Genomic DNA, 144,179 nt, shown 5'->3' with positions numbered 1-144,179 from the left:
TTAGGTTTACACAAAAACAGATTCAAGAATGTTTACAACAGCTATATTCATAATAGTTAAAAATGGGAAACTACCCAGTTGTCTTTCAATGAATAAGTGGTTAAGCAAACTGTGGGACATCCCTACCATGGAATACTATTCAGCCATTAAAAAGGAAGGACTATTGATTCATTCAACAACCTGGATGAATCTCAGAGAATTATATTGAGTTAAAAGAATAAAAGCCATTCCCAAGGGGTTACAAACTATACAATTCCATGTATATAACAAATATAAACTTATAAATAATAAATAAAATTGAAATAATGTAATCACAGAGATGAAGAATAGATTAGTGGTTGCCAGAGGTTAAGCATGGGATTGGAGTAGAAGGGAGGGGAGTGGATATAGTTACAAAGAGAGAACACATCGGAGCCTTGTGGTGATGGAACAATGGTATATCTTGATTGTAATGGCAGTTGCACAAACCTATGCATGTGATAAAGTTGCTCAGAAGTACACACACATACACAATTGAGTGTATGAAAACTGGTAAAGCCTAAAGAAGTTCTGTGGATTGCCCAATGCCAATTCCCCAGCTTTGAATCCTGTACTCTAGTTATACAAGACATCAGCTTTGGGAGAAATTGGAAGGAGGACCTCCCTGTACATTAGTTTTATGCAACTTCCTGTGAATGTAATTATTTCAAAATTCAAAATTAAAGAAAATAAACTATTTTTACAAAAGATGAAACACTCAGGAGAGGAGGTTGGGTGGGTCTTTCACCTTTAACTTTGTACATTTCTATAACTGGTTGAGGTGTATATATGATAAAAATTCAGATCTCAGGAGAAAAAATTCACAGAGTGATGGGTTGCATTCCTAGAATTTCTGATTTAGTGGATCTGGAGTAGAGCTTACAGATTTGCACTTCTAATTGGTTCCAAGGTCTGGAGCCCACACTTTCAGAATTACAGAATAAAGTAAGTAGGAAATCAATTCAGTCCTTGCTTGTTTGGTCTGATCTAAAAGTGCTTCTTAATCTGATGGTTAGATAGCTGTAGAAACTAATCTGAGCTCTCATTTCAAATTTCACAGAGGTTGTTCCTCTCAAATAGACAAATATAGACAAGCATCAGTTCAGATCAAAATGTCTTTTATCCCAAACAAATGGCTGCTCAACCCAGTCCTGGAAAATAAATGTTAATAAAAATAAAATAGAATAAAATTGGTTTGTAAAGGGAGATATCCCCATCTAATCTGTATCTTAAAATGAATCAATCCTTCTAAAATGTCAGGCAAAAGCAGCCTGTGTGAAAAATCTCCTGTTCCACCAGGTAATCCAGAGCTTCATATTTTTATATCAACTACCCACAGGAAGGAAGGACACCCACCATCCCCCAGAGGGAAAAACTAGAGTGCAGCTCAGTGAATAAAATGTTATTTTCTTTTTCAGTTCTTTTCTCAGTCACATTTCATGCCCTCTTCTCAGAATGTTTATCACCACCGTGAGTCATATTTCTGTTTGACTGTCTGGCAAGTGACTCCCTGCTGAATGGGCCGGGGAGAAGCCCCATAAATCAGAGACCTTGAGTCCACATGCAGCCTCCCAGCCAGCAGTGGGACCCTCACATAGGCTTCAAAGCTAAGTACTTCAAGCAGCCCTCTCAAAAATAGAGATCCAGTTACTCAGAGCTGGAGGGCATTAGAAATATGCCCAAATTCCCAAGTAAGTGGCAACTTGAGGGGCCATGAATGGTTCCCTTGACTTCCCAAGAGCCCTGATCCCCTGCTGACCCCATGAATTCAAGGGAAGCACACCTGTCTGCAACCCTAGCCTTCTCTGATGTGTGGACGAGGTTCTCACTGGGACATCTGCAGATGGATATAAAGTACAAAATCATGAGTCTGTAATTATCAGTAAGAGATCTTTATAATTCAATATATTAGCAAGTTCAACATGTCTGGGGTACTTTTAAAAATAACAGTTTGGAGCATGAACCAATTCTTCTAATTATTCCTATGTTCTGAACACTCACAGTTCCTCAGATGCCAGCAGCAGCATCACTTGGCATCTCCTGCAAGCCAAGACTCTTCAGATCCACCCAGACCCAACCCATCAGAATCTGCATGTTTGCAAGATCCCAGGTGATCCGTGGACACAGTAAAGTTTGAGTGGCATGAGGGCCAAGGTAACACACACCTGCGGATTACAGTGAGGGGAGCTGCTGAGGAAAGAGGGACTACAGCAGCAGTGATCTCACGAGTGACTGAGCCTCCACCGTGAACACTGCAAGACCACACTGAAAAATTAAGCAATGGGCAGTTCCAACCTGAATGATTAGGAAGACTGCTGTAATCTGAAACACCCCGCCTGCCTAAAATGCCCCCCGAAGACTAGAAAGCTCAGTCCTAAATTCAAACCTCACACCTTTTCAGAGAAGCACTAATTCAACTGCACTTACCATTCCCTAATTGAATTTCTTCTTTCCCAAATAGCTAGAAGGTGGATGGTTTGCAGAGCTTTCTTGTTGGGAAAAGTTTGGAATAACTGAATAAAATTGCAGGTGAGATATTCTGGAAAGACTGAAAAATTTTATCAGAGAATCATTATGAATTATTGCTTGTTCTTTGCTTTCTAACTTCTTGTCCTTAAAGCTGAAACCATAGACATTCACCAAGGAGAGAGGCTCACAGGCTTAGAGGGTCTCGAGAGAGAGATCTTATTGGACTTAGTAGAGGGTTACATTCGGTGGTGTTTAGAAAACTTCTTTCAATCTTACATTATATGAACCTTTATGTAATCATAAATTATCATAGTAATCATAAGTATGGCTAAAGTTTAGGTTTTACACACAGTTTCATCACTCAATTTAAAACATTTAATCTAATTATACAAATATTTTTAAAATATATATTAAATAATGAATTTGATACTGGCTTGGGTTAACCATGTAATACCTTTTTATTTTGAAGTTATATTCTTTTGATAAGAAGACAAATTAGTCCTTTCTCATAACTATTGTGTAAAATATTGGAGGAGATAAGGAAGGAATAAAGGGTGCGTGGATCAGACTTGGGGGAAAAGAGAAAGAAATCAGGAACAGAAAAAACATTAAAAAATAAGAAAGATCCTCAAAAATATACTTATTAAAAGATGTATTCAATGAACAGTGAAGAGTTTTGGGAAATTATGATCACTGAAATTTTTTTAAAGTAGTAGAATGGTTGGAAGATAAAGTTGAGAAAAATTCCCAGCAATCAGATTTTTAAAATAAACATACGACTGTGGAAAAAGTAGGATGAAAAATTCAGATAACCTGTTTGGAAAGTTTATTGTTTGATCATAGCCCGTTAACAAAGAAAGAATGAAGAAAGAGGTGGGGAGGAAATCACTGACGTTAAAAATGGAAAAGAACACACAGTGGAGAAAGACATGAGGGCTTTTCAAGTATCTAGCATAGTAAGTGAAAAAAGGGTGATATCAAATCTCATAATCATAAAATTTCAGAACTCTGGAAACAGAAAAGGGGATCCCCAAAATTTGGGCCACATAATAAAGGATAGCACAGGAAATTTTAACAGCAAAATTGGAAACAAGAAGACATCAAAGCAATGCCTCCAAAGTACTGAAGGAAAATCATTTGCATATAAGAGTTGTAATCTCAGATGAACTGCTGATCGAAAGTAAAGATAGATTAAAACATTTGTGGAAATGCAAAGACCAAACAAGATGATCTCCTCTGACTTTTTGTATTAGGAAGCCAATAGGCTAGAGGCTTACTGCTCAAAGGGCAGTACCACACAAAGGAGTGGTAAACCAAGAGAGAGGAAGGTTTGGGATCCAGTGCAGAGAGAGGCACAAGGAATCTGCATGCTGATGGCAAAGGGAGCCATAGGGCTACAGCCGAGAGGCAGTCTAGACTGTGAAAGGAAGATTCTGGAATGGGTGTATCCAAGAAAATGTTTACTTGATTTATTTGATTGTAGTCAGAGAGAATTTACCCCTTTGTCCAAGATTTGGGGATAAACTAGAACAAAAACAGAAAACTAAGCAAATGAAAAAGAGAGAGTATTAATTCAGAGAAAACAACAAAGAAGATAATAATGGAAATATCATACCATGTGACTCATAGGCAGGAAGTGTATGAAAGCCAAACCCCATCATTAGTGGTAGGAAACTAATTTCAGATGGTAAAGAATCTGCCTGCAATGCGGGAGACCTGGGATCGATCCCTGGGTTGGGAAGATCCCCTGGAGGAGGGCATGGCAACCCACTCCAGTATTCTTGCCTAGAGAATCCCCATGGACAGAGGAGCCTGGAGGGCTACAGTCCATGGGGGTTGCAAAGAGTCAGACAGGACAGAGCAACTAAGCACACAGCACACAGACTGTAGCCCTCCAGGGGATCTCCCCAACCCAGGGATTGAGCCCAGTTCTCCTGCATTGTGGGCAGATTCTTTATGGTCTGAGCCACAAAGGAAGCCCAAGAATACTGGAGAGGGTAACCTATTCCTTCTCCAGGGGAATTCCCAACCCAGGAATTGAACCAGGGTCTCCTGTATTGTAGGCAGATTCTTTACCAGCTGAGCTACTCAGTTCAGTTCAGTTCAGTTCAGTCGCTCAGTCGTGTCCGACTCTCCGCGACCCCATGAATCACAGCACGCCAGGCCTCCCTGTCCATCACCAACTCCCGGAGTACACTCAAACTCATGTCCACAGAGTCGGTGATGCCATCCAGCCATCTCATTCTCCGTCGTCCCCTTCTCCTCCCACCCCCAACCTTTCCCAGCATCAGAGTCTTTTCCAGTGAGTCAACTCGTCTCATGAGGTGGCCAAAGTATTGGAGTTTCAGCTTTAGCATCAGTCCCTCCAATGAACATCCAGGATTGATCTCCTTTAGAATGGACTGGTTGGATCTCCTTGCAGTATAAGGGACTCTCAAGAGTCTTCTCCAACACCACAGTTCAAAAGCATCGATTCTTCGGCGATCAGCTTTCTTCAGGGAAGACCTAAAGAGTCAGACAAGACTGAGCGACTAAGCACAGCACAAAGCTGAAAAACAAAAAGCATTTTAAATTGAGGTATAGTCAATATGGCTTCCCAGGTGGCTCAGTAGTAAAGAATCCACTGCCAAGCAGATGAGGGTTTGATCTCTGGGTTAGGAAGATCTCCTGGAGAAGGAAATGGCAACCCACTCCAGTATTCTTGCTGAGAAATCCCATGGACAGAGGAGCCTGGCCAGCTACAGTCCATGGCGTTGCAAAGAGTTGGACCAACTTAGCGACTAAGCAACAAACAAAACTTGGTTGATGAACAATATTATATAAGTTTCAACCGTACAATATAGTGATTCACAAATTTTAAAGGCTATATTGCATTTATAGTTATAAACATTGGCTGTATTTCCTGTATTGTACAATGTATCCTGTAGCTTATTTATTTTATATATAATAGCTTGCGTTTCTTAATCCCCTACCCCATCTTGCCCCTTCCTCCTTCCCTCTCCCCACTGGTGAGCACCTTTGTTCTCTACATCTGTGAATCTGTTTCTTTCTTATCATCACAAGTTTGTTTTATATTTTAGATTCCATACGTGAGAGATATAGTACAGTATTTGTCTTTCTCTGCTGACTTATTTCACTTGCAAAATACCCACTAAATCCATCCATGTTGCTGCAAACGGCAAAATTTCATTCTTTTTATAGCTGAGTATCCCAATGTATATGTATGCATCACATCTTCTTTATCCAGTCCTCTATTGATGGGCACGGGTTGCTTCCACATCTTGGCAGTTGTGAGTAATGCTGCTAAGATCACTGGTGTGCATGTATCTTTTCAAATTAGTGTTTTCATTTTGAAAAAAAAATTTAATAGTAGTGTAAAGATATTCAGAAACATAATCACAAATAATAGAACAAATTAGGAGAGTTACAGGTGGGTGCCTCTGGAGAGGACTCAGGAGGGAAAAGTTGAGCTAGGGACTGCAGTTCTCAGTTTTAAGCCTTCAAATATTTTGCCTTTTTAAACTGTTGTGTATGTACATCTTTATAAGAGTTTAAAAAAATAAAAGGATCAAAATAAGTAGAATCAAGTTATACAAATAAATTTTCATTTTAGAATCAGATGCATTTATGATAGTGAATGTGTATTTCAAATTTAATGAAAAAAACTCACTAAATAATCTTTCAAGTCTTGCAATTTCAAGGTAATATACCTTTTAAGGAAGAACAATCAGAGGACTGTGATCAAATGATATTGCCTCAGTATTTTAAAAAGTGGTTTTTAAGGTAGTTTCAGTTATGTGGTGGTGCAGTTAGTAAAGAATCCACCTGCCAATGAAGGAGACACACGAGATGAGGGTTTGAGCCCTGGGTTGGGAAGATCCCCTGAAGGAGGAAACGGCAGCCCACTCCAGTATTTTTGCCTGGAAAAGTCCATGGACTGGCAGGCTACAGTCCATGGAGTTGCAAAGAGTCGGACACGACTGAGCACATACACCCATGCACAGTTGTGTTAAGTATACACACTTACACTTCAAAATAAGTGTGTTGTATTCTTCTTTATAACGTATATCAATCACTCTTTCCCAAGTATATGTTCATCCTTATGAGTATTTAGAAACAACACTGGTGAAGTACAAGATCTCCAGTCCTCAGAGATTTAGAAAAATTCATTCCTCATGTTTTCCAGATGTTTATCTGGTAGAATTCGTCATTGATTTCTTTTCAACTCACTATTTAAATAGTTTTTCCCATCTGTAAATATGAATATCTCCAAACAGAGGCTCACAATATATTTCAGCTAAGAGACAAACATATCCATGGGACAGAAAACTGCACTTTATTCAAACAACAGATTAGGGATGAAATAGTGGTTTTAAGGTTGTTCTTGACATTTTAAAAAGCCTGAAGTATTTTTATCCTGTTGCTGCCTGTTGTTTCTCCAGGTACCTAATAACTTTGAAGAGAAGATCACAGCATATTACATATACTGAAACCCTGTCCAATGCAAAGTGATATTTTTCTTTCTATTTTTCATTTCTGAATGCTGGCTCCAGTCAACAATATAATCATTTTCTCTTATTGATTTTCTTATAAAATGTGTCCTTGTTAGATTCATTGATGACTATACATTACTGAGGCACCTGATAAAATTTCATTGTTATTACCACCAAACAGGAAATGCTTTATGCTGGATGAAAATAACTACTTCTCAAGAAGAAGGTGAAACTAGGCTTAATGCAAAATTCCAGAGACTGGCATCTGTACCTGAAAACTAATCATCAAGAACTGCTACCCTCAAATCAATTCAATATTACTCTCCACTAAGATGTACGGTATCATTCCAGCTTGACCTGGGTTTTTCGACTAAAAAAAGAAAAGAAAAAAAAAGATGAATTTTCTCACTTTAAACACTTAACAATTTAAAGCTTTAGTTCTTCAAAAGAATTCTGATGCTCTCATGACTAGCCTGGGCAGTGCACCTCCTAAATCACTCTAGATAGTTTTCAGTGGCCTGTATCTGATTAACTTGAATTGATTTGGGCTAGAAGATTTGTTAAAACAAAACAACTGAAGTCAAATAGTGACTTTGTATTTGCAGGGTTGAATAATATATAGCCCATATAATATATATATGTGTGTGCATATATATATATATATATATATATGTATGTATAACCCAAGTTCTTTTTCCTTTTGTATTTGGGTATCAAAATAAATTATTATATCACTGAGTTCTCCTTTTTACTGAGAAATGCTGAAGTAGTCTCTTTTATTTTGCCAGAATTATAGGCTTCCTGAAATTCCTAAAGCACCACACTGACAAAAACAACAAAAGATACATTTACTTAAGTTTATTCAAAGGTTATGGATTATTCCTAGGAGGTTCAACTTAAAAGGAAAATAGAATGTTAATACTTAAAAATCTGACAGGACATACTCTTACATGATAATTTATTTTTCAGTTAAATTCCATCTCAGCCTGTGCTGTTCCTTATGGAGTGTCTCATAGAGATACTGTTTCAAAAAATAAAGTTAAATTTTCTTCTTGGTGGGAAATGGTTTCTAAAATCCATTTCTTATTTAAAATTAGAATGTTAATTCCAAATAATGAAAGTATTCAGAACCCCACATAGATCTGACACCAGCAAATTTATGAATCAGTCTTTCACACTGAATTTTAATTTTAAAAATTAAGACACTTCAAGCTAGCACTTTGCTGCATAAAAGATGGCACAATGTACCGCAGCACTTCCTCATTCAGTCTAGTCTGAGTAAGAGAACATCTTCCATCAACATCACTTCATTGCCTAAACCTATGCATAAGAACTCTAGTTAGGTATTACTAAGAAGAGATTTGAGAGTCCCTTGGACTGCAAGGAGATCCAGCCAGTCCATTCTAAAGGAGATCAATCCTGGGTGGTCACTCGAAGGACTGATGCTAAAGCTGAAACTGCAATACTTTGGCCACCTCATGCAAAGAGTTGACTCACTGGAAAAGACTCTGATGCTGGGAGGGATTGGGGGCGGGAGGAGAAGGGGATGACAGAGAATGAGATGGCTGGATGGCATCACCGACTTGAGTTTGAGTGAACTCTGGGAGTTGGTGATGGACAGGGAGGCCTGGGGTGCTGTGATTCATGGGGTCGCAGAGTCAGACACGACTAAAGTGACTGAACTGAACTGAACTGAAGGAGAGATTTCCAGTGCTCATGCCTGGAAAATCCCATGGATGGAGGAGCCTGGTAGGCTGCGGTCCATGGGGTCGCTAAGAGTCGGACATGACTGAGCGACTTCACTTTCACTTTTCACTTTCATGCATTGGAGAAGGAAATGGCAACCCACTCCATTTCTTGCCTGGAGAATCCCAGGGACGGGGGAGCCTGGTGGGCTGCCATCTATGTGGTCGCAGAGAGTCAGACACGACTGAAGGGACTTAGCAGCATCAGCAGCAATAAGAAATTAGGGCTTCCCAGGTGGGACCAGTGATAAAGAACCCACCTGCTAATGCAGGGGACATAATGAGACTCAGGTTCAATCCCTGGATGGGGAAGATCCCCTAGAGGAGGGCAGGGTAATCCACTCCAGTATTCTTGCCTGGGGAATCCCATGGCCAGAGAAGCCTGGTGAGCTACAGTCCATAAAGTCTCAAAGAGTTGGACACAACTTAAGCAACTTGGCACACATGTATGCAATAAGAGATTATTTACAGACCTGATTGACAAATAGAGAAATAATTCATAATTAGCATGCTAACTGCACTAGACCGACTGTTCCCTTGGACTTAAAATAGCACCTGCACTAAACTGTCCTTTGTAGATTATTTATTTGCTTAAAAAATCCTTTCTCCAACCTAGAGGTAAGAGCTCCATTCTTGTCTCCTTTATCAGAGCTCTTCTGACTAAGGAGGTTTCCCTACAGCCTACAGGCAGCACATTGACTACATTCTCCAACAACCTGACTTTGCTCCTGATTATCCTGTTTTCTTTGGCTTCAAAAGGAACAAGTTATTCATCTATTTGCAAGCCTCAGTTTTTCCATTTGAAAAATGGGGCCAAGGGTCTGTACAGGTTCAAGTGAATCAAGTGCTAAAATCAAATCTGATCCTAAGAAAGATGACCAGGCAGATAGCCATTTTCTCCGTAAGTCATTTTGAGGGAGTTCTAACCACAATAACATTCCATTTGGCCACTGTATTAAATGTGTAAACAAAGCTACTCTTTTAGGTCTTTCTGAAAAATATGCACTGAGGGACTTATAAACATCATATTTTTATCCATTAAATCATTTTTAAAATAGGCTGTGAATGAGAACTTAAAAGTGCTTAAGAAAATATTATTCATTCTGCAAAGCTTACTACAGCCCAGAAAGCAAACTGGTCACTTGGGACTATTTTAAAGCTACAAGCAGAAGGACACAGCAGTCATTGCCTTCCTCCCTCTGTGACAAGCCAGAGCTTCTCAGACTTGGTCTGTCCACTCCTCAGCTGGGCTGGGCCATCCACTCGGTCTGGTGCACCCTCCACATGACCAAGATCTTTGATGTGAACAAGGCAGAAAATCACAAAACTAAAAACAAATCTGCTGTTAAGGGGGGAAAATGTACTTTGCTTTCCAGATTTTATTTTAAAACATTTATTCAGGCTTCTCTATGATTTCAAGCCCCACAGCCCAAAGGCATTAAACTGTATTGAAGCTTAATGGCCTGAAAAGTTTCCTTTTGAATTACAGCACATTCAGTTACAAAGGGGGGAGGGGTGGGCATCTGCAACTAATCCGAAAATTCCATTTCTGATCCTGGACTTTGAGGACATAAAAATAGCCAGCAAGAACACTTTCAAATCACACAGGGGAGAATATGACTTCTGGGAGCTGGGTTTCTATACTGATGCCTGGTTAAGAGAATTTTCCATTAGTGAAGAATGATATTTAATATAGAGAGGTTTAGATGAGCATCAAGAAGAAAAAAAATAAGCTACATATGCTTCTCCAGACTCTGTTCTCACTAAGTGATTCACTTACTGTAGAGGAAAATTCTAGCTTTCCTTGTACAGATAAAATGGGGAACTTGTTTCTAGACCAGTAGACTCCCAAACAGGAATGAGATACCGGGTACAGATAGAAATTTAAATTTTTAAAAATGTGTCTGTTGGGCCTAGATCATCTTTAATTTTTGTTTGGTATTGAAGGTACACGTAACAGCATCCCCTTAAATAAACTAATGTACCTGTGTTGCAGTACAGAAGTCAATCCAGAGACAACTCCTCTAGACACCATACCTGAGGCACAGTGAAATTGTTCCAAATCTTAGTCTGTAAAGGAATCCTTTGAATGCTGAGGGCATGGCCACCCCAACTACAGGAACCTTATCAACAATAGCTCTACCCACTGGCTTTCTGTTATTGAGTTCTGTTCTTTTTCCTCTCATAAAAAATATCCTACTGTATATCACCAATAACAGGACAATAAGAAAGGTACAAACAGATGAGTCCTGTGCAAATCTTTATTATCAGTTTCACTGCAAAATATGTATATTTTGCATTTGTGCAAAACAGATTTTGACATGATCGTGTTGCATGAGATGGCCTATTTATTATGGTAGCATAGATTATCTCAGGAACAGAGACAGAGAAATGCTCACTATCAAAGTGGATGTTTTTAATATTAAATTCAGTCTGCAATTTTTGAAGAGTTATTTTCATCAGCCACAAAAACAGGATATCAAGTACAACTTTCTTTTGTTTAGATTGAGTGTTGGTGTTTCCTCTTTTGTTAATTGTCAGCAAGTTGCCTGAATGGTTATTTAGCAAAAAGAAGTAGGTCAACTCTGAGAAATATGGATTCTTTTCTAAACTTCAGGATGTTCCAAGGAAGACAGAATAACACAAACTGCTATTTGAGGATTTGAAAAACGTATTTTTTAAAGATCTAGATGACTTAACATTTCAAAATAAGGAAGAATCTCCATCTTCCAACAAATGTACTATCACATGAAAGGATTCCAATGATCATTGCCAATGGACACTGTATTTAAACAGTTTTTGGTTTTAAAAAATTTACATTTTCTTGAGGTTTAATATATCAATTTTATTGAGATGTAATTGACATATAATATTGTATTAGTTTCAGGTGTACAACATAATAATTCAATATATGTATATTACAAAGTGATCACAACATCTAGCTAACATCCATCACCACACATGGTTACGATATTTTTTCTTATGATAAGAACTTTCAAAATCTACTCTCTCAGCAACTTTCAGATACACAATACAGCATTGTTAACTATAGTCACCATGCTGTACATGACATCCTCATGATTTATTTTTTTATAACCAGAAATGTGTATCTTAATATGTTTTACTTTAAAGATAAAGTGCCTAGCAAAGCTGTTTAAGTCTCAAGAAAAACTAAAAACAATTAATATGGTAAATTTGCTTGTAGGTAACAACTGTATCCTTTCCTCAGGACCTTTCCTCCTAGCTCAGGTGGCCAAACCCTCACTCCCTCAAAAGTCCCTCTGTTATAAACTCTCACATCTCTTGGAGACCCTTACCATAACTGTATTAAATAATTAATTATACATTTCTGGGTTTGCGATGTTGTAGATTGACTTTTCTGTTCCCCTACATCACTTCTGAAAACTGCGCACACAGCAGTATGTGAAACAAGAAACAAAAAACATAAGCTCCATCTCTGTTGAGCCTAGGAGTCATCTGAAACCCTGTCATGATTATGTGCACGTGCAAAGCTGGTGGAAAGGTTAAAGCTAACTGCCTGCAGAGAGACGTACTGAAGAGAAGCCAGCTAACAGAATGCCCAAACCAGGAGAGCCTCAGGGATGGGAAGCATCAGGTGCTGGAGCTGCTGCTGCTGCTGTGTCACCTCAGTCTTGTCCGACTCTGAGACCCCATAGACGGCAGCCCACCAGGCTCCCCCGTCCCTGGGATTCTCCAGGCAAGAACACTGGAGTGGGTTGCCATTTCCTTCTCCAAAGCATGAAAGTGAAAAGTGAAAGTGAAGTTGCTCAGTCGTGTCCAACTCTTCGTGACCCCATGGACTGCAGCCTACCAGGCTCCTCCACCCATGGGATTTTCCAGGCAAGAGGACTGGAGTCGGATGCCATTGCCTTCTCCGCAGGTGCTGGAGAGATGGGATTAAATGCCCCATGAAACCAAGGTGTTCAGCTGAAATCCACACATGGAGCAGTTGTTCACTCCTTGCTCTCCTGGATCCTCACCTCCACCCTGCAAGGCCAGGAGATGGGAAATGACATGAGCTAAGGGACATGAGGCAGAGCAGAGAGCACGGGGAAGATGGCACTGACTGCTCATCCTGTTACACGATGAGGTGCCAGACCTCGCCCCTTCCTACCTTCCGATGCGATAATCAGATTTACACACTCTTACTTCACTTTCACTTTTCACTTTCACACATTGGAGAAGGAAATGGCAACCCACTCCAGTGTTCTTGCCTGGAGAATCCCAGGGACGGGGGAGCCTGGTGGGCTTCCGTCTATGGGGTCACACAGAGTCGGACACGACTGAAGTGACTAGCAGCAGCAGCAGCAGCAACAGGAGATTACAGCTCTGCTTGGGCAGCCCCAGAAACAGACCAGCAGATACTTATATTTGGGGGCTTGTCAATGAAAAAGGCAGTTCATAATCTGATAATTCTATAGTGACTCTCACCAACTGACAATTTCCTCACATACAAGCACCTCCAATCTCACTACCTTCTCAGCAACTTTCCTTTAGGAATATTTCCTGAAAGAAAAATCAGGCAAGTGGACAAAGACGTGTGTACAACAGTGCCTAGTAAGTACAATATTATAAATCAACTATACCTGAATAAAAATTAACTAATTAATCAATTAAAAGAAATGTGAAAAATGCCTAATGCAGCATTACTTGTGGTAGTAACAAATTAGAAACCTAGATGTTTTCAACAATAAATGACTGGATAAAGAAATGTTGTGGCCATTAAAAAGGGTACAGTATATGTATTGACATGAAAGATACTAACGGCCTAGGGACAGCAAAAAAAAAAGGAGGTTTGTTTCAAACATGTATGTTACATTTCCATTTACATACATCTCTCTTTATATATGCATATAAACATGAAGGATTTTTTTAAATAGTAGCTATCTCTAGGGGGCAGAACTATAAGAAATTTTTCATTTCTCTGTAAATGAATATTTTATCAAATTTACATCAGGGAAGTCCTTGGCAGTCCAGTGGTTAAGAATCCGCCATCCCCAAATGCAGAGGACATGAGTTCAATCCCCGGTCCAGGAAGATCCCAAATGCCATGGGGCAACTGAGCCCACACACCACAACTACTGAACCCAAGCGCTGCCACTAGAGAGAAGCCCCCACTTGCTGCAACTGGAGAAAGGCTGCGCACAGCAGTGAAGACCTGGGGGAAGTCAAAAACAAATTAATTAATCAAATGGTTGGAGGAAATTATTTTTTAAAAAACAGAAATCTAAATAAGTAAACTTGGTAGAAAGGAAAGAATTTTAGAGGTAAAAGAAACAACATATGGTGCACTGTTGGAAAATATCCAAAAAACTACCTTTAGTATCTGTAAGGGGAAAAGAGAGAATATTGCATCCATGAAATAAGAAGCTATAAAAGGGGGACAAACAAGAAGAAAGAGCTTATAGAAAAGAAAAATATGACAGCTAAATGAAGAAGTCCAGCAGAAGAACTGAAAGATAAATTTTTTTTAATCTGCCAAGGAAATAGACAAAGAAAAACATGAGAGAATTAGAGTATCGGTGAAGAATGTTGAACAGCTGACAAACAGAACAGACAGAAAGAAAAGAGAAAACAGTTGGGGGAAAATTATCAAATAATATATGAAACATTACCAGAACTGAAGTTTATAAATCTGAAAAACGAAAAGCTTTCTGAGAGTCTGGTATAGCTAATGAAAAATAGGCACATCAGAAAATTTTAGGGCACTAGGGATAAAGAGAAGATCCTAATAGCTTCCTAACGGAAGAGTAGTGAACCCGGAACACACAAAGGGTCAGGAATAAGAATGGCATCAGACTTCTCAACAGTGGCATTGGAACACAGAGGATGATGAAATGATTTCTTTTCCTCAGGAAATTTTTTTTTCTCACAAAGGAAGTAAACAAAAGAAGAAAAAGAAAAAAAAATTAATATTATAAGTAAAGCTACACTGGGCATTTTTTCACATTTCTTTTAATTAACTAATTAGTTAATTGCTCGGTTGTAAAGAATCTGCCTGCCAAGCAGGAGACTCATGGACTCCTGGATCCAGGAAACTCCTGGATCAGGAAGATACCCTGGAGAAGGAAATAGCAACCCACTCCAGTACTATTGCCTAGAAAATCCCATGGATGGAGGAGCCTGGTTGGCTGTAGTCCGTGGGGTTGCTAAGGGTCGGACACGACTGAGCAACTTCACTTTCACTTTTCACTTTCACACATTGGAGAAGGAAATGGCAACCCACTCCAGTGTTCTTGCCTGGAGAATCCCAGGGATAGGGGAGACTGGTGGGCTTCCGTCTATGGGGTCACACAGAGTCGAACACGACTGAAGTGACTTAGCAGCAGCAGTATTCTTGCCTGGGAAATCTCATGGACAGAGGAGCCTAGCGGGCAAAAGTCCATGGGATTCCGAAGAGTCAGACACGACTTAGCAACTGAACAATAATAGTTGATTTACAATATTATATTTACTAGGCATTGTCATGTACACATCATTGTCCATTTTTCCCTTAGGAAAAATTCCTAAAGGGAACTTGCTGAGAAAGTAGTGAAGTACATATTTAAGATTGGAGGTGCTTGTCTGTGCTTAAAGAAAACAGAAAATCCAATGTAGGAAATCCAATGTAGGAAAAAGACAAAGGAAAATCCCAGGACCAGAGAGCTCCAGAGCTACTGGTTCAGATCAGAGTAAGGAGACACAGGATCCAGGAGAGATGTTTCCAGGGAGAAAAAGTCAGGAGGGCGGGTAGAGGAAGAACATGAGAGAGAATCAGACAGATTAATACCAAGGGAACCTGTACTGGGAGATCAGAAGAGAGTATTTGTACGTACCCACGTGTTCAGTCATGTCAGACTTTTTGAGACCCTATGGACTATTGCCCTCCAGGCTCCTCTGTTTATGGGACTGTCCCAGCAAGAACACTGGAGTAGGTTGCCATTTCTTCCTCCAGGGGATTTTCCTGACCCAGGGATCTAACCCTCCTCTCTTGTGTCTCCTGCCTAGGCCTGCGGATTCTTTACCACTGCGCCACCTGGGAAGCCCAGAAGAAAGTATAGAAAGACATATTAATGGGTGGGAAGAAAACAAGTCCAGTGAAAACCAAGGGAGTTAGTAACTCCAGAGAAAGTGAAGGCGTAACGAGAAAAGAAACATAATCACGACACACTATTTGGCTCAGACAACAGTATCTATAGTCATAGTTTTATAGACTTAGAAGCACTGAACCAAAAATCAAGTGGAAAGACTGGAGGGTGTTGTAAAAGAGCAGTCTTCTCTGGCAGAGGAGATACTCCACAGAAATGAGTAAAACTGATGCCTCAAGGGCGCATCTTACTGAGAAATGTGGAAGTCATTCCAGAAGAAACAACTCGAAGAGCTGAAAGTAGTTGAAGGATGGGGGGCAGAACTTTATTACATAGTAAATAAGACAATTACGCTTCATGAGAGACTTTTATAGCTTTTACCTAATGATGAACATCAGTTCTGATAGTCAACTAGTAAGTGCCTCAGCTCTATACTTTAAAATGTACATTATCACATCCCTATAAACAAAAGGCAAAGAAATTCCTCCTTTCCTACTCCTTTCATCACAGGCCTGCAAAGCCCTCCAGGCCAAGGCAAATTGAAGCAGACGAGATAGTTTTCTAGTGGCCTGAATAAAATACAGACTGTCTCCAATTTGGAAATGGATTTGAGTCAGAAATCCCTGGGTCACTTGTTTGGAACATGGGAATTTTTTTTCCCTCATCCCTATCTCAAGAGACATATTTCAGACAATTATTTACCAACAGATTCTGGATGGTGGCCTCCTTGGATCTAGAGCAGGGAGATGGATGGGGGTGAGGGGAATGACTATAAGTAATGTGTGTGTGTGCATGCTAAGTCGCTTCAGTTGTGTCCAACTCTTTGCGACCCCATGGACTGTAGCCCGCCAAGCTCCTCTGTCCGTGGGATTCTCCAGGCAAGAATACTGGAATGGGTTGCCATGCCCTCCTCCAGGGGATCTTTCTGACCTAGGGATCGAACCCAGGTATCTTACATATCCTGCACTGGCAGGTGGATTCTTTACCACTAGCGCTACCTGGGAAGGTGGTTATTGTTAACATTAAGCTTTTGTTTTGGATGGTAGGTTCATGGATATTTACTACTTTATAAATTTATATTAATAAACAAGTAAACAATAAAAGCATGACCAATGATAAGAATGTGTCAGAAACCAAAAATTATCAACCCATTTCTACATACCTGAAGCCCAGTGGAAATAAAAACATATTAGCCCAGAATCCTGTTTAATTATATAATAGATAGCACATTTACCCATATAATCAGCAATTACATGCAATAAATATTTATTAAACATATCCTCAGGCGGTAACACACTGTGCAAGTCCTATGGTTATGGTAATCAGAGAGATACAGCCCCAGGCTTGGGGGTGTTTAAGAATCACTTTAATCTTTATAATTCAGAAATTAAATATAAATACATGGACCATTTCAAATGTCTTTAAAACATACACATAGCAGTTCCCTTATGCGTTCCATGACTAATAATCAAAAATAAAGAAACACAACAGTGAAATACATTAGGAAGAGTATATTGATTTTATCTTGATTGTTGGGACTATGAAAGTAGATTTGATGAGGAATATGGAGAGTTACAAGGAGATCCAAGCAGGCTCTGAAGAGACACCAGGGCCCTTCTGAGGACTGTAGTTGTTGACGATGCTGGCCCTGCCCTCTTCGGTGACACGTGTGCCCTTGAGAGCTGCTTTACACTTACCAGTCAAGATTAGGGCCACAGTTAGGTGTAGTAAGTACATGTTAATACCATCAAAGTAACTAAGGTCTCTGAATTCTCACCAAAAAAGCAAATTTTCCCATTATTTCTTGATTCTTCCTCTCCTTTACACACATTCTTTTCCAGGGCTTCACTCTAGTTCTCTTGAGTTGCTATTTCTCATTCTAAAAAATCTCTGTGAGAGTCTTGAGTACAAAATAGGCTTTAACCCATAGAGATTCTGGTTTGACACTATATCCCACACACCTCACAGACCACATACACACCCTTAGTTTTGCACACCACACACACTCACCCGACATATACCTGACCACTTCACAGCCAGCAGGACCCTGAAGTTCATTCCGTACATCAGGGTCAAGGCTTCACATGGGCTCCTTCAGAGAAGATGCACTAACCCTGCAGCCGCACCTTTGCCAGGAAATGGGCCTGCTGACAGGTAGTATCTGGTTCCTGGTCCCCAAACACACAGCGTTGTCTGCCTGCCACCCAGAAGAATAAAGCTATAGGCAAGGTAGTTAGCAGAAAGGCTGAGGAGGAAAAAAATCCTCATGATTTGAGTAACACTTCCTCAGCATTTACTCTTTGCCAGGTCTGCTCTGCTGACAAGGGTCCATCTAGTCAAAGCTGTGGCTTTTCCACTACTCATGTATGGATGTGAGAGTTGGACCATAAAGAAAGCTGAGCAATGAAGAACTGATGCTTTCAAAGTGTGGTGTTGGGGAAGACTCCTGAGAGTCCCTTGGACTGCAAGGAGATCCAACCAGTTAACCCTAAAGGAGATCAGTCCTGAATATCCACTGGAAGGACTGATGCTGAAACTGAAACTCCAATACTTTGGCCACCTGATGCGAAGAACTAACTCATTTGAAAAGACCCTGATGTTGGGAAAGATTGAAGGCAGGCGGAGAAGGGGACAACGGAGGATGAGATGGTTGGATGGCATCACCAACTTGAAGGACATGAGTTTAAGCAAGCTCCGGGAGTTTGTGATAGAGAGGAAAGTCTGGCATGCTGCAGTCCATGGGGTCGCAAAGAGTCAGACTCGACTGAGCCACTGAACTGCGCTGAACTGAGGTCTAAATGCTTTATAAATACTATTAATCTGTGAAACAGATACTGTTATATGCATTAAAAGATGGAGGCCAGAGAAATTAAATTATTTGTCTAAAGTCACACAGCTACAAAGAGACGGATTTGATCTAAGCAGTCTGCCGCCAGAATCTGTGCTGTTAATTATGATGCTGTGCAACCTCCTTTGAGCTTCCCAGGTAGCATGGTCGTAAAGAGTCTGCCTGCCAATGCAGAAGACACAGGAGACGGGGGTTTGATCCCTGGGTCAGGAAGATACCCTCGAGTAGGAAATGGCAACCTGTACTCCAATATTCTCACCTGGAAAATTCCATGGACAGAAGAGCCTGGCAGACTATGACCCCAGTCCATGGGGTCATAAAGAGTTGGACACAACTGAGTATGCACGCACACATGTGCAGCCTCCTTCATCCTGAGCTAGGAAGCCTCCTCTCTACCTAATTCCTGGGATCACAAATGAGCTATTTTTTTCTATCAGAAGGAATAGAGTGTGTGTGGAAACTGCTCAGGATAAATCCAGAAGCTGCCTTCCTAGCCACCCAGAGGGTCAGAAGCTACAGTGTGGAGTCAGGGAATTTAGACACTGAAAATCATGTTTTCCTGACCAGACATACATGGAATGGATAACACTGGTAGCCAAGGAAAGGAGAGGTGATGCCAGGGCTGGAGGCCACTTGTAAACAGAAAATAAATCAAAGGTGGAGGTTAAAGTCAGTCTGAACTAAGAAGAGGACACTCCGACTCTCTGTGGATGAAACACACTGGAAAATAAAGTCAAACCATTCTCAAAAGAGAAGCATATAAATAGCATTCAGAGAACCTGGCTTCTGTGCCCATTCAACTCTGTGAGCGCTTGAAAAAGTCCAGCTGAGAGGAAAACGTGACATGGGACAGAACGGAATACGGAACACAGCCCAGATTTTTCTCATCTCACTGGAGTCTTGATTCTGGTCTTAGTATGCGTGAGGGGGGACCTCAGCTGCCCAGGGCACTTGAGAACATCTGACAGCACAGTCTGCAGAGCTGAGAGCAGATGGGCTTCTCGGAAGCACCACCAGTTGGAGGGAAAATAAATAAATAAATGAGGAAAAAAACAGAAGAGCTGACGTTAGTCAAGATAAAAGAAATCCACAATAGGAAGGTCAGCCACTCTAAGAATAACTGTCCTGCAAAAACAAAACCAGGCCAAATATAACGTCCCCTACCTCAGCCCAAATCATCTGCCTTTTGAAGTCAGTGTTATGTTGCTTTATTTTTTTTCTCCCTTATTCTCTATGGGCTCTTCTAAGGTAGGCCATTCTCTGTGAGAAGATATATGTGAGCAAGGTTCCATTTGACATCCGTTTTGAGCTATTAAATTTGCAGTGGTTATTTTTAGAACAAAAGATAGTTTAAGAAATAATTAGGTGCCCATATGTGATACAGGCCAGATAGCAGCAAATGTTTTTAGGACTGTGTCTAAAAAAATTCAAACTGACTGAAGAGTAGGAAAAAATAATGTGGATTTGAAGATTATTAAAGTGATTAATTTTTTAAAATGTAGCAATATAATGTAGCCATACCTCAATTTCCTCATTGGCATGCTTCATTGTTGTTTGCATAAAACAACTGCCCTGACCCCTCCCAGCCCCCAATCTGTGAGGCCAGCATGATCAGTTGGGTTTCCAGCAGTGGTGATGGATTTGCTGTGATCCACCCTCACCCTCTCCTGTTTCCGCCCATGATGAATGGACACCATTACAAGATGGCGTCTGGGGTTAGGAGTGCAGCCTAGGGGAGCACACCCCCACAGAGGAATCAAACACCGGACCTTGGCCTCTTTTGTGTGATGCCTTAACCTACTGAACTAATCAGCCACAGAGAAATAAGGATGCTTATCACTGACTTGCCAAACAGAAGTGCTATGAGAAAATATTTTTTAAAAAAAGAAAAGTGATCTTAGAAGCTTTGCTTCCACAGTAAAACATCTATTTAAATATTATCTTAAGTCAGGAACAAAGGCAGTGGCAATAAATGTGGTCTCTCTAAGTCAACAACTGGCTAGCTACTACATGCATCTACAAAATGAGTTTCATAAGATCATGCTTCTTTTAGAAACATCAATACTAAAACAACAGTAACGGGTTTTCCCCTTAGTTTAAGCACTGCTTGGATATGCATTATCTCCAGCCAAGCAATAACCAAACAAATTCCTCTCTTATATTTCCCCAAGTTCAAGTACAAGGCTTTGAGCGCACCACAAGCTTTATAAAACAGCCCAGCTTTAAGTATGCAATAATCGCTCATTTCCTGGCCATTAATTCAGACATCATGCAATCACTCAAAGGCATCCATTTTCCTTGGCTGCTATTTTGGGGACTGCCGCCCTATTGTCATCCCTGCCTTAGACCCCTGACTTCACCGTCTTTTAATTAGAGCAGCAAGAACGACAGGCGGAGTCAGCCTGCTGAGGGTGATCCATCACAGGGCTCACTTTGCTCCCTGGCCCCTTGGATGACAGTTTATAAACAGGACATTTTGGATATCAAGATAGCTCCTTAAGGAAACAGAAAAACAAATGGTGACCATCTTGTAAGCTACTCACCGAAGACTATAAACTCTAGACTAAGGCTGTATTTACTGACATTGTGTTTTGATTAAATATCCAAATAGACTTTACCAACAGTGATACTTTGGAAGATGTTTTGTCTGAGCCTGCCCTCAAATAAACTGAAGTCATAACCTAAGAGTTGCCCAAGGTGTGAACTCACATTCTTACAACTGAGTAATTGCACCAATTTTTAGTGGATCTGCTTTTCAGCTAAATATTCCATGAAAGAGTTTAAAAATTCAATAAAAATTATTAAAACTCAATAGTTTAGGAGGTAATTATTTCATAATTTTTTCATTCTTCCTTGATCATGCTCTACTCTATTTTTTAAAACAATGCAGACTTTACAAATACTGTACAATAGAAAATAAATTTGGTATTGAACACCTGATTGACTTCCTAGGCTATTTCCAGGCATTGATTTAAGTGCTGAAGATACAGCAGTGAACAAGACACACCCACTTCCACCTTCATGGAGTTTATATGCCAGCAGATGAGACAGAAAAACAATACACAGAAATAAACATAAAGTATTTACATCAGAAGGTGATGGTACTCAAGAAAAAGCCTGAGAGGGACCCAAGTAGTACCTGACAAGATGGAGCAAGTGCATTTTTCTGAGTAGCCAAGGAATAATTCAGTAAGAAAAAGAAAAGAAAATGCAAAAAGGCAAAATGGCTGTCTGAGGAGGCCTTACAAACAGCTGTGAAAAGAAGAGAAGCAAAGGAGAAAAGGAAAGATATACCCATTTGAATGCAGAGTTCCAGAGAATAGCAAGGAGAGATAAGAAAGCCTTCCTCAGGAACCAACACAAAGAAATAGAGGAATACAACAGAATAGGAAAGACTAGAGATCTCTTTAAGAAAATTAGAGATACCAAGGGAACATTTCATGCCACAACGGCTTGATAAAGGACAGAAATGGTAGGGACCTAACAGAAGCAGAAGATATTAAGGAGAGATATTAAGGCAAGAATACACAGAAGAACTGTACAAAAAAGATCTTCACGACCAAGATAACCACAATGGTGTGATCACTGACCTAGAGCCAGACATCCTGGAATGTGAAGTCAAGTGGGCCTTAGAGAGCATCACTACGAACAAAGCTAGTGGAGGTGATGGAATTCCAGTTGAGCTATTTCAAATCCTGAAAGATGATGCTGTGAAAGTGCTGCACTCAATATGCCAGCAAATTTGGATAACTCAGCAGTGGCCACAGGACTAGAAAAGGTCAGTTTTCATTCCAGTCCCAAAGATAGGCAATGCCAAAGAATGCTCAAACTACCGCACAATTGCACTCATCTCACACGCTAGTAAAGTCATGCTCAAAATTCTCCAAGCCAGGCTTCAGCAATACATGAACCGTGAACTTCCAAGTTCAAGCTGGTTTTAGAAAAGGCAGAGGAACCAGAGATCAAGTTGCCAACATCCGCTGAATTATGGAAAAAGCAAGAGAGTTCCAGAAAAACATCTATTTCTGCTTTATTGACTATGCCAAAGCCTTTGACTGTGTGGATCACAATAAACTGTGGAAAATTCTGAAAGACCACCTGACCTGCCTCTTGAGAAACCTGTATGCAGGTCAGGAAACAACAGTTAGAACTGGTCATGGAACAATAGACTGGTTCCAAATAGGAAAAGGAGTACGTCAAGGCTACATATTGTCACCCAGCTTATTTAATTTATATGCAGACTACATCATGAAAAACGCTGGGCTGGAGGAAGCACAAGCTGGAATCAAGATTGCCGGGAGAAATATCAGTAACCTCAGATATGCAGATGATATAACCCTTATGGCAGAAAGTGAAGAAGAACTAAAGAGCCTCTTGATGAAAGTGAAAGAGGAGAGTGAAAAAGTTGGCTTAAAGCTCAACATTCAGAAAACTAAGATGATGGCATCTGGTCCCATCACTTCATGGCAAATAGATGGGGAAGCAGTGGAAACAGTGGCTGACTTTATTTGGGGGGGGGGCTCCAAAATCACTGCAGATGGTAATTTCAGCCATGAAATTAAAAGACGTTTACTCCTTGGAAGGAAAGTTATGACCAACCGAGACAGCATATTAAAAAGCAGAGACATTACTTTGCCAACAAAGGTCCATCTAATCAAGGCTATGGTTTTTCCCGGTGTCATGTATGGATGTGAGAGTTGGACTATAAAGAAAGCTGAGCACAGAAGAATTGATGCTTCTGAACTGTGGTGTTGGAGAAGACTCTTGAGAGTCCCTTGTACTACAAGGAGATCCAACCAGTCCATCCTAAAGGAGATCAGTCCTGGGTGTTCATTGGAAGGACTGATGTTGAAGCTGAAACTCCAATATTTTGGCCACCTGAGGCAAAGAGCTGACTCATTTGAAAAGACTCTGATGTTGGGAAAGATTGAAGGCAGTCAGAGAAGGGGACAACAGAGGATGAGATGGTTAGATGGCATCACTGACTCAAAGGACATGAATTTGGGTAAACTCTGGGAGTTGGTGATGGACAGGGAGCCCTGGCGTGCTGCGGTTCATGGGGTCGCAAAGAGTCGCACACGACTGAGTGACTGAACTCACTGAATTCAGTAAGAAGGTGATATTTGCCATGAGATTGAAGGAAGAGAGGTAAGAAAGTGGTCCAGGGTGAGTGAACAAGAAACAGCATTAAGGTCCATTTGGCTGGAACCTGGTGGATGAAGGAGTACATGATAAAAGGTGTGTTCAGAAAAGTAGTGGGGACCAGATCTTGTTGGGCTTATTACATCTTTGTAAGGACTTTGAGTTGAGTCGGTAGAAATGAGTTCTTAACAGATGCTTTCATTCACATTCTGAAAGTACCCACTTCTTTCTACGATCCCTACACTCCATAAATTATTTGGTATGGATTCTCATTGATGCATTTTTATAACCTTCTTCCCATTCTAATCACTTAATTATAAGTCTGATTAAAATCATTCTTATCCAAATGGCTATCCATGAGTTTATGAGCTCTGTCCTTAAAAGCTTTGTCATTTTTTCAAGGAGAGAGAAGTATAAAAGCTAAAAACAAAAAAGCAAGTAGAAGTCAATATTCTCCTGGACACAAAAATGAGTTTCCACAGAGATCAGAATTGGGACCATATAGATGTCCTGCAAGAGAGCACAAGAAAAAGCTCCTGGACTACAGTTGATGTAAGATAGCCAACATGTGAAATGTCCATAGAAACAAAATACCAGAAGAATCTCTCAAAACTCTGTGATTTCATATAGAATTGAGAGATGGGTGTCAGCATTTAGAAGTCACACAAAATGTACCTATGAAACTGCAGGATTGGGGCTTTTGGTTTTGCCGAAGGGTTCAAGGGCTTTCTCTATAGACAATGTCCCCTGCCATGGGGGCAAAGAAGTGAATAAATGTGGGATGGCATCAGAAAGTGCAACAAACATTCTTTCAAATAAATATGTACTGAACACAGACTACTTGCCAGGTACTATGCTTGCTGCTGGAAGTACACAGTCTTGCAGCATGACAAATTGATGTAACATGATGGATCTCTCCTAGATGGCAGCTCATGATGCTATATGGAAAAAGAAGCAGCCTAGATGGTTGGGGGCAAGGAAGATAAAAGAATTGGTGAGAGTTAGCTGGATACAGATGGGATGAAAGGATTCAGTGTCCCAGAAAGAAAAAAAACTACAAGAGAAAAGGTCCACAGTGAGCCTAGGAGTTGTTGATAAAGCTATTCTGAGTGACCAGAAGAGAAGTGGAGAGATGGGGTCTGGGAGTGATGAAGGCACAATGGCACATTCATATCTGGAAAAATGCATGTGATTCTGGTCCTTGTACCTGACATTTACACATGGTCAGAAGCTTAGATGAAAGGTAAGCAAAATGATCATGTGCATGAAGCAGTTTTCATAAAATGGAAGACTTAAAAAAAAATTTAGATTCCCTACCTAATAAAACCTAAAGGGGCAAAATGTACCAAAGTCTATGAAACTGAAATAAATAATGAGTAGGGTAACATGAGAGTTGGACTGTGAAAAAGGCTGATCGCCGAAGAATCGATGCTTTTGAACTGTGGTGTTGGAGAAGACTCTTGAGAGTCCCTTATACTGCAAGGAGAGCCAACCAGTCCATTCTAAGGGAAATCAATCCTGGATGTTCATTGGAGGGACTGATGCTAAAGCTGAAACTGCAATACTTTGGCCACCTCATGCGAAGAGTTGACTCACTGGAAAAGACTCTGATGCTGGGAAAGGTTGGGGGTGGGAGGAGAAGGGGACGACGGAGAATGAGATGGCTGGATGGCATCACCGACTCTGTGGACATGAGTTTGAGTGTACTCCGGGAGTTGGTGATGGACAGGGAGGCCTGGCGTGCTATGATTCATGGGGTCGTGGAGAGTCGGACACGACTGAGCGACTGAACTACTGAACTGAACTGAACTGAGGGTAACATGATGTACTTGCTCATCAAATCCCACAGATCAAAATCTAGACAATCTCCAGGCAACCAGGGTACTTGATACATTAACCCTCTCTAAGTCAATGTCTTCTAAACTTGCAGAATCTCCAAAAAAATGTCTTGGAATTTTTATTTTAAAAAATGTCTCAGATGCTTCTTAGGCTTAAGCAATCCACATATAGCTTAATGATTATGGTATGTAGGTGCTTCAAAAACATACTTAGATTTCAATAGTTTGTAATAAGTGAATATGTTCTAAGTAAGAGCTCAACTAATTAGAATCATGAATACAACTGTTTCACAGCCCAAATTCCAAACTCTGAAGGTCTGGAACAAGGAAAAGATCTTCATTAGTCTGAGTCAAATGTAGTCCCTTGTTTTTTGGTCATTTCAATGCTTGCTAACACCTTCAACAAATGGCAGAGGAAACATCACAAATCGATCAAAAACAAATGCTAACTAGCCAACAGGAATTTGCTGTATGGCTCAGGAAACTCAAACATGGGCTCTGTATCAACCTAAAGGGGTGGGATGGGAAGGGAGATAGGAGGGAGATTCAAAAAGGAAGGGATATATGTATACCTATGGCTGATTCATGTTGAGGTTTGACAGAACACAACAAAATTCTGTAAAGCAATTATCCTTCAATTTAAAAATAAATTAATTTTTATATGTTAAAAAAAAAAAAAAAAAACAGATGCTGATTCACTACACAGGGACACCTAAGTCTGAAAACTCTGGAAAGACTTTTTCTTGGATAATATAGAAGAACAAGAGAAGTTTCTTCTGGGCAAAATTTCTCATAGGCTAGGTAAGTCCAACAACTGTATAAACTACACTTACAACTTAATAAAGGTTACCAGCCAAGATCAGGATCACCCTACTACAGCCAAGCAACTTCTTAAGAGAATTACGTGAATTTCTTATATAATAGGGAAAAGACAACACTGCCAAAAGGAGGTATTCCCATGCTCAACCTGTTATTTTCTAACTGCCCTCACGTGACAGTGTTGTAGGCCATTTGATAATAGTAATTCACCTTCAGAGGCTTTCCCAGAACTCTATCTCTTCTGTTTCTCCATATAATTAAAGACTGGCCACTGGTGATATGGACCCTTATTTAGAAAAGGGGATAGTTCTCTAAAAATGGTAGCCCTAGTCATAGGTATCTATCAACCATCTTTCATTATTCAACACTTTCTAAGACTTTTTTCAAAATAAATTTTGAGCCAATATATTAGTTCATCTGGTGTATTTGTGGACCCTAGACACACATCAATGTTATTTTCTTATTTCCTCTTCATTTCACTAAATGATAGTTCTTAGGGCTGAAATGCTTCTTTCAGTTAAGCTTGTAGTAGATCTAAAGATTCAGGATTATAGACTCATTACACTGAGGTAACACAGGAGAACAGTACCATTGCTGGTGGTCCAGCATATCCAGATGTAAGGAGGCAGGGGTTCCTTAAAACAATTTTCAAACTGAATCTTTGTATGAGTGGTTTCAATGCCTATGGAGACAGAATCAGACATCAAAACCCAATAAAAAGAACTCCAGACATGCAAACTCCACTGTTGTGAAACATTTAACAAAAGTCAAGTAGTGAATTTGGACTAAGGGGAGAAGACTGTACCTATTGTGACCTGTTGGAGGTGAAATGGAAACACCCAGTCCCACATCGAGCCAGACAGCAGAAAGTGGCTGTGTGATCCAGCTCAGAGAGATTCTCAACTCCCTACAGACTGGGGGTGTTTTCATTCTCAGACGTTGTACTTTACTATTTAATCATTCTAAAGGTTCTAAAAGCTGAATAGGTAAGTTGTACCAGGACTTCTGGACAGGGTTTACAGACAGATGTCTATATTAAAAATATAAAAATAAACCAAAATAAAAAATAAACTGAAACCCACATAGGTTTGGGCTTATGTTAGCCATACTTCCATGTTAAATTTCATAGATATATAAACATGAATACAGTAAGAAGGGTCTCTTGCCAAGAAGTCCAACAACCAGGGTTACCAAATTTAGCAAAGAAAAATACTAAACATCAGTTAAATTTGAATTTCAGATAAACAATAAATATTTAGTGTTTAAATATGTCCCATACAATACTTGGAACATACAAAAATATATACATTCTTAACCAGAAATTCAAATTTAATTAGGCATCATGTATTTTATCTGGTAACTCTATCAGCTTACTGCCACTAAAGATCACACGAGTCTACTATAAGAAACTAAATTTGAATTAATTTTCCTGGTTCATTATTAGCTGAAGACCATGAGTGCTTAGGCCAAGGGCAGTAGATTTGGTACAAAGGAAAACCTCAGTGATACTGTCCTTTCCCAAAGTAGAGGGACACTGCATACTATGATAATGCTTTTATTTTTGTTAAATTCCCTTGAATTGTTGTTGTTGTGCCCAACTCTCTGCAGCCCCATGGACTGCAGCATGCCAGGCTTCCCTCCTTCACTATTTCCAGGAGTTTGCTCAAACTCATGTCCATTGAGTCGATGACACCATTCAACCATCTCATCCTCTGTCACCCCCTTCTCCTGCCTTCAATATTCCTTAGCATCAGGGTCTTTTTCACTGAGTTGGCTCTTCACATCAGACGGCCAAAGTAGTGGAGCTTCAGCTCCTTTGAGTTAACATAATACAAAAATGTAAAGCTTTGCATTTTATGGTAGCCTGTGTGAGAGCAGAGGAAGGTCGTCTCTACACAGTCTGTGTGCATTTCTAACAAGACTATAATGACAAGAGACATGCAAATATATACCTCAATTATATTTAACATAGGGAAGGAAGGGGCTGTTGATATGGCCCTTATACTTACAAATGGGCAAATCTGGAGAGGGTTGACTTGAGGTTTAAGGTGTATATATGTGAGTCTCAGGGTTCCCTTGTACAATAGGATAAATCTCAGAAAAGCGCTGACTATTGCACTGATATGAAAAAATATGTAAGTCTGAAATAAAAATACAAAATTATAAATATTTTGGGCACTGCGGAGTATATTTTTCTTGTCTTATAAATAGATAACTGTAAAGGGCACAAAGAGATGGGAATACCAGACAATCTGACCTGCCTCTTGAGAAATCTGTATGCAGGTCAGGAAGCAACAGTTGGAACCGGACATGGAAAAACAGACTGGTTCCAAATAGGAAAAGGAGTACGTCAAGGTTGTATATTGTCACCCTGCTTATTTAACTTATATGCAGAGTACATCATGAGGAACGCTGGGCTGGAGGAAGCATGAGCTGGAATCAAGATTGCCAGGAGAAATATCAATAACCTCAGATATGCAGATGATATAACCCTTATGGCAGAAAGTGAAGAACTAAAGAGCCTCTTGATGAAAGTGAAAGAGGAGAGTGAAAAAGTTGGCTTAAAACTCAACATTCAGAAAACTAATATCATGGCATCCGGTCCCATCACTTCATGGCAAATAGATGGGGAAACAGTGGAAACAGTGACAGACTTTATTTTGGTGGGGCTCCAAAATCACTGCAGATGGTGGCTGCAGCCATGAAATTAAAAGATGCTTGCTCCTGGGAAAAAAAGCTATGACCAACTTAGACAGCATATTAAAAAGAAAAGACATTACTTTGCCAACAAAGGTCTATCTAGTCAAAGCTATGGTTTTTCCAGTAGTCATGTATGGATGTGAGAGATGGACTATAAAGAAAGCTGAGCACCGAAGAATTGATGCTTTCGAACTGTGGTGTCAGAGAAGACTCTTGAGAGTCCCTTGGACTTCATGGAGATCTAACCAGTCAATCCTAAAGGAAATCAGTCCTGAATATTCATTGGAAGGACTGATGCTGAAGCTGGAACTCCAGTATTTGGCCACCTGATGTGAACAGCTGACTCATTTGAAAAGACCCTGATGTTGGAAAAGACTGAAGGCAGGAAGAGAAGGGGAACACAGATGATGAGATGGTTTGATGGCATCACCGACTCAATGGACATGGGTTTGAGTGGACTCCAGGAGTTGCTGATGGACAGGGAGGCCTGGCGTGCTGCAGTCCATGGGGTCACAAAGAGTCGGACACAACTGAGCAACTGAACTGAACTGAAAGGGCACAAAATACCTCTAATTAAACATTTATTTGATTTAAGAAATTAATTTGTAGTAAAAATACAAAGGTCACTCAAGATCAAAGATTACCATATATCATTCATTTCCAATTACATGTGATATCTTTAAGATTGAAGTAATCATTCAACCATCTATTACACTTCTTGGGTATTTAGATTTTTTCAGTATACATAGAATCCTGTTATTTCCTACTATGCACCTAGAAATCAGAAAACTGATTTCAAAATACTGAAATTGAACTTCTTTATTACACACATTAGTTTCCCTCTTTTTATTCAGAAATTACTTAAGCAAAAGAATTTCATCTTAACTGTTTTTTATGTCCCTGCAACCTGGCAGTGTCTTACTAACCATAGGAGCTCAGTTCAGTTCAGTTCAGTTCAGTCGCTCAGTCGTGTCCGACTCTCTGCGACCCCATGAATCACAGCACGCCAGGCCTCCCTGTCCATCACCAACTCCCGGAGTTCACCCAAACTCATGTCCATAGAGTCGGTGATGCCATCCAGCCATCTCATTCTCTGGCATCCCCTTCTCCTCCCGCCCCCAACCTTTCCCAGCATCAGAGTCTTTTCCAGTGAGTCAACTCGTCGCATGAGGTGGCCAAAGTATTGCAGTTTCAGCTTTAGCATCAGTCCCTCCAATGAACACCCAGGATTGATCTCCTTTAGAATGGACTGGTTGGATCTCCTTGCAGTCCAAGGGACTCTCAAGAGTCTTCTCCAAAACCACAGTTCAAAAGCATCGATTCTTTGGCGATCAGCCTTCTTCATAGTCCAACTCTCACATCCATACATGACCACGGGAAAAACCATTGCCTTGACTAGACAGACCTTAGTTGGCAAAGTAATGTCTCTGCTTTTTAATATACTATCAAGGTTGGTCATAACTTTCCTTCCAAGGAGTAAACGTCTTTTAATTTCATGGCTGCAATCAGCATCTGCAGTGATTTTGGAGCCCAAAAAAATAAAGTCTGACACTGTTTCCACTGTTTTTCCATCTATTTCCCATGAAGTGATGGGACCAGATGCCATGATCTTCATTTTCTGAATGTTGAGCTTCAAGCCGACCTTTTCACTCTCCTCTTTCACTTTCATCGAGAGGCTTTTGAGTTCCTCTTCACTTTCTGCCATAAGAGGAGCTCAGTAATTTGTGTCAAATGACTGAATCAATGATTCTAGCAAGATTCGTTTGGAAAATCATTCAGATATTATATACAATATTGAAAAGTATCAAAATGAATCTGCCATTTAGCATAGATTTCATCAGTTAAGATTTGAAATGAGAGTTTTTTTTAATCAATACAGAGTCTAAAAACACTGAAGTCATGCTTGAGCTCTAAGCCAAAATGGTGTATTGGCATTCTCTGCATCTGAGAAGGATTCTATTTGCATCTGTGGAGGAGAGCAGCAGACATTCCTGGATCTATTCAAATCTTCAAGGAGATTCCCCATGAAAGGAGGAGGTTTACCTACCAATTTCTTCTTTGCCAGCTCTTGTTTCAAATACCATTCTAGCAAAAAAGACAAACACATTCTTTTTTTCTATAACATTCTAACTCCAAACAAAATGAAATAAAAGTTAAATGTGAGTTTCTTCACCAACACAGTGATAATAAAGCCAAGATCATTGCTTTAATTCCTAGATGTGTCCACTGGACTAACACAGAGAAAGACCAGGGCATGAAAATAAACCATAGCCTTCTTGAGTCACTGCTGATTAATGACGCCTTTATAAAAGACAAGAGAAAAGACTACTATATACTTTACACTGAACTAGCTCACCTAAGGTAAGCATTATATATATTTACAAGTGAAGAAATTGACTTCCCAAGGTTATAACTAGGAAGCAGAGGTGCTAAGATTTGAACCCAGATCTGATTGATTCCAAAAGCAGTGCTTTTGCTGAGGCAACAGAATGCCCCCCCATTACACCAAGGGCAGATGGCTTACAGTAGGCCATCTTTGCTAGTGGCTAGTTAATTCAGTATACACATCTGATTAAGACTAGATCAGTGGTGTCTTTTTCTAACTGGAAGGAATGTCTTAAATGGGATGAGAAATGCCAAAGTTAGGACAAATCAGCTCTCACTAAAAACTTCAAAGGGACACATAAAATCAGATTAGTACAAAAAGAATAAGATACATCATTATCTCTTTCATTGTTATTTTTGGATTTGTGTTCTGTGTGTTTTTCATACGAACTTCCTGAAACATCAAGGTTAATGTCTCAGTCAGGTTCCAACTTCCCAAATGACCTTTATCCCAATTACCCTTTGATGCAACACCTGCTTCAAAAAAATTAACCTTCAAAATACTCTTGAAATGGAACTTTCTCTATAGATCTGTATCCCCTAAAAAATAAGCACCTCCCCCTCATCTTCCACTTGCTTTTGGAATTAAACAAGTTGTTTATAAAGTTCATTTGAGAGAACAAACAAACAATAGTCTGGAAAACAAAGAGCAATGGTGAGGAAGCCGGTCCTACTGATTAGAACACATACTATAAAGGCTCAAATATTAAAACAGTATCATTTTGGTGCACTGATAGGCAGAACAATGAAACAGTGAAAATCCAGAAGTAGACCCAGCTGCACATGAAATTCAGGATATCATAAAAGCAGTATCTCAAATTGGTGGGGGAAATGGACTTTTAATAATGAGCATTGGGTAAACTTGAGAGCTATATATAAATTTTCCAACCTGAGAATGATATAAATCCAGATTCCAGAAGTTCAATAAACCCCAATAAGAACAAATGTACACACACACACACCCCCACAAACCACACCAAGATATCAAAGTCAGAAAACTAGGAAAAATTAGAAAATCTTGAATACAGACAGAGGAAAAGATACGGTACATACAGAGATGGGCTTCCTAGGTGGTTCAGTGGGAAAGAATCCTTCTGCTAGTGCAGGAGACATGGGTTTGATCCCTGTGTTGGGAATTTCCCCTGGAGAAGGGAATGGCAGCCCACTCTAGTATTCTTGCCTGGAAAATCCCATGGACAGGGGAACCTCAGTTGGACATGAGCAACCAAGCATGCACACACACAAAGAGGACCAAAAAAAAGAATGATCACAGATTTCACATTCAAAAGAATGTAACAAGAAGACAGGATCTGTAAAATATTTAAAGAAATTACTGCCAACTTAAAATTCTATGCCTAAAAGATATCCTTCAAAATGAAGGCAAATAGACACTCTTAGAAACAAAAGCAGAGAGAATCTATCCCCAGGAGACATGCACTGCAAGGAAGGTTCTCAGACTAAAGGCACAAAAGAGGATGGAAAACAACTGGCAGTGGCAAATAAGAGGGTTCATGTGAAAGACTCTTTCACTCATTCATTAATTTCATTAAGTGACAACTGACTAAGAGCAAAAAATAATGGCAAGATACTGTGGAGTTTATAACATGTATTGATGAAATAAATGACAATAATAATCACAGGCTAAGAGGGGGAAATGGAGGTATATCAACTGTAAAGTCCTTCCATTATACAGGAAATGGTACCTTATTATTTGAATCTAGACTGTAACAAGTTAAAGATGCTTATTCCAAAGCCTACAGCAACCTCTAAAAAAAAATTAATGAGAAAGAGGGAGCAATAAGAAGCCAATAGTAAAATTCAAATGGAAGACAAAAAAATATTCAATCTCAAATAATGAAAGAGAAGAGGAAAAAAGAAGGAATGAAACACAGGCAGCATAAATATAAAACAGAGGACTATCGCAAACTTCAAGACAAATGCATTGATGATTACATTAAACGTTACTGAAATAAATACTCTAAAAGTCAGAGACTGCCACACTGGAGTTTTTCCAAAGTTATATCCAACTGTATGCTGTCTAAAGAATGTGCTTTATAAGCTTAAAAGTAAAGTATGGGGGAAATACACCATGCAAACACTAATCATAAGAAAAAAAAATAGCTACATTAACACCAGAGATAACAGATATCAAAACAAGGAACAAGAGGAATATGTTATAATGATAAGAAAGTAAATGCATCAAGAAGATGTAACAATATTAAATGTGAATTCACTTAATAAAAAAGCTTCAAAGTAGAGAAAAGCAAAACTACAGATTTGAATGGAGAATATACAATCCATGAGCATAAGTTGAAGACTTCAATATTCCTCTTCCAGTAACTGATAGAACAAGTATACATAAATTCAGTAAGAACACAGAAGACAAACAACACTATAACCAGTTTGGTCAAATTGACATTTATAGAACACTACAGGCAAAAACAACAAACAACATTTTTTTCAACTGCATATGAAACATTCACCAAGATAGACCTTACGCTGGACCATAAAACATGTCTCAGTAAATGTAAAAGGACTGAAATCACACGCAGCACATTTTCTGACCATAATGGAATTACATTAGAAATCAGTAATAAAAAGATAGTTGGAAAATCCTTATAAATTTGTAAATAACACATATATGAATTGAAGAAGAAATCTAAAGAAAAATAATATGGTATCTTGAACTGAAGGGTTAGGGTTATGGAATATGGTATATTCAGGACGGAGATAGAAATTCATATTATCTGAATATGCCTTGGGTATTGTTTATATATATGAATATACTTATATTTATATTTCCTAGTTATGTTCACTGAAAATGCCTAAAATAATGATCAGCCCCAATAGCAACAAACATCTAATCTGTGTTGTCCAAATACCATTAACCACCAAAAAGAGTCAGAATTTTTAAGAGAGATAGTTGATCCCATGTCTGAGAAAGAAAATGTATAAATGGATCACAATAAACACCAAAGGAAGCTACCAAATACTACTCCAGTCAGAAGGACTCAAATGTCCAACTGAAGAACCTACCACTGGCCAAAGATGGGGCCATTTGAGCATCAGTGAGATGCTAAGTGTGTGGATTGAACAAATAAACTTTTAAAGATCAATTTGTTCATAATGATTCTAAAACAACAATAACAAATCCACTCATTGTTCATTGAAGGATATTAGGGAACAAATTCATTTATTTGGAAACTGGTTAAAAAAAAAAAAGAGTGGGGGAAGGAGATGCCATCTGCAAATCCAGACTGGAGGAAAATATAAACACTTAGTTTTTTCCACAACTACATGCCAAGAAAAAATAGAGATGAAGGAGTTCTCTATAGCTTAATCAAGAGTAAGTGATGCATCAACCTGACAGCAATGTGTGGATTTTATTTAGATCTTTATTCAAACAAACATAATTTTCAAAATGCCTTTATGAGACAACCAAGGAATATGAACATTGATGGCATATTAGATGATAGTAAGATGTCACTGTGAATTTTGCTGTGTTATAATGGTACTTATTAAGGTTTTAAGAGAGTCTTCATTATTTAGAAATATATACTATGTTTAAAGATGATATATATAATCTAGGATCTGATTCAGTAAAATGACTCACAGAAACAATGGTCCATGAGTTCATTACTGTAGAAGCTGGGCAATGGGTACAGGGATGTTATTACATTTAGTCTCTCTAGATTTTTATATGTTTAAAAATTTTTATAAGTTTTTTAAGTGTCATATGTTAACAGTTGAAAGCAAAAGGAAAATCAGAAACTGGACTTGTGAGCTAAAAATAGATGTCACATACAAGAGAGATCAGAGTTGGTGAAAGTTATAATAAAATCTAAAGAATTGATTCCCACATTCAATAAATGCAAAAAATTAACAAAAAAATAGTTGATAAACAGCCTCTTGATAAGGGTGAAAGAAGAGAGTGAAAAAGCTGACTTGAAACTCAACATTCAAAAAACTAAGACCGTAGCATCTGGTCCTATCACTTCATGGCAAATAGAAGGGGAAAAAGTGGAAGCAGTGACAGATTTTATTTTCTTAGGCTCCAAAATCACTGTGCACAGTGACTGCCACCATGAAATTGCTTGCTCCTTGGAAGGAAAGCTATGACAATCCTAGACAGAGTATTAAAAAGTTGAGACATCACTTTGCCAACAAAGGTCCGCATAGTCAAAGCTATGGTTTTTCCAGTAGTCATGCGTGGATGTGAGAGGTGGACCATAAAGATGGCGAAGCACCAAAGAATTGCTCCTTTTGAATTGTGGTGCTGGAGAAGACTCTTGAGAATCCCTTGGACTGCAAGAAGATCAAACCAGCTGATCCAAAAAGTAATCAACCCTGAATATTCATTGGAAGAACTGTTGCTGAAACTGAAACTCCAATACTTTGGCCACCTGATGTGAAGAGGTGACTCACTGGAAAAGACCCTGATGATGGCAAAGACTGAAGGCAAAAGGAGAAGAGGCGAAGGAGGAAGAGATGGTTAGGCAGCATCACCAGTTCAATGGACATGAATTTGAGCAAACTCTGGGGGATAGTGGAGGACAGAGGAGCCTGGCATGTTGCAGTTCATGAGGTCACAAAGACTTGGACACAACTTAGCAACTGAACAACAGCAAAAAGAAATTTATAAGTCCTATTTGATCAATTAAGTAAGGCCATAAGGTCCCTGGTACAGGAAGACATGAGCAACACACAGACCATGAGGAAACACGTACCCAACTAGAGAAGAGGCAGAAAGGGAAGACCTCAGTCTGGAGGGAACAGTCAGCCAAAAGTAAGAACAGTCAGGATCTGAAACCAGGGACAAAACAGTGGGATGAAGATAATGGGATAAATTCTAGAGACTATTCACAAGAACAACCAACAGTACTTAATATTGAAACAAGGAAAAGAGAGGAGCCAAAGCTGATTCAATTTGATTCAACAAGTATTTCCTGGGCATAGGTGTGCCTTTCATGGTCTCAAAGACCTGACAGTTTTCTTGAAGAGTTAATAAACTATAACGTACACAAATATTTTGTAACAGAAATTAGCGTGAAAGTAAAAGAACAGAGATGAAGGAGCAACTGAACAAATGGAGATACTAACCGAAGTGGGGAAAATACTGACAGAACAGTGGTTTAGAAAGGACTTTATTGTGTGAAATGCTTATGGAACATTCTGCTGAATAGGTTTGATGGGAGATTAGACCAGTTCATATATCAGCATATAGGTAACGAGTTCCAAAATAAATAGACGAGTTAAGTTTGTTGGAAAACATTGTCATCCTTAACACTTTGGTCCTATGAGTACAGTATTTGCTATTATCAGAATCTTCAAGTTTAATTATTTATTTATTTAAATCTTTTCTGAATGCTAACTAAAGAATATTCTGATTTAATGTTACTATAAAAAATTCCTTAAATCATGTACATCTAACATCAAATTCCCCGATGCATCATTTAAATGTATCATTTAAGATAGGTTAAAATAATTTATTTACAAATGCTTGCCTCACTACACTTATCAGTACAGATACAAAATAGCATAGTGATAATAGGTAACTTCCTGAAAAAAAAAAGTAATTTCAAAGATGGAAATCTAATAAATCTTTGTTTTAAAGATTATATAATGAAAAAAGGCAGATGCAGCTCTCCTAAGATAACCAAATGGAAGTAACTTTTCCAAATAAAAAAAGTCATTTCTCTTTTGAAATTTTCATATTCAATTTTGAAATGCCCTATTTTACAATTTTTAGTTTTCTATAAATTAGAATTTATAGTCTTCTTGGAACCTGGGGGAAATTGAGAAACAGTCTCTGAAGCTCATTTTTCAGTTCATTTATCCAAACATATGCAAGAGACCAATGACACAGGAGTGTTTATAACATTTGCCGTGTATGTTTACACCAAAAAACATCGTTTTTAACATCATTTGGCATCAGGAACTTAATAAGCAAAAAGTGCCATATGGCATTAAGTTTGCAGGGTAGAAACAGGGACAACACAATCTCATTTTAATGACCATTTACAGTCAATTTCATGGGTCGAGTAAGAAATACAGTAATACTATACATAAAGTTAAAGGTGGCTATGAGATATCATTGACTATTTGCATATTAACTTCTTAAATTTATTAGAAAGCATAAGAAAAATCCTTACTATGGGTCATTTTCATCTTATCCACATCCTATACATCTTTATAGTAAGAAACAAAGTCAATACTCTAAAAAATCACCTCACCAACTTGAAAAATGAAGTAAAGTTGACTAATGGTGTGGATGGAAAGGTTTATTTAACCACCGCCTCACTGAGACACGGAATGGAAGACTGCCTCAAAATCCCCATCCCATAGAAAGCACATTTTTATTTTTATCTAAGCAGTGTGCAGGATACAGTCCATGACTAAACATAATCCAATTTGATTTGTGTTGCCGTGGTTCTCCAAAGAACAAATCTGTAAAATTACAACATGTGAAAGCTTAACACAGTGATATAAAATGGCAGTGGCACGGTTCATATCTTAAACTGACAGACTGATGGTGATTATTGCAAGGACAATGCCCTGCATATGTCAAACGATTTGCAAATAATTTATGTCACCTTCCCCTCCATTATTGTTTTTGCAGAGGACATAAACTGTGTCACCAATATTAAACTGTCTGCAAAAAGAGCCGAGCTCAGCTCTCTTCTCTCTGAGAACGCAGAGCCATCTGCACCCAGACAAACATGCATATGGCCATCATTTGTCCAACATCTTACACAGTGTGAAGGTTTTTCACTTGCAATGCCAACCTGGGTGGCGGATGATGTATGTGCTCCCTCAGTCCTGTGATTACCGGGCCCGCGCCTCCGTGCCGCGCTCTCACCTCATCAGTTCCACAAGCCGCGCTCCGAGGCGGGTGAGGCATTTGCCGCAATATGGCTTCTGACACGCGCGCGGCGGAGGCGCTCTGGTGTGAATATCCAACCCCGGGTTTTGTTCTAATCAGGGTCAAAGTCTGACCCGCAGAAATTAGTGTGGGTAGGGATTTAGGACTCAAAAACGGCCATTTGAAAACTGGAATGAATGTATTTTGATAAAGGGAAAAGTGAAGGGCACTTTGCCATCCCCTGGTTAACTGCTGTGCCAAATGCCTGGGAAACCGCCTGTGTTTTGTTCCTTTGGAGGAGAACGCGGTGCAAGGCATACTTCAAATCAGTGGTGGCACCGAACCAGCTCCACCTATAACCAGAAGGTGTTGTATTTGTCATTACTATAGACAGGAAGGAGAGGGAAGTATCATCCCTGCAAAAATCACACACACACACACACGCATGATAAGAATGAGATCAAAAAACATAACTTCTGAATTATTAAGATATCTTTTCTTTTAAGAGCTCTCCAGAATCCAGACACTCGATTCAAGGTAGAATATAGCATTTTCCTCTGCATTTATCAGGGAGGAAGAGGGAGCCATAGAGGAGAACTAAATAGTTTAAAGATTGTCCCAAAGGGATCTATTTAGACATCAAATAGCTTTTACAAAACCACACATTATGATGAGTTAACTGTAAGTTCATCAGAAACACATGGGCTTATTTTCCTATAAAATTCACATGGACATAAAATATCTCCCCAACCTCCCTCTTTCAGTGAAGGGTGGGCAGCCGGGAGTGGGAGAGGCACTAAAAGAAGACATGACATTTAGTTCTCTTCCTTTACCATTTATCAGGTTTGGACATAAACAAAAAAGTTTTTGAACATGGACTTTGAAAATTCAACCAAAATACCTTTTAATTTAAAAAAACAATCTCTCAAAATTAATTTATAAAACAAAAAAAATCTATGTACTTACCAAAATGAAACATCCCCATTAGGACCAGCTATGCTTATGGGAGTACATGAAAGAGAAGCCATCAAGGCCATCTTCATAGTGACTCAAATGATATGATTTACAGAAACTGAATACTGTCTATTGAAAATAACAGGCAGGTAACAGAATTTCCATCAATATTTGCCGCTTCTGACTACCTATAATCCTTTCAATTAATGACAAAATGGAAGAAAATGAAAACATACATATATTAATAATAAAATTATAGAAAACAAGCATGATGGAGTTTGTGAATTTACATTTGGGGAGTTTTTAAGATGTGGCCAGCAGCTCCTCAGGAGTTTATTCTGACAAGTTTAATTTGCATGTTTTAAAACTAGCATTGTCAAGGTTGGCAGAGCTAAATTATACCCAATTTACCCCTTCCCAGCCCCAGGCTGTTTGTTTTCCTATACCCTAAAAATACCAAGGAAATAGTTATTAAATTTTTCTCTACATACAGAAGATTCTTAGAGAGATCCATCAAATTTGAATTATAAAAACTAATGTCTTTGTAAACTGCCTACTGGACACTTTCATCTGGATGTTCAGGGTAGCACACCTAAACTGACCAAATTGTCAACAACTCGTGAGACTGATTTTCTGGAAACTATAACTTTTCTGCTATTGAGACAAAAAACCTTTGATGCTTTTTTTTTCTCCACATTTGATTAGCTATCTCAGATCTGCCCTCTATTTCCTTTTACTTGGCGACCTTCCTAATCCAGGTCTCATTACCTCACTTTAAATTAATGAAACAGCCTTTCATTTTTGTCTCCTAGCTGCAGGAAGCATCTGACACCTCACTTCCTGATCAAACTTGCTCAACAGCCAATTTAATCATATTTTATTCTTCTCTCCAATAAAAATAACACTTTAGATTTGTGGAGTGCTTCATAATCCACAAAGCATTTTCACATTAATTAATTTGTTTGATCTTCATACCAAGGCTGGAGGTTGGCAGAAAAGGTATTCACATTTCCATTTTGTAAACCAGGAAACTAAAACTTGGAGACGGAGTGACTTGCCTGAAACCATGTGCATAGCTACTACCTGGGGCCAAGAATCTAAATCAAGTCTTTTGATTCCAAGCCTGGAGCAATTTCCATTACATTCTGTGTAGGATCAGTGCAAGCTGCCTCAATGTTAAAATTTCTGAAGTGCACTCAAGATATTTTATTATCTAGTCTAAATTTACATTTATTATTTCATTTTTCATGACTATCCCATAGAAGTCTTCTGATCCAACCACATTTATTTACTTACTGTCCACGAACTTGCTGGGAACTTTTGACTAATACTGTGACCTTCTAATAAAAGCTTTCACTCATTCAAACTTTACCATAATTTAGTAGACTTTATTCATGAATCTTTCTACAACCAATCCATTAAATGTCTATAACTTTTCACGTTTAAACTGTGTCATTTTTTAAACACTTAACTATATATAACCATGCTGCTGCTGCTGCTAAGTCACTTCAGTCGTGTCCGACTCTGTGTGACCCCATAGATGGCAGCCCACCAGGCTCCCCCATCCCTGGGATTCTCCAGGCAAGAACACCGGAGTGGGTTGCCATTTCCTTCTCCAATGTGTGAAAGTGAAAAGTGAAAGTGACGTCGCTCAGTCGTGTCCAACCCTTAGCGACCCCATGGACTGCAGCCTACCAGGCTCCTCCATCCATGGGATTTTCTAGGCAAGAGTACTAGAGTGGCTTGCCATTGCCTTCTCCTATATATAACCATGTCCCTTCCTAAATTGTTGCTTTTTTGTACTCTCATTTAACTTTTCACACATTTTTGTGTGCTCTACCCATATAGATTACAATCTTCTTGACAGCAGAAGCTATATCTACTTTTGTATCTCCAAGTGAAGAGGAACTAAAAAGTCTCTTGATGAAAGTGAAAGAGGAGTGTGAAAAGGTTGGCTTGAAGCTCAACATTCAGAAAACAAAGATCATGGCATCTGGTCCCATCACTTCATGGGAAATAGATGGGGAAACAGTGGAAACAGTGTCAGACTATTTTTTGGGGCTCCAAAATCACTGCAGATGCTGATTGAAGCCATGAAATTAAAAGACGCTTACTCCTTGGAAGGAAAGTTATGACCAACCTAGATAGTATATTAAAAAGCAGAGACATTACTTTGCCAACCAAGGTCCATCTAGTCAAGGCTATGGTTTTTCCAGTGGTCATGTATGGATGTGAGAGTTGGACTATGAAGAAAGCTGATCGCCAAAGAATTGATGCTTTTGAACTGTGGTGCTGGAGAAGACTCTTGAGAGGCCCTTGGACTGCAAGGAGATCCAACCAGTCCATTCTAAAGGAGATCGATCCTGGGTGTTCATTGGAAGAACTGATGCTAAAGCTAAAACTCCAATACTTTGGCCACCTCATGCGAAGACTCTGATGCTGGGAGGGATTGGGGGCGGGAGGAGACGGGGACGACAGAGAATGAGATGGCTGGATGGCATCACCGACTCTGTGGACATGAGTTTGAGTGAACTCCGGGAGTTGATGATGGACAGGGAGGCCTGGCGTGCTGTGATTCATGGGGTCACAAAGAGTCGGTCACGACTGAGCAACTGAACTGAACTGTACTGAACTGAAGAACTTAATAAGTGCAATATTAAAATGTTCAACAAATATGTTTAATTGAATTAATTTTGATTGAGTTTTGTTAGTAGATGTTTTTTAAATTTGGAATTTCCATTCTGGCATTAAAATAGGTCTACATATTCAGATATCCTAACAACCCTCTCTTAAATCCTTTCGATTTGACATATTCTTTTACATTTTATCTTAAATACTATATATATTATTAATCATCATTAAATGAGTTTAAAATGAAGTAACTTATTTCTTGGTCTCTTTTAGAAACCAGATTTTCTTGAGACATTATGTTCTAATTAGGTTTTACACAGAGATGGTGTTCACTGACTCCTGTTAGAAAACCACTTGAAACAACTTCTGTGGGGAAATGTGTCACTAATCAATAGTAATTATTAAATATATTATAAAGTTTTGATGGTATACCAAATGAAGAGGACATAAGCCTACATTTTTATCTCTTTGTATATTTTAAATCATTTTAGGATAATTTTTAACACAAGCATAAAGTTCAGCATTTCAATTTACTATTCAGGATAATTTTCTTCTCCTATTGTTTAAAAATACAAATAACAAATTTTTCAAGGCTTTCTCTACTTATTAAAATGCATTAAATAACTTATTTAATAACTTATTAAACTTTCTGAAAAGTTAAGCATATTTATCCTGCTTATATGCACCGATTCAGCCCTTAGCACTTTTTCAAAGCTCTGCCATCAATTGTCAATCTAAAATCACACTTATTTTACATAACATTCTCTCATCTACCTTCTTGTATATAGGGAGTATAGGGATTATGTTTATAATAACTATAACATCCTTGTGCACTGTCATCTGTGTCATTTCTGGGTCTATTTCTACTGACTAATATTTCTCACATTTCTTTGCGTGCCTGGTAATTTTTTTTTTTCTTGCATGCCAGACATTGTGAATTTTACATTATTGGGTGGTGGAAATATTTATGTTCCTTTAATATTTTAAGGTTTTGTTCTTGGATGCAGTTATTTGAAATTCAGTTCTTTTGAGGCTTGTTTTGAAGTTATATTAGGCAGGTCCACACAGCTTGGTCTGACCTTTCCACTCTGATATGGTGAGAACACAAACTCTTCCTAATCCTCCAGGTACTCTAAAGATTGCTCCGCTTGTTCTTTACCATGTTGTGTTTTTTTTTCCCCCTGAGTCTTGGTAGTTTCTTCATGTGCATGCGGTGATCAACACTCAACTGAACACCAAAAGTGGAACCATCTACAGCTCTCTAGAGTTCTCTGTGTGCAGTTGGCTTATCTCCAGCGCTCTACTTTTGAATTCTCCTGACCTTGGCCTTCCCGAACTCTCAGCTCTTATCTTCTCAGTTCTGCTTGGCTCTGTTTGGATTCCTCTCTCCTTCATTGCAGCATGGAGATGTTTTCTAGCAGAAACCGAGGCAACTGAGGGTCTCACCTGTGTTTCCCTTCATGCAAGGATCACTGTCCTAAACTATTGTTTCATGTCTGAAAGCCATTGTTTCATCTATTTTGCCTGCTTTCTTTACTTGTTTAATGTAAGAAAATAAACCCAATCTCTCTTACTGCCATCAAGACTAGAAGCAGCAGCTCGTTGGTGGCATTAATGAAAGTTAAAAGATTTCTCTAAAGTCAGAGTCCAAGTGAGTCTTTCTTCTTTGGAATATATTTTAAAAAAAGAAACCTAACCAATAGAGATGAAAATTTACCCTTTCTAAAATAAGCCGTTCAGAAATGGTATTTAGTTCAAAGTGGAAAAAGTAAAATATGTTATCTTCTATGTATAATTTAATTTAATTTAAATTAAAAACCTTTAATTTATACATGTATGAGGAGATAATTCAACATTTAAAATGTAATTTACCTAACCTCTTTCAAAGTCACTTTAATTTCTTAAAGGTCACAAAAAACACTGCTGCAACAGCCAGAAATATTTTCTGATGTACTATTCAAAAATAAAGTATTTGTCCATTTGTGTTATTTGGTAGCAAAAATAAACAAAAAATAATGTGATTGGCTACACAAGTCTGCTCATAGAAAAAAAAAGAGAAAGAGAATGGGGAAAGAACAAGAAAGGAAAGAAATAAACAGAAAAACTGGCCTGAGCAAGCTGGCATAGTTTTCCCTTACATGCCCCACTTTGTATTGGTAAGACCAGATAATGAGTAGTGCTTTTTCTTTGTAACAATTCATTAATCAGAGAAATGATCCTTGCTAGTGTCTAGATGTTTTACTTAATTTGGTACCTCTGGCCTGCTGCCCCACTAGTGCCAAAATTATTATTTCTCACCCAGCAGGTGATAAATAACAACTTCAGTCGTGATTAATACCATGAATCCTTCAACCTGACTAATGCAAAAAACTTGAGACCTACAGAACAAGTGGGTGATAATTGTTGTGAGAACTGTTGAAGCTCTGCTCAGCTTGTGAGGAAAGAAATCCATAGGAAATGATGCGTTTGCTAGCAGTCCAGCTGATCCTAAGAGGCTTCATTAAGCCCATCTCAGCGACATTTGCCATTTGAATACCAGGGCTAGATTTTCTCCCACCCGACACTAAGTTTTAAGTATCTTCAGAGAAAAGAAGCCACTAACTCATTTTTGCATACATTTAAATATTTATTGAATAAATAGATAAATGAATAATAAATGAGAAAATAGAATTCTTGCCCGAGTACTCAACATAGTAATACGGGTCATTTCAGAGCTGCATATGGTTATCTCTTGTCATTTCTCTAATAATGCAATTGTGCCCAATGTAGTTTTGCTAAAACCCATAGCAAAATTAACATTATCTGCTGGCAAAAGGAAAACTGTTAGTAATGGCCAGTAACTAAAGCCACATGGTGCCATCAACTTGATTATTATCATTTAGCACTGAATACCAAGGTAGTCTACTAGTCACCCTCAATTAAGCAGATAGTAAGGGGAATATGTATTGCTTGAAAATTTTCCAGGATATTCCTTGTCTCCAAATTGAGAAACTTCTTTAAATGAAATCATATATTTGGGCTTCCCTGGTAGCTCAGACAGTAAAGCGTCTGCCTGTAATGTGGGAGACCTGGGTTCAATCCCCAGCTTGGGAAGATCCCCTGGAGAAGGAAATGGCAACCCACTCCAGTACTTTTGCCCGGAAAACTCCATGGATGGAGGAGCCTGGTAGGCTACAGTCCATGGGATCGCAAAGAGTCGGACACAGCGGAGCAACTTCACTGGTTCACTGACAGATCTTAAGTCACAAGTTGATGGATTCATAATGGTGTCGACCTGTTGAACATGGCCTAAAAATATATTTGTTTGCTGGGCATGTTGTTTTAATTTTTTTATTTGAAGGCCTTAAGTAGAAGGATGCATTCTCCAGTTTGGCACAGCCCCCACTATTCCCTGTTGTCTTAATATCCTGTCTCTCTTCATTCTAACTTCTGAATTGAGTTTGTAACCCCTAGCTAAATGGAGAGATATAAACAATAACCAAGAAAAAAAAACTAAGAAAATGACTTGGATGAAAATATGTGGCTAAATATATCCAGAGAGTTTTCAAGAATCACAAATTATCTAAGCATCAATTTCTTCAGTGAAGAAATATTTTACCTCTATTGTATCTAAATAAGCAATGCCTGGCATGGGATCAAGATCTCTTGAAAACTGCACAGTATTATAAGTGATATGAAACACCGAAGAGGGGAATGTAACCCACCCTAGATCTCAGGATAACTCTTAAGAACAGTTTTAGCCAAGGTTTGAAATAAATGGAGAAAAACATTATGAAACAAGAACCCTCTTCACTCAGTAACCAAATATCTCACAATTTTTAATAAAAAGTGAAGAAAAGTCCCTGAAATTGAAATTCTAGACTATTGATTTACCACTGATTTGTTCTTTGAGAGAAAAATCTAGATAATGACAAAAAAACATGAATTGGTAGTCAAAAATCTACTCCACTCCCAAGTCTAATAAACTTTAAGAATGACAAACACTATATCATGTAAGTTTCAGAGAACAGAGTGTTATCTAATTCACTGTTGTTCTTGTTTCGTCGCTAAGTCGTGTCCAACTCTTGTGACCCCATGGAATGTAGCCCTCCAGGCTCCTCTGTACACGGGACTTTCCCAGCAAGAATACAGGAGTAGGTTGTCACTTTCTTCTCCAGAGGATCCTCCTGACCCAGGGACCGAATCTGTGTCTCTTACATTGACAGGCTGATTCTTTACCACTGAGGCACCAGGGAAGCCCCCATCTAATTCATTACTTTATATCAACTTTATCCAGGTATAATTTGCATAGGAAAAAAATACAGTTTGGTGAGTTTTGACAAATGCATACAATTTACAAACAACATCACAATACAGAATTTTTTCATCCCTTCCAGAAGTTCTCTTGTGCCCTTCTGTATTCAATTAAAAAGAAAAACAAATACCCCTCAAAACCAAATTACCTCACCCCAGGTAACCATTGATCTGTTGTCACTATAGGTTAACTTTTTGTGTTCTAGAATTTCATATATCCATACACAGAGTATATATTTTCACTTCTGGCCTCTTAGGTTCAGCATAGGTAATGTTACTGAGATTCATCAAGAGTACTGAAAGTCATAGTAATTTGTCTCTTTTATTCTGAGCTGTATTCCATTGTTTGAATAAACCATAATTTTTATCTATTCGTCTGTGGATGGAATTTTGAAATTTGTTTTTCAAATTCTATGCTATTATGAATTAAACTGCTGTGAACATTCAGGTACAAATCTTTAAATGGACACGGTTTCGTTCCTCTAGGGCATACACTTAGAAGTGGATTTGCTTAGTCATATAGTAAATGTATATTTAAGAAACTTAGATTTCCAAAATGCTTGCACCAATTTATATTCCTATGGCAACACACTCCAGTATTCTTGCCTGGAGAATCCCCATGGCTATAGGAGCCTGGAGGGCTACAGCCCATGGGTTACAAAGAGTGGACACGACTGAGCAACTAAGCACAGCACATCAGTGTATGAGAATTTCAATTGTTCCACATTATTTATTTATTTATTTTTAGCCACACTGTGCAGCAAGTGGAACCCTAGTTCCCTGGCCAGGAATCAAACCCTTGCCCTCCACACTGGGAGGGCAGAGTCCCAACCACTGGACCACCAGCAAAGTGCCCTATTCCACATCTTTGTCAATACTTGATAATGTAAAACTTTCCAATTTTAGCCATTTTAATAGGTGTATAGTGATAGTATTTTATGGATTAATTTACTTTTACCTGATAACTAATGACATTAAGCTTGTTTCATGTATTTATTAGCCATTTATATCCTCTCTTTTGTTTAATGTCTGTGTACGTATTTTGTTCACTTTTTAATCTGGGTTGTCTTTTTATTAAATTCTAAGAGTTCTTTGGCCACAGGACTGGAAAAGTTCAGTTTTCATTCCAATCCCAAAGAAAGGCAACGCCAAAGAATGCTCATACTACTGCACAATTGCACTCATCTCACACGCTAGTAAAGTCATGGCTTCAGCAATATGTGAACCATGAACTTCCAAATGTTCAAGCTGGTTTTACAAGAGGCAGAGGAACCAGAGATCAAATTGCCAACATCCGCTGGATCATCAAAAAAGCAAGAGAGTTCCAGAAAAACATCTATTTCTGCTTTACTGACTATGCCAAAGCCTTTGACTGGAGAAGGCAATGGCACCCCACTCCAGTACTCTTGCCTGGAAAATCCCATGGATGGAGGAGCCTGGTAGGCTGCAGTCCACGGGGTCGTGAAGAGTCAGACATGATTGAGTGACTTCACTTTCACTTTTCACTTTCAGGCACTGGAGAAGGAAATGGCAACCCATTCCAGTGTTCTTGTTTGGAGAATCCCAGGGATGGTGGAGCCTGGTGGGCTGCCGTCTATGGGGTTGCACAGAGTCGGACACAACTGAAGCGCCTTAGCAGGAGCAGCAGCAACAAAGTCTTTGACTGTGTGGATCACAATAAACTGTGGAAAATTGTGAAAGAGATGGGAATACCAGACCACCTGACCTGCCTCTTGAGAAACCTATATGCAGGTCAGGAAGCAACAGTTAGAACTGGACATGGAACAACAGACTGGTTCCAAATAGGAAAAGGAGTACATCAAGGCTGTATATTGTCACCCTGCTTATTTAACAGAGTACATCATTAGGAACGCTGAGCTGGAGGAAGCACAAGCTGGAATCAAGATTGCCGGGAGAAATATCAATAACCTCAAATATGCAGATGACACCACCCTTATGGCAGAAAGTGAAGAAGAAGAGCCTCTTGATGAAAGTGAAAAAGGAGCGTAAAAAAGTTGGCTTAAAGCTCAACATTCAGAAAACTAAGATCATGGCATCTGGCTCCATCACTTCATGGCAAATAGGTGGGGAAACAACGGAAACAGTGGCTGACTTTATTTTGGGGGGCTCCAAAATCACTGCAGATAGTGACTGCAGCCATGAAATTAAAAGACTCTTACTCCTTGGAAGGAAAGTTATGACCAACCTAGACAACACATTAAAAAGCAGAGACATTACTTTGTCAACAAAGGTCCGTCTAGTCAAGGCTATGGTTTTTCCAGTGGTCACATATGGATGTGAGAGTTGGACTATAAAGAAAGCTGAGCACAGAAGAATTGATGCTTCTGAACTGTGGTGTTGGAGAAGACTCTTGAGAGTCCCTTGGACTGCAAGGAGATCCAATCAGCCCATTCTAAAGGAGATCAGTGTTGGGGGTTCATTGGAAGGACTGATGTTGAAGCTGAAACTCCATTACTTTGGCCACCTGATGCGAAGAGCTGACTCATTTGTAAAGACCCTGATGCTGGGAAAGATTGAGGGCAGGAGGAGAAGGGGACGACAGAGGATGAGGTGGTTGGATGGCAACACCAACTCAATGGATATGAGTTTGGGTAAACTCCGGGAGTTGGTGATGGACAGGGAGGCCTGGCATGCTGTGATTCATGGGGTTGCAAAGAGTCGGACACGAACGAGTGACAGAACTGAACTGAATCTGTTATTGCTTCTAGTTAGAAAAAACTTGTAACATCACATAGTCAAATGATTGTCAATAAATGATACAGTGGATCTACCCAATATCGCTAGTGGGTTAAATTACTCTTTACACAATTTTAGGTTTATATGCAAGAACATATCATAGATTCTTAACTAATTTTCCAGTCTATTAAAAAAAAACTATCATAATAAACAACTAGCTAGAGAATTATCTTTCCTACTTTTTAAACAGACATTTTAAAAATGTATTAATTTACTTAATTTCATTCATTAGCTTTGTCTTTTCAAAAAGACAAAAGAATGCCTTTTGAAACTCCATATATGGTCAGTGATGGGACTGTCATATGTTTTTCCTCATGGCACACACATTCTACTTCTCTTTCAGTTTCCTTGTTTGTGATAAAAATTCTCAATTATATCCTTAAGTACATATCTTACTTCAACAGAAAAAAGTAAATACAACTGGAAATTCAAACTAAATATGTACAACAAAAAGCTAAAAATAGCAACATCTTTATTTCTCTCTGATTTTATAGGAATGAAACATTACATTGATGAAGTGTATTTTATTAAACTCAGTGAGCCAATGTTTCTGATTTAAAGGAAAAAAATCACCATAAAATTAATCATTTTTCTGATCTAAGCTATACTATGGTCTTTCATATATTAGTTTTAAAATAACTTTAGTTTTAAAACCTAGGCAATGAAGAACAAGGATCTAAACCCCAGAAATAACTTTGTCCCTATGAACGGTATCTCTTTTAAATGTATGATTAAACTAAAATGAAATAATTACATGTTCAAAATGAACAAAATGCACATGTTATGTGGGAGCAGAGAGATTTAAGTATGCTCTCCCTTCCAGAGTACAATTTCAACCCAGTAGTTATTGAAAGTGCATACATTACATATTTGCATGTGAAACCCACATACTGAATAATATCTAACACATCAAACTTAAGACATTGATCTGATAATCAGCATAAATCAACATCACCTAAGATATCAGGTAATATGTTAATTTGACATACTTGGTAAAAATTTTCAAAATACCTAGTAAATAAAAGAGTTTGTTTTTTAACGTAAAGCCTTTTCTATCACTCATTAATGGAGGAAATTAGGAATCAGGAAGGAGAAACACTTTTTCAAATTAGAATCAATATTTTATCCTCTAATATAATCTCATCAGGTAGGCAGGTGAGGATAAAATGAATACTATATACCTTTTGAGTTTAAATAGAATGTGAGCAAATCAAATAAGCTGTGCTTCAGAACTTCATAAAGATTAGTCATTATGATATAAACAAATACATCTATCATTCAAGCAACAAATGTATCAATTGGCACTAAAATTCTTCATCCTAACTAATTTTAACAAAAACCACCTGAAGCATTACAATATCCTAATACTTTCTAATTCATTCTGAGTAATTAAAATTATGCCTGATGCTATTTCACTATTAATTATAATCTACTGCATTTTAATTATTTGAAAGCTGACAACATATTAGAATAATTTTAACTTACTTCTTGAAAAAATGAAAGCGAAAGCCACTCAGCCGTGTCCGACTCTTTGAGACCCCATGGACTGTACCCTGTCAGGCTCCTCTGTCCATGGGATTTTCCAGGCAAGAATACTGGAGTGGGAAGCTTATCCCTCCTCCAGGGGGTCTTCCCAACTCAGGGATTGAACCTAGGTTTCTTGTATTGTAGGAAAAATGAAGTCAAAACCAAATGGCAAGCTGAGGACAAAGATCCACAGTCCCTATGAAAACAGTGGGTTAATTTATGCATGACACAAAGATTACGTGTAAATCAATAAGGAAAAGAAACAATCCAATTGGCTACAAATAAAATCCAAGATTCAGTTCAGTTCAGTTCAGTCGCTCAGTTGTGTCCGACTCTCCGCGACCCCATGAATCACAGCACGCCAGGCCTCCCTGTCCATCACCAACTCCCGGAGTTCACTCAAACTCATGTCCACAGAGTTGGTGATGCCATCCAGCCATCTCATAACTAATAAAGATATGAAAATGTTTAATCTCACTTATATAAAGACACAAAGTCAAAGAGCAATGAAATGTTACTTTTCACTTAGATTGGCAAATATTTAAATGTTTCATGGTGAAACAGTTTTGTGGGATGTAAACTGACTTAATTTAGCTATATAACCTTGAAGAAGTTTCTTAATTTCTCTGTGAGCCTTTAGTTTTCTCATCTCTAACATGGGGATAATATTATATCATAGAGTTATTGTGAAGAACATATTGTTAATATCTGTAAAGAGTTTAGAATAATGCCTCAAAACTGCAAGTACTATAAGTCTTTACTCAATAAATACACTATTAAAAAATTAAAATAATTTTTTGAGCAGTTTTAGGTTCACAGCAAAACTGAAGAGAAAGTACATAGACTTCCCATATACTCCCTGCCCCACATACGCGTAGCTTCTCCTCCCCCATTATCAACATCCTTCAACAGAGTGGGGTACAATTGTTACAGCTAATGAACCCACAATAACACACATCATAGTCACTCGAAGTCCACTGTTTGCAGTTCATTCTTGGTATTATACATTCTATGGGTTTGGACAAGTATACATTTTTTAGAAGGATAATTTGACAATGTAAACTTTTAAAACTTTGGCCACCTCATGCAATGAGTTGACTCATTGGAAAAGACTCTGATGCTGGGAGGGATTGGGGGCGGGAGGAGAAGGGGACGACAGAGAATGAGATGGCTGGATGGCATCACCGACTCTGTGGACATGAGTTTGAGTGAACTCCGGGAGTTGGTGATGGACAGGGAGGCCTGGCGTGCTGTGATTCATGGGGTCGCAAAGAGTCGGACACGACTGAGTGACTGAACTGAACTGAAACTTTTAAAACTTACCAAAAGCAAGAACAACATATTTCCACCACTAAAAATTAACATTTCAGAAATACTTACATATTTAAAGATATATGTTCAAGAATGTTTATTACACTATAACATATACACAGTAAACCACCTAAATCCCTTATTAATGAGGGTGATAAACACTTACTATACTCTTTCATATAATGAACATATAACTGCTAACCATATGTCCACAATATTCTACCCAAAAGCCCATAAACTGTCAGAATATATATGTATTTTAAAAGAATATATCTATAGCAACAGTGGAAAACAAACACACACAAAAGGGCTACCAAGGGGCACAAATTCTGAAGAACTTCTGATTTAAAAAATGATGCAGATGGCATACAATTTATACAGAAATAAGTTTGGAGGAAACCAACGCTCCAAGTAGAAGCAGAAAGTTATCTCAGAAAAATGGCAGGAGTCTAAGGAAACTCCACTGGTAGGTGGCACCTTATACAAAGTGCAGGAAGGATTTTAGGTATTCAAGTGGTTAATTAGGAAAATGAATTCAGAGCAGTTGGGCTAGTGGGGCTCTCCTTCAACTTCGGCTAAGAAGCAAGTGCTCAATAGCAGTAGAGTATTTGCTCTCAGAATGATGTAGCGAGCACAGATCTGAGGTTGGAGAGACAGTGAGGCACACAACTAATCCCAAGGAGGAGAAACAACACGCTCACAAACTGCCACCAAACTCTATTTAGAAGCACATCGTGGAAATGAAAAGAACCAGATAAAGTAACGTAACTAGCACCCACAAAGAAGTGTATAGCAACACTCAAAGACAGAGAAGCAGACAACCAAGAACTGGCAAATATACAAAGAAAACCAATTCCATGGGAGAAAGACTCCAAAATTCAACAGAAAACTGCATCCCAGAACAAAGCTCACAAATATTCATAGAAATAAATAATCCAGACCCTCAAAAGACAAAATTAACATTATCCAACATCAAAAAGTTACCAGATATGCAAAGAAGCAGGAAAATACAACCTGTAATAAGGGGGGAAATCAGTTTATATGCAGTAAGATATAAAACTTTCAAGAAGTACTTAAAAGAAAATTATAAATGAATGGAGATATTTACCATGTTTTAAGAGCAGAAACAATATGTTTAAGCTTGTCAACTCCCATCTAATTAATCTACAAAAAAGGATATTCCATTTTTATTTAACATTAATGTAAGGTGCAGGTTACCACAATCTGACAAGTAAAAAACAAAAGTTTGAAAGAAACACAACTCCCATTATCTAGGAATTATATTATTTTATCTACGGAAAACTAAAAAGGATCCTTAGAGAGACCATTAGAATAAAAACATTCAACAAGATGACTGGATAGATTACATACAAAAATCATGAAGATCTTTTATATCAACAATTTGCATTTGTAATTATTTATAATGGCTAAAAATAGAAAGAGGGAGAACACAGAAACAAAATCAACAAAAGATTTTCAAAATCTCTATGAAGAAAAACCTTATTGAAGGACATTAAAGAGATGTGGCAGCACGATACATTCATGAATATAAAAATTGAATTTTGTGATTCTTCCCAAAATAATTCAGAGATTCAATGTAAATGCAATCAAAATTCCACTTTTTGTTTTTGATGGAATTTTAAAAATTGATTCTAAAACTTACACTTAAGTGCAAAGGTCCAACTTCAATTTATGAAGGTGAAGAAAAAAATGGGGGATTTGTCTTATCACATATCAAAATTTGACATAAAATATAGTAACTAAGAGAATTTGATTTTGTTGCCAAATAGGATAGCCATGCATGGACTAGATCAATGTAACAGAACAACCAAGAAACAATCCTATGTGCAAACTGATAGTATAATTGGGATTGTGGACCAGTAGGAAAAAGTCAAACCAGATAATAAAATCAGTAGATGATGCTGGGAAAATTAGTTATCCATTTGAGACAAGAAAGAAATTAAACAACCACCCCAAACAATTAAAAAAGAATATTCCAGATACATTAAGAAATTTAGTATGAGAGGCAAAACTTTATAGGAATATCTTGGGGAGTAATTTTGTAAACTCAAGGGTGATGAATACAGTGTGGATTGGTATTACCCTTTCCTACATACAGATGCTAGAAAGTTAAAACTTACATCTTCCAGATGCTTTACAAATAGGGTTTTGGATATTATTTAGAGTAAGCCAATCAGATGCATTTGTGAAAGATTTGAAAAGCAAAAGTGAGGTGAGCGGTACAAGTCTACTCTTTCTCTGGTAGCATTATCATATAGGCTCTGTTTCTTTTGTAGTAGCATCAGTAGGGGCTTCCCTTGTGGCTCAGCTGGTAAAGAATCCACCTGCAATTCAGGAGACCTGGGTTCGATCCCTGGGTTGAGAAGAGCCCCTGGAGATGGGAATGGCTTCCCACTCGAGTATTCTGGCCTGGAGAATTCCATGGACCGTACAGTCCATGGGGTCACAAAGAGTCAGACACGACTGAGCATCAGTAGAGGTCCTGGGATCTAGCCACTAGCTTTGTGAAGTTAAGAGGAAGGGTGTTAAGAGGCATCTGTTTTTGCTAACGCTTACTACAGCAAGCATTATCTGATTCTTACTCAGAATGCTGCAGCAGTAACCAAAGCATTCCAATCAGGTAGCTTCTTGATCACAACAGTGAGAAATGGCTGTGGAGCCCGTGGCTTCCTGATCATAGAAGAGGCAAGAGCTTCACTGATGACCCAGTTCTGTGGAGTCATTACTGCAAGTACAGACTAGTGTTTCTTCAGTACTCTCAGTGATCCTGTAAGCCATTTAATACCTTACAATAAATGCTCTCCTGCTTGAACACTCTAAAGTGAATTGTTGGGATTTTTGTTTAACGTTTTAGATTTATTAATGGAGTCATCATAAATTATGCCAAAAAACTCTACAGAACACAGAAGCGAGGTAGGCAGTTTAGTTGGGCTTTTGTAGAACAGTTCTTCAAGCTAACCAATCCTTGAGGAACTTTTTTCTTTTTTTCAAGTTGTATATAGGAGTGCTATGCAGTTGAGATTATACTTTTCTCAACATGTCTGCTGTCAGTTTCACATTGTCTTTCTCTACAAATTTTTACAAAAAGTAAACTGAATGTGCTTAGCACTTTCACAAAGTGTTCTTTTGATATTACTTTGACATATTGTTTTTTAAGGTCTCACCCTCTGTTGATATAAGTAGGCAAGAACTTACACGGTGAATACTAAAATAAGTTCACAGAAATATTTTGCTTAACATCATACAATGGGTGGGTATAGTTTTCAGTTACCTGCTCTGTGACACTGAGATACACCATAACCATACTGGTTCCCAAGACTGTGTCCACTGGATTGATTAAAATACAGAAAATAAACCCAGCACAGGGACTTAGGAGTCACTTCCCATGGAAAGGAAATAAGGACATATTTTGGAGTCCCATGAATAACAGGACTGTAACACTGAAGCCCAACTCATATATAATGATTGGGAAGGATGTTCTGTATAAAAGCAGGACAAAAAGCTCAAATCATAAAGGTAAAGATTGATCATCACTGACTATATAAAAGTTAAGAACTTCTATACATTAGAATACATCATAAAGGGAGTGAAAAGACAACTAGGAGATATTTGTAACATTTATAATCAAGTAGATATTAATATCAATGATACAAATAGGATTCTGATAAGTCGTAAGAGTAGTAAACAACCCAATAGAAAAAGTCTCCAAAACTTTGGCCCCCTGATGCAAAGAGCCGACTCACTGGAAAAGACCCTGATGCTGGGAAGGATGGAGAGCAGAAGGGGATGACAGAGGATGAGCTGGTTGGATGGCATCACCGACTCGATGGACATGAATTTGAGCAACCTCAGAGAGAGTGTGAAGGACAGGGAAGCCTGGCATGCTGCAGTCCATGGGGACACAGAGTCAGACATGACTGAGTGGCTGAACAGCAAGTAGTCACTTTAAATAAAAAGAAGAAAATGGCCAATAAACATAAATGTAGGGGCTTCACTGCTGGCTCAGGGACAAAGAATTCCCCTGCCAATGCAGGAGACACAGGTTGGTTCCCTGATCCAGGAAGATCCCACATGCCTCAGAACAACTAAGCCTGTGCACAACTACTGAGCCTGTGCTCTAGAGCCCGGGAGCAGCAACGACTGAGCCCATATGCCTAAACTACTGACGTCCATGAGCCCTAGAACCTGTGCTCCTCAAAAGAGAAGCCACAGAAATGAGAAGCCCACACACTGCAACTAGAGAGTAGCCTTCACAGCCACCAAGACCCAGAATAGCTAAGAATAAATAAATAAACATAAATGTATCAACTCATTGCTGTCACCTGGAAAATACTAATTAAAAACCAATTAGCGAAAAAAACTAATAAATCCAAATGTGTGCAAGTAGCTAAGTGTAAGAGTGTAAACTGGCACAAATATTTAGGAAGATGATTTGGAATTACCTAGAGAAGTTAAACAGACACATACCTGACAACCCAGTGATTATATGCCTAAGTATAAACCCTGGAAAACTTCATACATATTTATATCAGGACATATGTACAGAATTGTTCATAAGTAGCATTTTTTTATTGGAGAAGGAAATGGCAACCCACTCCAGTGTTCTTGCCTGGAGAATCCCAGGGACGGGGAGCCTGGTGGGCTTCCGTCTATGGGGTCACACAGAGTCGGACACGACTGAAGTGACTTAGCAGCAGCAGCAGCAGCAGCAGCATTTTTTATAACAGCAAATTTCTGTAACAACCAAAAAGTCCACCGACAAGAGAACAGAGAAAAGAAGTGCCATGTTTGCATATAAAAGAACACTATGTAAAAAAGTTGGCTTAAAGCTCAACATTCAGAAAACTAAGATCATGGCATCTGGCCCCATCACTTCATGGCAAATAGGTGAGGAAACAGTGACAGACTTTATTTTGGGGGGCTCCAAAATCACTGCAGATGGTGACTGCAGCCATGAAATCAAAAGACGCTTACTCCTTGGAAGGAAAGTTATGACCAACCTATGCAGCATATTAAAAAGCAGAGATGTTAATTTGTCAACAAAGGTCCATCTAGTCAAGGCTATGGTTTTTCCAGTGGTCATGTATGGATGTGAGAGTTGGACTATAAAGAAAGCTGAGCGCTGAAGAATTGATGCTTTCAAACTGTGGTGTTGGAGAAGACTCTTGAGAGTCCCTTGGACTGCAAGGAGATCCAACCAGTCCATCCTAAAGGAGATCAGTGCTGGGGGTTCGTTGGAAGGACAGATGTTGAAGCTGAAACTCCAATACTATGGCCATCTGAGGCAAAGAGCTGACTCATTTGAAAAGACCCTGATGCTGGGAAAGACTGAGGGCAGAAGGGAATGACAGAGGATGAGATGGTTGGATGGCATCACCAACTCAATGGACATGGGTTTGGGTAGACTCCGGCAGTTGGTGATGGACAGCGAGGTCTGGCGTGCTGCAGTTCATGGGGTCGCAGAGTCGGACACGACTGAGCGACTGAACTGAACCAAACCACTGCTAGGTACAACAAAATGAGTAAAATTTTTAAATGTAATATTGTGTGAAAGAAGCAAAACAGAAGATGCATAGAGTGTGATCCCATTTATATAAACATCAAAAGCAAAAAATTAAATCATGGGAATGGTTAACACAAAATTCACTATAATGGCAACTTCCAGTGGTAGAGTAAGGGACTAGGATTAGATGAAAATAGTGTCAAATAGCAAGAAATCATTTTTAAGAATATGTTTCTATATTACATCTTCAAAAGCAGACTTACATGAACTTTTGTGCAACATATATTATAATGCATATTAAAAAGAGGGGGGAGGAATATACCTCCCTGAGTTGCTGTTGAAGTGAGGTAGGTTCATAGGTACATGGGAATTCTTATTTTCTCTTCATGTTTGAAATTTTTCATAATAAAGCCACTTTAAAAATTCAGCACTTTTAATTCTTAAAATTAAATTGAGCATTTCTTACCTCAAGAATAAAAAGCAACCCAGATTCCCAGATTTCCCATTTCAGAATGTAAAGAAAAGCATTGCTCCCTATCTTGTAATAATGATAAACACCATACAAAAATTCATTCTGGTTCTTGAACCCAAAAGCTGAGGTTGCAGGGTCAACTAACCCAAATCTAAGGAGAGAAGGGACATGAGCACCTGTTTACCTGACAAAGACACTACTGGACAATAGTAAGAACTTAGCTAATACTTTAATGACTAAAGGCAGAGTGTGAGCGGATAAAAGACCATCAAAACCTTGGAGGCCACAAACCAAGAGGAATTCACATTTACTCACAGGATTTTCTCAAAGGACCTCACAGGAAGTTCACCAAAAAAAAGGAAAAACAAAAATCGGGGGACATGGCAGGAACCTTAGAAACTGTCCTTTATGGTTCCTTGGAGAGAACAGCAGCATTTACAAGAATGTATTAATTTCCTTTAATAATGGTATTATTAAAAGAATCTTATCCAGTATAAAAAAACCATACAAAAATACAGAGCCAAAAAACCTGTCATAAAAATTGTACAAAAGCACATGTAAATTGGAATGTTCTTAAGTAATAAAACAAATTACAAAATTAGTTCAGGAAAGCTATAATAAATAGCACTACAGTCAAAAGGGAGACCCCAATGTTTATGTGGGACTTGGGTTAGGGAGAACCTACTATATTTCTTAAAAGATACAAATCTATCATCTTAAAAAAAAATTATAGTGTTCTTTAAAAAAGCCAAACAGATGCAAGACCGCCTGGGTTTGAATTCCAATTTTACCACTTACTAACTCCATGACCTTATTATCCTTTTTGTGTCTCCATTTCCTCTTGTGTGAACTGGGAATAATAACCTTCATGGTTTTTGTTGAGTTAAAATGTCTGGTACATAAATAAACATAAAAGTACTACTATTCTAGACAATTTTAAGAAATGATTTTTGCGTTTCTTACAGCATCCCTGGTTTTACATAAAATATTCAAAAAATTGAAAGAAACACAGCATATAATCCTAGTGTCTGCTGCTGCCGCTAAGTCGCTTCAGTCGTGTCCGACTCTGTGAGACCCCATAGACGGCAGCCCACCAGGCGCCCCCGTCCCTGGGATTCTCCAGGCAAGAACACTGGAGTGGGTTGCCATTTCCTTCTCCAATGCATGAAAATGAAAAGTGAAAGTGAAGTCGCTCAGTCATGTCTGACTGTTAGCGACCCCATGGATTGCAGCCTACCAGGCTCCTCCGCCCATGGGATTTTCCAGGCAAGAGTACTGGAGTGGGGTGCCATTGCCTTCTCCGAATCCTAGTGTCTAGGTATAAATAAATACTTCTGTGAATACTATCCTCAGAAAACAAAAGTGTAAAGAAAGTGTTAGTCTCTCAGTTGTGTCTGACTCTTTCTGACCACATGGACTGTAGCCACCAGGCCCCTCTGTTCTTGGAATTCTCCAGACAAGAATACTGAAGTGGGTTGCCATTTCCTTCTACAGGAGACCTTCCCAACCCAGGGATCAAATCTGGGTCTCCTGCATTGCAGGCAGACTCCTTACTGTCTAAGCCTACAGGGAAGCCTCAACTTCCCCACAAAAGGAATACAACAGCAATATTAAAATATTCTATTCCAAAAGAAGTTTTAAAAAAGTTCTTAAAACTATCTTTTTATCAAATGTAAATTATAGCTGCTCTGATAAAATGTTTTTAAGTTCAATAAAGTTGAGGTAAGAAAAATGCTCTTAAATCTGTTCCAGGATTTAAATGCTTTGTAATTATTTGCATTTTCTAAGTACACTGATAAGAATGTATTTCCCATGACCAGGTTCATCATGTATCTAGTAATCTTGGGAGTATGGAACACAGATTACTGCCTTAGAAAAGACACTGTTTATTACACGTATAAAGCTCAAAGAGCAGCTTTCAGAAAAATGGAAAGTATTAATAAATATACCAGCCATATAGTTGTTTGAGCTTTATTTTTATATGCATACATGTGTCAAAAACAAAAATTTCAAAGATATGGGGTACAACATATCAAATGAAATCATTTAAAATTATTTTAATGTATACACAAGTAACAGTATAAAGTACATGTATATGATACATTATATAATTTGTTCTGAGATTTTCAAAAGCAGTATTTTGGGCTTTGAATTCTGATACTATTATTTATTACATCATTCAAGTAACACATATTTCAAAAGTTTAAATTTTTTAATAATAACTAAATTAACGCATAACTCTAAGACAATCTGATAGATGAGCTGCCTTTGCCAAAATAGTGTTGTTCAATTCTTCTACAGAAAGCAAGGAGGTTGCTGTAGTTTTTCACCTTCTCAGAAAGTTCATCATTGGTCATTTGTGTAGTAAGAATGGTATACAGATGGCCAAATACCAGTGCATCTAGTTCAGTAGGCCTAAGACAAAAGCAGAAATGAGAACAAAATGAACAGTGTTTAACTTACAAGGCAGAATATACACTATCTTTTAAAAAAACTTTATTATTATATTTAAAAGAAAAAACTAACTTAGGAAATAAATCCTACCCCAACCTGATAGAATTTATTCTATTTTACTGGAGTTTGTTAAAAAATATGAAAACTTTTGAACTATGATATGTTAGTTATGTGACTTGCTTTCTTAAATAGTGTGTATGTGTGTGTGTGTGTGTGTGTTAGTTGCTCAGCTGTGTCCAACTCTTTGCGATCCCATGGACTGTAGCCCACCAGACTCCTCTGTCCATGAAATTCTCCAGGCAAGAACACTGGAGTGGGTTGCCATTCCCTTTTCCAGGAGATCTTTCCAACCCAGCAACTGAACCTGGGTCTCCCATATTCTGAGAAGATTCTTTACCGTCTGAGCCACCAGGGAAGCCCAAAGTCACTCAGTTGTGTTCAACTCTTTACAACTCCATAGAAGATACAATCCATAGAATTCTCTAGGCCAGAATACTGGAGTGGGTAGCCTTTTCCTTCTCCAGGGGATCTTCCCAACCCAGGGATCAAATCCAGGTCTCCCACACTGCAGGGGGTTCTTTACCAGCTGAGCCACAAGGAAAACCCAAGAATAATGGAGTGGGTAGCCTATCCCTTCTCCAGGGGATCTTCCCAACCCAGGAATCAAACTGGGGTCTCCCGCATTGCAGGCAGATTCTTTAACAACTGAGCTATCAGGGAAGCCTTTCTTTAATAGTAGTATCATTTAAATGTGTTAAAATAATATTAGTGTAAATAATCACATTCATTTTATTAAGTTATTCACTAAATATACAACAGGTCTCCAATGAGCCAGTAACTGTGCCAGATGCTAAAGATATAAAAGTAAGAAAGCAAGTTTACTTACCCTTTTTAAAGTAAACTTAGCTTTCTGAAGGATATACAAGAATGGCTTCAACAAAAATTTTTCTAGGGTTTTCTTTTCCCCTTTAATTAAATATCCCTAACAAAAAGATGAAATTTATCCACCTTGCTACCAATGGTCTATATATGGGATATCACGAATTTACATTATATTAAAATAATTACAGCAGACCTGTGAACAATGCTGGCTGGAATTGTTGTTAAGGTCCACTTACATGCCAAGTTTTCTTTCAATAAATAGATACTACATTACTACACAATCCATGGTTCACTGAATCTGTTTGTGGATGCGGAGCCACAGACACAGAGGTCTGACTCTAAAGTTATACACGGATTTTAACTGTAGCAGATGGTCAGCACCCTAAACCCTCTCATTATACTGCATTAGCACAATACTGGGCTTCCCTGGTGGCTCAGATGGTAAAGAATCCGCCTGTAATGGGGAAGACATGGGTTCAATCCCTGGGTCAGGAAGATTCCCTGGAGGAGGAGGGCGTGGCAACCCACTCCAGTATTTTTTTTTTTAATTTTTATTGGAGGCTAATTATTTTACAGTATTATATTGGTTGGTTTTGCCATACATTGACATGAATCTGCCCTGGGTGTACATGAGTTCCCCCTCCCGAACCCCCCTCCCACCTCCCTCCTCCCCTTATCCTCCCTCTGGGTCATCCCCGCATACCAGCCCCGAGCATCCTGTAACATGCATCGACCCTGAACTGGCGATTCGTTTCACATATGATAATATACATGTTTCAATTCCATTCTCCCAAACTATCCCACCCTCACCCTCTCCCACAGAGTCCCAAAGACTGTTTTATACATCTGTGTCTCTTTTGCTGTCTCGTATACAAGGTTATCTTAGCAGCAGAAGCATACAGGGTTATCATTTGCATCTTTCTAAATTCCATATATATGCATTAGTATATTGTATTGGTGTTTTTCTTTCTGACTTACTTCACTCTGTATAATAGGCTCTAGTTTCATCCACCTCATTAGAACTGGTTCAAATGCATTCTTTTTAATGGCTGAGTAATACTCCATTGTGTATATGTACCAAAGCTTTCTTATCCATTCATCTGCAGATGGACATCTAGGTTGCTTCCATGTCCTGGCTATTATAAACAGTGCTGCAATGAACATTGGAGTACATGTGTCTCTTTCAATTCTGGTTTCCTCGGTGTGTATGCCCAGGAGTGCGATTGCTGGATCATATGGCAGTTCTATTTCCAGTTTTTTGAGGAATCTCCACACTGTTCTCCATAGTGGCTGTACTAGTTTGCATTCCCACCAACAGTGTAAGAGGGTTCCCTTCTCTCCACACCCTCTCCAGCATTTATTGCATGTAGACTTTTGGATAGCAGCCATTCTGACTGGTGTGAAATGGTACCTCATTGTGGTTTTGATTTGCATTTCTCTGATTATGAGGGATGTTGAGCATTTTTTCATGTGTTTGTTAGCCATCTTTATGTCTTCTTTGGAGAAATGTCTGTTTAGTTCTTTGGCCCATTTTTTGATTGGGTCATTTATTTTTCTGGAATTGAGCTGCAGGAGCTGCTTGTATATTTTGGAGATTAATCCTTTATCAGTTGCTTCATTTGCTATTATTTTCTCCCATTCTGAAGGCTGTCTTTTCACCTTACTTATAGTTTCCTTTGCTATGCAGAAGCTTTTGATTTTAAATAGGTCCCATTTGTTTATTTTTGCTTTTATTTCCAATATTCTGGGAGGTGGGTCTTGGAGGATCCTGCTGTGATTTATGTCGGAGAGTGTTTTGCCTACGTTCTCCTCTAGGAGTTTTATAGTTTCTGGTCTTACATTTAGCTCTCTAATCCATTTTGAGTTTATTTTGGTGTATGGTGTTAGGAAGTGTTCTAGTTTCATTCTTTTACAAGTGGCTGACCAGTTTTCCCAGCACCACTTGTTAAAGAGACTGTCTATTCTCCATTTTATATTCTTGCCTCCTTTGTCAAAGATAAGGTGTCCATAGGTGCGTGGATTTATCTCTGGGCTTTCTATTTTGTTCCACTGATCTATATTTCTGTCTTTATGCCAGTACCATACTGTCTTGATGACTGTGGCTTTGTAGTAGAGCCTGAAGTCCGGCAGGTTGATTCCTCCAGTTCCATTTTTCTTCCTCAAGATTGCTTTGGCTATTCGAGGTTTTTTGTATTTCCATACAAACTGTGAGATTATTTGTTCTAGTTCTGTGAAAAATATCGTTGGTAGCTTGATAGGGATTGCTCCAGTATTCTTGCCTTGAGAATCCCCATCTATAGAGGAGCCTGGAGGGCTACAGGCTATGGGGTTGCACAGAGTCGAGCATGACTGAGTGACTAAGCACAGCACAATATTACTAAAAGGAGAAAATACATCATTATACGCCATCAGTAATTATTGCTGTCAGTCCTACAGTGGTAGTACTAAATTATAGAGAAAACATGTTAATTCACCTGAAATGTAAAAATATGTTGCAGTAACCTAGTTTGGCAAAATAGATCTTTTCAGTTCAGTTCAGTCGCTCAGTCATGTCCGACTCTTTGCAACCCCATGGACTGCAGCACACCAGCCCTCCCTGTCCATCACCAACTCCCAGAGTTCACTCAAACTCATGTCCATTGAGTTGGTGATCCCAACCAACCATCTCATCCTCTGTTGTCTCCTTCTCCTCCCGCCTTCGATCTTTTTGACCTTTCCCAGCATTAGGGTCTTTCCAAATGAGTCAGTTCTTCACATCAGGTGGCTAAAGTAATGGAGTTTCAGCTTCAGCATCAGTCTTCCCAGTGAATATTCAGGACTGATCTCCTTTAGGATGGACTGGTTGGATCTCCTTGCAGTCCAAGGGACTCTCAAGAGTCTTCTCCAACACCACAGTTAGAAAGCATCAATTCTTCGGTGCTCAGCTTTCTTTATAGTCCAACTCTCACATCCATACATGACTACTGGAAAAACCATAGCTTTGAGTAGACGGACCTTTGTTGGCAAAGTAACATCTCTGCTTTTTTAATATGCTGTCTAGGTTGGTCATAACTTTTCTTCCAAGGAGCAAGCATCTTAATTTCATGGCTGCAGTCACCATCTGCAGTGATTTTGGAGCCCCCCCAAAATAAAGTCTGTCACTGTTTCCACTGTTGTCCCATCTATTTCCCATGACGTGATGGGACCAGATGCCATGATCTTAGTTTTCTGAATGTTGAGTTTTAAGCCAACTTCTTCACTCTCCTCTTTCACTTTCATCAAGAGGCTCTTTAGTTCTTCTTCGCTTTCTGCCGTAAGTGTTATGTCATCTGCATATCTGAGGTTATTGATATTTCTCCCGGCAATGGGGTTCTGTCAAATCCTAATTCTGCCACTAACTTACTAGCTATGTCGCCTTGATCGCCACTTATGAATGATCTCTTGTAGTTGCATGGCTTTACATGTCTTCATGTCACTAATTCCTAAATATTTATCTCCAGCCTGTCTCTCTCCCCTGAAGTCCAGAACAATACATTCAAATATCTCCACATGAATGTTCAATAAGGATCTCAAATCAGCTTGTCTCATCTTCTCAAAATAAAAGTCTACATGCACCTATATGCACCAGCTCTTCAAACCAAAAATGTGAGTTCCCCTTGAGTCTTCTCTTATCCTCTCACATCTATTAGCAAGTCAGGTGAGACATAACCATGAAAATACATCCTGAATACCACCACTTATCTATTATTGTCTCCTCATCTGAGCCACCATCATCTCACCAAGACCACTGTACCACCCTCCTACTGTATCTCCCTGCTTCTACTTAACTGCTCTGCTACTTTTTAAAAAATATCACCAGCTCATTCATACCATGCCAAGCATAAAACATTCCAATGAATTTCCACTCTACTTACACTATCACGCCAAACTCCTTACCCAAAGCATACAAGTCTCAGATGATCTGGCTCTGGCTTACCTCTTCAGCCATCAGTTCAGTTCAGTTCAGTCGCTCAGTCGTGACCGACTCTTTGCGACCCCATGAATCACAGCACGCCAGGCCTCCCTGTCCATCACCAACTCCCAGAGTTCACTCAAACTCATGTCCATAGAGTCGGTGATGCCATCCAGCCATCTCATTCTCTGTCGTCCCCGTCTCCTCCCACCCCCAATCCTTCCCAGCCATACCTCCTACCATTTTCAACACACAACCATAAATGGCTTTGCTTCTTCCATCTGAACATAAACTAGCCAATCTTAGGGACTTGACCCAACTATTCCTGCTGCCTGGAACACTCTTCCCTTGACTTCACATTGCTGGCTCCTCCTTGTTTTTCAGAATACAGCTTAAATGTCACATCTGAAAGTCTCCCCGGACCATGCAAACTAAAGTGGGCATATAGTCACTTCCTGTGATGTGATCCTATTTTAATTCTCTATATGGCACTTAAAACTTTCTCATATTTGTTTTTAATTGTCTGTCTCCTTCCACCAGGACATTGTCTACTTGTTTCCTGTTATGTCCCCATTACCTAGAACAACGCCCGGCCCAAAGTAAGTTCTCAATAAGGATGTGTCTAAATGAATCAATAAAAAGGTGAAGTACTTTTCATACCACATTATAACTATTTACTTAATGTTTCCCTCTTATACTCTAAGTTCTCTAAAGGTAACAAAGCATATATCTTTATAACCCCAGTTCTTAGCAAGGAATCTAAGGTTATATGCTGAATCAATAATGAAACAAAAAAGAAGGCATCCTAAGCTGTATAGGACATTTAATTTTTCAATAGTAGTTATTCACATTCTTCCAAAGCCTTCCCTCTTTTGACACATTCATGAACTATTAATCAAAGACAAATGTGCAATTTATGGCCATGTTTAAGAAGGAAGTCAACAGGATAGTTTTAAAAAAAAATCACAAGTGTCCTGGGACTTAATAGCACTATGATCCTAGCATCACAGAGTAAGAATTAATAACAAATGAACACTTGAAAAAAAACAAAGATGCAGAAGGTAGATGAAGGTACAGCTGAGGCACTCTACGAGAAGTAATACAAACACCCATCCTTCCAGATCCCTAAACATATTTCCTAAAATGTGTATCTTATCAACTTAGGATTTATTTTTCTAATCTTTACTTAGGATTAACTACCCTCTGTTTCTTGTACTAGAGCCTAAAAGAGGTGAATATATTCTGTGATGCAACTTCTAGTAGTAGGGCATCTTTTATCAATAAATGAAGGCTCTGAATGAGCTTGGGTATGAAGTATGTTTAAACCAGAGTGATCTAGTAGTACCCCTGAAGTGGTCAAAATGTTATCTGCTGCAAATGTAATCTATATAACTCAAAAGGTGCTGAATTATATACTGGTAACAAGTATATAAAAATTGATCTGATGTTACCTAAAAACAGCAACTTCATAACCAATTACTTTTAGACCATCTAACAGGAAGTAGGATACACTACACTAAATCAAAACACATACATAACTTCCAATGCATATTTTTTGCAATCCTTCAGCAACTACTTACATTAGCTGACTCCAACATATGTAAGTTATCAATTCCCACAATTCTCTTTTTAAAAAGTACACTTTGTATGTGCTGTTACTCTTCTCTATTGTTTCTATTTCTCTTTCCTTTTAATGACTGTATATTGATATATTGCTATTATTAAAAATAAATAAAGAGTACACTGTGGTAGTGGGACACAACTATATACCACTGCTATAACTCACAAAACTATACACAGGTAAAAGTGCCAATTTTACTTTTTGTAAATTATACACAAACTTGACTTTAAAAAAAAAAAGCAATAAACTCAGAAAAATGTTTGCAACTCCTACGAGAGACCCAGTATTTCTACTGAATCATGTAATCAAGATTTCATGCACCTCCAGCTTTAATTACCTTTTCTATATAATATGGAGAGAAAACATAACATTACCACCCTTCTGCCCACTAAGTAGTTTGTGGATTGAAATTTAGATATAAATAGCAACTCCCCTCCCAAGACCTTTAACATCTTTCATAATGTTGCCTTCTCATGTTGCATTCTTTCTACTTTTCTGTTGGTTATCCACTATTCTTTTTTTCCCCCGTTTTATTGAGAAATAATTAACATACATCACTGTATAAGTTTAAAGTTTACAGCATGATAGCTTGATTTACATATAAAAGTGCTATCAATAGGTTCAGCCAACATCCATCAGTTACCTACTAGCCTTTCATTTCCATATCAAAATAAAAACAGTACCATAAAATATGAATGTTTTCCTAACCTTTCCCATTAAAAATTTTTGCACTCATCCTTTCAGTTATTATGGTTCCACAGTTCTTTCTTTCTGATACCTTTCATAGTCTAGTTTCCAAAACATTAATTTTGTCTGCTGCTACTGCTAAGTCACTTCAGTTGTGTCCGACTCTGTGCGAATTTTGTCTGAGTGTTCCTTTATTTTTCTTTCCTCTTATACTATTAACTTGTCATTTCTTCATAGTAACAGAAATAATTTACATATCCTTTCTTTATATCTATCACTGATCTTTAGGACTATGGCTCAAATTTGTAAATCAAGCTTCTTGCCATTAACTTTGCTGTATTTTGCCTTTGGGTATTTTGCCTGTGGGTATTTTTGAGCAATTTCTCCTTAATTTTCTTAACTGGTGATTTCTTAATTTAAAAAACCTCAATGAAATCCTACTGCCCCCTTAAATTTTTCTTAAGGTTCCCAAGTATAACTTTTGCATTTCCATTCTGTATATGAAGGTATAATTTTCAAATTTTACCATTTACTTAATGGTTAACAGCAGTCTTTTTTTCTTTTTCAAATCTAACTCTTTTTCAATTTCTCATTCAATTTAATCTAGTTTTAATCAACATCTACTGTTAGCTTCCTCTAACAGATTTTGTTTGGAAAACACTTACCTGCAAGGAGCTCATAAATGCTTTAGAGTAGTATAACTCTTACTATCCTGATTACATTTACCAAGGTCCATCTAGTCAAGGCAATGGTTTTTCCCGTGGTCATGTATGGATGTGAGAGTTGGACTGTGAAGAAAGCTGATCACCGAAGAATCGATGCTTTTGAACTGTGGTGTTGGAGAAGACTCTTGAGAGTCCCTTATACTGCAAGGAGATCCAACCAGTCCATTCTAAAGGAGATCAATCCTGGATGTTCATTGGAGGGACTGATGCTAAAGCTGAAACTGCAATACTTTGGCCACCTCATGCGACGAGTTGACTCATTGGAAAAGACTCTGATGCTGGGAAAGGTTGGGGGTGGGAGGAGAAGGGGACGACGGAGAATGAGATGGCTGGATGGCATCACCGACTCTGTGGACATGAGTTTGAGTGTACTCCGGGAGTTGGTGATGGACAGGGAGGCCTGGTATGCTGTAATTCATGGGGTCGCAGAGAGTCGGACACGACTGAGCAACTGAACTGAACTGAACTTTTTTTCTACTTCTTCCTCTTTATTAAAAAGTAACAGGAAAATAGCACTTAAAGAAAATGTTTAGGTTTTTATTTCAAATCCACTCACCAGGTGAAAGGGAACAAATGACGCAGTCTTTGTATAGGTGTCTTAACAGGTATCACATCAGCAAGGTCATGTGTATACAACAGATAGCACAGATTTTGTTTGACGTTCATTTTAGAAATAGGAATTTCCCTGGTGGCTCAGATGGTAAAGAATCTGCCTGCAATGCAGGAGACCTGGGTTCGATCTCTGGGTTGGGAAGATCCCCTGGAGGGGGATCATGGCAACCCATTCCAGTTTTCTTGTCTGGAGAATCGCCATGGACAAAGGAGCCAGCCAGGCTACAGTCCATGGGGTCCAAAGAGTTGGACACGACTGAGCAACTAAGCACACACCAACGCTATGTATCATGAAGGATAAAAAGGCCAACAATCATTAGTATCACTTTGTATTATTTCTAATTTGTTTTCAAATTCACTTTTCTTTTTCCTTTCCACCATTGAGCTTCTTTGTCTCCTTTTCCCAATTACTATTCTTGCTGCAGGGCTTCCCTGGTAGCTCCATGGTAAAGAATCCACCTGCAATGCATGAGACGCAGGTTCGATCCCCGGGTCAGGAAGCTCCCCTGGAGAATGAAATGGCAACCCACTCCAGTACTCTTGCCTGGAGAATCCCATGGACCAGAGGAGCCTGATGGGCTACAGTCCATGGCATCGCAAAAGAGACAGATACGACCTAGCACTAAAGAGCAACAACAAATTCTCGGAAGATCTCCCTCAACTCTCTTTTTCTTCTCAAGAGTGACTGAGTGTCTTTCATGAGGCCTCTCAACATGTCCAGTAAGTAAGCCAGAAGAAAAGCTGATTCTAATTTTAGAGGGTAAGCAGAGGATTCACAGGGAAATAAATTTTAATATTATTAAACAATTGGGTAAAGTTAAATTAAACCTATTCTACACTTCAAAAATAAAAATGTTCAAGTCTCATATAAGATAAAATTATTTCAAAAACCTACATCTTAATACCAGTTAGACAGTTTCTCAGTTACAAACCTTATTTTTGCACCTATTCTAAACTTTGACTTTTCAATTACAAGTTTAAAAATAATTACACGCTAGTAAAGTAATGCTCAAAATTCTCCAAGCCAGGCTTCAACATTACGTGAATTGTGAACTTCCAGATGTTCAAGCTGGATTAATATACCCTTTTTGAGCTTTTCAGCTCCTATGAATTCCTGTATCAGAAAGAAAAGGAACTACATAATAGTAACATTTTGATACATTTCTTTTGTATTATAGACTAAACAATTAGAATCAGTATAGCAAATATCACTAGAAATAAGAACATATAGCTATAGAAGCTTCACCTACCAGGATTTCATAGTTTGAACTCTATGACATTTTCCGCTTCAAAGATCAACAGACTCCAATTTTATTTGAATATCAATTGTATATCATATACATTAATATAACTTAAATATTTCCAACCTATCATCATTGTCATTTTTGCTACAAATATTAATATCTCTACCAAAAGATGTTTGATATAGCTACAGATGAATGCCTATGAAGATGTAATAAATAACAGCAAATAAATCTTTTTAAAAATTATCAATCTAAAAGTCAAGGGATTTTTATTAAAGCCAAAAAAAGATTCGATTCCAAGCAAACCACTGAGGTTAAAATGCTTATTTAAACCCACCTTAAACTAGATCACAGGATAATTGATTCTGATACAGTAAAATAGAAACTTTAAAAAACAAAAAGGAAAAATTCATTCTTTGCCTACATTAGATATTATTTTCCAAATTACAAAAAATTCTATCTTAATGAAACCTGAAATACTCAATTCACATATATACATACATATTTTGAATCTATATCCTTCACAATCATTTCTATGCTTTACAAATATTTTCATTACATTTTAAAAAGAAAACTTTCTAATTGTGCTTGTCCATCCAACAATATTTTTTACTGTTTAGTTTTAATCACTTTCCTAGTCCTCAGGGAATTATCCAATACAGACAATGGCTACACTTCATGTTTTAATAGTACTTTGCAAGCTCAGAATTTTAAGATGTTATAGTTCATATAAAGCACCTTGACTTTATATAGTTCATATAAAGCACCTTGACTTATTTCTAGTAGAACCTCTATATCATACTATAATGACAGGTTTACACGTCTGCCTACAGGAGAAAATTCTCAATGGCTAGCACCACAGAAGACTCTTGAGAGTCCCCTGGACTGCAAGGAGATCCAACCAGTCCATTCTAAAGGAGATCAGTCCTGGGTGTTCATCGGAGGGACTGATGCTGAAGCTGAAGCTCCAATACTTTGGCCACCTCATGCGAAGAGTTGACTCACTGGAAGACTCTGATGCTGGGAGGGATTGGGAGCAGGAGGAGAAGGAGACGACAGAGAATGAGATGGTTGGATGGCATCACCGACTCAATGGAGGTGAGTCTGAGTGAACTCCGGGAGTTGGTGATGGACAGGGAGGCCTGGCGTGCTGTGATTAATGGGGTTGCAAAGAGTCGGACACGACTGAGTGACTGAACTGAACTGAGCACATTTTAGAAATCTTAGTCTCCCAGAAGCTAGTGCTGTGCCTGATACTCAAGAAATTAAATGTTTAATGAATGCAAACTTAAATTTTAATGTGTTTTCATAAATATTTCTTGATAAAACAATTCCTCTATGACAAAATGATATTATATATATATATGATAAAATAACAATATAGAAAAGAAACTAACTAAAAAGAATAAAATCCTTACTGCTTATTGAAGAAATATGGTTGTGTTCCCAGTCTTTGAGAAAGAGCTTGACAGCACTGGTCTACATCTTCCAAGACCTAACACAAGCAACAGACCCCAAAGAAAAATATTTAAATTAGCAAGCAATAAAATGTGTCTAAAACTTCATTTATAACAGAGTTTATAATAAATTTAGGTAATCTTGAATAGTGTATTTAAATCAGACAAGAGATCACATAGAGAGCATAAGTAATACTTTCTATATAAGAAATAGGAAAATTTGAGAACAAATTTCCTTTAAATGCAAATACATTTAAGTTACTCATAAGGATTATGATCAAGAAAGTTTTTATCTCAAAACTCTACTCCCTATAAAAGTTTTCCTGAATCCATACAATCAAATGACTTCACATATATTATAAAAAATCTGCTTCATAAAGATGACACTACTTATCTACCATTAATAAAAAGCATTTTAATTGTTTTCCACTAGTGGAAACAGATTTTATTTACTCTGTTCCTTTCAATTACCCAATCCTCCTCATGGCCAGTGGCACAAATCAATGGTTGGCTTGCTAGGACTAGGGGTATCCTTGAAAGAGAGACATTAAAAAGCTTAATGATACTCAAACTCAAATTTTTATAATTTTTCTACTTCAGTAAATTTAAGGCCAAAGAAAAGTGGGAATATTAAGCACTGCATTTAACAGGGTTTTGTTTTTTTTTAAGCCCTGATGCTGCAGATCTATATTTACTGGCATAAAAAATGCCCACAATATATTGTTGAATGGAAAAAAAATTAGGTTAGAGAGTGGCAAGCATAATATGATTCCACTTTTTAACAATGTTATTAAGAGACATCTAGAAGAATGTTCTTCACATAGTTAACAGTGGCAATTTCTAGGTGGTAGGATCCAAAGCAATTTTTATTCCCTTTTTGAAGTTTTCTGTATTACATAATTTGTCCTATAATAAGCATGTGTGATTTTTACAAAACAATAAACTACTTCATGTCAGAGAAAATAAGAACAAATGTTTTGTTAATTTTTTTTATTATGTTGTGATTTTTTTTTTAAAGGACTATGAATTTAAAAAATTCTTTTTCTTTATGCATTAAAGTTGAGGGTTTTTATCAACTTCAACCTGAACTGACCTGGTCCAGAGTCTTGTTACCCCATCCAATAGCTTTCATCTTACGTTTGACTTCCCACTGTTTCTGATAGGCCAAAATATGATTGAGAGGCCAAGGGTAGGGAGATCCATACCTAGCATGAGTAATCTAAAGCAAAAAGATTATGTTAAAATTGAGATCCTAAAAATAAAGTGTTTTCACAAATAGATTTCTAAAGGAAATACATTTTCAGAGAAACAAAAACATAGGTTGCAATCTTAAAATTAAAATTTTAAACCATTCCCTTTAAAAATAAAAACTTTTATGTACTTTGCAACCAGTTATATCAAACAACACAAAGCTTCCCTAAAATGTATGTGCAAGCAAAATTAAAGTTAAGTGAAAAACTGTATCACTAATGGTACAAACCACAATGTTTCATTTATGAGCAGGGACTTATGATTCTGAGCAAAAGTGTTTTTTCATTAAATTTTAATTAAGATAAATGCTGCAGAACCACTCACCTCTCCTACAGTAGCATCATCACACCACTGAAGATACAGCTAGGAATAAAAAACCAGTCACCAAAACTTTAGAATATCAAAGAGAAAATGGATAAAGTAAGTTATTTCTTGCCAGAGTAATTTTTTATAAACCAATATCATAGAAGTCACATATGTGAGCATTTTCCCCCCTTGGCTAATGTTCTACACAGAATTATTAAGCTTAATGATGGTACCAAAAAATATTTTTTATTCATAAAATATATCTCTAAATGTCATTAGAGTATTTTACAGATATTATTTAAGAAAACTCCACAAGACCAAAATAAAATAATTACTCCTGTTTACAAAAAGAAAAAACTAGAGATGAAAAAACAGGCAACTTATTCAAACATAATGATCAAATAATCTGGGTAACCATACTAGTCCTAGAGTTTACTTGACTATTTTCCTTTATTTCAATAACTTTAAAATAACCCATAAGAAAGATAATCTTTTATGAGATAAAAAGCTTATTTTCAAGGCCTATTATCTTCTGTTATACCTCTGCAGTCAACAGCATATTGTTGACTAATTCCATGTAGGCTTTCATTTCTGCTTTTTGGACTTCATCCAGCCCATCACTAAGAGAATGGCCCTAAAGGGAATTTAAAAAAATTTTAAAGAGCAGCATATTAAACATACAAAAATTTTCAGTTATCTTACTACCAAGTAATACAATATCAATGTTTTACTGCAGATGCCCAAAGGATTAGTTTTCAAAATACCCCCAAAACATAATTATTTTATGTCAAAAAATAATACTTTGTTATGACTACAAAATATTAATAAGAAGTATTTACTTGTCATTATAAAAATGTATCATTCAAGAGATAAAATTTATTATTTCACCAAAGAAGAAAACAAGGATGGTCAGTAAACTGTGTTTTTAAGACACTAAACCTTAGTAATAAAATAAATTCCAAAAGATTGACATGTGTTACTTATAAAGTGGTCAAAGATATTTTGAAGTGCTATTAGTAAAGGCCAGAGAAGGCAATGGCAAGCCACTCCAGTACTCTTGCCTAGAAAATCGCATGGACAGAGGAGCCTGGTGGGCTGCAGTCCATGGGGTCGCTACTAGTCGGACACGACTGAGCGACTTCACTTTCACACATTGCAGAAGGAAATGGCAACCCACTCCAGTGTTCTTGCCTGGAGAATCCCAGGGACGGCGGAGCCTGGTCGGCTGCCATCTATGGGGTCGCACAGAGTCGGACACGACTGAAGCAACTTAGCAGCAGCAGCAGCAGCAGGGAAATAGACACTAATTTTTAAATTCTGATACACTACAGTAATGAGTACACATATAAAATAGCATAAACTTTAGTTCAATCTGATGATCTGTTGTTAAAATTTTTTAAATGTATACCCTATAACACTCTAATATCACTCTTAGGAATTTATGCTAAGGATATAATTTAACAATTGTACAAAGGTGTATATAAAAGAATACTTAGCACTCAATAACAGCAAAAAGTTGCCAACAACTTAAGTGTCCATCAATAAAGAATTAAGTTAAAAAATTCTAATACAAAAGATGCTTTTGAACTGTGGTGTTGGAGAAGACTCTTGAGAGTTCCTTGGACTGGAAGGAGATCCAATCAGTCCATCCTAAAGGAAATCAGTCCTGACTAGTCATTGGAAGGACTGATGCTGAAGCTGAAACTCCAATACTTTGGCCACCTGATGCGAAGAACTGACTCACTGGAAAAGAACCTGATGTTGGGAAAGACTGAAGGCAGGGAGAAAAAGGGGACAACAGATGATGATATGGTTGGATGGCATCACCGACTCAATGGACATGGGTTTGAGTAGACTCTGGGAGTTGGTGATGGACACAGAGGCCTGGCGTGCTGCAGTCCACGGGGTCACAAAGAGTCAGACACAGCTGAGGGACTGAACTGAACTGAATACAAAAAAATACTATACAACAATTTAAAAGGATAATACATATCTATGGTCATTAACATGGAAGAATTTCTAAACATACTGATGATTTTAAAAGGCAGGTTTCAAAATAATACTAATAGTATTACCTATATTTTTCTCCATATGCAAAAAAAAAATTCTGGATGGATGTCCCCCAAAATGTTAACGAAGGCTGTTCTTTGATAACTATTAAAATCTAAACTGAATAACGGAGAAGGCAATGGCAAACCACTCCAGTACTCTTGCCTAGAAAATCCCATGGACGGAGGAGCCTGGTAGGCTGCAGTCCGTGGGATCACTAAGGGTCGGACACGACTGAGCGACTTCACTTTCACTTTTCACTTCCACACATTGGAGAAGGAAATGGCAACCCATCCGGTGTTCTTGCCTGGAGAATCCCAGGGACGGGGGAGGCCTGGTGGGCTTCCGTCTATGGGGTCACACAGAGTCGGACACGACTGAAGTGACTTAGCAGCAAACTGAAGAATGGGTAAAGGAGTACATTCAACTTGTAAACATTCTATAACTCCCTTCTCAAAAGTTAACCTGATATTTTACAACAACCTAATAGCTTTCATTTGTGACCAAAATTCTCATAAACATGAGTGAGAAAATTATCTCTCATTTTGTAAAGATCAAATGGCCACTTTTGCCATTGATTTACATTATGAAAGGAAAAAAAAACTTACTCTTTAGAAATATTTCTCCAGTAGTTTATGTCAGCATTTTATAAAACTAGGTTAAAATCAATGTAAATGCTATAACACACTAAAGATGATGAATGACCTATTTAAGAGTATCAAATGCATTTAATATCTTTTTTATTACCTTGGCTTTAACGAATTGGACTATTGGACCAAGTTCTGATACTACTTGATTTCCTACATGAATAAAAGGTACTTTACCTGTGGAGGGGGAAAAACAATGTGAGAACATGACCAGTAAATTAAAGTTTGTGCTAAAAAGGAAATCAACACAAAACTTGGTTAAGTCATTAATACAGAGTTTTGTAACATTATGACTCTTTTAAATTACAGTTAAGCATGTATATTAAATTCTAAAAATTTTCTAACATTAATTACTAATTTTAAAATGAAAGAAACAAGATTCATTTCTAGACCTTTCACTTGCATATAATAACAAAATACTCCCTTTTCAAAGCTAACACTAACAAATCACTATGCAGCAGTTAATACTAATTATTCAAATTATATGAACTAAGCCTGGACATTGCTTCATGACTGATAGATTTTTAAAACTTTAACTAGGCCTTCCCTTCAGAATACAATAAATCAACCTATATTTAAACAATATTTATAAACACTTTTTCTTTTTTTTTAAATCTACTACTTTCATATCTCAGACAACCATTGAGGTCAATTGTTTAAGCACATAATGATGCGTTAATAAAATGTATTTGACTCAAAAAATATCAGGGATTAAGTGAATAACAATCATTGAAGGTATGCTAGCTTATGAATTATAATACAAAGTTTGCTCCCAACACACGTGGGAAAAAAAGAATAAATAGTATGCTTATAAAAACTGGCTTCTCCAGTGTTTACAATAGCCAGGACATGGAAGCAACCTAGATGTCCATCGGCAGACAAATGGCTAAGAAAGCTGTGGTACATATACACAATGGAATATTACTCAGCTATTAAAAAGAATGTATTTCAATCAGTTCTAATGAGGTGGATGAAACTGGAGCCTATTATACAGAGTGAAGTAAGTCAGAAAGAAAAACACCAACACAGTATATTAACGCACATATATGGAATTTAGAAAGATGGTAATAATGACCCTATATGCAAGACAGCAAGAGAGACACACATGTAAAAAATAGTATTTTGGACTCTGTGGGAGAAGGCAACGGTGGGATGGTTTGAGAGAATAGCATTGAAACATGTATATTATCATATGTGAAATAGACAGCCAGTCTAGGTTCGATACATGAGACAGGGTGCTCAGGGCTGGTGCACTGGGATGACCCTGAGGGATGGGATGGGGTTCAGGATGGGGAACACATGTACGCCCATGGCTGATTCATGTCAATGTATGGCAAAAACCACTACAATACTGTAAAGTAATTAGCCTCCAATTAAAATAAATAATTTAAAGAAAAACTGGCTTCTCTAAGTAAATATCACATTAAAAAGTAATATTTTAATTTTATAAATACTAATAACTGGTGTAATTATCAGAGATGACAATCTCCAAATAGTAATAAAGTCTACCTCAAATGCTAGAGGATGAAACTCTGTCAGACCTAGTTCAAATAGAGTTCATACTAACAGCAGGCTACTTCATAGTCCTTTTCAAAAGATTCACTCCTCTCCGGCTCAGACAGACGGAGGGTAATGGATGAGGTGCACTGCACCAACAAAAGCTTCATCTGCATCCATAGGATAACATGACAAAGGAAACGCAGGCCTTCTGGAATACAACTCAGCAAACGAATTTAGAAGACATTTCCATTTACCAATATAAAAACACTGAATTCTGCCTTCTTTTTTTCTACTGCTTTATAAATCTTGCAAAAGAGAAAAAAAAATCTTATCTGTGTAAGCATTAGATCACACTCTTTTTTTAACTTGGGAGGCGAGAATTCTACCACTGAACCACCAATGCCGCTTTTTTTTTAACTTGGGATAAAATCTTTACTATACCGCTAGAAATAGTGTAGGTCCTCTGAGATAATATGATTACAGAATGAAAACTATTTGTGAATGAATGTCCAGACTGCAAAGTATTTTGGGGTGGTACATTTTGAGAGCAAAGTGTATTTCTCAATTCCAATATCCAGTTTGGAGTTCTTGGAACAAAGAGTTTATATATACCTCATCTTACTGCACTTTGCTTTATTGTGCTTTGCAAATATTGAGTGTTTTTACAAACTGAAGGTCTGCAGCAACCCTGCATTGACTAAGTATATTGGTGCCATTTTTCCAACAGCATTTGCTTACTTTATATCTCTGTATCACATTTTAGTTATTTTCACAATAATTCAAACATTTTCATTATTATTCTGTTATAAAACTTTACAGGATGAAGAGTTGCTGCTTATAGACGAGCAAAGAAAGTGGTTTCTTGAAATGGAATGTACTCTTAGTGAAGATGCTGCGATGACTGTTGAAATGACAATAAAGGAGAGAGACTATTACATAAACTTAGTTTATAAAAGAGCACCAGGATTTGAGAAGACTGATTCCAGTTCTGAAAGAAGCTCTACTGTGGGCTAAAACGCTATCAAACAGCACTGCATGTCACAGAGAAATCGTTTGTGAAAGGAAGAGTCGATCAATCAGGCAAACTTCAGTGTTGTCTTACTTTGAGAAACGGACACAGCCACCCCAGCCTTTAGCAACCACCACCCTGATCAGTTAGCAACCATCAACACGGAGGAAAGATCAAAGGTTTTGACTCATGGAAGGTTCAGATAATGGTTAGCATTTTTTTTAGCAATAAAGTATATCTAATTGAAATATGTATATTGTTTTTCTTAGCCACAATGCTATTACACACTTAACAGACTACAGTATAGTGTAGGCATTTTTTAAAAATCCAGGTACAAACTGGACTATCACTGCAATTCTATCAAGGCAGAGTATTAATAGAAGAGGGGAAAAAAAACACTTACCAGATGGAGACATATATTCTGCATTTGCCCTGCAGACCACTTTGATAGGCAGATTACACATTTGCAAAAAGGCCTGTCAATCAAAAGAAATCTATAGTAAGTCTAATGAAAGTATATGCATATTAGAACACAACGTTTTATTTCTTTTCTAAACTTAAGTAAAGCTCAGGAAAAGGAAAAGAATAAATCGATTTAAAGTGAAAGATCTGTACTCTAAAACAAAAATAAAATGTCATTTCAATACTAAAAGTTCAATACATATGACTCAGACTCAAGTAAATGTATGAAGCTTAAAGCAAATGTAAGTTATCCACACTATTCTACTGCATTAGTTTAGGTAAGTCGGCAATACTGTGTATTTCTTTAATTTTCTATAACAGATGACTAAAAGTCCAAACTTTATAAGTTATTACTTATTCCACTACTCTCTTAGGATTCTTATCTTCGTCTTAAGCAGAAACTCTCAAACTGTTTCTTTTTTACTACTTCAAAGTTCTCTCCAATAATACTCAATATCCTAACATGTAGCTTTTAATTCACTTTTTAAAGACAGAATTGTTTATTTTTACTTCGTTTATAGCAACAAAAATTTTATAAGGGACTTTATTTTCTTGGGCTCCAAAATCACTGTGGATAGTGACTGCAGCCATGAATTTAAAAGATGCTTGCTCCTTGGAAGAAAAGTTATGACAAACCTAGACGGTGTATTAAAAAGCAGAGACATCACTTTGCAGACAAAGGTCCATAAAGTCAAAGCTATGGTTTTTCCAGTAGTCACGTATAGATGTGACAGCTGGATCATAAAGAAGGCTGAGCACCAAAGAATTGACGCCTTTGAACTCTGGTTCTGGAGAAGACTCTTGAGAGTCCCTTAGACTGCAAGGAGATCCAACCAGTCACTCCTAAGGGCAATAAACCCTGAATACTCATTGGAAGGACTGATGCTGAAACTGAAGCTCCAATACTCTGGTCACCTAATGCGAAGAGCCAACTCACTAGAAAAGACCCTGATGTTGGGAAAGATTGAGGGCAGGAGAAAAAGGGAGCAGCAGAGGATGAGATGGTTGGATGGCATCATCGACTCAATGGACATGAGTCTGAGCAAACTCCAGGAGTCAGTGAAAAATAGGGAAGCCTGGCATGCTGCAATACATGGGGTCGCAAGGAGTAGGACATGACAGAGCAACTGAACAACAAAAATAGCAACAAAAATTTTATAAGCAACTGTCTAACAACAGGGAACTGGTAAATCATTTGTGGTAAATGCAAACCACATAATGCTATACAATTTTTTAAATCATTAATTATATTTTCACACAAGGCTGCCTGAAATAACAACTTTATTTCCAAAGCTTCCTTACAACTGGGTGTGACCAGTGTCTAAATTCTGGCTTATGGGACTTAAAAGTTTGGGAAACTGCTTGTGAAGTGACTTTAAAAAGAAGAGATATGACCTCTCCTCTTTTTCCTTCATGCTGACTAGAATGTGAAAAGGCTGATCATATAGCCACAGCAGCCAAACTGAATCACACCAGAAGCTGAGTGTTGAAGGTGGGAGAGCAACAAGAGTAAAGAAGTTTAAGTCTTTGATAATCATGCAGTCACCAAACCTGGGTTACTTGTATTAAAAGAGAGAGAGAGAGGAGAAAAAAGAAAGAATCCTCTTTTTTAAGCCACTGCTATTTTGGGTTTTCCAAAACCAAGAACCAAACCTAATCTTACCTAATTGACTAACAATTAACTGTTTCCAGGTTTAAAGAACAACTTATCCATCCATAGACTCTGTCTGTGTAAGTATACATTAACAGTCCTCTAAAAACTATAACCTATGCTCCCAATTTATAACAATAATAGTGAGTTTCTTGGTTAATCCACAAGTATGGACTGCAGGCAGTGGTTCTCAAGCTTCAGTGTGCATCAGAATCACGCGGAAGGCCTGTTAAAACACAGACTGCTAAGGAAAGAAATAAAATAAGTATAGAGAGATCTTTCGAAAAGACTGAGAAGAAAAGGGAGACAGGAATTAAGAAGGATCAACTCTCTTCATTACATATGTATCTGTACCCAATGAGACAAAAAATGTGGAGCTCATTAAACCATATACAGCAGGAAAAAACAGTGGAAATAGGCTGAAATGACAAGAACCAGGTAATAACTGATATACAAGTTAACAGAAGATAAAAAGTAATGAAATAAGAGCATAGGTCGAAGCATCTTTTCCCCCTCCAGGCAACAGGACCCTTTCTCACTGTACTTGCAAGGGGTGGTCAGAATTAGCGATGATGACTATAAGCTGGTAAGTGAGGATGGGAAAATGAGGAAGTGCCACATTCTGTGAAATGGGAGGAGAAACTGTCTGAGAATGAAGGACCTGGAGGAGTCTGAGGCTTCAGAAGAACAAAAAGAACAGAACCACTTGAACTATCTTCTTGAAGATCATAATGATATTCTGCTGTTAGTTAAGTCATGAAAGTGAGAGTCACTCAGTAATGTCTGACTCTTTGCGACCCCATGGACTATACAGCCCATGGAGTTCTCCAGGCCAGAATACTGGAGTGGGTAGCCTTTCCCTTCTCCAGGGGATCTCCCCAACACAGGTATCATACCCAGGTCTCCCGCACTGCAGGCAGATTCTTTACCAGCAGAGCCACAAGGGAAGCCACAGTCATAATACTATATAAAATAGCAAATACAGTATATTTTGCTAACCTCCATGTATTATATTGGTAACTATACTAATCATTATTCCAAAAAGCTCTGTTTCACTAAAAAAGGTTAAGCAAAATTGTAATGCTCTACAATCAAAGCCATGTTTTCAGTCTTATGAAATTTTTACTTCTTTACTAAAAAATAACTGACTTAATTTTGACCAATTTAACAATATTCAACTTACCACAGACCTCAACTGATGCCACAATTCTACTTAGCCAAAGATTAATGTTATACCATTCACTGCAATTATTCTTCATCCCTGATTCAAAAGAAATTTTCTGAATTAATCTGAATTAATCACAAAGACATCTGAGGTCACAAACACAGTATTTTCATCCAAACATTAAAAATGCAAAACAAAACATTACCATGACTGTCTTTAAGAATATAAAAACTCTAAATCCAAACCAGACTTTGATTCAGCAGTATTTCTCCTTTCTCACGTAGGCTAGGAGAAAAATCTCTGAGGTTTCAAAACAGTACTTTCACCTTTCACTTGCATTTTCAATCTCTTATCTGCACCTCAAATAGTCCAAATAAAAGAAGCATGATACACCAACCTAAAACACATTTTATTTTCAATTCTGAAACAGCAATCTGCATATTTTTATTCTTATGTAAATCCAAAGAAAAATGTAGTTCCAATAATAATAAAGTCAGGATAACTCAGTCAACTCCTATTCCTCTGTTGAACACATTATTCCAAACTAATTCAAGTGACTGACAACATAAAATAACTTAATCAAAAAGTCAGCACATCCTATAAGAACAATGACTTATAACTGTGCTGTCTAATAGGGAAGCCACTAGTCACCTGTGGCTATTTAACATAAATTTAAATTGACTACAGTTGAAAAGTTTATTTCAGCTCCCCAATTGCACTAGCCATTTCATGTGCTCAACAGCCACATGTGCCAAGTGGCTAGCACATTTATTGAACAGTATAAGTAACAGAACATTTCCATCATCACAAAAAGTTCTATTGGACAGCATTGGGTCTATTGCAATAGCAATCAGTCCATAAAAGACATCTAAGCAAAAGAGGCTGACATCATCTGAAAGAGATTAGGCTAAATATTACAAAATCTGCCTGCAGAGTATTACAGTGTCCACAAATCCTGCAAGTGATCAATCACCTTTTGATGACAGTGACACATTAAATACCATAATATTTTCAATTTCAGAAAGACCTAGTATTGGGTTTACTCATTTGCTGAGCAATCCCAGCTGACAAACTGGTCAGGTAAGTTTATTAAAAAGTAAAAACTAAGAGTTTAGAATGAATAAATAAAACCACAGCTATTAAATGTATTTATTCTTTTAATATAAATTTACTGAGTGTCTAAACACATAACATGGTAGGAATTTTTTAAACACACACACAGAGAACATAATACCCAGCACCTAACTGCTGAGACCCTGAAATTTAATAAGCTTGATGTAGTTTCAACATAGTGAATGAATTAATTAAATTCATAGCACACAAAAAAATTCATTGAAGGGGTAGAGTGTTGGTATATTTTTTTATTTCTGAAAAAAATTCAAAGGAAAAAGTAACACTAGATCATTGATAACCAGTTAAATATGAAGGATTGAACTTCTATATTTATCTCTGCAATCATTCAAAAAATCCAATGAAATAATAGCGAAGAAACAGAAAACATATAAACTCAGAAAAACACACAGAAGAGGCGACCAAAGCAGACCAGAGATGTCAACCCGTTTTTGTAAGACGAAAAGCAGACTTAGCAGGGCAGAGGAAGCTGAAACCTAAGAGCACAAAGAAGAGAAAATCACTACATTTGCATCACAGAAACTAGGAAGACTCCACAACTGGAGGTCAAGTAGAGGTGCGATGAAGCAGGAAAAACAGAACTGGATGAAAGTCATCAGACAACCAGCCCATCCCCAACCAGGCAAAATTCACAGGTTCATCCTCCGGAAGAACTAAACCAGAGAGACTCTTGACTCAGGATCCAAGCAAAGCAGATGGCCCTGAATGGAGAGTAACAGTGAAAAGAAAGTGAAGGGGAAGCATGTACACTGAAGGCAGAGACCCACAGCGTCCCTCTCTCTAAAAACTCCCAAACACTGGCAGCCAAATGTAGTCCTTATAGACTATCTCTCCACAGAAAACACCTGCAAATACGGATGGTTTTAGTGAGGGGTAGGAGAAGGCAATGGCAAGCCACTCCCGTACTCTTGCCTAGAAAATCCCATGGATGGAGGAGCCTGGTAGGCTGCAGTCCATGGGATCACTCAGTCGGATACAACTGAGCAACCTCACTTTCACTTTTCACTTTCACGCATTGGAGAAGGAAATGGCAACCCACTTCAGTGTTCTTGCCTGGAGAATCCCAGGGACGGGACAGCCTGGTGGGCTGCCGTCTATGGGGTCACACAGAGTCGGACACGACTGAAGCGACGCAGCAGCAGCAGCAGGTGGCCATTTAAGATAATAGCCAGAAAAATAGTAGCTAACTGTGCAATCAGTCTATAGTGAAGCCCACACATCAAAAAGTCCCCCATCAGCATTTTAGTGCCTCACTCTTAAATATAAATTGTTAGCAGAGATCAAGAGATATTTGATGATAGCCTCAAACATACAGAGCCAAAACAAACCACAAAAAAAGGAGACAAGAGGAAACAGAAAAGGCAGAAAGCAGAGAGCAACTTCAAAGAAAATTTATAATGGCTAATATTTATTGAGCGCTTACTATGTCCCAGGTACTTACATAGAAACTTTATGGGGTAGAAAAAAAATCCCTATTTTAAGATAAGAAAACAGAAGTACAGAGAGATTAAGGAGATTAAGGAATCTACTTAAGGCATATAGGTAGAAAGGAAAGGAGGGAGGGAAGAAAGAAGAAAAAAAGGGAAAGAAAGGAAAAAAGGAAACAAAGAAAAGGGGGGGAGAAAAAAAAGCAAGGCATACAAGGGACTGAGATGACACTGAATATCTCAACAGCAATTCCAAATGCTAGAAGATGACAAAAGGCCTTCCAAATTCTAAGGGAAAATCTTGCCAACCTAAAATTCTCCATGTGGTTAAGGTATCAATCGAGTGTGGATAGAATAAAAACACCACAATACAAGCAAGGTCTTTAAAAAGCCAAAATAAAAATAATAAACCAAGAAAAAATGAGCACAGAATGCAGAAAATTAGGGGATCCAACATTAAAAAAAGGAAAACAGAATTCCCTGAACGATAATGAATAGCAGTCATAAGAAAACATTTCTGAAGCCTACCAAGAAAGGAACCATTCCATTTAAAGTAGAAAGGTAGTATTTCCAAGAAATAAATAAAAGACGTGGTGTGTTTGACTACTGTGAGGGAAATTTTCCAGTTCAAAGAGTATAGAAAATTACCCAAATGAATTAGATAAAAATATTATTTACTCAAAGAAAAAAAAATCATATAGAAAGAATATGTCCGTTGTATACCAAGCCACTCAGCTAGGATCATTATTTACATTCTAATTATAATATAAACACTGAATATTAATTTAACCCCAAAAGTCAGAGAACTATTGGGAAGATGGGAGAGAGCTGTAAAACGGAAATTAAATTTCACAGTGAAATTCAATAGATACATTTAAATTAAAAAATGAAATAGGAACACAAACATCTTACTTCGAAATTATAGCAGTAAATACCCAAGGGAAAAAATACAGCTAAAAGAACTGAAAGACGTCTCTGGGTATCAGGATTTGGGGTAGGGTGGGACAGTATACATTTTTTGTGTGATAGGACTCCCATACATTGCTGGTGGGAGTATAAACAAGTAACTTTGATTTGTTTAGTAATACTGACTACTAAGCAGATGCCTACTCTAGCAGCCAGTAATACCCCTTCCCAGAAATATACCAAAAAGAAAGGAGGCAGAGAGCCACTAACATACAAGAATGCTCCTAGCAACTTCATCCATGGAATCAAATAATAGGAACTCAAATACCCACCAACATGATCAGCAACTCCAAAATTTCTGATTCCAAGCTAAAAAGGATATATGTTACCAACTGCTATTACAAAAAAGGGAAAAGTAAAGATAAAAAGGTAATACATTTTTCTTAACTCTACAATTTTTTAGAAATAGCATTCACTGGGAACTTAAATAAGAGAAATTCTAAAAACAGTTCCAGAAGATGACACCTATGATATTCGATGAAGATTTTAAACTCTATTTCTTCAGTAATTACTTCTGAATCAAACCTTTTGGGAACTACAGCTCAGATACTTTATAAAAAAAATAACTCTGAGGAATAAAATATATTTCATTTACATACAATTAAAATTAAGGCCAAGAGTCTAAAGAAATAATCTGTTACCAATCAATTTGACCCTTACAAATATCTTAAATCCTATATTCAAAAGTTGCTATTGTAGATAACAATGCAACTGCTTTGATTAGATTATAAAACTAGCAGCTTAAATGTTGGGGAAAAACCTAACACACGCTGCAGATAAAAGAATGGCAATAGAGGACAGATTGGAAAAAGCAATGGCAACCCATTCCAGTACTCTTTGCCTGGAAAATCCCATGGATGGAGGAGCCTGGGAGGCTGCAGTCCATGGGGTCCTGAAGAGTCGGACACGACTGAGTGACTTGACTTTCACTTTTCACTTTCATGCATTGGAGAAGGAAATGGCAATCCTCTCCAGTGTTCTTGCCTGAAGAATCCCAGGGACCGGGGAGCCTGGTGGGCTGCCATCTATGGGGTCGCACAGAGTCGGACACGACTGAAGTGACTTAGCAGCAGCAGCAGCAGAGGACAGATTTGTGGTTGACAAGGGGCTGGGGGCAAGGAGGGGGGTATTGATTAGGAGTTTGGGATTAACAGATGTAAACTATTATATACAGAATGGATAAACAATAAGGTCCTACTGTATAGCAGTATACAGTATACAGTAACTATATTCAATATCCTGTGATAAACCATAATGGAAAAAGAATGTATAATATACATACATACATAACTGAATCACTCTGCTGTACAATAAAAATGAACACATTGTAAATCAACTATGCCATGCCTCCGTGCTTAGTTGTGTCTGATTCTTTGCAACCCTTCGGACTGTAGCCCATCGGGCTCCTCTGTCCGTGGGGTTTTCCAGGCAAGAATACTGGAACAGGTTGCCACTTCCTTCTCCAGGGGATCGTCCCCACCCAGGGATTGAACCTGTGTCTCCTGTACTGCAGGAAGATTCTTTATCCACTGAGCCTTTGGGGAAGCCCACAAATCAACTACACTTCAATAAAATAAAATTTTTTAAAAAAGAGCATCAGGAATATAGAAGGATTCTATAACAGCAATCCTTCAGTAACATGGTGGCAAAGCTTCTGGTAAGATAATTAAAAATACTCAGTTTATGAAATGGTGAAAAGGGCTCAACCCTGGTTGAATGGAAACACAGCCAGCCAACAACAGGCCCACCCTTGTTGCTGCATCTGCACAAGGAAGATGCTCCCTCATTGAGATGCTGTCCTTATCATCATTTAAAGTAATCTGAATTGCTGTTGCTGATTCATAAGCCATACCTCTCTTATAACTGGGCTACTATTAGCACACTCCCACTCCTTTGTCACTGGTTAAGGGCCCCAGCAGAACCTAATGGATCCTAACAGAGTAGAGATTTAAGAAGCAAGCTGTTTAAGTGGAAGACTAGAGTGTCTTTTAAAACAATGGAAACCTCTGCATTACTCTTTTAAGAGTCAATACAGAACAATAAGAGTTAACTGAGCAGAAGCCTCCCAGTGAGCCATCTCAGAGTAGAATCTTGACGCTTGTGTTAGTCTGAGAAAGTTTCTTTACTTCATAAGCTTCCCCATTTCTAAAAGGAAGACAATTTATTAGGCAGATTAACTGAGGTGTTATATGTGAAACACTTTACACACCAGCTGGCATACAGTATTTTAATAAATATATTACTATTAAAATTAGTAGTAATAATATTAGTAATAATAAATAGTGATCTGTGGAAAAAAAAGACTTTTCAACCTTGGTGATTTCAAAAGAAAACTTTACCTATTAACATCTCCTTTAGAGAAAAGGGTAAATAAATAATAATTACATACTGTAACTATTTGTAATCAAAATAGAAAAATTGTACACTAAGATAAAAACCTCTAAGTAAACATTAAAAGAATAAATAGAATATAACCAAAAGCCTATACAATACACACTCAATTCAACAAAGCAAAAATGAGAATGAAGACATTTTAATACTGACATAAACTTTTACTTTACAAATAACTTTTCAAAGTCACACACACTGATAAAACTGATAAAAGGCCTCCCCCTCCAGAACATTAGCTCCATGAGTACAATATGACCATGCCTATCTTGTTCACTACTTTATCCTCGGCACACCATAGATTCTCAATAAACATTTGCTTAATGAATAAGACACAGATATCCATAAAAATAAAAACATACCCAAGTTCACAGAAAACTAGTAAGCTACAGCACAGAATAGCAATTCATGATTCTATGGTACCAAAGCCTACTGCATTAAAAAGATCAATGTGATTCCTATTAAATTCAGAGCTATTTAAACAAGTAATGTTTTAGAAAAACAGTAACAGCAATTCAACTTTTTAAAAAATTAGCTATGCAGAAATCATCAGAAACTACAATTCAATAAGCACAAAAAGTTTTAAACAGAGAAACTTTGTTACCAAAAACATGAGATGCTATTGGGAGCACATATGGAACAGATCACATAAAAGAGGACCTCCTAATTAACACAACTCTCACCTGAATACCACTCTTGGAATATCTGACTCAAGTTTAGATATATCAATACCTGAGAGCTGTAGAAAAAAATCAAGTTCAGAAAGAAAGCAACAAAAAAAGATGACAGTAACAGGAAAAGGTATAAACTTTCCCTGTTAGAATTAAATATAAATAAACGTAAATTGTAGAGTCAAAATTTAAGTAAAAGAGTTATAAAGCAGTTAAAGACCCAGAAGCAACTCTTGTAACCCAAGAACCTAATACAACAGCAGTCACATAATTGGCATTCAATGAACAATCTGAGCCTAATGATAAGAAACTACTCTTTTCTAAGCTCCTATGAATGTTGTGAAGTTCCGTGATTCACAGATAAAATAAATATTCCAACTGAGAAAAATAACAATAACAAAAACAAACCCACTAAATTTAAAAATCTTAGGATAAACTAAGTGGTAGATGGCAGCAATATAAAATGTATTTATTTCATTTTTTAACCTAATGATAAACTCAATATTGAATCATTTACCAATGAACAACACAATTAATTTCCTCCTCTTCTTTAGCCCAAAAACAGAAGGAACATTTGTCTTATAAATACAAAACAATACTCTTTAATTGCACTTAAGCAAAAAAATCAACATTGCTTGCCAATAAAAATATTAAAATAACTCAAAATTTTAAAGAATTGTCTTCAGTAAGTTTTTAAAACACTGGGTGCTTTACACTGATTAACACTGGAATTTAAGGGATTATAAACATAGTTTCTAAATGTACATAAATGTAAAATTAACAAAATTATCCAAATTCTAAATAGAGAAAATCCATTTTCAGTTCAGCCGTTACCAGTTATCCACAGACAGCAGACCTCAGGTTTTCCTCTTTAGGACAAAGTTTCTATTCATTTCATAATTAAATTTGAAATATTTTAGGTAAGAACTCACTAAGGACTCTTCTAAACCATGCAATGCCATTTTCAGGGCACAAAATAAAAACGATTCAAATTTTAATTCATATTTTGTTTTACCAGGACACAAAGGAAAATCTGTGACAATTGAAGAATTATTTTCCACCTTACTAAGAGACATGTTTTAAAATTAAAAACCAAGAACAAATTTTAAAATAATTCATTTTTTATATCAAACAGCTGTAGACCCTATAATTGCAATAATGTATCTAAAGGTTACAAATGAAAAGTGTTAGGTATCATTCTTAAAGTGACAGATTAAGTTCCTAATCCAGTTAAAGCAATAGCCACATTTGTAGTTTAACATAAATTAAGACCTTAATTATATTTGTGACTATTTTAAACAAAATAACAAATTCCTTTGTACCTGGGAATGTAATTTATAGCAAAGCCAGGTTCATTTTCCAAACCAATCTATTTCACACTGCAGGAATGCTCTGGTATAATGGTATAACGTAATTCTTGCTGTAGAGTGCTGAAAGAGTAGATTCACTAAAAGCACAGAAGAGGTTTGAAGATAAATGAAGATGCTATTCATTCAAGGGTAATTTCATCTTAGAACTATATGAATGATGCTTCACTCACACGGGGTAGTGTATGACCTCAAATTTAAGTGTATTTTCAGCTCAAATACAATGATGCTAGATTGATTATGTTGATACTGTTTATCGAATAATGAAGAATTCTAGCCTTTTTCTGTTTAAGAAAATAGACTGTCTTTTTTTCATCTTACTGCTATGTCTTTATTGTTCTGTTTAACATCAACAAATTTTAAAATGCTGCTTGCTGTTTACTTCTTAAACAAAGAGTCTATGGTTGATATTCTAATTTGTAATCTCTCAGAACTGCAGGAGTGTAAATTTTTTGCTAAGTTAGGTAGATACTGATATTAACAAACTATTACCCTGTGTAACCATTTTACATTATTTCACTAATTACTAATAATGACAACTCTAATACCCATCTAATTCTGTTTTGAATACACTTCATTTTCACAAATTTTGTAAGACTAACTTAAATGTTTTATATATACCACACCATTTATGTGTTGAGGGATTAATAATGAGAATTTTTTAATCTGCTAAATTCTATTTGCAATTTAAGCTCACAGTTATCTTTTCTAAAGGTCACATTTTATACATTTAAATCATTACAGGTGCTATAAGCAGATAGCGCCAAAACACTAATACTTCTGATATAAAAATGGTAACCGCAGAGACATTACTTTGCCAACAAAGGTCCGTCTAGTCAAGGCTATGGTTTTTCCAGTGGTCATGTATGGATGTGAGAGTTGGACTGTGAAGAAAGCTGATCGCCAAAGAATTGATGCTTTTGAACTGTGGTGCTGGAGAAGACTCTTGAGACTCCCTTGGACTGCAAGGAGATCCAACCAGTCCATTCTAAAGGAGATCAGTCCTAGGTGTTCATTGGAAGGACTGATGCTAAAGCTGAAACTCCCAATACTTTGGCCACCTCATGTGACGAGTTGACTCACTGGAAAAGACTCTGATGCTGGGAAGGATTGGGGGCAGGAGGAGAAGGGGACGACAGAGAATGAGGTGGCTGGATGGCATCACCGACTCGATGGACATGAGTTTGAGTGAACTCCGGGAGTTGGTGATGGACAGGGAGACCTGGCGTGCTGTGATTCATGGGGTCGCAAAGAGTTGGACACGACTGAGCGACTGAACTGAACTGAACTGAATGTAACATTCAATCTGAAGAATTTAAATCAAGGAAACATCTGCAGCCTGCATTTTGCTCATTTTAGAATACTGAAAAGGATTCACTGAATTCTCTCCACCCCTTAGTTTTCCTTCTCCTCATCCTGAAAGGGAACACAGGAGCCTCATTGTGCAGAAAATGATCAAAGTGTAAAGAATAAACATACTTTAAAAAACTAAAATTGTATCCTTTATGAAATTTTAAGGAAGTTATATCAATTTTAAAATGTTTTACATAAAATAGCATTCTATTACTTCTCTATTAAAATCAATGCACTGGTACATTCCTACCTGTTGTATTTATATGAGGTTTAAACTGACACTTAGAAATTGCATAGAACCAGCAAATCAAAAAATGTATTAAACTAAACTGAAAATTCAAAATCATTTCCTCTAAAATTCTGCAGGTAAGTTGTCCACTGTGACCATCTGAATGATACAAGTTTACAGCTGCTGTAATTTCTTAACCACAGTTGTTTCCTCACACAACTGACCTGCAGTCTCAAAGAAAAAAGATACTCCTCTCTTCTGCTCTTCCCCAATCACTACATCAGGATATTACCATTTAACCTCAAATTAATACGTCCACCTAAAAGGTATCATTTGCAGAAAAGGAAAAAGCAAGTGTCAGCTATTTATCAGCATATCTAACTAACACATTAGTGTTTGTGGTCCAGTATTAATGCAGCCTATAAAAATGCTGACTTTTTAAATGATTAAAACACATTCAACAGAAAGAACACAGTGTTTTTCTGTAGTGTTCCCTTTCACTTTTAGAGATTAAGTATTTATTCACAAAGGATAGGAAAAAATAAGAATATTAAGTAAAATAGGGACATTTCCCTTAACCTGAGCTTAAATGTTATTCTTACTGAAGTAAAAACTGCAGAAGTAAAAAGCAACGCTACTTTTTCATGCAGCATTCTGATAATCAGTTTGAGACACTGTCTAAAAAGTAAATTCAAGAATTAAACTTTTACAGTATTCAAATTAAGCCATACAAAAAAGGGAAACAGTCTTCTTTTTAAATTGGCTTCATATATACTAAACAAATTCCTTTCTAGAACAGGATCTTGTAATCCTATTCTTTCTAATCAACTTACTAGAAATAACATTTTATTATATAGACATTCACAAAATATGCACAAATCCTTGAAATATAGGCACTAATTCAGCATTCAACATCATCTTGTAGTTATACTGCTTTCATTTCTTTCAAAAGAATTTCCCATTTATTACCTAACTTGAACTTCATAATAACCCATAATATAGGTAAGATTACCTTCATCACATTTTAGAGATGCAAAAGCTGCAATATAGCTTTCATGTCTTAATGTAATCCATAAATTGTTATATACAATTTGCTAGGAAATGTCAGAAATGATTTTTGAATTAAATTATCTACTTAATTTTAGATAAAACTCCAAAGGTCTGTATCACACACTGAACTGGTATGCGGCGAAGTGTTACAGGGATGGACTTGACCCAGACTCCCTGAGTTTGCACTCCAGCTCTGTCAAGTACTAATTATGTAAATTTGGGCCAACTGCTTAACTTTTCTGCCTCAGCTTCCTAATCTGTAAAATGATAATAATAATGCTACTTACCTCATATGGTAGCTGCATGTGAGGATTATCTATGATACCTAAAGTATATATAATAAGACCTGGCACATGGAGTAGTGAAGTGAAGTTGCTCAGTTGTGTCTGACTCTTTGCGACCCCATCGACTGTGCCTACAACGCTCCTCCATCCATGGGATTTTCCAGGCAAGAGTACTGGAGTGGGTTGCCATTTCCTTCTCCAGAGGATCTTCCCAACCCAGGGATCAAACCTGGGTCTCCCACATTGTAGGCAGACACTTTACCGTCTGAGCCACCAGGGCACATGGAGAAACTACGGTGTAAATTTTAGCTACAGTTATTATTGTTGTTCTATTAGTATTATCTGCAGAAGGGGGATTTTTAACAGCACTGATTTCATACAGTTATTATCAGGATTAAGTGAGTTCCTAAGAATTAAATGCTCAGCACAGTGATTAGCATGTAGCAGGCACTCAGCCAATGCTGCTGGTGTCTGTTTACCTCCAGAATTTATGGGCTTTATGACCTTGGCCAGAGTTTTCCTGCGCTTCAGTTTCCACATACTTAATAATGAGCTTAATAACAGTACCATACACTTGGGTTACAGTAATGATTGAATAAGATATCTCTCAGAAAAGCTCTTTAAAAAGAGTGCCTTAATCAACAAAAGCATTCAATATTTAATTCTAAAACAAGCCTTATTTAGTAAATACTATTAAAATAATATTAATTAATATTGAATTAAAGCAATCTACACTAACAACTTTTAGGCATACAACAAAAGAATGATCACAAAAATTATTAATGTTCATATAGATTTAAATAAATCCAAAAATAATTCTTACACCTAATATTTGCTTTAACCACTTTAGATATTACAAAGCCTGCAAGCTTCCATTCCTGCTGCTGACACTGATAATGTGTACTTCTGTCAAAGAACCAGGAAAGAAGGAAATAACCAATATTCACCGCATGTTTACAATATGCCAGGTGCTTTTCTAAGTGCTTTTAATGTTTATACACATTTCATATATTTTTTAACACATTCAATCTTCATGACATCCAGTAGGACAGCTTCTATTATATCTGCATTTTTAAAGATGAGGAAACTTAAACAGTAATGTTTGAGGTATCTGGAACAGAGATTATTCACTCATTTCACTTGTGGAATCTGCTATAAAAGACAAGAGATACTGAATTCATAAGGACATAAATTTCTTGAAGAAAAATCAAATAAAGTATTTTCTGCAGAAAACTTAGAAGTTCATATATATTTGCTTATACAGTTTTTCTAGACATGTGCTGTCCAACACAAGAGCTGCCAGCTACATATGGCTATCGAGTACTTGAAATGTGGCTGGCACAAATTCAGATGTGTAAAATAAACATCAGGTTTTGAACTTAACATAAAAAAAAGGAAAAACATCCCGTTAATAAATTTTGTATTGATTATGTTAAAATGATAATATTTGACAATATTAAATAAAATATATTTATTAAAATTAATTTGACATTTCTTTTTACTTCTTTTAGTGTGGCTACTAGAAAATTTTAAACTATTATACATATGTGAGTGGGCTTCCCTGGTGGCTTAGTGGTAAAGAATCCACTTGTAATGCAGGAGACAGCCTGCAATGCAGGAGAAGTTGGTTCAATCCCTGGGTCGGGAAGATCCCCTGGAGAAGGAAATAGCAACCCACTCCAATATTCTTGCCTGTCCATTCTTGCATGGACAGAGAAGCCTAGCGGGCTACAGTCCATGGGGTTACAAGAGTCAGACATGACTTAGTGACTAAACAAGGCCACCACCTTACATATATGTGGGCAACATTATATACATTATGTATCTATTGGGCAGTTGGTTTAGGGGATGAGAGGATAGTAACAGAGAATTGTTACCAAAGTTCTTTTCCAATCAATACAAGCTTCAAAGTGGAAGTAACACTATGAAATGGAAGCTTTCTCTCCCTAATGTTTGTGTATGTATAACACTGTATGCACACACTGCCATATATATGTATGTGTAGGGCGGGAGGAGAAGGGGACGACCAAGAATGAGATGGCTGGATGGCATCACCGACTCTGTGGACATGAGTTTGAGTGAACTCTGGGAGTTGGTGATGGACAGGGAGGCCTGGCGTGCTGTGATTCATGGGGTCACAAAGAGTCAGTCACGACTGAGTGACTGAACTGAACTGTACTGAACACACACACACATAGTACTGCTTGTGAGAACCAGAGAGACACACTACTCTAACACTTCATAATATTCAACATACAAGATTATTTTATGACTAGGCAAACACTTCAGGTAATAACAGTACTTCGTGGATGAAAGAAAGAAAGCAAATCTAAGATTAAAAAAACAGCCACAGGGGAAAAAATTTTTTTATTTTCTTTTAAACTGAAATCATAAAGAGGTTTAATTAAAAAAAAAAAGTCTAACCATTTAGTTCCAGGACCATAATAAATGCAAAGCCTATGTGGTATGTAAAATTTAAATTTCCTGATGGCTTGCTTAGGTGGCTAACTATTAAAGTATCTAATGCTTAATATCTGGTATTTTCTAGGAAATATCCAGTTTATGGATACCTGTCACACTGTTAGATCAATTTTATACATTTAACTGATTCTTCCAAAAGGATACTCACCACTATATAGAAGAAAATTACTCCATAAAGTTTACATCAGATATCTGGAAAAGTCACATTTATAGTCATGGCTACTATCAGCTGTCAAGTCAAAGAATATTGAAGAAAACCAAGGATTTTTAATATATGCTGGTTAATTCATCATCTAAGTGACATGTGTAGGATAACAAAAAATTAAAACAGTTATACAAAATTCTGCATTTTAAAAGATTCGTATTTTCTGGTTTTAGCTTTAATTGTAACTATGATTTGAGATGAATGTTGAGAAAACAAATTAATAAGAACCATAAAAACAGAATTATTAAAGAAGATACACACTAAGATTTCTTTTTTCTTTCCTTCTCCAGATTATTTAAAATGTTAAATTTTTTTAACAGTAATATACTGATATCTTGGTTTATGCCAAAAACTAGTTAAGCCATCTATTCTAGGGTTTCTGAACACTGACACCATTTATATTTAGGGTGGGATAATTCCTTCTGAGGCGGGACTGTCTTGTGCACTGTTTCACAGAATCCCTGGCATCTACCCAATAGATGCCAAAAACAGCCACCCCAACAGCTGTGACCATCAGAAGTGTCTAAACACTGTCAGATGTTCTCTGTGGATTTGAGATCCTCCCTCAGCGAAGAACCACTGGTCTATTCTTACCCAAAATAACATTCCTACTGGTGAAAATTACTGCAGCACTTCCTAAACTAATATTCTTTAGTTTTAGAGGCTCTTCATACAGGATACCCAGAGAGCTTCAGCTGGGACATCAATAAGTCTCCTGATACCATATGCAGAATTGCCCAGGAATGTCTATACCTGTGTGTGTGTTGCAATGTTTTCTGGAAAAATATCCCATAGCTTCATGAGACTGAAAGAATTATTCCCAAAATGGCAACTAAAACAGGGTTAAGAATTAGTGCTTCATCTAAAATAGTCACTGTGCCCTGAAGCTATCTTTTCAAAAATATAAAGACTGAAGACACTATTTCATACATAAAACATAATTTACTTGTGTTATCAGTTATCAAGCAAGACTGCTTCTACCCCACTTATAAACCCTTCATTCAACAAATATTTACTGAGCACACTTTATATACTAGGCACTATATTATTAGTATTTGAAAACTAAACAAACTCCAACTTCCTTATGCCCCCTGCCAAAAAGGAAGTATAAAGTACTTATTTATTAAATATAACCAACTGAGAATTTCTGCTTCTCAAAGATTAACACAAGAAAATACACTAGTTATAGTACTAGTGCCTAAAGATAAAATAAACATAAGTAAATAAAATTTATATTCTTGGTAAAAATATACAAATCTTCTAAAAGAAGTAAAAAAACTTGAAAGAAACTTAAAAATTCTCATATTCATACAAATATTGCTCAAACACAGTTCCTTCTATCTTTTCCTTCCTTCTCCGACTTAAAAGTAAAATGTACTGAATGACATATTAAGGATGTATAACAGTCATAGTTATTAAGTCCAGAAGATACCAAGTTGTGTTTAAAAAAAAGAAAACACAAGATGACCAAGTGCCTAGCATCATGCCTGCTGCTGCTGCTGCTAAGTCACTTCAGTCGTGTCCGACTCTGTGTGACCCCATAGACTGCAGCCCACCAGGCTCCCCCGTCCCTGGGATTCTCCAGGCAAGAACACGAGAGGGTTGCCATTTCCTTCTCCAATGCAAGTATCGTGCCTAGAATGCAGCACAAGCAGTCCCTCTTTCCTTTCTGTCCTCAGGAAGCTCACAATCTCATTTCCAACAAACAGGCATGTCTTAAATTTCTAAGTTATCTTTTAGGTGCTACATGTTAAAATACTCCTTGTGATTCAAACTATGCAAGCTAACGAAACAAAGAGCAGCTAAATATGTAAAATGTTTCAATATCTGTAATTCCATAATCTACATAAACATTTCTCTTTTCTTTAAAAGCAAACCATCCCCAAGTATCCTATTCTTCCTATAGTGCAGTTTAAAGTTTACAGGGCCACAAATCTTTTGGAATCCACAACTGTGATATAAAACTCGAAGAGCTATTATATTCAATAAGTGGTCTGGGGATAATAGGCACTAATGTAATCAATAAATATATAAGGCGTCGCTGCAGAAAAATATGTCTGCTTCATAACCACCAAATGGATTAAGGCTAGAATGAGTACAGTGAGAGAGTGACACTTAAATACGTAGTGAATAAATCTTTACAAGTAAGTTAGAAAATGGTTTGTGCCTATAAATGAAGAAATCACCCCAAATAATCAATACTAGCATATTTAGCCAAAAGCAAAAAGTAAAAAAACACTGCATTATTTACATATTTACCTGCACAGCAAGAGAAGCTGCATTGTCAGAAAGCAAAATTTGCTCCCCTGTAGAAATACAATGAAAGGTCTGAGTCAAAAGCATAACTACTAAGCAAGTAAAATACACTTATAAATGTTTTTTATTTTAAAAAATTATCCCTATTTCTAAAAAGAAAGCGTAATCATGAAGTTCTACATCAATGTTACAAGATTACAATTTGGATTAAAGTATCATGATATGTAAATAACAATGAAGACTATTTCCTCTAAATCTATCTGATCATTTACTGTATTTTATCAGCAATATGTAAGTAAAACTGCTCACTCAAAAACGAAAGCTTTCTTCAAGTTTTTAAGAAATAATCCCTCTCATTAAAATTAAGTAAAATAGTATCTCTGCTCAAACCTCTCTAGTTAAAAGTAAAAGCATTCAAACTCGTATAAAACCAGCTTACAGTTAATACTGCACAGTGTGTCTAGATCTGTCACACAAAAGAAAGATGACAAGTTCACTGCAATAAAAATTCCATGCTTAGAAGACTAGGGCTGCTGCCTATTAGTCTTCATTACTTTGCAGTCCTCTGACAACTGTAGCAGGCTGCTGAGCCCCAAATGGGGTCCATAATGTGATCTGATGATATATGAAGAGCTGCTAAAGGGAGCCTGAACCATCCTAGCCTATACATTTTAACAGTTCCTTTTTACTGAGAGCCCACTTTACCACAGGACTTCAAAAATCCGCTGTGTCAGCTATTGGCGCAGTAAATCTGCCAACTGCTCCTGCAACCATGCCATAGTACACTGCCTACAGCAGCCAATATAATGAGTCAATAATAAACTAAGCACCTTACAGGCCATGAATAGTTGGTTTACACGGGCACATACAAGTTTAGGTAAAATCTCCTAGACAAATTATACAAGGAAATTCCTTCTGTTTCATGTTCTCTTTGCATTAAATCGCATTATCAATGGATGTTTTTTGTAATAAATATATTTTGACATATGTGATATATATTTGATATATCTGGGCTTCCCAGGTGGTTCAGTGGTAAAGAATCCACCTGTCAATGCAGAAGTCTCAGGAGATGCAGGTTTCATTCCTGAGTCGAGAAGATCCTCTGAAGGAGGAAATTAGCAACCCACTCCAGTATTCTTGCCTGGAGAATCCCATGGACAGAGGAGCCTCCGGCTACAGTCCGTGGGGTCACAAAGAGTCAGACATGACTGAACACACATATTTTGATACGAAGCCATTTTTAATGGAGAATAAGCACCTACCTTTCAGTTGCTGATACAATGTAGCATTTTCAGGCCAAGGTTCTGCAGCTGTGGAAACATGTACACAGGGCAAAAATATATCAATAACCAACCAAATTAATAAACACATACATTTGCCTAGAGCATTTAATGTCAAGCATAAATTGCCAAGGATTAAGTTACCAATGATACCTTAAATATGGCAACTAGTCACATTACTGTAGATTCTATGAGAACCTATAAAGCAGGTTAGACAATTTCATTTAAATGAATGTTTGGTGGTAGTTTAATTTTTTATGGGGAGGAAATGGAAGACATTTTGCCCAATCAAAAGTGAAAATTAAAAAAATAAAACTGCCTATATGCTACTATTCCTTTAGCCTCCTTCAAACACAGACATATCCAAAATGATATTCACAAATATAAAAGGACACTGAACTTCAGCTCACTATCGAAAAGAAAAATAGTTAAACAGTATTTATAGTTTACTGTAAACTTTTAACAAAGTAAATTTTCAGAAGACACTATGATAGTATCAAATCTATGCATATCAGGCTGTGCATCTTTCCTTATAAGGAGAATCCTGTTGTCTACGTTTAATTGCCTTGAACCCACCAACATCATCTCACAAAAACAGAGAATACAATGCAGCAGTAAGTACCTGTCAAAACAATGTGAAATAAAGCTGGTGAAGCTCATTTTAGGCCTAAAGTCACACGTGACCTTGACTCTTAACTTCTTATCTAGTGAAGACTCCAGCTACAAAGAGTATTAGCAACCTACCAGTGCTTGGAAAAAGCCCTAGATTTGAATTTGTCTAATCAACTGCACATAAGAAGCAATGCCTCCACAGACAGAATATTTAGGATATTATTTGCTGAATTCCTTGTAAAATCCGTAAAACATCAAAATCACCAACTCTAACACACTAACTATATTTGCTGTCAGCAAGAAAGTCAGTCAAATACATGAAATTTGATTAACTTTTCTTACGGTGTTTAAACTAATGCAGTCTCTGTGACATAGCAACAAATTATTTAATATATACTTCTAGCTGGTTTTTTAAAAAAGAAATTTATATACATGAAGCATTTTTTCTTTTAAGAATGATCATTTAAGATGTATTCACTTAAACAGTCTTAGGAGGGGATGGGGGGTGGACACCTTAATCTGCTTTTACTTCCACTTGAGAATGAAAAGAAAAAGTTGTAGTAATTATTATAAACTGTAAAATTTGGCCTGGTCTGGGCTACACAAAATTAAACTTATACTCAGGGACACCATAAAATCACCAAGCAAATAATTCATAGTTTTGTACAGTTATCCACAATATTACAGACCTTCCTCAACTTACCGTGGAGTTACATCCTGATAAACACACTGTAACTTGAAAATGCATTTAATATACCTCACTGACCAAACATTATAGCATAGCATAGCCTACCTTAAATGTGCGCAGAACACTTACATTAGCTTACAGATGGGCAAAATCACCTAACACAAAGCCTGTTTTATACTAAAGTATTGATAATATCTCATGTCATTTATGGAATATTGTACTGAAAATGAAAACACAAAGATTTTATGGGTATAAAATGATTTTAAGTGGACCAGTTGTTCACCCTTGCGATTTCTGGCTGACTGGGAACTCTGGCTTCCTGCAGCTGCCTGGCATCAAGATAGAGTATCTCACTACACATCACTAGCCCAGGCAAAGATCAAAATTCACAATCTGAAGTAGTTTCTACTGAATGCATATTACTTTTGCACTATTGTAAAGTCAGAAAATTCTAAGTCAAACCACTGTTAAGTTGGAGACTGTCTGTATACATATATATAAAAGCTACCAAACTTCAATTACATACCAAAAAGACAGTGCAATTAAACACTACATTACTATGTTACTATAAACCTTTTAACAAAGTAAAACTTCAATAAGTATCCAATTAACCAGTTAACAGTTTCAAAAATAAAAGGCAGGGAAACACAAACAAGCTGACATCTGCAAACTACTCAAAAATAACCTTTTAGGATAAACTGTATGGTCAGCACACCTACACCGTTTACAGTCATATGAGAACGATACAGTGAGGTTCATTTGTTATAAGAACCTACATCATCAAAGATTCAATTATATGCATTTATTAATCTTGTCAAAGCAATAAAGCAAAGGAATAAAATTTACAAAAGTTTCAAAGACACTGAAATTAAGTTCCTTGAGGGCAAAAATGTGTCACATGCATTGTGTATGCCACACTGTGCCATGTTTTGCATACAGTTGGTGTTCATTAATTGTGCATGAAAAGAAAAGAGATATTAAACTTATCACTCAATTCCCTAAACATTCTGGCTAATCAAAGTTTTACTGATCAATATGTTAAAATACTAAGGTGCTCTAATTAAATATTCTGATAATTTTAATTTTTGATTAGCTATTTTGTGTACATGAGACCATGGATTACAAATTTTCAAAATAGAGTAACATACATTTAGCATTAAATATATGCTGAATATAACTGAAGTGTTCTTTAATAAATCAGAAGCTAAAGTCACTACTCTGCTATATCAGACGTCTCGTAAGAACAGGAATTGTTTAGCAATTTCAGTTAAAAATTCATTTATCATCACCGGCCCCACTCCCATTCTCCTGATCTAATACAACCAGCATATTTAAAAGAAATCTTGTAACATATTCAGTTCAGTTCAGTCGCTCAGTCGTGTCCGACTCTCCGCGACCCCATGAATCACAGCACGCCAGGCCTCCCTGTCCATCACCAACTCCCGGAGTTCACTCAAACTCATATCCACAGAGTCAGTGATGCCATCCAGCCATCTCATTCTCCGTCGTCCCTTTCTCCTCCCACCCCCAACCTTTCCCAGCATCAGAGTCTTTTCCAGTGAGTCAACTCGTTGCATGAGGTGGCCAAAGTATTGCAATTTCAGCTTTAGCATCAGTCCTTCCAATGAACACCCAGGATTGATCTCCTTTAGAATAGATTGGTTGGATCTCCTTGCAGTCCAAGGGAGTCTCAAGAGTCTTCTCCAGCACCACAGTTCAAAAGCATCAATTCTTCTGCGATCAGCTTTCTTCACAGTCCAACTCTCACATCCATACATGACCACGGGAAAAACCATAGCCTTGACCAGACGGACCTTTGTTAGCAAAGTGATGTCTCTGCTTTTTAATATACTATCAAGGTTGGTCATAACTTTCCTTCCAAGGTGTAACATATTACTCAACCACAAATAAGAAAGAATAAAGGAGTTGGGGCTTCCCTGGTGGCTCAGGGGTAAAGAATCTGCCTGCCAATGCAGAAGACATAGGTTCAATCCCTGGTTCGGGAAGATTCCACATGCCACGGAGCAACTAAGTTCATGTGCCACAACTACTCAGCCCGGGAACCACAACTACTAAGCCCATGCACCACAACTACTCAAGCCAGCGTGCTATATAGAATTAGTGCCCCACAAAAAGAGAAGCCACCACAATGAGAAATCAGTGCACCACAACAAAGGGTAGCCCCCGCTCACTGCAAGTAGAGAAAAGTCCAGGCAGCAACGAAGACCCAGCAAAACCAAAAATAGAGAAAGAAAGGAAGAAAAGAAAATTATTTTGTAAAAGTTGTTATTAGAACCTAAAGCTGAAAATGGGGTTGGCAGGGTATATTTTCCTTTATCCAATTGCCGCTCTAACTCAGAAACTATTACTGAAAATAAATTCTCAGAAAGTAACTTTGCCAAAGAGTTGGACACGACTGAAGTGACTTAGCAGCAGCAGCAGCAGCAGCAACTCTGCCAAAACATTTGATGCTGTCTTCACAAACAGAAAAAGAAAAGAAAAGTGAAGATGCTCAGTCGTGTCCGACTCTGTGCGACCCCGTAGACTGTAGCCTACCAGGCTCCTCCATCCATGGGATTCTCCAGGCAAGAATACTGGAGTGGGTCACAAACAGAACATTTCATTTAAAAAGGGAAGGCAAGCTGATATAAACCTATATAACCATGCTATTTCAACAGCTTGGAATTCCAGTACATCCATAGACCAGAAGGCAAGAAATGGCAGAGTATGCAGGGAATGATCTCACCCATGAGCAGTTCAGAAAACATAAGCATCATTGATTTAAGTACATCACCTATGTGAATCAGCTCACATTTTAAGCATGACATGAGAGAAGAACCGGCTGGTGTGTTATTCTATAGAGAGACCAGCGAAAATCCTAAATTGTGTGGCTTGGCATTGGATCTACAAATCAACCATGAGCTATCATTATTGTTAATGATTCTGTACTGTTTAGGCTAAAAAAGCAGCAGAGAAGACAAGAAAACTATACAAAACGGCCAAAAAAGATAAATTTTTATCCCTGGTGGCTCAGATGGTAAAGAATCTGCCTGCAATGCAGGAGATCCAGGTTTGATCCCTGGGTCAGGAAGATCCTCTAGAGAAGGAGGTCACAAAGAGTCGGATATGACTGAAAGACTAACACACACATTGGGGTTCTCTGGATAAAGTGAAAGTGTAAGTTGCTCAGTCGTTTCTGACTCTACGACTGTAGACTGTAGTTCTACAGTCCCCCATGGATTATAGTTCACCAGGCTTCTCTGTCCATGTAATTCTTCAGGCAAGTAATACTGGAATGGGTTGCCATTTCCTTCTCTAGGAGATCTTCCTGACCTGGGTCTCCTGCATTGCAGGCAGATTCTTTACCAACTGAGCCCCCAAGGAAGCAGCAGAGAAGCTAACTCAACTATAAAAATATGAAACAGCTCCCTGAAATAGCTGGCAGAATCGAATCCTGTAAAATTACCCTGAAATTGGAAATCTCTTTCTGTCTTATATCAAATACACAATTTCCATTGGATATTACTGTTGCAATACTCCTAAGACCATCACCAATGCCCTCAACCATCTGACAAGTCATCTCACTACTCCCCTGTCCGTATTCTTTCTCTCTAACCTAGGGAATACCACTTTTTAAAATCTCTTGTCCCCATCAATAAAATATTTAAGTAGGCAGACCCAAATAAGATTTGGAAATCATACGGCTGGTATTCCTAACCTAGTGAATCATGCATATTATAAAACACACTAAAAAAGAAAACAGTTAAAAAGTTGAAACCTAAATTCCAATATTTCTTTTCTGTACTTGAAAGGATTATCTAGCATAAATCCCCTGTATATACACCTAACCCCACTTGAGAAAACCTGGTTCAAATTAAATAACTACTTATTTGAAGTTTCATGAGGGAACTCAGCCATTCACATATCCTTGATCAAAGACAAGTCCTTGTCTATTCTAGTGAAATCATCTTTTTGACCACAAAAAAAGCTTGGAAAGAACACACACAAATTAATGTGGGGTGGGGGGAATACCTGACTACCCAACCATCTAATAATAGGACCCTTGCATCCTACCAGAATATTTAAAATTTCCTCCATATACTTTATACTTTCTCACCCTAGTGACTTTGCTCAAACTGTTACCCTCTACCCAGAATATTTCTTCCCACTGCATGCCCAAATCCTACACCTTTTTCAAGACCAAGCTTAAAATGCTACCTCCATCAAGAAAGCTTCTGTAACTAAACAAATCTAATTTCTCCTTTATCTATACCGCTCATTGCGTTTTGCTGTCTTATATCATACATTGCTTTCTACTCTATTCTATTATTATGTCAATATCTTATCTTCCTTTCTAGGCAGTAAGTTCCTAGAATGTGAAAATTCCCATGATCCAGAGTATTTATTAAAGACTCAGCTTCTCAAATGCCCCAAAATGAATACGATATTAATAACGATATATACAATATATGGGAAAATATGAAACTCAAATTAAGCAATACTTAAATTATTTTGGTCTAAGTATCATTTAAAAACTAATCTTTATCACAGGAGTTTCAAAGTAAAATTACCCACCTTTCAGAAAGTAATTATTTTACAATCAGAAACTACTATCTCATTTTCATACAAAGAAATAACGTACACTAAGACATTCTTAGTGACCTATATTAATTCATTTTTAAAAATTACAATGACTTCCCACTCCCCAGCAAAAGATCCATGAAAATGTTTATCATTACTATAAAGAAGAAATCTACTATTTTATAGGCAAAATTTAAAACGTCTAGAAATAAAGCAAATATTGGAGCACCTCAACACTTCCTATTCAAATAACACTATTAGAAGTCTTTTACCCCTTTGTCCTTTACTGTCTTTCCAATTTTGTCTAGGTAAAATTGTCTTGAGAATTTTGCACTAATGTCTCTCTTACTAGGAGCAAAGGTGATTCCTCTTAAAGCTGCAACCTTTAGTGAGATAGAGGGCTTTTTTATGCAAATGAATTTCAAGGTTTTTCAAAGATAATTTCTATCTCCTATAAGTATTTAGGTTGGAGGAGAAGAAAGTTTAGAAAGAGAGAGAATACACAGTCTAGGACTTGTGTAAACCCTAAAATAAAATAAATAACATCTAAACAAATAAATTTATGCTAGAAATGCATACATGGTAAAATAATTCTCATAGCCCCCCAAAATACAAATTTGATTCTCATTTAATTCTCTTAAAGGTACCTACTGCTTTTAAGTTTTATCAACCCATACAACAAAAACATCAACATTCTTTACTATTAATCCATTACAACTTTTAGAGAAATGATTACTGCCAACAAATTAACATATGTATATACCTAAGATTCTTAAATACTCCATTTTACCTGCAGTATTCTCTCAAGTATCAAGTTGGGTGATAAGTCATTCTGGTGCCAGATGATCTATTCCACTCAATTTAGGGCATTCCACTCACTTCACAGCATGAAAATGCTATGACCTAATAAACAAGTCTAATTCCAAAGTCCACCTCTTGATGATCTAATCTAAAAGGACAAGAGAAGGGCAGTGAAAAGAGATCCCCTCTGTTGTTTAAGTTCCTCATTCTTAATGTACAACATGACTCCTCTGGCATATGAACATAGGTGAAGACATAATTTGTAGAATAATAGGCACTAATAATACATGCTGCTTCAATACTGTCATATTTCCAATCCATCAAATTGATTAATGCTATAATAACTCTACACAAACCTATCATTTATGCACTAATGAAGTCAAACCCCGTTTATCCTTAGGCAACTACACTCCAAAAGCTCATAGATGTCATCTTTTCAGCTTCCAAAGACTATTTAGACAGTGTAATACAAAAGGATTAAAAAACACACGTAACCTGTCTCCAAATTTGGATGTCTTTCTGCCAAAGGTGCAAATACAAATACTACTAATATAACAAAATCCTCAACATCTGGCAGCTCTTAAACATGGACAAGTTGCTGCAAGACACACAAAGAAAAGGAAATAAATTTACTAGTTTGACATAAATACTATACTGATGATCTCAGTGATGTCAACATAGCCACTAAGTTCAAAACCTGGTAAGTTTTAGAAAGTTATGATATGAAGCCTTCATTTAAAACAGATTTTCAAGATGCTGAGACTTATAATGACAGGTAACCTTATCAAAACTAGAATTTTAAGAACTATTAAACCTGCAATTCAATTTTCAAATTATAGTACAATCCAAAGATAACACTATATTAAATGACAATGTCCCTTAGGGGACTGTCATTTAAGGCACTGTCTCTTAGGGGATGTTTAATGATACTACAGAGGATGTGTAAGCAGGAAGTGACTCTTCACCTAACAGGAGTTTAAAACCATTCTCCAATCACCTCAACAGTCGGAGATCAATGTTCAACATGTGGGAAAGTGGTCAATGTATTTTACAACTCAGGGAATAGAGCCAATATTTTATAATAATTATTAGTGGAGTACGACCTTTAAAAATTGTGAATCACTATGTTGTACACCTGTAACTTATACAATATTGCACATCAACTATACTTCAATTTTTAAGAAAATTAAACAAAAAGAAAGTGGCTCCTGTTAGCAAACGGACAGGTGCAGTGTCATGATGTCATTTCCATAAACCTAAAATACTGACAGGTAGTATTCTGTAACATAGTGGTAAGGTTACTCTCTTGTATATTTTGGGCTAGTATAACAAAATACCACAGACTGAGCAGCTTACAAACAACAGAAATTTATTTCTCACAGTTGTGGAAGCTCAAAATCCAAAAGCAGGGTGCCGGCACGGTTGGGTTCAGGTAAGAGACTTCTTCCAGGTCACTGACTACTGACTTCCTGCCAGGTCCTCACATGGTGGAAGGGGCTAGGGAGCTCTCTGGGATCTCTTTTATAATGGCACTAATTCCTAATCACCTCCCAGTGGCTCCCATATTCTAATAACATCACCTTGGGGACTGGGATTTCAACACATGAGTAGGGGGACACATTCATAGGAGCCACTTAAAAAATAAACTGCAAGGAAGTGCAGATAAAAAGATTAAAGACTACCTCAGGCTGAAATAAGGGCCCTGAAGCAAGAAGCAGACATTCTAAGACAGACTGGAGAAGTGTAAGATAAAACAAAGGGACTGCCAAACTCTAAAAGAAGATCCACACTAGAACCATTTCCTTGGCTTGATCCATCAGTCCTTAAGGAGAAAAAACTTGTTGACTGACATCAAAATTCACTGAATGTTCTTTATTGCTTGTTGTATACATGTAGCAAACTGTATGCAGCTTTCATTTTAGAAAGTAAATTCAGCCACATTCTGCAAATCTGTTTTATCCGTCATTCAACATATATGCACAGAACACACACACATATTTTATATATATACATATATATACAAAAAATATACCTCCCCTAAATATAATGTACCAGGCACCAGTCTAAGCATTTAAGGATAAAATTATAAAGAAAACCAAGTACCTGCCTTTAAGGTACTTAGACTTTAGTGGTACCATATGGCCCATCTCCATATTTTTTATCTTTATAATACTGGAGCTCATCTGAAGATAACAATAAAGATTACCTGATATGGCTCAGTGGCAAAGAATACACCTGCTAATGCAGGAGTTGCAGGAGATGCGGATTCGATCCCTGGTTTGGAAAGATTGCAACCTGAAGGAGGAAATGGCAACCCACTCCAGTATTCTTGCCAGGATAATCCCATGGACAGAGGAGCCTGGCGGGCTACAGTCCATGGGGTCACGGAGTTGAACACAACTGAGCAACTGAGCAGGCATGCACACACGATACGCTCATTACAAGTCTTAATTCTACCAACAGGTTACAGACAACTAAGAACTACATACAACAGGGCACAATCTCCAGAATGCCAAAGGAATGCCAATTTACTGAGCCCACGGCAGGTAAATCATCAGTCTCACCAACCCATCATCAATATCTCCTGCCACCTACTCATGTGTAACAAAGTGGTAAACAAAAGACTAAAAACACTCAAAGTGAGGATATACGACTGAGTGATACATTAGATAAATGGGCTCTAATACCCTGCCATTCAGGAAGCAGAGGAAGAAAAGCAAAACTGATTAAAAATTCAGGAAAACTAGTAAGGGGCAGAACTTCCTCCTTACAACCAAAGTGGGGGCCCAAATAAAACTAGAGAACAATGAAAATCTCCTTCTGGTCAAGATCTACCTAGAAAGAGAACAAGATGGCAGAGGAGTGGGTGGACGTGGAGCACGCCTCTCTCCACAGATACATCAGGAATACACCTTCAGACACAGAAGTGCATGCAGAACACCAGCTGAAAGCAGGCAGGAATACCTGACCAGTGGAAAAGAACATATAGAACCACACAAAACTCGGTAGGACAAAGGAACTAGGGGGAAAAAATGGGAGTGTTAGTAGGACTGGACCTGCCATCAGCCAGTGGGGGAACTGAAGCAGGGGTCCGATCCCCACATCGGGGCAACTGTCTAAGTCAGAGGAGAAACATTTGAGGCTGAGAGTGAAACAGCTGATCTGTGGCAGCCTAAACGGAATGAGAATCAGACAGTCCTTGCTGCAGCCATACATACCCCCGGACAGGGACACAAGTCCTCTAGAAAGCGCAGCGGCTGGGAGCTGGAGTTTAGGAACTGTGGCACAATCCCAGGGTGAGGGCTGCTGTTGGCTGCTAAGAGACAGGATCGAGGGGATATGAGGGAGGAGATTATGGTGGGAAACGCCTGTGGAGGAAAGCCAGGCAGCCATGGAAGCAAGGCAATACTGCTGAGTCACGTGTAGGGGTTAAGCCATCCCCATAGCCTCTCTCAGCCCACACACCAGCATCAGCACCTGAACAAAGAGAGGTTGGCCCATCAAATGCCTGACGTACTGAACTACAGAGTAGGACCCCACCCAGGGTGCCCCTTTAAATGCCTGACACACCAATCTACAGAGGGCCCACAAGGGCCCTTCTATGTGCCCCATGCACCAAACAACAGAGAAGGACCCCAGGTAAGGGAGCCCTCTAAGTGCATGAACAGGCAGAGCTACAAAGACTGGCCCAAGAGGCCTTCTGATTGCCAGCTACAAGAGGCTCAAAAAAAGACTCTGATAGGGCCACAACTCCTGCAGCAGAGGCAATCCGTGTCCCTGCACACTTGGCACCGCCAGGATCCCCGCAAGCCAAGCAGCTGCACCACCTTCACACTCAACTCTCACGGGGGCAGAGCTGCCCCAGGCAAAAAAGTCTTGCATCTGTGTGCACAGGGCCACTTCGGTGGTGTCCGACTCTTTGCAACCCTGTAGACTGTGGCCTGCCAGGCTTCTCTGTCAGGGAATGGGGTTCTCCAGGCAAGAATACTGGAACATATGGGCCAGCACTGGTTGCCATACCCTTCTAGAGCACTGTATTTCCTGGTGCTCTAGCTGCCAACTACCCTGAGTACCTGGTGCTGCCAGAACCCCTGCAACCCAAGCAGCTGCACCACCTTCCCACCTGGCCCTCACAGGGGCAAACCCAAGTCCTCCAGGGCAGCCTCAGGAGCAAACCCCAGTGGATGACCCACATGCAGAGGTGGAAATAAAACCACAATTGAAACCCAGGGGCAGTGTGGCTGAGGAAGAGGACCCGAAACCTTCCCACCAGCTGTACAAGCTGCAGATTAAATTCACACAATCAACTAGGCAGACTCTGTGTCTATGGAATATATAAAAGGTCATTGAGAGTGCCCAGAAAAGAGAACATACTAGTTCTGATAGCTGTGGACACTGGAGGCAAGAACACACAGGAGTATGACCAGATTAGAATCTGAGCTGCCCCCACAGCAGGTCTGGAGATCAGCACAGTGTTGGAGGGCATCCTAGGGAGGTGAGGTGGACTGTGACTTCCAGCAAGGGAAAGGACTCTGACAGCAAAGACTCAAGAAAAACGTTTATTATTCTTATATTTTGATTTGTTCTCTAGATTCTTTTGGATTTTTTCCCTTTTCTCTCCCATTTTGTTGTAGTTGTCGATTTTATTGGCATTATGAAATCTCATTAAGCTTTTATGCTTTTTCGGTTTTTTTCTCAGTCACGTTTTTTTATAGTTGTTATAAACCTTTGCCTCTCTGTTGAGCTTTTGCAGTTCTGCAGAGTTTTCCTTTTTTTTTTTCTTTTTTAAGTTTAATTTTTAATTTTTTAACCTATTATTTTTTCTACATTTATTCCTTTGTTTGCTTTTCCTACTGTCCTTTTCCCTTGCAGTTAATCTTTAATATATAATAAATCTTCTTTATCTATCTATATTTAATTTTGCATATCTATTCTTTCTTTTCTTTCCTCAACATACTTGTTAGTTTTATTTTTATTGCTCTATTCCCCAATTGGCACCTTGCTTTAGTTTTGTTTTCCAGTTTGTGCTTTAGTTAGTTTGTTCTCATAGATATAATTTTTGGTTTCCTTTGTTCGCCAGGTCAATCTATTGTACTTTATTTTTCTTGGACTGTTTTCATTTTGCTTATGGGTGAATATGTATATGTGTATATTCAGTCACACCTTTTATTGTTGTTATAAACCTCTGCCTCTAAGCTGGGCTTTTGCAGTTCTGTGGAGTTTTCCTTTTTTTCCCTTTTTCTTCTTCCATTTTCTTTTTCTTTTCTCTTTTTAATAATTTTAATTTTTTTAAACCTATTGTAATTTTTCTACTTTTATCCCTTTGTTTACTTTTCCTATTGTTCTTTTCCCCTTGCAGTTAATCTTTAATGCATATAAACCTTCTTCATCTACCTCTATTTAACTTTGTATATCTATTTTTTCTTTCTTTTCTTTCTTTCCTTTCCTCTCAACATATTTGTTAGTTTTATTTTCATTGCATTATTCCCCAATTGGCACCTTGCTTTAGTTTTGTTCTCCAGTTTTTGCTTTAGTTAGTTTTGTCTGGTAGATATAATTTTTCGTTTCCTTTGTTCGCTGGATCAAGCTATTGTACTTTATTTTTCTTGGACTGTTTTGATTTTCCTTATGGGTGTATATGTATATGTGTATATTCAGTCACAATTTTTATTGATGTTATAAAACCTCTGCCTCTTCGTTGGGCTTTTACAGTTCTGTGGAGTTTTTATTTTCCTTTTTTCTTTCTTCTTCCATTTTTTTCTTTCTTCTTTTCTTTTTTATAATTTTAAGTTTTAATTTTTTAAAACCTATTATGTTTTTTCTACATTTATTCCCTTCTTTGCCTTTCCTACTGTTCCTTTCTCCTTGCAGTTAATCTTTAATGTATATAAACCTTCTTCATCTACCTCTATTTAACTTTGGATATCTAGTCTTTCTTAGAAAAGTTCAATCTTCCAAGACTGAACCAGGAAGAAATAGAAATTATGAACAACCCAATTACAAGCACTGAAATTGAAGCTGTGATCAAAAATCTCCCCCAAAAAAAAGCCCAGGACCAGATGGCTTCACAGGAGAACTCTATCAAATATTTAGAGAAGAGCTAATGCCGATCCTTCTAAAACTCTTTTAAAAAACTACAAAGGAAGAAACACTCCCAAACTCATTCTACGAGGCCACTGTCACTCTGATACCAAAACCAGACAAAAACAACACAAAAAAAGAAAACTAACAGACCAATATCACTGATAAATATAGATTCAAAAATCCTCAACAAAATTTTAGCAAACAGAATTCAGCAACACATCAAAAAGCTCATACACCATGGTCAAGTTGGGTGTATTCCAAGGATGCAAGGATTCTTCAATATACGCAAATCAATCAATGTGATATGGGAAGACAAAAACCACATGATCATCCCAACAGATGCAGAAAAAGCCTTCGACAAAATCCAGCTCCCATTTATGATTGAAACTCTTCAGAAGATGGGCACAGAAGGAACCTACCTCAACATAGTAAAGGCCAAATACGAACAGTCTACAGCAAACATTATTCTCAATGGTGAAACACTGAAAGCATTTCCCCTAAGATCAGGAACAAGACAAGGGTGTCTGCTTTCACCACTATTATTCAACACAGTTCTGGGAGTCCTAGCTACAGCAATCAGAGAAGAAAAAGAAACAAAAGGAATCCAGATCAGAAAAGAAGAAATAAAGCTCTCACTGTTTACAGATGATATGATACTGTACACAAAAAACCCTAAAGATACTATCAGAAAATTACTAGAGCTAATCAGTGAATTTAGCAAGGTTGCAAGATACAAAATCAACACACAGAAATCACTTGCATTTCTAAATACTAACAATGAAAAATAAGAAAGAGAAATTAAGGAATCAATCCCATCCACCACTGCAACAAAAAGAATTAAGTATCTAGGAATAAACTTACCTAAGGAGACAAAAGAACTATATACAGAAAATTATAAGACACCAATGAAAGAAATCAAAGATGACATAAACAGATGGAGAGATATTCCATGTTCCTCGGGAGGAAGAAGCAATATTGTGAAAATGACTATATTGCCAAATGCAATCGACAGATTCAATGTGATCCCTATCAAATTACCAATGGCATTTTTCACAGAACTAGAACAAAAAATTGCACAATTCATATAGAAACACAAAAGACCCCGAAGCCAAAGAAGTCTTGAGAAAGAAGAATGGAGAAGGAGGAATCAACCTTCCTAAGATTATACTACAAAGCTACAGTCATCACGACAGTACAGTACTAGCATAGAAACAGACATACAGACCAATGGAACATAATAGAAAGCCCAGAAATAAAGCCATGCACCTATGGGTACCTTATTTTTGACAAAGGAGGCAAGAATATACAATGGGACAAAGACAGCCTCTTCAACAAATGTTGCTGGGGAAACTGGACAGCTACATGTAACAGAATGAAATTAGAACACTTCCTAACACCATACACAAAGATAAACTCAAAATGGATTAAACACCTAAATGTAAGACCAGAAACTTTAAAATTCTTAGAGGAAAACATAGGCAGAACACTCAATGACATAAATCAAAGCAAGATCCTCTATGACCCACCTCCTAGATTAACGGAAATAAAAACAAAAGTAAACAAATGGGACCTGATTAAACTTAAAAGCTTTTGCACAGCAAAGGAAACTATAAGCAAGGTGAAAAGACAACCCTCAGAATGGGAGAATATAAGAGCAAATGAAACAACTGACAGGGGATTAATTTCCAAAATATACAAGGAGCTCATACAAGTCAATGCCAGAAAAACAAACAACCCAATCAAAAAGTGGGGAAAAGATCTAACAGACATTTCTCCAAAGAAGACATACAGATGACTAACAAACACATGAAAACATCCTCACCATCGCTCATTGTTCAGTTCAGTTCAGTTCAGTCGCTCAGTCGTGTCCGACCTTGTGACCCCATGAATCACAGCACGCCAGGCCTCCCTGTCCATCACCAACTCCCAGAGTTCACTCAAACTCATGTCCATCGAGTCGGTGATGCCATCCAGCCATCTCATTCTCTGTCGTCCCCTTCTCCTCCTGCCCCCAATCCCTCCCAGCATCAGAGTCTTTTTCCAGTGAGTCAACTCGTCGCATGAGGTGGCCAAAGTGTTGGAGTTTCAGCTTTAGCATCAGTCCATCTAATGAACACCCAGGATTGATCTCCTTTAGAATGGATTGGCTGGATCTCCTTGCAGTCCAAGGGACTCTCAAGAGTCTTCTCCAGCACCACAGTTCAAAAGCATCAATTCTTCGGCGATCAGCTTTCTTCACAGTCCAACTCTCACATCCATACATGACCACTGGAAAAACCACAGCCTTGACTAGACGGCTCATTGTTAGAGAAATGCAAATCAAAACTACAATGAGATATCACCTCACACCAGTCAGAATGGCCATCATCAAAAAGTCTACAAACAATAAATGCTGGAGAGGGTGTGGAGAAAAGGGAACACTCTTGCACTGTTGGTGGGAATGTAAATTGATACAGCCACTGTGGAAGATGGTATGGAGAGTCCTTAAAAAACTAGGAATAAAATCACCATATGACCCAGCAATCTCACTCCTAGGCAAATACTCTAAGGAAACCAAAACTGAAAAAGACACATGTATCCCACTGTTCACTGCAGCACTATTTACAATAGCTAGAACATGGAAGCAACCTAGATGTCCATCGACAGATGAATGGATAAAGAAGCTGTGATACATCTACACAGTGGAATATTACTCAGCCATAAAAAGGAATGCATTTGAGTCAGTTCTAAGGAGGTGGATGAACCTAGAACCTATTATACAGAGTGAAATGAGTCAGAAAGAGAAAGAGAAATATCATATTCTAACACATACATACAGAATCTAGAAGAATGGTTCTGAAGAACTTATTTACAGGGCAGCAACAGAGAAACAGACATAGAGAACAGACTTAAGAACAGGGGGAGAGGGGAGGTGAGGGTGAGATGTGTGGAGAGAGTAACATGGAAACTTGCATCACCGTATGTAAAATAGACAGCCAACGGGAACTTGCTGTATGGCTCAGGAAACTCAAACAGGGGCTCTGTATCAACCTAGAGGGGTGGGATGGGGAGGGAGATAGGAGGGAGGTTCAAAAGGGAGGGGGCATATGTATACCTATGGCTGATTCAGGTTAAGGTTTGACAGAAAACAACAAAAATCTGTAAAGCAATTATCCTTCAATAAAAAATAAATTTAAAAAAAAATTAGACTTGTACTTTCGCAGATGATGATGGCAGTGGTGCTGGTGGTGATGGTGACAGCAGTTAAGATTCCTCAAGAATTTTACAGCTAATATCTAGCATATATTTTAAAATGCTTACAACTCAATAATAAAGATGAAAACTCAGTCTTTTCAATGAGCATAGATATGAATAGATATTTCTCCACGAATGGCCAACAAGCACAAGAAAAAATACTCAGTATCATGAGTCACTAGGGAGACAGAAATCAAAACCACAAGGAGAGGCCACTTCAGAGTCACTAAAATCACTATAATTAACAAGACAGACAGTAACAAAAATTTAAAGGATATGGAGCGTTTGGAATTCTCACACACTGCTGGTAGGGATATAAAATGTTTAGTGGTTTCTCAAAATTACCATTATGACTCAGCAATTCCAGTCCTAGGATTTCACCCATGTGAAATAGGAAAACATAGTCACATACAGATTTGTACAAGAAAGTTCACAGCAGAATTATTCAAAATAATCAAATGGTGGAAACAACCTAAATGACCATCAGCTGCTCAGTAGATAAACAAAATGTGGTATATCCATACCATAGAAACTATTTGGCAATAAAAAAGAATCAAGTAGAATACCTGATACAACATAAAATGAATTTCAAAAGCATTACTCCCAGTGAAAAAAGCCAACCACCAAAGAATACATTGTATGATTCCATTTATACAAGATATTCAGAAGTGGCAAATCTACAGACAGAAAGTAGGTTAGTGGCAGACTTAGGCAGGGCTGGGAATAGAAATGATTGTATATAGGCAAGAAATTTCTTTTGGGGGTGAAGAAAATGTTTGTCCTACAACTGGATTATGATAATCACATCTCTATAAATATACTAAATTTTTTTAAATTTTACACTTAAAAAGGTATATAAATTATAGATCATAAATAGATCTTAAAACACTTCTTACATTTATTGTGCACTTAAGTGCTTGACACAGTAACTGCTTCACAACAACTCTATGAGATGCATGCGTGCTAGGTGGTTTCGGTCGTGTCTGACTCTTTGCAACCCTATGGACTATAGCCCACCAGGCTCCTCTATCCATGGGGTTCTCTAGGCAAGAATACTGGAGTGGGTTGCTGTGCTCTTTTCCAGGGGATCTTCCTGACCCAAGGATTGAACCCATGTCTCTTATGTTTCCTGCATTGGCAGGCAGGTTCTTCAGCACTGGCGCCACCTGGGAAGCCCTTGATGAGGTAGACACTACTATTATTATCCCTATTTTACAATAAGAAAACTAAGGCACATCCATAAATAATTTGCAAAACTCATAGTGCTAATCAGTGACAAGGGATAGGGTTTGTCAGGTAGTGGCTCTAGAGTCAATGAACACACAACTGTATTAGCTAACCTCTTACAGAACCCACAAACATATTTGGGTAGTAATTATTATAACTAATTATAATTAAAGCAATTATAATCATTCTACAACAATGGTTCTCAACCCTTAATATACAAGAATCCCCTAATAAACGTCATAAAACTGTGTATTTCCATCAAATCCTAAACTCAGAGATTCTGATACTGTAGAAATGAAGGCCAAGAATCCAAACTTGCCACAGGCATGCCCAGTAAATCTGATGAAGATGGTCTGTGACCACAAAAAAAAAAAAAAAGACTGTCCAGAGGACATGGAGTACACCTGAAATAAGAGTAATTTCTTTTCACCCCTTTCATTCATTTTCCTCATTAAAGAATGTGGCAGGAAGGATCTGTGTAGATTAATTTTATTCAAGAAGATTTTTGCCCATCTTATTCTACTTAAGTATTTGTGGATATGGCTTAAAGCCATGTTTTAAAACATGCTTTAGTTAACATGTTGCAATTTTACAGTGTTCCAGATAAAACATGCTTTAGTTAACATGTTGCAATTTTACAGTGTTCCAGAATAAGCTTTTAAGATTAATGAACTGAGGCCACACTTGTTCTGGAAACAGAAAGTGGTTAAATGATAGTTTTTCCATTAGATGTAATCAATAAGGAAAGTAAAATTAAGTTAGTAGTTATGAGATTTGAACATGAGCCATTCGAACCTATCTATTTGAAACTAGAGATCAATTTCCAAAAGTTACTCAAGGATCGATTTCATAAAACAGACAAATTTCTGGAGGTTAACAAGGGTGAAGAAAACAAATTCACAGCAACATCAAGCCAATAGCCCAGACTACAGTGAATGCAAGCTAAAACCGAAAACGCTCCATTCTCATTTGGTAAGGATGTGTACGTCATCCTCTCAAATGGTTATGCTTACTTTGTCTCATTATAAAAATGACCCATCAGTTTTCATTAATCTCCAATAAAAAGCTGGCCAACTCCAAGTGACTATGAATAGATATGAACCTTCTAGTGAGGGCTCAAAATGCGAATGTTTTTATAAATGGTAATCTGGAATTCACAGAAGAGGAAACACTGACACCATGTCTGAGCTTTTCTCAAAACAAAGATGAATATGTGATCAATAGCAGAGCTATACAAAAACAGCTGGTGTAGATTAAAAGCGCAACATGTGGCCAAAAACAGAAAAGACAAACAGTCCCACACAAATATCAGACCTCAACACTGCAAACAATGTTAATCTTCAAGATTTAATGGTTTTCTAAATCTAATCCTGGTAAACGGAAAATAAATGTCCCTTCAACTAAGAAGCAATCCTCCCCACCACTCTAAACTCATTTCAAACATTGTAATAGTATCTGTTATTTTCAATCTCTACTATGGTCTAATACTGGACATAGGTTCACTCTCTCCTATCTAGGTAGGAGACTCACTCTCTCCTAAGCTAGGTAACCAGCGAACCCTCTATTCCTCCTGCCTCACTCCTCTCTGGTAGCCATGAGACAAATGATTCCCTACAGAGGGTTTGATCTGTTGTTATATCTCCAGAAATCTTGGCAGAATCGCAAGATTCCCCAAGAACAAAAACAAAAAGACAAAATAAGGAAATAAGATAATACAGCCTAACCATCACAGAATCCCTTCATGAACAGGAACACAGGGAAAGAAAATCCTCAGAGAGGCAGAAAAAAAAAATATTAAAGCCTTTAACTGAACTACCATAGGTTATTAAACTTGCAAAATGTACCAAGGACTATGATAAATAGACAAAGATTAATATAAAACTGCCACTGCTCTCTAGAATCTAATTTTGTTGAGTAGGTGGGGGGCCCAGAACAGGAGGAGTGAGAAGAGGTGACTGAGATACACATAACCATTCACAATACAATAAACCAATACAGGTGGGGTGGGGGGGGAAACACAGGTCTCGAAGTGAGACATGGCTGGGTTCCCCTCCCAATTCTACAACTTATCGCCTAAGTGACCTTAGCCAAGCTGTGTAATCTTTCTTGCCTCATTTACTTCATCTGTAAAAAGAGAAAAATGACCCACCTTGTAAGGCGGCTGGAAGAATAAAACTAGATAAACTATGTAAATGCCATATACAATCTCTAAGCCCACAGAATGTATTCAGTAACATGAATGTAAGCATCAGACCAGAGCTTTCTATAAAGCACTACAAGAATCTTCTTGAAGAAATAACAACCTGCTTGAGGAAGACAGGAAAGAATTCACAAGAGGAGATGAAATCTGAACTGAGTAAAAACACAAATCATAATAATCACAAGTGCACCAGACAGAGGGTGAGAGTGCAGGGAGAGGAGTTCAGATGTTCACTAAATATCTAACACCACTAATTCGGTTTGAGAGAAGAGAGGTAAAAGACTCAGTAAAGATTTCCTAAATTAGCAGCTGTATTATAGGATATACCACTTTGTATTCAAATTATCTGTTTTTTTGTTTGTTTTTAATCTACTGTAGCTTTATTTTTTTTACAGTAAAATAAATTTTATTTTTTATTTTTTTTTTATTGGAGGCTAATTATTTTATAATATTATATTGGTTGGTTTTGCCATACACTGACATGAATCCACCCTGGGTGTACATGAGTTCCCCTTCCTGAACCCCCTCCCTCAAATTATCTGTTTTGATGGATGTGTCCTACACAAGGATGTTAAGTTCATCAAAAGCAACAATTGTTACCCATTTTTGTACCCCAGCACCTAGCAGAGCACCCAGCACAATTAGATACTCAGCCTAAAAATATATTCTATGGAAAATATAAGCAGGTCTTTTGCTATCTAAAGCCTAAAAGATAACTGACAGCAAAAAATTGCTGTAAGTCTGGAAATAAAACCATCTAACCAAATTAACATCTCAGGTTAAGTCATGAAGTAACTTCTTTGGCTTATAAAAGTTCTTAGAGATTAAAATATATAATCAGCACAAAAACACAGCTAAGTATATAAGCATAATGAAATGCTTTTTATGGTTTCTATTTTGCTAAAGCAGTTACAGTTAATGGGAATTGCCATGACAAAATGATTGTTTTTATGAAAAGAACCTTCTTCATTACTAACCAATCAAATTTCATTTTTATTACTGATGTAGAAAAGTTCAAAACCATGATTCATGTATAAAGCGTACAAAAATAAGAAAAGTGTTCAAGAACAGAGTACAGGATCATTTACAAAGCAATAAAAAATTAAACATGCATTTCTCTTACTGCCAAGGCAGATACTTCTACACATAAACGTAGCTGGATTTGCTGAATATAACTTCTGTCTTTGAACAAAAAATGAGAAGCCTGAATTTAATATCTCATCTTCAGTTGACATCTTCAGTCCATCTGATAACTGCTTATCAAGAAATACCAAAAACGTTTGAAAAATGTTAAGAAGTTTGATGATGTTTGCTTTCAATTTTCACTCAAATATGAAAGGCTTGAGCTAACATTAATAACTCAGAAGTTCTCACAGAAGAGAGACTGATAAATTTTATGGGGCACCAAAATCTTTTAAGCTAAAAATGAAAAGTCAAGTAATTTCAGAGTATAGATTGTTAATAAAGCATATAACAGAAGCAAAATTCATGTTATGCTTAATATGGACTATTACAAGGTCAAAAACAAGTCTCTCGTGATCTTCACAGCATACCAAAGATTTCTAAAATGAAACAAATTACTGGCTCTAAGAATCTGGTTGCCAACCTATTCATGAATACAAACATGGTAAAAGAAAATAGGTCACACTGATGTCAATAAATTGTGTTGTGCCTCTAATCTGAAGTATAACCTATTTTGTCTTTGTTTCTGCATCCGCCCCTTCAATATTTACTTCACAGGTGCCAAGGTGATAAGCACTACAGTATGAGACTATTCCCACAATGAACACAAATGAAAAAAGATTCTCTGAAATGTTATGGCCAATTCAATAACTTATTACTAATTCCTCAGTGCCTTCCTCAATACTGGAAAATCCTCACAATACAGATTATAAATAACTAACAAATCTTTATTTTCCATAACAAAGAAATTTAACATATTTTTTCAAATATCTGTTGCAATGATTATTAGATATTCTATATACAGATATAAGAGCCCTGACTATCATTTCTCTATTCTCAATAAACCTTGTGACCAACAGCATCACTTCTATTATACAAAGAATTTTAATCCATAGTTTCCACTTCATTGAGCCTCTAGAATCCTCCTGCAATGCTCTAAGTCCAGATTTCCCGGTATTCATGTGAAAGAAAGATGGAATAAAAAATTTTATTACTGATATAAAAACAGAATTTTTTAACATGTCTGTACTTATTACACTTAACTTCATGTTTACATAAGAATGTCATGGAACCCTGTAAAACAACTTTCCGAGATGATACCATAAAGTAATGCTACTGTGAGAAGGAAAGAATTAATACATTTAAATAATTAAGCACCTGCATACCCAAAATGAGATAAATGAAATATCCCAAGTCGTCTTTATCATCCTTTACGTAGTTTATGGAACTTCTAAATAAAGAACAGAACAGACACTGCCCTGATTTCAAAAGATTATTAACTGTGCTATGATGAAATTGACTAATATGCTTAAAATATATCAACACATTAGTGTAGTAATATTCAATAACTCAGAAAAGATGGTATAGTTAATAAAAATAAAGACACTTTGGATATTTTGGTGTCCAAAATATTAAGAGGATATTACAATGGTAACATCCTCAAAGGCACCAGGAAAACAAAGTAATAACAGAAACTACCATGTACTAAACATACCATGTACCACCCTAAATGAGGTGCTTACCATACTTTATAAAATATACTGTTCCCCCTTTCACAACTAAGGAAACTGGCCTATTAAGGTCTGCCCGAGATTATTAAACAGAAGGCAGAACTGAGCTTAGGACTCAGTTCTATCTTACTCCAGTGGCCTTGTTTTTATACAAGTTTCAATTTCTTTATCCATAAAACAAAAACAACACCTAAAAGGATCAAATTGTTAATATCAGCAGCTATGTACTATCTAGCTGCTGCTGCTGCTGCTAAGTCACTTCAGTCGTGTCCGACTCTGTGTGACCCCATAGATGGCAGCCCACCAGGCTCCCCCGTCCCTGGGATTCTCCAGGCAAGAACACTGGAGTGGGTTGCCATTTCCTTCTCCAATGTGTGAAAGTGAAAAGTGAAAGTGAAGTCGCTCAGTCATGTCTGACTCGTAGCGACCCCATGGACTGCAGCCCACCAGGCTCCTCCATCCATGGGATTTTCTAGGCAAGAGTACTGGAGTGGCACACTGGGTCAAAAATGGACACTTACTCTTATCATCAACCAGATACACAGCAACTAATATTTTACGGCTAAAACTTTTCAGCAAAACCTCATAAATAAACCACCACTGAAAAAGCCTCAGAGTATTTACACCTATGACCTATACTGAAGATTCAATTATACAATGAAGATAAATATGGCTGAAACTTATCAAAGGTATAATCTTGAAACAAATATCTTAGAATAATTTGTTAAAGGAGTAACTTTAATAAATGTAGCAACTGTTTACAGATGTTTTATATTATTGAAATAAATTATGTATTCTATCTAAAAGCAATTTTAAAAGTTTTACCAAACTTGTATTGTTACACAAGAGGACAGAGGCAAAGTGCAGTGCGAGAGAAAAGCTGATAGGTAAATGAGCCAAAAGTAACATTAATGAACACTTGCTGCTACTGCTAAGTCACTTCAGTCGTGTCCGACTCTGTGTGACCCCATAGACAGAAGCCCACCGGGCTCCCCCTTCCCTGGGATTCTCCAGGCAAGAACACTGGAGTGGGTTGCCATTTCCTTCTCCATAATGAATGCTTACTGAGCACTTACTATGTGCCAGACACAATGCCAAACATTCCTCTATCTTTTCTTATCTAATCCTTAAATAATCTACAATTGTCTTTACCAATTTGCAAATAAGAAACCTGAAGCTTAAAAAGGCAAATGACTTGCCTAAGGTCACACATTTAGCAAGTAGCTAAATAAGAACACAGGTCTGACTCTCACTTCCAAGTCCACAAGGAGAAAGCAAGGCAAAGGAAGTGATCAGCACTGTAGAAGATTCCTGCAGTTTAAATTCAGTATCTCTCTAGTTTTTTCTGATGACAGTGTGGAACCCTAAAAGCTGGAGATGTTCCTGGTTCAAAGATAGGCAAGTGAGTCAGTCCTATCCGGTGGCTACACCAAATGTGGTCACACAACCCAAATGGGAATACTGAATCATTCCCCATGATATGTTCATACCCAGCTATCTGTAAAAACTAATTTTTTAACCTGAAACTCAAGTAATGAACTGAAAATCTTGCCAGTTTAAAAAAAGCAAGTAAAAATTTAAAATACACAGGCTGTTTTAAAAGATTCTGAAAACCATTCAATATCCAGACTATTTATCCTCCTTTTACAGTTCTTAATCCAGCATGTCCTTATCTAGAGATTCAAACTTTAGTTCAAAAATCATAAGTTACCATTCCTTTCCACGTCACTAAGTTAAAAGAAAAACTCAAAATTCTCTCCTTAAAAAATTTATCCAAATAAACTATTCAGTTAGATACACAAATATGTATTTGCAAGTACCATTTATATCAGCAAATTCATATACACCTGTGATGGCTCTGAACTCCATTAAACTGGTTAGACTAAACTACCTTTGCCAGAATACCCTTTCTCCGTTCCGTTCCATTCCGTTCTGTCGCTCAGTCATGTCCGACTCTTTGCGACCCCATGGACTGTAGCCTACCAGGCTTCTCCGTCCATGGGATTCTCCAGGCAAGAATACTGGAGTGGGTTACCGTTTCCTTCTACTGTGTCTTATTACAGTGAGCTACAAGGGACATACTCCAGCAGGTGCTAGGAACACAGAGGGAAGATAGTAATTTTGTAGCAAACACCTCCCAGTTATTCAAATACTACTCTAGCTGGGAAGGAATTTTGCTGACATAATTAAAGCAAGCCCTGATAAGCTGACTTTATGTTAATCAAAAGGGAGATTATCCTGGGTGGGCCTAATTTACTAACGAACAAAGCTCAGGCTCTGCAAGCAGCTGCAAATGCTCTCTCCTCCTGGAGCCCCTTCATGGCTATCTGCCTTGTGGTCTTAGCATCTGGTTGGCCAACCTCCACAAGAACATAAGACTCTGTGTGTGTGTCTGTATGTATGTCTCCCTATCCACAGGTATCCCTATCCATTATCAGGCCTCCCTGTCCATCATCAACTTCCAGAGTTTACCCAAACTCATGTCCACTGAGTCGGTGATGCCATCCAACCATCTCATCCTCTGTCGTCCCCTTCTCCTCCTGCCCTCAATCTTTCCGAGCATCAGGGTCTCTTCAAATGAGTCAGCTCTTCGCATCAGGTGGCCAAAGGATTGAAGTTTCAGCCTCAGCATCAGTCCTTACAATAACTATTCAGGACTGATTTCCCTCAGGATGGACTGGTTGGATCTCCTTGTTGTCCAAGGAACTCTAAAGAGTCTTCTCCAAACCACAGTTCAAAAGGATCAATTCTTTGGTGCTCAGGTTTCTTTATAGTCCAACTCTCACATCCATACATGACTACTGGAAAAACCACAGCCTTGACTAGACGGACGTTTGTTGGCAAAGGAATGTCTCCACTTTTTAATATACTGTCTAGGTTGGTCATAACTTTCCTTCCAAGGAGTAAGCGGCTTTTAATTTCATGGCTGCAGTCACCATCTGCAGTGATTTTGGAGCCCAAAAAAATAAAGTCTGTCACTGTTTCCACTGTGTCCCCATCTATTTGCCATGGAATGATGAGACCGGATGCCATGATCTTAGTTTTCTGAATGTTGAGCTTTAAGCCACCTTTTTCATTCTCCTCTTTCACTTTCATCAAGAGACTCTTTAGTTCTTCTTCACTTTCTGCCATAAGGGTGGTGTCATCTGCTTATCTGAGGTTATTGATATTTCTCCCAGGAGTCTTGATTCCAGCTTGTGCTTCTTCCAGCCCAGTGTTTCTCATGATGTACTCTGCATAGAAGTTAAATAAGCAGGGTGACAATATACAATCTTGACATACTCCTTTTCCTATTTGGAACCAGTCTGTTGTTCCATGTCCAGTTCTAACTGTTGCTTCTTGACCTGCATACAGATTTCTCAAGAGGGAGGTCAGGTGGTTTGGTATACCCGTCTCTTTCAGAATTTTCCACAGTTTATTGTGATCCACACAGTCAAAGGCTTTGGCATAGTCAATGAAGCAGAAATAGATGTTTTTCTGGAACTCTCTTGCTTTTTCGATGATCCAGCGGATGCTGGCAACTTGATCTCTGGTTCCTCTGCCTGTTCTAAAATCAGCTTGAACATCTAGAAGTTCACGGTTCACATATTGTTGAAGCCTGGCTTGGAGAATTTTGAGCATTAATTTACTAGCATGTGAGATGAGTGCAATCGTGCAGTAGTTTGAGCATTCTTTGGCATTGCCTTTCTTTGGGATTGGAATGAAAACTGACCTTTTCCAGTCCTGTGGCCACTGCTGAGTTTTCCAGATTTGCTGGCATATTGAGTGCAGCACTTTCACAGCATCATCTTTTAGGATTTGAAATAGCTCAACTGGAATTCCATCACCTCCACTAGCTTTTTGGTAGTGATGCTTCCTAAGGGCCACTTGACTTCGCATTCCAGGATGTCTGGCTCTAGCTGAGTGATCACACCATCATGATTATCTGGGTTGTGAAGATCTTTTTTGTACAGTTCTTCTGTGTATTCCTGCCACCTCTTCTTAATATCTTCTGCTTCTGTTAGGTCCATACCATTTCTGTCCTTTATTGGGCCCATCTTTGCATGAAATGTTCCCTTGGTATCTCTAATTTTCTTGAAGAGATCTCTAGTCTTTCCCATTCTATTGTTTTCCTCTATTTCTTTGCACTGATCACTGAAGAAGGTTTTCTTATCTCTCTTTGCTATTCTTTGCAACTCTGCATTCAAATGGATGTATCTTTCCTATTCTCCTTTGCTTTTCACTTCTCTTTTCACAACTATTTGTGAAAATTTGGCCTTGGAGTACAGAATGAAGCAGGGCAAAGGCTAATAGAGTTCTGTCAAGAGAATGCACTGGTCATAGCAAACACCCTCTTCCAACAACACAAAAGAAGACTCTACACATGGACATCACCAGATGGTCAACACTGAAATCAGATTGATTATATTCTTTGCAGCCAAAGATGGAGGAGTTCTATACAGTCAGCAAAAACTGACTGTGGCTCAGATCATGAACTCCCTGTTGCCAAATTCAGACTTAAATTGAAGAAAGTAGGGAAAACCACTAGACCATTCAGGTATGACCTAAATCAAATCCCTTACGATTATACAGTATGAGAAATAGATTTAACGGACTAGGTCTGTTAGACAAGAGTGCCTGATGAACTATGGACGGAGGTTTGTGACACTGTACAGGAGACAGGGATCAAGACCACCCCCAAGAAAAAGAAATGCAAAAAAGCAAAATGGCTGTCTGAGGAGGCCTTACAAATAGCTGTGACAAGAAGCAGAATACTGTGAATAGTTGCTGGATTTGAGTCACACTTACTAGTCAAATACAAGGTTTCATATAAATTATGTTAGCCATCATTGTTTTTGCTGTTGCCAAAATATAATCTTCCAAATTTTTATAATTACAACCATTTAAATTCAAAAGTAAAATATTCTCACTCTACCAACACACTATCCTTATTACTCTGAAATTACTAGTTAAAATTAACTGAGTATTTGCCTACATTTTTTTTTTGCTTACATATACCGGTTTTCACAGGATTCATTTATTTAAATGGTTCATACTATATATATACGTAATTCTATAACTTGTTTTTATTAATATTTAAGATAATCAGAGTCTTCAAGCCAATATGCTTAACAGCTATGTTGCTATTGTTGTTTAGTCACTAAGTCGTGTCTGACTCTTCTGCAGCCTCATGGACTGCAGCCCATCAGGTTCCTCTGTCCATTGGATTTCCCAAGCAAGAATACTGGAGTGGGTTGCCATTTCCTTCTCCAGGGGATTTTCCCAACCCAGGGATTGAATCCATGTCTCCAGCACTGGCAGGTGGATTCTTTACCAATGAGCCACCAGGAAAGCTTAACACCTTTCATTTTTAGTATCTGTAATAATGTGGGCATGCCACAACTATACCCTCTCAGGTGGTGCAGTGATAAAGACTCTGCCTGCCAATTCAGAGGACACAAGAGATGTGGGTTAGATCCCTGGATGAGGGAAGATTCCCCTGGAGTAGGAAATGGCAACCCACTCCAGTATTCCTGCCTGGAAAAGCTCATGAACAGAGGAGTCTGGCAGGCTACAGTCCATGAGGTCACAAAGAGTCAGCCACAACTGACCACGCATGCTGTAACTTAACATATATTTAGGATGTTTCTGTTTGCTATTACAGATAATACTATAATTACTACAGTTGTATATTTCTTTAAATACTGGCCCTTATATTTCTATCAGATAAATCCCACAAAGAATTTCTGAGTCAATTAACAGCATTTAAATAAATATTGCTATGTTAAGTTCCCCAAAAGCAGTTGTTTCTTACAGACTCAATACTTTGAGGGCAACTGTTTTCCCCATGCCAGTGTCAGTACTAAAAATTATCATATTCATTTCTGCCCAAGTGACTGGGTGGAAATTAGGGATGGAGGGCATCTTTTCATATGTTCACTGCTGATCTGCATTTCCCCTTTAGTAAACTGCCTGTTCTTATCCTTTATCTTTGATTCTGTTGGACTGCCTTTTTCTTATTAATTTGTAGAAACTTATGTGTCTCATCATACAAAGCTTTTAAACTGTATCTGCAAAAATTGTTAATTTTTTCTTCCATGCACTCTGAATTCCGTGTCTTGCTTAGGCATCCTACACTATATCACCTATATTTTTCCTAATTATTTTATTACAATTTGGTTTTTATTCTTATTTTACACTTAAAGTTTTAATTCATTTAGAATTTATCCTTGCAGTGTCATAACTTAGGAGTCGTCCCAACACCACTTATTGAATTATCCATCTATAAATCCCTCCTCCTAGAGTGATCACCCCAAAGAGCTAAGATGGCAGACTGATAAAATTCACAGAAACTCCTAAATTTCAGTAATTGAAGCAAAGTTCCAAACTGATGAAAAGATATTCATTTTTTCCTTAAGAAATCACATATTAGGGAACACGCACACTGTATATCAATATCAGCATAGGCTGTGAAATATTTTAATATAGCAATCTACAATCATGATCTAACTTTTTAAAAAACATGAACAGTAAAAACAAATAATCATTGCTTGAAATCTCAAGATTATTCATTGATTCACGTCATGAATACTTATTGAGCACCAACTGACAGGTCCTCAAGATACTAGAAACAATGTAAGTATCATTCCTGCCTTCAAGAAGTTTGCAATCTAGTGGGGGCTTCCCTCACTTTTAGAAGACAATGTCTTTGAGTGAGAAAAAGAAAAAAGAAATGAATGTTAACACAAATGTAATGAAAAACATTTTGGCAAATGCCATGACATTCAATACTTTCCATTTCAAAAATACTACCTTATTGCAAAGGTACCTAAGTATCCTGGTAACTGAATATTTACCGTACTCACAATGAAAATACTTCTAGGGCGTTTAAGACTAACTCCATTTAAAGATTAACCCATCAACCCATACCTACAATAGTCTCTCACTTTCTCAACAATATTTAATATCTTTCACTACAGTAAACAAGAACCTCGATAACAGAAACATATTCAATAACAAATTTTCAAAATATATTGTAAATCTATTTACAACAGTCATGTTCAGTCCGTCAAGTCAAAGATATTTCAAAAAATTCATGCAGCCTTAAAAATGTGTCAGTGACTGCTGGAGACCTAGCAAACGGCAATATTGGCTGCTCGGAGAGGAAACTTCATTGGCCTCTCAAATGACAATGGCGACTCATTAGTGACAAGCACCTTAAACTTCAGGTCCCACACCGAGGCTGCCCCCACACTTAACTCTGAGGCTCTCGGATGTGGCCACGCCCCCCACCGTAACTCCAGCCCACAGCGTTCTCCACTTATCCCAACACCTCAATGGGTAGCTGGACAAAACACTGCCCAGGAAAAACGGATGGGATTCCCACTCCTCCGGGCTGACCTTAGCCAAGTTTCTCCCCCTGTTTTCTCATCCAGGAGAAGGTGGTCAGTGCCCGCCTCTATCCCGAAGCTTGGGCTCAGCCTCTAATGCTGCAAGGCTGGAGGACAGCTGCAGAGCTCAAGGCCGCACTGCTCCCTACGACGGCCCCACGCCGGCCCCCGCCTGCGGCCGGGTCCGCGGCCACACACGCTACCTGCGATCTGGGAGACTAAGGCTTCCGCAACGAGAGACATGTCGGCGGGGCGGCCCTGCGCCCGCGGCTGCTGCTCGCCGAGATCCTCCGCGAACTCCCACGCGACCCCGGCGGCTCCTGGCGCCTAGCAGGCCTGGCTCCGGCTGCGGCTCGGACTCCCAAAGCCCACCCGCGCGGCGGCGGCGGCCCCAGCGGCTCGGACTCCAAGGCTACCGCCAGGCCTGGCCAGGAACTTCCGGCGCAGCTGACGCCAGCGCGCGCGCTTCCGCGGGCCCCGCCTCCGCCCTCGTCGGGCTTCCTGTTCCCGGGCTCCCGGCCGCGGGGGCCACCCAGGAAGGGAGAGGGGGACTGGAAGGGTGTTTGATTCCGGACTCTGGCGTACAGGGTGGGCGGGTGTACCCCCAGAAGTTTTCAGTTTCCTTTCCAAGCGAAATTTTTGTAAGCAAATAAGTTTTTTTTAAGTGATTTCAAACAAGAGGCGGTTGTTTGCTCATGATTCTATGTGCTCCAGTCACTTAGTCGTGTCCGACTCTTTGCAACCCCATGAGCTGTAGCCCGCCAGGCTCCTTTGTCCACGGGATTTTCCAGACGAGAATACTGGAGGGGGTTGCCATTTCCTTTAAACTGTATGTTTATACAATTTTTAAAGGTTAGACTCCATTTACATTACAAAATATTGGTATATCCCCCGTGTCGTACTTATCCCCTGTAGCTTATCTTACCTCCAGGAGTTTGTACACACTCCCACTCCTGTATTGGCCCTTCCTCCTCCTCACTTGTAACCATTAATTTGTTCCCTGTATCTGTGAGTCTTTTTTTTTTGTTACTTTTACTACTTTGTTGTATTTTTTAGATTCCACGTATTAGTGATATGATCAAGGCAAGCAGCACTCCTAAGCGTCCACAGAATACCAGATGTAAAATATATATACAGTATTCTATTTCATTTCATCCTCTAAACAATCCGGTGAGATCTTACTGCCCTTTTACAGGTAAAGAAACAGGCTTAGGAAGGTTAAACTGCCCAGGGAGTCCGCTCAAGCCAAGATTTCAAATCCACATTAATTTCCTTTATTCAGCTACTGTTGATTGGTCCATGGACAGACATTAATGTTTAATTATTTCTTTACTCAACCATGCTTGCCAGAGAGAAGGTAGCTGGAGCAAATAAGAAAGTCAAAGTCACTCAGTCCTGTTGGACTCTTTGCGACCCAGTGGACTATACAGTCCATGGAATTCTCCAGCCCAGAATGCTGGAGTGGATAGCCCAGGGATCGAACCCAGGCCTCCAGCATTGCAGGCTGATTCTATACCAGCTGAGCCACCACAGAAGCCTGAGGCTTAAAAACATAAGTAATTTGCCCAAGGTCACAATATATAGGTACACCGTATGTATATACATACAAAGGGATATTATTCAGCCATAGAAAATAATGAAATACTGCCATTGCAACAACAGAGATGGACCTTGAGGGCATTATCCTAACTTAAATAGGTCAGAGAAAGACAAATACCATATGGTCTCACTTATACATGAAACCTAAAAAAAGAAGAAGAAATGAAAGCTTATAGTTACAGAGAACAGATTGGTGGGTGACAGAGACAGGGTGTAAGAAATGGGTGAAAGAAATCAAAAGGTACAAACTTCTCTAGTTATAAAATAAGTCAAGAATATATAATGTACAGCACAGCAACTATGGGTAATAATGTGTTGCATAGTTAAAAATTGCTAAGAGAATGAATCCTACAAGTTTACATCACAAGAAACACTTCTGTAACTATGTAGAATGACAAATGTTAACTAGATGTATTGTGGTGATCATTTCACAATACATAGAAATTTTGAATCCTTATGCTGTACATCTGAAACTAATATAATGTTGTATGTCAATCATAGAGCTTCCCTCATAGCTAGGACGGTAAAGAATCTGCCTGCAATGCAGGAGACCAGGGTTCGCCCCTTGGGTTGGGAAGATCCCGTGGAGAAAGGAATGGCAACCCACTCCAGTATTCTTACCTGGAGAATCCCATGGACAGAGGCGCCTGGTAGGCTATAGTCCACGGGGTTGCAGAGTCAGACACAACTGATCAACTAACACTACTACTACTATGTCAATCATACCTCAATTAAAAAAAAAAATCACAGTAAATTTAAAAGTCAGATAGCTTACTAAGTTTCTGCAAAGAAATACGATGTTCTGAGAATTACTGTCCGTGACGTTTAGAAAGCAATGTCTTCTTTCTTTATGCTTCCATAGCTCTATTACAGTTTTTGGTTCATAGTTGTGCTTCTTTAGTATACTAGTTTCATAACATATAACCATAAATTGGGTGGCCAAAAACAATAGAAATTTAATCTCTCAAATATGTGGAGGCTAGAAGTCTGAAATCAGGGTGTCATCAGAACCATGCTTTCTCTCCAAGCTGCGGGGAAGAATTCTTCCCTGCTGCTTTGCACCTTTTGGGGGTTGTCAGCTATCCTTGGCCTTCTCTGGCTTGTAGACACATCACTCAAGTCTCTGCCCCCATCATCATATGCATTTTTGCTGTGTGTCTCAGTTCAGTTCAGTAACACAGTCGTGTCCGACTCTGCGACCCCATGGACTGCAGCATACCAGGCTTCCCCATCTATTACCAACTCCCAAAGCTTGCTCAAACTCATGTCCAATGAGTCAGTGATGCTATGCAACCATATCATCCTCTGTCATCCCCTTCTCCTTCTGCCTTCAATATTTCCCAGCATCAGGGTCTTTTCAAATGAGTCAGTTCTTCGCATCAGGTGGCCAGAGTATTGGAGTTTCAGCTTCAGTATCAATCCTTCCAATGAACATTTAGGACTGATTTCCTTTAGGATGAACTGGTTGGATCTCCTTGCTGTCCAAGGGACTCTCAAGAGTCTTTTCCAACACCACAGTTCAGAAGCATCAATTCGGTGCTCAGCTTTCTTTAAAGTCCAACTCTCACATCCATACATGACTACTGGAAAAACCATAGCTTTGACTAGACGGAATTTATTGGCAAAGGAATGTCTCTGCTTTTTAATATGCTGTCTAGGTTTGTCATAGCTTTTCTTCCAAGGAGAAAGCATCTTAATTTCATGGCTGCAGTCACCATCTGCAGATTTTGGAGCCCAAGAAAATAAAGTGTGTCACTGTTTCTATTGTTTCCCCATCTATTTGTCATGAAGTGATAGGACTGGATGCCATAATCTTAGTTTTTTGAATGTTGTGTTTTAAGCCAGCTTTTTCACTCTCCTCTTTCACTTTCATCAATAGGCAAGATGCTATTTGTCTCTGTGGGTGTAATTCCCTCTTCTTATAAGGGCACCAGTCATTGGATTAGGGCCCACCTCATTTAAGATGAACTCATCTTAAGTTGATTTCATCTGCAAAGACCGTATTTCCAAATAAGATCACAGGTACCAGGGATTAGAGATTTGTACCTATCTTATTGTGGGAGAGAAGGGACACAATTATTAATTTTTTTTTAAGGATAAAGCAACATTTGTGGGCTTTCCCCAGGTGGCTCAGTGATAAAGAATCCACCTGCAGTGTAGGAGAAGTAGGAGATGTGAGTTCAATCCCTGGGTCAGGAAGATCCCCTGGAGGAGGGCATGAGAACCCACTCTAGTATCCTTGCCTGAAGAATCCCATGGACAGAGAAGCGTGGCATCTTACAGTCCATACTGTCACAAAGAATCGGACATGACTGAAGCGACTGAGCACACACATATACACACATCAATATCACCCTCTGCAACCAGGAAACTTGCTAAACTAAGTTTCAACTTACCAAAAACTCACGTGGACATAAACATAGCAGTGTTTAAGAAGCAGCAGCGTCTTGCTAAGTGAGATTCAGAGTTGCCAAGAAGTAGAGATAATAGGTTTATCTCCTGGGCTTCCTGCATAGCTCAGTTGCTAAAGCATCTGCCCTCAATGCGCAAGACCTGGGTTCAATTCCTGGGTTGGGAAGATCCCTTGGAAAAGGAAATGGCAACCCACTCCAGTATTCTTGCCTGGAGAATCCCATGAACAGAGGAGCCTGGTGGGCTACAGTTTGTAGGATCATAAGAGTTGGACACGACTTAGTGCTATGTTTTTCTTTCTTTCTTTCTTTCTCCTGTGCTGAAGGAATTAACACTGATAATAAAGTGTATGCTATGCCCAGTGTCCTCCTCCTCATCCCATGAGTGACACTGACCAAGAGAAATGAACTGTTCCAGGTACTTAAGTGTCAATTGAAAGAAAATCTTTCAGTTCCTGTCTGTTCTCTGTACAGCAGAGAATTATATATAACTTTTAAAAGTGAAGAATATCCATCATCTATTCAAGTTCTATTACCAGGTTTAGTTTGTCACCTTAAAGCTGCAGATAGAATGTTTTGACTGCTTTTTGACGCAATGATTTTTTTTTTTTAAGATTTCTCCATATTATAGACCTTGTTTAGGAACTTGAACCAAAACCCTGAGAAAGCACTAAGAATTTGGACAGGCAAAAATGAGTCCACAAGGCACAAGTGAGCCCCAAAATGAAAGAGAAGGGTGAGAGCCAGGGACGGGGCGTACATATAAGAGAAACAGAAATATTAGAGGAAGGAGAATTCACCCTTGAAATTTCAGTTAGGTATCGATGACTAGATGCATGGTATGTGGATGAGCCGGGCTAGCTAAAAGGCATTGGGTTGGGACTAACACCAATCTTGTTATAGCAAGCTTTTGAGAAAAGAAAAAGATCTGCTGGGGGAAAGTGTCTATACTCAACTCTCTCTTCACTGTAGCCAGAGAAACTGAATCATTGGTGCCATATGGATTCACTTTTTCTCCCTGACTGATGGTTCTTTGCTTCCCACACAGGCTAATTTGGGCTGGAAAGAATCTGTAATGCGGGAGGTCTTTATTACTGAAAATTAAATCCAATAAAATGCAGATGTCCTGACAGTGCCCACAAACAAGTTGTCTTTGTAATAAATAGCCAACTGGATAAAATATATTTATGCATCTGTATTAGAACAACTGGCAGCTTTAAAACTGAAGATCTGTTTAAGATCACCATGATTAAGAAAAATAAAAGAAAACAAGCCACTGGAATTTTTAAGAATGAGGTTAAAAAAAGTGCTAAGGAATTCATATGTTACTAAAAGGTTAATCACATAATTATTTAAAATAAAATATTAATGCATGGCACTAACAGCCTTATTGTTTGCTCTAATGAAATCACTTTTCTTGCAAAACTGTTCTGTCATGTCATTTTCATGTCTCTAATCTGAATTTTATATTACCATGTTAAATAAAAAATATATGGTAATCGTAGTGACTATATGCTTTATTAAGATTAAAGTAATAAAGCATTTTATCTTCATCTTTATGTAATGGAATGTTAATATTTTAAATGTAAACGTTATCTTTTATCAAAAATGCCTACAAGAGAAAATCTGGGGCTGAGATTTCTTCAAAATTATACTATTTACAATGATTTCATAAATTCAGGCCTTTTTTTATCAAGTTAGTTCCCATCAATCCCATCAACAGAATTAACTATTATTAATCAACTAACTTTCAGTTCAGTTCAGTTCAGTTGCTCAGTTGTGTCCGACTCTTTGCGACCCCATAAATCACAGCATGCCAGGCCTCCCTGTCCATCACCAACTCCCGGAGTTCACTCAAACTCATGTCCATCAAGTCGGTGATGCCATCCAGCCATCTCATCCTCTGTCGTCCCCTTCTCCTCCTGCCCCCAATCCCTCCCAGCATCAGAGTCTTTTCCAGTGAGTCAACTCTTCGCATGAGGTGGCCAAAGTTTTGGAGTTTCGGCTTTAGCATCAGTCCATCTAATGAACACCCAGGATTGATCTCCTTTAGAATGGACTGGTTGGATCTCCTTGCAGTCCAAGGGACTCTCAAGAGTCTTCTCCAGCACCACAGTTCAAAAGCATCAATTCTTCGGCAATCAGCTTTCTTCACAATCCAACTCTCACAGCCATACATGACCACAGGAAAAAGCATAGCCTTGACTAGATGGACCTTGGTTGGCAAAGTAACGTCTCTGCTTTTTAATATGTTATCTGGGTTGGTCATAACTTTCCTTCCAAGGAGTAAGTGTCTTTTAATTTCATGACTGCAATCAGCATCCGCAGTGATTTTGGAACCCAAAAAAATAAAGTCTGACACTGTTTCCACTGTTTCCCCATCTATTTCCCATGAAGTGATGTGACCAGAAGCCATGATCTTAGTTTTCAGAATGTTGAGCTTCAAGCCAACCTTTTCACTCTCCTCTTTCACTTTCATCAAGAGGCTTTGTAGTTCCTCTTCACTTTCTGCCATAAGGGTGGTGTCATCTGCATATCTGAGGTTATTGATATTTCTCCCGGCAATCTTGATTCCAGCTTGTGCTTCTTCCAGCCCAGCGTTCCTCATGATGTACTCTGCATATAAGTTAAATAAGCAGGGTGACAATATACAGCCTTGACGTACTCCTTTTCCTATTTGGAACCAGTCTGTTGTTCCATGTCCAGTTCTAACTGTTGCTTCCTGACCTGCATACAGGTTTCTCAAGAGGCAGGTCAGGTGGTCTGGTATTCCCATCTCTTTCAGAATTTTCCACAGTTTATTGTGATCCACACAGTCAAAGGCATTGGCATAGTCAGTGAAGCAGAAATAGATGTTTTTCTGGAACTCTCTTGCTTTTTCCATGATCCAGCGGATGTTGGCAACTTGATCTCTGGTTCCTCCGCCTTTTCTAAAACCAGCTTGAACATCTGGAAGTTCACGGTTCACATTTTGCTGAACTGCGTGACCGACAGCCCACACAAGCAACGCCAGCTGCACGACCGACCGCGAGCACAAGTGTGGCTGAGAGGAGCTACCCCACACCCGAGGTCAGGGCGGCGGCTGAGAGGAGCTGTCCCACGTCCAAGTGGCGGCGGCTGCGCGGGCACAGGAGGGCCGAGAGGAGCTACTCCACATTCAAGGTCAGGAGGGGCGGCCGTGAGGAGATACCCCTTGTCCAAAGTAAGGTGAAGCGGCTGTGCTTTGCTGGAGCAGCTGTGAAGACATACCCCATGACCAAGGTAAGAGAAACCCAAATAAGACGGTAGGTATTGCGAGAGGGCATCAGAGGGCAGACACACTGAAATCATAATCACAGGAAACTAGTCGATCTGATCACACGGACCACAGTCATGTCTAACTCAGTGAAACTAAGCCATGCCGTGTGGGGCCACCCAAGACAGGCAGGTCATGGTGGAGAGGTCTGACAGAATGCGGTCCACTGGAGAAGGGAATGGCAAATCACTTCAATATACTTGCCTTGAGAACCTCATGAACAGTATGAAAAGGCAAAATGATAGGATACTGAATGAGGAACTCCCCAGGTCAGTAGGTGCCCAATATGCTACTGGAGATCAGTGGAGAAATAAATCCAGAAAGAGTGAAGGGATGGAGCCAAAGCAAAACCAATATCCAGTTGTGGAGGTGACTGGTGATAGAAGCAAGGTCCGATGCTGTAAAGAGCAATATTGCATAGGAACCTGGAATGTTAGGTCCATGAATCAAGGCAAATTGGAAGTGGTCAAACAGGAGATGGCAAGAGTGAACATAGACATTCTAGGAATCAGTGAACTAAAATGGACTGGAATGGGTGAATTTAACTCAGATGACCATTATATCTACTACTGTGGGCAGGAATCCCTTAGAAGAAATGGAGTAGCCATCATGGTCAACAAAAGAATCTGAATGCAGTACTTGGATGCAATCCCAAAAATGACAGAATGATCTCTGTTCGTTTCCAAGGCAAACCTTATTCAATATTACAGTAATCCAGGCCTATGCCCCAACCAGTAATGCTGAAGAAGCCGAAGTTGAATGGTTCTATGAAGACCTACAAGACCTTTTAGTACTAACACCCAAAAAAGATGTCCTTTTCATTATAGGAGACTGGAATGCAAAAGTAGGAAGTCAAGAAATACCTGGAGTAACAGGCAAATTTGGCCTTGGAGCACAGAATGAAGCAGGGCAAAGGCTAATAGAGTTTAGCCAAGAGAACGCATTGGTCATAGCAAACACCCTGTTTCAACAACACAAGAGAAGACTGTACACATAGACATCACCAGATGGTAAACACTCAAATCAGATTGAATATATTCTTTGCAGCCAAAGATGGAGAAGCTCTATACAGTTAGCAAAAACAAGACCAGGAGCTGACTGTGGCTCAGATCATGAACTCCTTAGTGCCAAATTCAGAGTTAAATTGAAGAAAGTAGGGAAAACCACTAGACCATTCAGGTATGACCTAAGTCAAATCCCTTACGATTATACAGTGGAAGTGAGGAATAGATTTAAGGGACTAGATCTTATAAATAGAGTGCCTGATGAACTATGGACGGTGGTTCATGACATTGTACCGGAGACAGGGATCAAGCCATCCCCATAGAAAAGGAATGCAAAAAAGCAAAATGGCTGTCTGAGGAGGCCTTACAAATAGCTGTGAAAAGAAGGGAAGCGAAAAGCAAAGGAGAAAAAGAAAGATATAAGCATCTGAATGCAGAGTTCCAAAGAATAGCAAGGAGAGATAAGAAAGCCTTCCTCAGTGATCAATGCAAAGAAATAGAGGAAAACAACAGAAGGGGAAAGACAAGAGATCTCATCAAGAAAATTAGAGATACCAAGGGAACATTTCATGCAAAGATGGGCTCGATAAAGGACAGAAATGGTATGGACCCAACAGAAGCAGAAGATATTAAGAAGAGGTGGCAAGAATACACAGAAGAACTGTACAAAAAAGATCTTCATGACCAAGATAATCACGATGGTGTGATCACTCACCTAGAGCAGACATCTTGGAATGTGAAGTCAAGTGGGCCTTAGGAAGCATCACAACGAACAAAGCTAGTGGAGGTGGAGTTTCAGTTGAGCTATTTCAAATCCTAAAAGATGATGCTGTGAAAGTGCTGCACTCAGTATGCCAACAAATTTGGAAAACTCAGCAGTGGCCACAGGACTAGAAAATGTCAGTTTTCATTCCAATCCCAAAGAAAAGCAATGCCAAAGAATACTCAAACTACCATACAGTTGCACTCATCTGACATGCTAATAAAGTGAATGCTCAAAATTCTCCAAGCCAGGCTTCAGCAATACGTGAACCGTAAACTTACAGATGTTCAAGCTGGTTTTAGAAAAAGCAACTAACTTTAATACAGTTTAAAAAAAGGCACTAAGGTAACATGTTATGCCCCAGAGTTTTTCTATTCACCTGTTAACAAATTCATTCTTTAAAAACAATGGAACTGTAGACCACTATAAGCAATCTGTTATATTACAAAGGCATTTCTTAAAGGGTACAGAAATGTGACAGCCATTGGTTCTTATCGTTCTCAACCCCTCTCCCCCACTTTGTTTAATTCCTAAGAAATCATGATCAATCCAATACTGTTACTTTTAACATTCTTAACTTTTTCTCACTTTCTGATCCCACCCTTTTACATTTTACGTTAGCATACCCTCACATGAACTGCAAGTCTACCAAACTACACTTCGGGAAATAACTACATTATTCATTCTAATGGTCCTGGATTCTACAAACATTAACTGATTATCAAAAGAAATTAAAATGTTTAATTTCCAAAATATTCTGCAGAATATGTATGTTTCCACACTTTCACATGCTCAGTCTTGTTGGACTCTTTTGGACCCAACAGACTGCAGCCCGCCAGGCTCCTCTTCCATGGGACTTCACAGTCAAGAATATTGGAGTGGGTTGCCATTTCCTCTTCCACAGGATCTTCCCAACCCAGAAATCTTGTCTCTTGTCCCATTTCCTGCATTGGCAGGCAGATTCTTTATACCACTGAGCCACCTGGGAAGCCCCTACCTCACTTTCATAGCTTTTCGTTATTATTGGGAGCTGAGTCTTTTAATCATGTCTACTGAAGGTACTCTTATGGTGGATAAATGTCTTATCTATGGTTACAGAAACTGAATTAGGACTTTTCTGGTTGTGAGTTGTATTAACACAATTAAACCTAACGTAAGAAAGATAAAATATTTTGCTTCATAGTGGCAAAAAAGACAGAAGGGTAATTCCCATAACTGAATGAAGAGCTCTAGGAGCCAGGAACTTAGTGTTTCAGCTTTCTGTCTCACCACCTCTCGTCTATGTTCAGCTTAATTTTTTTAATTGAAGACACACCTCACAGATGGCAGGAAAAATAGCTGCCAGCAGCACTAACATGACATCTTCCTGGTTTGGCAGCTCCAACTTCCATATGTTAATCCCAGGAAAGAATGATAATTGTTTGTATGTTCTCTGATAGATCAGTTGGTAAAGAATCTGCCTGGAATGCCAGAGACCCCGGTTCGATTCCTGGGTTGGAAAGGTCTGCTGAAGTAGGGATAGGCTACCCGCTCTAGTATTCTTGGGCTTCCCTGGTGGCTCAGCTGGTAAAGAATTTGCCTGCAATGAGAGAGACCTGGGTTTGATCCCTGGGTTGAGAAGATCCCCTGGAAAAGGGAAAGGCTACCCATTCCAGTATTCTCACCTGGAGGATTGCATGGACTCTATAGTCCATGGGGTTGCAAAGAGTCAAACACGACTGAGCAACTTTCACTTGCACTTTCTTTCTCATCTCTGGATTAAATGCTTTTTCCAGGTGAATGGGTTCAATGATCAACCAGGCTAGGGAGAAATGGAACTTGTTACAAGAAGGAAAAATGGAAGAAAAGATGCCAGGAGCCCAAATCATAATACCGCAGTCTACAGTAAGACTGAAGAGTCCTATGCTGTGGCTGCCACTTCTAGTTTTAAAACTAGGAAAGTCATTTAAGCTCTTTGGTAATTTTTATTTCCACAAAGGGGGTAGTAAAATGTAATGATGCCTTAACTACAGCCTGTGAGGTGAGGGAAGGGGAGAGGAATTCAGATGATTGTGTTAACTAAAAGGAAGAGCTGAGGAAACTTTCAACAATTGATACTTATTATTTATATAATTTATCATGACATTATTATATTTATGTGAAAGCACCGACTCTGTGGACATGAGTTTGAGTGTACTCCGGGAGTTGGTGATGGACAGGGAGGCCTGGCGTGCTGTGATTCATGGGGTCGCGGAGAGTCGGACACGACTGAGCGACTGAACTGAACTGAACTGAACTAATTACTTTCACATAAATGTAATAAGCTAACTCAGTCCTAAATCACTGTAGCCGTAAACTTCACTCGCTTGCTCACTAAGTTGCTTCAGTCCTGTCCAACTCTGTGTGCTTCTGTGGAATGTAGCCCACCAGGCTCCTCCGTCCATGGGATTCTCCAGGCAAGAATACTCGAGTGGGTTGCCATTTCCTTCTCTAGGGGATCTTCCCCACCCAGGGATCAAACTCAGTTCTTCCACATTGTAGGCAGATTTGCACTCTGAGCCACCAGGGAAGCCCCTTATTGTGAATACCACTATGTAAAAATATGTACAAAAAAAAAAAACTGGCTGGGATTTCTTAAATGTAATAAAGCTGTCATAACAAAGGGATGGGATTTTGATTTTTTTTTTCGATACTTTTATGCCACTTTTACCACTTAGAAAAATAAGTACTTTTATCACCCTGAGTAGAACTTTTTTAAAGGTGTCTACATCCAGGCCTCGCATGGCAAAGGTATCCACAGCCTTAATTATACTGTTGAGAACCTACCTTGAACCTGCTCCTTATTCCACAGCAGAGATTCACTCCTGTGGTAATGAGAGAAGAACACATGCAGACAGAATAATGTCCAAAATACATTATTGTTTGATTGTATGTCCTTAGTCAATGCTGTATACACCTGGGCAAGACATATCTCAATGTGTGACTCCTGTTGTCAAATACTGATTTATGTGTTGAACAGAGAAAAACTGGCAAAATTGGTAGACCAATTATAGACACTCTTGCTTTTGATGATGGTTTGGCATTGATTTTAAACTTTATCTGAGTTGTCATACTTTACCTTATAATCCTTAAACAAAGCTGAAGAGTTGATGATGGTGATTAAGGAGACTGAAGCAAGTGTGTCCACAACACGTGTGTCACCAACTGGTAAAGAGATGGGCCTAAGACAGCAGACGTTTAAAAGGACCCCTGAACAGCTGGAGACACTTTGGGAAAAAGGTTCCCAAGGTGGAAAAATAGGTCACCTCTGATACATATTCAGCATTTATAAGATTATGTCAATCAACATGGCCACCACTATTTTCCTTTGCCTTTTTGACAAATCAGAATCTCTGTTACACAGTGAGATTTTGTCACTCATTCATGGGATTCAGTCACTCATTCATGAGATTTTGTCACTCATCAGGTAATTATTGGACCTTATTTTGTAATGTTGGGCCCTAAACAAGATCATGGAGATACCATAGTGAACAAGATTCAGAGTCTTCTCTGAGTTACAGCCTAATTGAGATGGACCCAGCTGAGACAATGGACAAACAAGCCATTTCAACACAATGTAATAAGCACTATGAGTGTCCAAACCCATTCAAAGTCATAGGCAAGAAATGTTACCTAAGAAATGTTTTAAGTCTCGGTGTTGCCATAGCTACCACAACTCTTCAGGGTAAGTGAAATGATGCCCTTAACAGGATACCGAATGTCTTTCTGAAATTAGATGTTTGAAAAAAAATAATTGCTCAGGCTGGTATAAAGTGCACCTTCAGTAATCTTAAAGCTTATCGAATAGCTTTTGCAGGGGTAATGAACAATCTTTATTCTGGCATATGCTTTAACTTCACAGTCTTAGGGGCACAACATGCTTCTCTTCATGGGAATTCATTATATTTTTCCTTTCTAGATAAAGTGAAAACATTTCAAAATTAAGAGCAACCATGTTAAACTGTTGGTCAGTTCAAATTTCAGCACAAAACATTTGGTATCTTACCAGCTTCCCCTTTTTAAAAACAATATTCCAGAAATAAAACACAGGAACTCAAAAGGAATAAAAGCAACTGATATTGGAAAGCAGCACTTCTCACCAATCACGGCAGTGTTTCCCATTTTTTCTCTGCAAAGTTTTTTTGAATATTCCTCTCTTTGCCACTGAGCCCAGTTGTTCATATGAACCCACGTGAACTTTGCTGAGATCTTCTATTTAGTTTTGTCTGTACTTTACTGTCAGTAAAGAGCTTAATTTCAAATGTAAAAGTCACAACATCTCCCTTTGCTTTCTTTAAAGTCATATTTATAACACTAGTACTGATGTCAGGCTACTACTCCAAAATCAGGGGGCAAAAGATACTGAATGAGGAGCATTCAAAGTACATTAGTCACATCTAAACGCTGAAGCTGAAGTTCCAATACTTTGGCCACCTGATGCAAGGAACTGACTCATTGGAAAAGACCCTGATGCTGAGAAAGATAGAAGGCAGGAGGAAAAGGGGACAACAGAGGATGAGATGGTTGGATAGCATCACCGGCTCAAAGAACATGAGTTTGAGCAAGCTCTGGGAGATGGTGAAGGGTAGGGAACCCTGGCAAGCTGCAGTCCATGGACTCACAAAGAGCAGGACATGACTGAGCAACTGAACAATAAATTGCAAACTAAGGCTGAAATATTAAAATCAAATAAGAAGGCCTTTCACCAGCTATGGAGGGATAAGAGAATTCTGTTCTTCATGCAGAACTCCTTCATTCAGTTTTCTCCAGAGAATTTATAACTAAATTCCCCCATATCTGAGAAAAGAGAACTTGCATATATAATGTATCTCTATAAGTAGTGTCCTCTGGTGACTCAGATGGTAAAGAATCTGCCTGCAGTGCAGGAGAACTGGGTTCAATCTCTAGATCAGGAAGATCCCCTGGAGCAGAGAGTGGTTATCCACGCCAGTATTCTTGCCTGGAGAATCCCATGGACACAGGAGCCTGGTGGGCTACAGTCCATGGGGTGCAAAGACTCAGACTAGACTGAGCAACTAACGCACACATTTTCACACAAACATAAACACAAGCATGAAAAACAAATCTCAGTATCTTAAAATGAGATGTAACAGTGAAAAAAATTATATCTAAGGGACTATTTTTTAATAATAATAAATTTACTTTGGTATTTAACTTAAAGGTCATATAAATAATCAATATATTTTTCTTATGATAAACTAAAAATATATCTTTCAACTTTTCTTTGATGCCCATAATGTTGAAATATATGTTAACAGCAAGATATAAGGTTTTTGGCTACCCCGGTAGCTTAGCTGTTAAAGAATCTGCCTGCATTGCAGGAAACCTGGGTTCGATCTCTGAGTGAGAAAGATTCTCCTCGAGGAGGGCCAGGCAATCCACTCCAGTATTCTTACCTGGAGAATCCCCAAGGACAGAGGAGCCTGGTGGGCTACAGTCTATAAGGTCACAAAGAAGGAGGGCCTGGCAATCCACTCCAGTATTCTTACCTGGAGAATCCCCAAGGACAGAGGAGCCTGGTGGGCTACAGTCTATAAGAATCGGATACGACTGAACAACTAAGCACATAAGGCTTTTAGGAAAAGAATGGCATACTGGGAAACACTTTGAGCTTACCAGCACTGCTTAATCATGTTGTGGTTAGAAAGCATATTAAGGCAAGTGTAAGTTGGATTAAAACATAACCTTCTCAGTATTTTTTTAAAATATAAGTTCTTGAGTATTGAAGTATATCCTCCTAGTAGCTGAAGTCCTTTTATCTAACTGTCTTGAATAATTTTAGACTTATAGAAAAGTGACAAAAATTATACAGAGTTCTCATATACACTTTGTGCTGTGATGCTGTGCTAAGTCACTTCAGTCATGTCCATCTCTTTGAGATCTCGTGGACTGTAGCTGCACCAGTCTCCTCCGACAATGGGATTCTCCAGAGAATACTGAAGTGGCAAGAATACTGGAGTGGCTTGCCATGCCTTCCTCCAGGGGATCTTCTTGACCCAGGGACTGAAGAAGACATCTCTTACGTCTCCTGCATTCGCAGGAGGGTTCAGGCAGGTTCGTTACCACTAGCACCATCTGGGACTTTATTCACTTTATTCATTTCGATTGTTAATTTAGTTCTAATGTTAATATCTTATGGTAAAAGATAACTTGTACAAGCAAAATTATATTTGCAAATGTAATATATTTGCAAAATGTATGTGCATTTGTAAATGTAAAATAAAACATCATAAAATTACTGAAACCAGGAAATTAACACAGTGATGTAATATGATTAGCTAATCTACAGATCTATACTAATTTCTCCAATTTTCCTATTAACCTTCTTTTTCTGGTCCAGGATCTCACAAACATTTAGTTGTCATATCACTAGTCTCCTCCAGTGTGTGACAGCTTCTCTGGTTTCTTTGTCTTCCATGACATTGACACTTTTAAAAAATACTCATCAGTTATCTTGTAAAATGTCTCTCAATTTGAGTTTCTGTGATATTTCCATGATAAACTGAGGTTATGTGTTTTTGGCAAGAGTCGCCCAGAACTGATGCTGTGTCTTTTTCAGTATATCATATCAGGGTACACATCAATACATCTTATTACCGGTCATGTTCAATTTGATCACTTGGTTAAGATACTATCTGTGAGTTTTCTCCACTATACAGTTATATTTTTTGTAATTAATAAGTACATTGTGGAAGATACTTTGAGACTATACAAAATTCTGTCTCTAATTTTGATATCTATTGATTGTTCTTGCCTGCAACAGTTATTACTTTGATCTTTGCCTAGTAATGATTTTCTACTTTAATTTTTCCTCCCACATTTATAAATAGAATCCTACTTCAAGACAGAGCTGTGGTAAGTCAGAAAGAGAAAGATAAATATCGTATTCTAACGCATATATATGGGATCTAGAAACATGGTACTGAAGAATTTGCCTACAGGGCAGCAAAGGAGAAACAGA

General features: G+C 38.1%; 1 protein-coding gene across 3 annotated transcripts; it reads right to left on the bottom strand.

Annotated features, from left to right (window-relative positions):
* Positions 1-59,833: 59,833 nt before the first annotated feature.
* Positions 59,834-128,558, bottom strand: MTX2 (metaxin 2). Of its 3 annotated transcripts, none has more exons than XM_055397185.2 (10): positions 128,311-128,558; positions 98,600-98,647; positions 97,341-97,387; positions 78,655-78,727; positions 75,843-75,919; positions 73,588-73,680; positions 73,065-73,103; positions 72,583-72,708; positions 71,451-71,527; positions 59,834-60,291 (listed from the first exon to the last, which is right to left on the bottom strand). In XM_055397185.2, the coding sequence occupies exons 1-10, from the start codon at positions 128,348-128,350 to the stop codon at positions 60,117-60,119; spliced, it is 795 nt and encodes a 264-aa protein (XP_055253160.1). In that variant the 5' UTR covers positions 128,351-128,558; the 3' UTR covers positions 59,834-60,116. The 3 variants fall into 3 exon arrangements, with proteins under 3 accessions (XP_055253160.1, XP_055253161.1, XP_055253162.1); XM_055397187.2 differs by lacking the exon at positions 59,834-60,291 and adding an exon at positions 62,872-71,052; XM_055397186.2 differs by lacking the exons at positions 98,600-98,647; positions 128,311-128,558 and adding an exon at positions 81,548-81,625.
* Positions 128,559-144,179: the final 15,621 nt, after the last annotated feature.

Source organism: Moschus berezovskii, chromosome 2 (genome assembly GCF_049115385.1).
Source record: "Moschus berezovskii isolate FMDL1 chromosome 2, NW_MosBer_1.0, whole genome shotgun sequence".
In the NCBI taxonomy this organism is placed as follows: domain Eukaryota; kingdom Metazoa; phylum Chordata; class Mammalia; order Artiodactyla; family Moschidae; genus Moschus; species Moschus berezovskii.
The sequence above is the reverse complement of the archived record's forward strand: the minus strand, read 5'-3'. Positions and strand labels throughout refer to the sequence as shown.

Coding starts and splice junctions, on each gene's coding strand:
- MTX2 (XM_055397185.2), bottom strand. CDS start 128,350: ATGTCTCTCGTTGCGGAAGCCTTAGTCTCCCAGATCGCAG. Junction 97,388..98,599: donor ATTGTATCAGCAACTGAAAG/GTAGGTGCTTAT, acceptor GTATTTCTACAG/GGGAGCAAATTTTGCTTTCT. Junction 73,104..73,587: donor ATATGCTGTTGACTGCAGAG/GTATAACAGAAG, acceptor TTTTATTCCTAG/CTGTATCTTCAGTGGTGTGA.